This window comes from Spermophilus citellus, assembly GCF_964194105.1.
Source record: "Spermophilus citellus genome assembly, chromosome: 3".
Taxonomy (NCBI): domain Eukaryota; kingdom Metazoa; phylum Chordata; class Mammalia; order Rodentia; family Sciuridae; genus Spermophilus; species Spermophilus citellus.
The window spans coordinates 109,025,955-109,170,133 of NC_138184.1; the positions used below are offsets into that span (position 1 = coordinate 109,025,955).

The window sequence follows — 144,179 nt, forward strand, 5'->3', positions numbered from 1 at the left end:
CTTTTTACAGCTTAGTCATCATGTTAAACACATTCAAAATTCTGTGCAACTATCACCATCATCTGTTTCCATAACAGTAAAGCTGAAACTCTGTACCCATTAAGCACTAACTCCCTCTTCCTTGTGTCCCCAGCCTATGGCAACACCATTCCACTTTTTCTATGATTTTGACCACTCTCACTAGTTCATCTAAGTGGAATCAAACAGTATTTGTCTTATTGTGATTGGCTTGTTTCTTGAGGACTTAGCATAATGTCCTCAAGGTATTATGAAGTATGTCAGAATTTCTTTCCTTTTTAAGGTCAAATAGTATTCCATTATATGCATATACCACATCTGTTGATGAACACTTGGATTACTTCCATATTTTAGCTATTGTGAATAATGTTGTTATGAACACAAGCTACAGTACCTCTTTGAGATCTTGCTTTCAGTTCTTTCAAGTATATAGCCATGTATTAGACTATTTTCTGTTGCTATAATTAAGTATCACAGTAACTGGCTCACAGTTCTGAAGATTGAGAAGTTCATGACTGGGCAGTTGTGTCTGGTGAGATCTCTCTATAGTGTTTAGGCAGTGCACGATATTGCATGGAAAGACAGAGTGTCCAAGCTCAGGTTTCTCCTTCTCTTACAAATCCACAGCCCACTGAATTAGGTTCTCACACTTGCATTGTTATTATATCCATCTTCCTATATTCCCTCATTTAACTTAACTTTCATGCTTTTTCATCTTGGCTGTCCCAACCTTGCCTTAGGTATGTTAGGAAAAAGAGAGGCTTCTAGTACTTCAAGGGAGCTCCAGAACAATTGCTTGTTGTTTAGCTTTTAGCTTAGTTTCTGCTGACCCCTTCTCATCCAATGACTTCAGACCCGGATAAGGCAGACTATGACTGAAGGACATCTTAGTGTTGTGCTGGGTCTCACCACAAGGTGGAGCTGTAGCTTCCTTTGCTTTTAGTTTTTATCTTGAAAATTAGGAAGGAGAGACTTGGTGTTTTCTCTAGAGGAGCCTGAGAAGAAAAGGAAGCTCTAGGGATCCATCTATCATCTCCACATGTGGGAATGTAACTCCCTTGGCTATGACTCTTAATATTGAATGATAAAACCACCTGGGGAGTTTCTTTTTTAATAAGCTATAAGGAAATGAAAGTTTCTTAATTCATACTTTATTATAAATCACAGATCCTTCACTACAGTTTAAAAAGTTATTTTAATTTACATACAATAAAATGCACCCCTTTTTAGTGTTCTATGAGTTTTATTTTTAAATATTTATTTTTTAGTTGTAGGTGTACATAATACCTTTATTTCATTTTTATGTGGTGCTGAGGTTTGAACCCAGTGCCTCACATGTGCTAGGCAAGCACTCTACCACTGAGCCACAACCCCAGCTTCTAGTTCTATGAGTTTTGACAAATGCAGAGCCATGAAACCACCACCACAATCAAAATACAGAAAGTATCCCTCATTTCCAAAATCCCTTTATGCTGCAGTTTATACTATCCCCCAACCCCTGCCCAGCCTCTGGCAACTTCTGATCTGTTCTCCAAAGCTATAGTTTTATGTTTTCTTGAATGTCATAAAAATGAAATAGTACAATAGTTACCCTTTTGACTCTTTTTTCACTTATTATAGTGCATGAGATTGGTCTGTGTTATTGCATGTGCCTGTAATTTGTTATATTTATTGATAAATAATGATCCATTTTTATGAATATACTGCTCTTTTAAAAAATCTATTCTCCAGTTGAGCAACATTGCTTCCCAGTTTTGGTATATATATAGGTTTTCATGAGAGTATAGGTTTTCATTTCATTTGGGTAAATATCCATGAACGTTATTGCTGGGTCACATGCTAATTATAAGAAACTGCCAAATTGTTCTTCAGTGTGGCTATATCATTTTATATTCTCACCAGCATCGTATGAGAGTTCCTTTTGCTTCACATCCTCTCCAACACTTGGTTCTGTCAGTATTTTTTTTATCATTCTAAAGTTTTGTAGCTGTATCTCATTGTGGTTTGGTTTTGCATCTTCCCAATGACTAATGATGTTGAGCATATTTTCATGTGCATAATTATTATCCACATATCTTCTTTGGTGAAATATCTATTGAAATCCTTCACCTTTTTGTTTTTTAAATTGAGTTGTTTGTTCTGTTCTTCTTGGATTTAGACAGTTATATATTCTGTAGATAACTGAGTCCTTTGTCAGATAATGTGATTTTCTTCCATATTCTCTCATCTTCTCATGCTCATAACAGTGTCTTTAGAGAGCAAAAAAACCAAATTTTAATAAATTCCTTCATTTTTTATTTTGTGGATCACACTTTTGGTGTTATATATATGAAGTCTTTGCCTAACATAAGATCACAAAGATATTCTCTTATATTTTCTTTTAAAGGTTGTGTAGTTTTTAATTTTTTTTGTTGTTGTGTATGTGTGTGCATGTGGTTCTGGGGATCGAACCCAGGGCTTTGTGCTTGCAAGGCAAACACTCTACCAACTGGGCTATATTCCCAGCCCTAATTTTTTTTTTATTTAGTTCTATGATCCATTTAGAATTTTTTTGTGTGTGTCAGATGTGTGTTATCAGTAGAAATCCATTCTTTTGTAGCACCATTTATTGAAAATACTATCTTTTTTCCCCCAAAGAATTGTCTTCGCATCTTTGTGTTGTATACACACAATGGAATATTATCCAACCACAAAAGCATGAAATCCTGTAATTTATGACAATGTGGATAGACTTGAGAGCACTATGTTAAGTGAAGTAAATCAGGTACAGAAAGACAAACACTACATGTATGATTTTACACAAAGTAGAATTTTTAAAAGTTGATTTCACAGAATTTGAAAGTAGAATACTGGTTTCCAAAGACTGGGGAGAATACAAGGGTGGGGTTGAGAGAGGTTAGTCTGCAGGTATAATAGTATTGTTTGATAGAAGTATTAAGTTTTGGTGTTCTATGGCATAGGAAGGTGAATATATGGAATAATAATACAACATATATCTTGAAATAGCTACAAAAGAGGAATTTGATGCACTCATCATAGAGAAGTGATAGAAGTTTAAGATAATATATAACACTAATTTTCCTGAGTTGATCACTACGCAATGTATACATGAATCAAAACATCGTATGGAACATCATAAATATGTACAAATGTATCAATAAAAAATTTTAAAAATCCAAAAAAATTTAAAACTTAAAAAAATTAATTGGATACTGATGCTAGTGAGGAGGTGGAGCAACAAGGAACTCTCGAATTGCTGGTGGGAATGCAAAATGGAATAGCCACTTTAGGATGACAGTTTAACAGTTTCTTATAAAACTAAACATAATTCTACTATAATATCCAGAAATTATGTTCCTAAATATTTACCTAAACAAGTTGAAAAACCTGATGTGAATATCTATAGCAGCTTGATTCATAATTGCAAAATTGTAAGATACTAAGATACGTCCTTTAACCGGTAAATGGATAAATACACTGTAGTGTATCCATACAATAGAATATTATCCAGTAATAAGAAGAAATGAGCTATCAAATTAAGAAAAGACATGGAGGAAACTTAAATGTATATTGCTAAGTGAAAGAAAGTGAATCTGGGCTGGGATTGTGGCTCAGCAGTAGAGCGCTCGCCTAGCACGGGCGGGACCCGGGTTCAATTCTCAGCACCACATTAAAAAAAAAAATAAAGGCATTGCGTTGTGTCCATCTACAAAAAAGATTCTCTCTCTCTCTCTCTCTCTCTCTCTCTCTCTCTCTCAAAAAAAAAAAAAAAGAAAGTGAATCTGAAAAATCTACATAGTCTATGATTTCAACTGCACAGTATTCTGGAAAAAGCACAACTTTCACTGTCCCTATTGACAATAAAAAGGTGAGTGATTACCAAGGTTGGAGGGTGAAGGGATAAGTAGGTGAAACACAGGTTATTGCTAAGGTAGTGAAACTATTCTGTAGATACTGTTGTGTTTGATGTATAACATTATAATTTGGCAAAACCCATAAAAATGTATAACACAAAAAATGCTATAGTGTAGTGTGCTTCAGCAGTAATGTATGAATGCTAGTTCATCAATTGTAACAAACATCACACTAATGCAAGATGCTAATAATAAGGGAAAGTACAAGGAGTGTATGGGAACTCTTTGTAGTTTGTTCAATTTCTTTGTAAACCTAAAACTGTTATGAGAAATAAAGTATTCATTAAAAATAAGTTGGTCATATTTTTGTGTATATATACTTTCACCAATATCCTATTGTCTTGATTACTTTAGCTTAATGATGTCTCAAAATCAGATGGTGAAAGTTTTCAAACAGTGGTATTCTATTTTATAATTGTTTTAGCTATTCTACTATGCTGTTTTTCTTACTATGTCTCTGTAATATAATTTGAGATGAGATGTTGTGATGCCTCCAACATCACTTTTATTGTTTGGCATTACTTTGGCTATTCTGGGTTTTTTATTCTTCTATATGATTTTAGAATTTTTTATTCTAGTTCTGTGAAGAATGGCATTGGTATTTGATGGCATTACATTGAATCTGTATATTGATTTTGGCAGTATGGTCATTTTAACAATATTAATTCTGCCTATTTAAGAACACAGGATGTCTTCCCATCTTCTAAGGTGTTCTTCAATTTTTTTCTTCAGTGTTCTGTAATTGTTTTTAATAGAGGGCTTTAACCTCCTTTGTTTAAGTTTATTCCAAAGGATATTTTTTGATGTTGAGATGGAACCGCTTTTCTGATTTCTTTCTCAGCAGATTTATTATTAAAATATAGAAATATTATTGATATTTGTATGTTGATCTTGTATCCTGCTACTTTGCCAAATTTTCTTATCAGTGCTAGAAGTCTTCAGGTAGAGTTTTTGAGTCTTCTAAGTATAGAATCATGTCACAGCAAATAGAGATAGTTTGACTTCTTTCATTCCAATTTGTATCCCTTTAATTTTTCTTCTCTTGCCTGATTGTTCTGGCTACAGTTTCAAGAACCAAATTGTATAGGAGTGGTAAGAATGGGCATCTTTGTCTTGTTTCTGACTATAGAGGAAATGCTTTCAGTTTTTCCCCCATTTAGCATGATGTTGGCTTTGGGTTTGTCATATGTAGCCTTTATGATGTTGAGGTAAGGGCCTTCTATTCCTATTTTCTCCAGCATTTTTGACAGGAATGGGTGCTGGATTTTGTTGAAGGCTTTTTCTTTTTAATTTTTATTACTGCATTATAATTACACAGATCATTGCCATTCATTTTGACATAATTATACAATACAGACCCTAGTAGTTCCATTTTCCCTCTCCTCTTCCTTCCCTCTGTTCCCTTTCTAGTACTCTATTGGTCTTCCTTCTATTTATCTATAATTTCTTATTTTTAATTGGTGACTTATAGGGTATACATAAAGATGAAATTCATTGTGACATGTACATAGCATAGTTTGGTCAATTTCATTCCACTATTCCTCCCTTTTCCCTTCCCTCTCTCTCTCTCCCCATCCCCTTCTTCTGCTCCACTAATCTTTTTTCTATTTTCATGAGATTCCCACCCATGCTTTTTCTTTCCTTATTTTGGTCTAGCTTCCACATATGAGAGAAAACTTTCAACCCTCGGCTCTCTGGGTCTGGCTTACTATAGGTGGCTTTTTTTGTATCTGTTGAAATGATCACTTGATTTTTGTCCTTAATTCTAATTATATGGTGAATTACATTTATTGATTTACATATGTCGAGCCCATCTTGCATCCTTGGGATGAATCCAATTTGATCATTGTGCACAATTTTCTTAATGTGTTTTTGAATGTGGATTGTTAATATTAAAGATTTTTGCTTCTATGTTCATCAGGAGTATTGGTCTATAGTTTTCTTTATAAGCTGAGTTTCTATCACATGAATCAATTGTGTGGTTTTTTTAAAATTTTATTTTATTTATTTTAATTTGTTATATATGACAGCAGAATACAATTCAATTCATATTACACAAATAGAGCACAAATTCTCATGTCTCTGGGTGAACACGAAGTAGAGTCACCCCATTCGTGTTTTCATACTTGTACTTAGGGTAATTTTGTCCATCTAATTGTGTGTTATTTTAAGCCATAGAATTGTGGTAATTTGCTACAGTAGCATAGGAAACTAATACACATCTCTCCCCCCATCTTGACTTCACTTCCTTCTTGGAGCACTGAATGTTTGAGATGCTGCCCCCACATCTGTGGATCACTGCAGTTGAGACCTGGCATATTTCTGCCTCTCTAATACTATACACAACACTAGAATAACAAAAAATATAAATGATGAACTAGATTTTTCATTATAAGATTTCAGTTTAAATGATAAATATAATTCAAGTGGATTTTTTCCCATCAAATATAGAATGATTTTTTTTCTTAAAACTAAGTAGCTAACTTAAGATTGAATTGACAAAGTTGGTTAGTTTATATAATGTGGCATTTTTACCTTCAAAATGATTATTTCTAAATCTAATTTATCAATTTTTATCAGATGAATCAAATGTATAGTCACTGAAAAAAATTTATACTCACGGTAATTCTTACTTCTTCTCTGAATTCAGGCATTACCCATGTTATATCCCAGGGGTCCTGTGGAAGACCACGTAGCTCCCTGGAGTCTCTGAGCTGCCCCCAACCCCCAAGCTATGAAAAGGGGACAAGTTTCTACATTTCCCAGGAAGAGGGTGTGACAGTTCTCACAAGGCAATTAGTGTTTCTTGTTTCAGAGATAGGTGTGATTCAAAGAGGGTGGTGCCAGCTTCTGCAGGCCAAACTCCTCCCAAATAGAGCAGGTAAAAACATGCCCACCCATGATTGAGCTGGAGGAATGAAGGAGGACAACCCAAAGACTCGGTGTTATTTTCTGTATCTCAGAATCCTAGGGTCCAATCTCATGGATCATCTGATGACACTGAGCCCAGTGCTGGGGTAACACTCCAAGTCATACAGCATGACTGTGGCAAAGAATTCCAGGGCTTTCCTCTCTATTCTCAGCTGTCTCCCCTTTGGCAAACCCTCATTGAGCCCCAGCTGTTTGCAGATGCAGACATGCTCCAACTTGACTCTGCTGTTTGTCCTATGCAGTTCCTTCTGTCCTGATGTCCTAGTTTACCTCCTTCCCCTAGATCTTTATCACTGGTCTTTTCAAATGGTGCTCACATTGCTATTCTGGGGAGTTCTATCTCTCTGACCTTCTTTCCAACACACAGTTCCCATTTAATGCCATTTCTAGAAGCTCCAGAGGAACATGTGCATCTCTTTGTCATAGTACTTATCACTCTGTGTGGATATGGGGTGAGTTGTTTCCTTGTTGTTTGTCTCTCTGCTAGTCTCTGAGGCTTCAAAGGTATGCCTAGTTTTATTTATTTCTGTATGCCCAGCATTCTTCACAATTCCAGGCATGTAATATGAGCTATGTTTGTCATCATGAACAGTATTGAATTAATGAACACTCAAGGCTTTGTGCTAAACATATACTGCATATTACTAATCAGGTATTATAAATAGGTGTTGTTATCTCTATTTTACAAAGAAGAAAAACTAAGTCTCAGAATTATTAAGTCATTTGCTCAAGATCATAATACAGGCCTGTGATAGGGTACAGATACACACTAAAATCTGTTGGACTCCCAAGCTCTCTTCAATAAATTATTAATGTATGAATGAACAAATGAATCAATGCAAAAAGCACTATACTGGGTGTGTAGGACACAAACAGACCAATCTATTATGCATTGTATTTTTGACAAGGTGTATATCTTACTAGGATAGAAAGCAGGTGCATAAGTACTTAGACCTAAGGTAGATCCACCCACCATAGGATCACAGAAAAATGGGAGGTGGGGTCCAGAGGGGAGCAATTACTTCCACTGGGAGTGGAGTATAAGGATGTTCCTCAAGGTCATAGGGCATAGCAAGATAGTAGAATTCAGATAGGTGGAGGTGGCAGATGGGGCAATAAATAGGGAGGTCCTGAAGACGTGGTGGAAGAAACAATACTGTTCAGTTGTAGAAATAGAAAGGCAATACTAGGAGCAGAAAACAAACCAGTTGAGCTAGACTTAAGATATGTCAGGAAAAGAGGCAGAGTGAGAAGGGGGACTGGAAAACAGGTTAGTGCCAGATGGTGGAGGACCTTTGGGTTTTCTTTGGTAATATTTGGGGAGTGCCTGTCAGCTCTCTGGATCAAAGAGTGGCATGGCACATCCAGTAGGATGGATTGGAGGAGGGGGAGACTTAAAGGAGAAAGACCACAGAGTCCGTTATAATAAGCCAGGGAGAAATGAGGTGGCCTGATCTGGGGGCAGTTGCTGTGGATGGTGATTAGGAAAATGCTAGGACAGATATTTTAAAGTAAAATTCCACAGGGTTCAGAAACTGAAGGGATAAAATGGGGGCAAGTGTCAAAGAAGCAACTTTAGGTCAGAGGCCTAGAGTTCTGGTTTTAGCTAAGTAATGAGACTTAACATCAGTGTCTGATTTGTAAAAGGCAGGGAGTGAGTTATTTAATATATAGTGGAGTTTCCAGGGTTCATGTTCAAGCTACTTTTTAATTCATATCTTCAAAAAAGCTGAAAATGTTGCAATTGAAGTGAGCAGATTTGGTATTGCAGACCAATTGGCTTCCTCAGAGGCACTGAGATTTCATCGCTAGGTTCTACTGTGAAGCTATGATTATAGTTTTAATGTGTACACTCAGATAGCTTGTTCCCTTTAACATTTTTTTAACAGGAGGAATGTCTTGGCATGATTTAGGCTATCACCTAAATAATGTACCTTCTGAGAGGGAAGTATATGTTTTTTTGACTTCCGAAAGTACCAAGCTCATTGTGCAATATGGTCCTTGCTAAAGATCACATAGAAAGAGCCAAGGAGCTTGAGCTGAGCAGAGCTTCCTGGAATCTCCTCTCAGTCCCTCCACCCACAGGGACTTTGGGTTCCAGTCAAAACTTGAATCTGGCACAGCTGGAAATGTAAGAAAAGGGGCCAGTTGCATGATGCTGGAATCACAGAAAGGATGACGGAAGCCAATAGACCAAGGAATCAGGAAGATGCAAGTAGAGGTGGGTTGCTGGGAAGCACAAGGTTCCACAAACGAGCAGTAGATAGAGGAGGGGAAAGGGGACTTGTCACTGTGGTACAGTGAGTTGGGGTGAAGCAGGGGTTAGAAGCCAGGGTCTCAAGCTTCTTTCTAGAGGTTCTTCACTCTTTTATTTTCCCCTTTGGGACATGCTCCCCATTTGGCACATATTTTTAATGTGTGGTTAAGAGCAATGGGTTCAAATTCTAGTTCTGCTTTCATTAGCTGGGTGTAACCTGGGGATTTCTTAATATCTCTGTTCCCTTATCTATGAACTGGGAATAATAGCACCTATGTCATAGGAGTATTACGAGGATTAAGGGAGATATTTGTCAAGCACTTACTGCTGTGTTCATTAAATCACAGCAAATGATAGATAAATGGAAGTTTCTCTCGCTGTTCCTCTAATAGAGGCCTCAGAGAACCATTGCCTTGGTCTCTGGCACCTTGAGGGAGGGCAGGTATGTACAAGTCCCTGAACTTCACCCTCTTCCTTGGACCCTCTCCACTTCTCTGTATACTTTCTCTCCTGGCCCCAGAAGTTTGGACTTGCCTGGCTGAGTCCATCCCTTAAAGTGCATGTGTACACACACACACACACACACACACACACACACACATACCAGTCAGAAATATAAATGGGGAGTTGGAGTTGTGGCTCAGTGGTAGAGCACTTGCCTAGCATGTGTGAGGCCCTGGGTTCGATCCTCAGCATCACATATAAATAAATAAAAGATCCATTTACAACTAAAAAATAAAATAATAATAATAATTAAAAAATGAAATATAAAGCCACCTCCAGGTCATATGGACATTTTATAGGGGTTTCTACAGACAATTCTTATACATCATGTTTTCTGCAATTGGGCTTTCAGAGGGGGCTCCAAAGTGACTTTAAGGGTACACAAGCCACCTCATGTATTACCTACTTTGGGGACAACAAAATTCCTTGTTTAATACTTTCTTTTGAGTGCTTCTTTCCAAATAGTGACCTCTGAATGTACCAAACTCACTATTGATAAGGCTCATGTTATGGGTTTCACTAAAGGTCATAGAAGGAGCCAAGGACCTGAGATGAACAGAGATCCCCACAATCTCCTCTCAGTCCCTCCCCTCAGAGACCATTAAGACTTTGTGCTCCAGTTGTATCCCATGAGTGGAACAGCTGGTAGTATTGGAAGAGGAGCTAGTCACATGAAGCCAGGAAATCCAAAATGATGAAAAAGGCCAAAAATTAGGGAGATGTCAATTAATTATTTCCCCAACCATTGGTGGCCTTCATAGTCGCACCCTTCTTCCAATACAACTGTAGTTGCTCTAAACAATTTTACATTTTCTATTTCCTTTTAAGATTCACCTGTAGGGATGGATAAAGATTATTACTTGAATTTGACACACAGGCGATTGAGTTCTAGGAAGTCAAAGTGACTTGCCCAAGGAAACAAAGCTAATTGTAGCAGACTCAAGCCTTAAATCTAGATATCCTGATTCCTAGTCCAGTATTCTTACTTTTATGGTAAATTAGAAGAATTCCTGCTGCTGGATTCAGTGGTGTTTACATAGTCCTGGGTCCTTGTTCTCATTCTCTTCATGCTTCTCTATCAGGAGATTTTGTGCTTGCTGTTCTCTATACCTGGGAGGCCCTTCCCTCAAACACCATGTGGCTGGGTCCCTCTGTCATTGACACCAACTGGAAAGGATCTCTGTGATCACCCTTTCTCTTCCTGGCCCTTTTATCTCTTTATTATGATTTGTTTTCCTTCTGAACACATTGTGTACATCTGCAGGTTCTCTATCTTCAGATTCAACCAACCATGGATCAAAGATATTTAAAAATTTTCATCCGTAGCAAACATGTATATATTTTTGTTACCTATTCCTTAAACAATACCATATAAAAACTATACAGCTTTTAAATTATATTAGATATTATAACTAATCTAGAGATGACCTAAAGCATACAAGAAGATATACACAGGCCAAATATACCATGCCATTTTGTATAAGGGTCTTGAGGGTTTTGATATCCATGGGGGAGTCTGTTCTGAAATGCTGAAAGCCATAGCCAAGTAGGAATGATGCGTGGCATTTTGGGTTGAAAGGTGACCCTGCTCAGGGATTAGGGTGGCTCCGGGTTTAGGGTGGATCCTGCTGGGAATAGGGCGGCTCCAGGTTTAGGGTGGATCCTGCTGGGAATAGGGCGTATCCTGCTGAGTTCCCATTGAGTTCTAGGGGGGCAGGGTTCTGAGAGAATTGGCGCGCAGAGCCTGGTAGAGGCAGTGTGTTCACAGAAAGTGTAATTGGCGCGCAGAGCCTGGTAGAGGCAGTGTGTTCACGGAAAGTGTGGGTAGAGTGTCGGTGAGAGTTCGGGAATAAAGAGTTGCTGTTTGAATCTACAAGGCTTTGTGGTGGCTTGGTTATTTTGTGCCCAGCCAGACTGCGGCACTGAAACAAGTCCCCTACAACTACAACTGGAATTGGAATAGGGACTAATTTTTCCTCACTGCGATATCTGAAAGTGCCTAAAGCCATGTGTGTGACACAGGGGAGGTGTTCAGTAACTAAGGAATTATAAGAAAAGATATAGTAAATATTCATCTAAACTGGACTATTCATGTTTCCCTGTCACTGCCCATGCAAGTTACTCTGTCATGCCAGAAAATAAAAAATTTTGTACTTGCAGATGGACAGTATGCCTTTATTTTATTTGTTTATTTTTATGTGGTGCTAAGGATGGAACCCAGTGCCTCACACATGCTAGAAAAGCACTCTGCCACTGAGCCACAGCCCCAACCCCTCAGATAGCATTTTTATATCACCTTCTTCATAAAGTCTACCTTGGTTCTTTGGAGATCCTAATAAATATGTGTTAAAGTTAAAATAGAAAATCACCTGCTGAGATTGTCTTCTACCTATACCTGTACTTTGTAGGTTTATATTGTGGACATCTTTCTATATGTAATAAATTATAAAAACTACAACTTGGATACAAAAGCCAAGATTTCAGGTTATGTTTTTGTTGATTGCAGAAAAGGAAAAAGAAAAACCCACTTGGCAGTAGAGTCACTTACTCTTTGAAAACAGCCTCTTTGACATTCACAGGTTAGATGTCAGTCCTGCTCATATTCATTTGTTTCTAATTATGAATTAATTTTGTATAAGGAACTTGAGTACTGGAGGGTTTTGGTATCCATGGGGGAGTCTGTTCTGAAACAAATCGTCTATTTTGGGGAAAAGTGTAAGGATCCGGCGAATCGTTGGAGAAAGAGACCACAAGAGACCAGCTTCATGCAATGGGCAGGAGGGAGTTTATTGAAGAGGATCCTAATTCAGCACGCTGAGGCTCAAGGCTTACTCAGGAAGGGAGAGCGGCCCAGAGCAGAGGTCAAACAGAGCTTAAGTACACTTTTTGGGGAGGGCGGGGGAGGCTTTGCATACATCAGAACAAATCATCATGAGGCCCCGGAAAATTGAACAACAACTCTGAGACGTGATTAGCACATTCATTGGCGGGAACAGGTCGGGCGGGGGTGATTGGTCATTCCTAAGCAGGGTACACATTCAAACTGATTGGTTCAGGCCCTGTGACAAACTGCACAGGGCCCTAGGCTAAATGGCCAGTAGGGCGTTGTTTTAACTAACTCAGGAATTTCACGTTCTGGGTGTAACAGAGGAACTTAATTATTAATTCAAGCTTTCCAGCTTAGAAACTTTACCCTTTCAAAAGAAGGCACTATAAAAAGGCTAAAAGAAAAAAACGTTTTATTCCTAAATCATAATCTGTAAATTGCTGCTGTTAACATTTGGCATATATATTCTTTCAGACTTTAAATATAATGAAGTTATGTATAAAATGTTACACATAATTATCTATAAACAAGCATCATATATTTACAAAACTTGATTGTACCATGCACAACATTTTGTAGATCTTCAATATTCTTTTTAATGACACAAGTTATTAGTACATTAATATGTTTATGTTTACTTAACAAATCCTTATCTTTGAACACTCATTGTAGGAATTACTGAGATAGTACTTATCTGTTTATTTTCTTGGGTAAATTACTAGTGTAAGCTCTGCTACTCAAAGGGCTGAATTATTTTTAAGACTTTGATATGTGTCATCAAGCTGCCCTACAGAATGTCTATCTCAGATGACACTCTCTTTAACAGAGTATAAAACTGTGAGTTCACCCATATCCTCACTACAGTGGAATTTAGAATTAATTGTGATGAAACTTTTCTTTTTTATTATAGTAGATTATATATAACATAAGATTTACTGTTTTTATAGTTCTGTGGCATTAGTGCATTCACATTATTATGCAACTATCATCAACTACCATACAACTCCAGAACTTTCACTTCTCCAAACTTAAACTCTACACTAATTCAACAATAACTCCCCAATCCTCTCTCATATAAGCAGAATCATACAATATTTGTTCTTTTGTGTCTGGATTATTTCACTTAGCATTGGGCCTTCAAGTTTCACCCATATTATACTCTGTATCAGAATTTCCTTCCTTTTTAGGGCTGGATAACATTCTATTGTGTATATATACAGATGTTTCTCAACTAACAATTGTTTTATTTTTATTTATTTATTTATTTAAGTACAGGGGATTGAACCCAGTGCTTAACCACTGAGCAACATCCCCAGCCCTTTTTTATATTTTATTTACAGATAGGGTCTCAATGAGTTGCTGAGGGCATCACTATGTTGCTGAGGCTGGCTTTGATCCTCCTGCCTCAGCCTCCTGAACTGCTGGGATTACAGGTGTGAGCCACTGTGCCTGGCTTATTTGTTCTTATACAACCATTATAGCTTGAAAATATTGCAAATTTGAAATGTATTGGGTATACCTAATCTGCCAAATATCATATCTTAGCCTTCCTTAACTTAAAGGTACTCAGAATACTTACATTAGCCTAGGATTGGGCAAAATAATCTATCCCAAACTCTATTTTATAATAAATCTTGAATACATCATATAATTTATTGAATATTTATATCCAAAAATGATGACAATACAGTACACTATAGAGGACCAGTTGTTTACATTTGTGATCACATAGCTGATGAGAGCTGTTGCTTCCTGCTATTGCCCAGCATCACAAGAGAGCATCATATCATATAGAAAAGGCTGGGTAAAGATAAATTCAAAATTAGAAGGATTCTTTCTACTAAATGTGAATCACTTTTGTACCATGGTAAAGTTGAGAAATGGTAAGTGGAACACTGTAAGTTGGGGACTGTCTTTACCACATTTTGTTTATCCATTCATCTGTCAGTGGGCATTTGGGTTGTTGCTACTTCTTGGCTATTGTAAATAATGTTGCTATGAACATGGGTATTACAAGTGTCTGTTGAAGTCCCTGTTTTTAGTTCTTTTGTATATATACTCAGAACTATAATTGCTGGATCATAGCATAATTCTACTTTTAATTTTTTGAGGAACTGCCATACTATTTTCCAGAGTGGTTGCACCATTTTACAATCTTCCCAGCAGTATACAAGAATTTTAATCTCTCCACGTTCTTACGAGCAGTTTTTTTTTTTAAATAATAGTCATCTAAGAATGTGAAAGACTATACCATTGTGATTACAATTTATACTTCCCTAATGATTAGTGGTACTGGCAACTTTTTGTGTGATCATTAGAATAATTTTAACACTGCCAATCTGGTACTATCCATATATCAGTTTAGTTCAGTTCACTGAGATTTAATTTAAATTTATTTTCACTCTTTTCCTAGAGAGCTGTCACTTGCATAAAACAAAGACACCTGGGGATAACCAGGATGCCCATTTGTAGGTGAATGGTTCAATTATTGCACATATATAGTTCAGAACACTAGTGACTACTAGAAATTATGAGGCACTTATCAAAGAAAGTTTTACTCAATATGTTGTAATGTGAAAAAAGTAACATTGGATTCCATATTTTAACCAATCTCCCATAGTGGACATTTAAATTGTTTAGTTTTTCACTGAAACGAATAATGCATATTGGATATGTTGGCTCAATGGTATGAATATTTCAACAGGATAGACACTTAGATGTTAAAATTCCTGGATCTGAGAGTAAATATTTAAAAATTTAATAGATACTTCTAAATTATCATATAACGTCCACACCCGCTAACAGTGTATGAGTATGTCCATTTTCTCTTACCCTGGTCAACACTAGATATTAAAAAGTTTCTAGACATCTGATAATCATAGGTGTAAAAATGAAATCTTAATTTTTTTCTGTGATTACTAAGGTCTTATTCTTTTGGAGATGGCAGATATCCTTGGGTGGAATAATGCTAAGAACTATTTTTTTATTAGTGTACTATAGTTATGCATAATGTTGGGGTTCATTTTAACATAATTATACTAGCATGAAATATAATTTGCTCCAATTCAGTCCCCAGTAGTTCCCCTTTCCCTCTCTCCATCCTGTCCACTGTTTCCTTTTTTCTACTGGTCTTCCTTCTATAGTTTTCTAAGATTAATGCTTTATAGATATGCATAAGGTGAAATTCATTGTGGTATATTTATATATGTACGTAGAATAGTTAGGCCAATTTCATTCCACCATTCTTCCCAGTTCGCATCCCTTCTCTCTCCCCCTCAATCCCTGTCCCCTACTCCACTGATCTCTCTACTATTTTTATGGTATTCCCTGACCCCTTTGTTTCCTTATTTTTGACTAGCTTGACCCAACTATTCCACTCCTATCCAAAAGACTTAAAGTCAGCCTACCATAGTGATAGAGCCACATCAATGTTTATAACAGTGCAATTCACAATATTTGTTATGGAACCAGCTAGGAACTGTTTTATAAGAAACCATTCTATAGAACTATTTGTAAGAACTCTGGCGCCCTTAAGAACAAGCTGAGAGAGGGCCTGAGGAGCTCACTCAGAGTTTACATGGGGAAGGAAGAGCATAGAATGGGGATTTGTGGCTTTGCTTCAGGAAGTCAATTCTGGAGCCTCTAAGAGGGATCTGAGAGCATCCCAGGGCATCAGGAACAGGTCATGGGCAGAGAAAGGAAAGAGGAGGGGAAGGCACAGTGGGGAAGCTCAAGGCAGCCCCATGCACTGGAGGAGTACACCGGACCAGGAGCCAGGGTTCAGAGCCCTAGTCCCAATCCTGCCACTGATTCACTGTGGGATTCACAATTCTCTGAGCCACAGTGTGTCTGTCTGACAGATGAGGGGTGGACTTCATGCCTTCCAGGTCCAGTGGCCAGAGAGTCCCTCCTAGTACCTATCCTAGAAAGTTGAGGCTCTTGCCTGTCAACCTCAGTTTCTCCACTGTAAAATGAAGATAGTATGCTCTGACTCACTAATTTAACAGGGCTGTTGCCAGATGGTTGTAAGATGTGAAGGGGTGAAAGAAAAGCCAACACAAAATATGCCCAGTTGGCATATTAATTCTTTCAAGCCAAAAACATTGGAGAAACTGTAGTTGCAGACAGGGTTACCTGCCTTGACTTTTCCTACATGCAGCAAGTCATAATAAAGGTTCCTTTGGGGAGGGATTTCTTCTCCACAACCCTGACAAAAGAATCCTTATCACTGGAGACTTGGGATTGGTACTGCAATGGACCTGCATAAATAAGCTCATTAAAGTAACCCTTATCTACCTGTAGCTTTACAGTCCACCCTTCATATGTCTCCTAGTGATTTCCTTAGAATTAATTACTCATAGCCCAGAGATCCTTTGTCCTGTGATTTCTTCATAATTTTTTGTTCTTTGTCTAAAAAATATAAAAAGAAACTTGTAAGCTTCTCTCTTATTAGTCTGTTTTGTGTTTATTTGACTCCTGGATCCCTAATTGTGTTCCTAGATTCAAAGAGCCCACATAAATACTAGGAGAAAGAGGGATTTTCTCCTCTCCCTGCAGATGAAATGTAAGAAAGTACTTTACAAAAAAGAGCAATGCAAATATAAAGGCTTATCTTTTGTGTCTGTGTGTGTGTGGGGGGGGGGGGCGGATACTAGGGGTTGAACCTAGCAACACTCTAGCACTGAGCTACTTCCTCAATCTTTTTTACTTTTTATTTTGAGGCAATGATCTCACTAAGTTGCCCAGCCTGGCTCCGAACTTGTAATCCTCCTGCCTTAGCCTCCTGAGTATCAGATTACAGGTGCATGCCACTGTGCCTGGAGGGCTTATCTTTTTTTTTTTTTTTAATCAACCTTATTAAGATAATTTACATACATTAAAATACATAGATTTAACATGTATGGTTTAATAAGTTTTGACAAATGTTTACCCCCAAAAGTTCTTACTTATGCCATTTCAGTCAATTATCCCTCTTCTGCCCCAAATATCTTCTATTTTTTTTTTAATTTTTTTTGGGGGGAGAGCTTTTATTTCTTTAAAATAATTCATACAAATGGTTACAGTCACAAACATGATTTTAACCAAAATATTGCTAGCCTACCACAAGCAGGAAAGCACTAGGGAGGGCGGGACTTTAAGATCTCCTCCCCAAGGACCCAGAAGTCAGCTGCAGGGACAGAAGTCAGCTGAGCCTCTTTCTTTGAATTGCTTTGACATGCCGACCTGCCATCTCCATTTGGAACAAGGGGTTCAAGCCAAAATCATGGAAACAGCCTTTGTTGTTTTTCTAAATTTTTCTAAAAATAAGACAAGCAGGTAGAAAAAACAATGCACTGTGCGGCATGAAGGAAAGCAGGAAGGACTGAAACTTCTAGGAGGGGGCCACCAGGCAGGCGTCCAGCAGAGACCAGCTTAGACTATGGCTGTAGCTCCAGGAGCTTGTTTTTGTTGACAGCTAAGCAAAGGAATCCTCCCTAATGACTACATTGACAAGAACATCCATGATAGAATTAACTACTAACTTCTTTTGCTCAAGGGGGACATTGGCCCACCCAATCCATGCCCCTTGGCCAAACTTTCAAGCCCGAGGAGAATAGAGACTACACTAGTGACCAGTTGTAGCCTGTGGGACGCTCTCCAGCCTTGGCACCGGGGGAGGGCGATGTGCACCTCAACTCAGAGTGTACAGAAAGGCGCCGGCCCGGGGCCCCAGACACTGGCCCAAGCATGTGCAGGGCAGGAGGCAACAGTGACTTCGCAATTCCGCTGTAAGTGTCTCATTCTGTGGGCTGGTTCACTATCTTCTTCTTCTTCTTTTTTTTAATCTCTACACACGAATTACTTTTGCTTAGGGTAATGTCACATATTATGGTGTATATTATTTTCTTAATTCAATGTCTATGAGATTCATCCATATTGTATGTATCAGGAACTTGTTTCTTTCTATTGATGTGTAGTATTCCATTGAGTGAATAGACGACAATTTGTTTCTCCATTTACCTAGCAATGGACATTTGGGTGCTTATCTAGCTTCTGGCTATAATAAACCGAGTTGCTATGAACATATTTGTGTGTGTGTGTGTGTGTGTGCGCGCGCAGATATGTTTTCATTTCTCTTGAGTATGCACTTTGGAGTGGAATTGGTAGGTCATAGGGTAGATATAGATTAAATTTTACAAGACATTCCAAGAATTTGCGTTGGACAATATTTTTGAAGGTGAAAGAGCATTGCGTTAGTTTTTCAGAGATCAGACCATGACTGTGGACTTCTCATTCCTACCCTTTGGATCTCAATTTCCACACCATAGAATGAAGGATGGGGTAGGTTGGTTCAATGTTTTTGCTATTTTCCACGTGAAGAGTCCATCATTCTTAGAGGTTTTGGAAATCCAAAACCTGACATATGACTTATTCAGACATTGAAGAAATTGGCCCCCAAGCCACTTACCTGTACTTTCCTGTGTTCAGGGAGAAGAAGGTGGCACTGGCAGCCCTCCTGAATCAAGGTCATATAAGGGTAATCCAACAGCTGTAGATTAAAGAGGACTTTGCCCCAAAGAGATCACAGCGTTTTCCATAGAACAATGACTCTGGGGTATACTTTGCACTCTTCCAGCCCAAATGCTTTCTCAAGTAATGAAACTGAGAAGCAAACTGTGAGTGACTCAGGATGATTCAAAATAAGGGATGAAACTGGGACCTGGGATAACTGGTGGTTGAAGAACAGAGCAAATGGGCCTTGTAGTGGTTTTCCATGAAAAATGAGGCCCTATGGCTGTATCCACAGTCCAAACCCATATTAAAAATGACTTGTTGCTTTCTCCAAGCACAACTTTGAATGATTTTTTTTTCTCTCCAGTCAGCATCTCTATCTCAGCAAGGAGAAACTCCTTTTATGCACATCCATCAAAACCAAAGTAAAGCTGAAGAGTCAATCATTTGGCCCTTCTCCAACATAAAACTGTTCCAAAGTTAGAGATTTTAGGATTTTGCATTTTGGATCATCATTGTGGGTCTCATTATCTAGGTGAAGCTAGTTTAGAATTGATTGTTTTTCAATTCAGACTTTGATTCTGTGCTTTAGGGTTGATATTTGTATATTTGTCTATGGGGGTGTATACTTATGGGGATATTTATATATTTGTGCGTATGTGGTTCCATTTTGGGTTATATAATGTTTTGGTCAACATTAACTTAGAACATTAAGCTGAATCTCAGGCTCTTAATTATTGCCCCTTTGTTAATCAAGGTAATGAGAAAAATCTCACAATAATTCAAATTTTCTTCCTACAGGTAATAGAATATAATTTGTAATATTATATTATTTAATTTAATCAGTTTTTGTATATCCAAGTGATTTAATATATAAATGAGCAAATATGTATCTATATTCTTCCCTCATCCCTAATATTTTAAGCTAATGTTACCAAACTATATGATGTTCTACATGCTTTGCTTTTTGAATCTAACAAAATATCTTTGAGATAAGTCTATATCAACACACAAAACTTTCTTTTTAAAAACAGCTGCATAGCATTACTTCATTAAATGTATACACCATAATATATTTAACCATATACAAGAATGGATGGGTGTTTATATTGCTTTTAATCTTTTTCTATTACAAACAATGCTGCAATAAGAAAAATTTTACATAGGTTACTTTGCCTTTATGTGATTATTTATAGCATAAATTATTAGAAGTAAATTTTGGGTTCAAAGGATACATTCATGTATAATTTTAAAAAGTGGACTTAAAAAAATAAAAAAAATAATTTAAAAAATTTAAAAAAATTTAAAAAAATTAAAAAGTGGACTTAATTATTTTTAGGGTAATTTTAGATTCATAGCCAAATGGAGTGGGAAGTACAGAAAGTTCCCATATACTTGTGACCCAAACAGCACTATCAACATCCCACACCAGAGTGGAACATTTGTTATAATCTATAATCCTACACTCTCACCTTATCATCTACCAAAGTGCATAGTTCATATTGGGGTTCACTCTTGGTGTTGTACATTCTGTGGGTTTTGACTAATGTATAATGATACAAATCCATTATAGTATCAGACAGATACACTGCCCTAAAAATCTTCTTTGTTCCATCTATTTATTCCTTCTACTGGACTACAAATCTGCAACTACAGATCTTTTGTAGTTGTACTTTTATCAGAATATTATATAGTTTAAAACTTACAGTATATGGTCTTTTTAGATTGATTTCTTTCACTTAGTTACATGCTTTTTGATTTCCTTCATGTTTTATCATGGCTTGATAACTCATTTCTTTCACTTCTGAATAATACTCAGTTGTATGGGTGTACTACAGTTGTTTATCCTTTCACCTATCGAAGGATGACATTTTGGTTGCTTCCAGGTTTTGGCAATCATGAATAAAGCTGCTGTAAACCCCTCTGTGCCAGTTGTGTGGACATGTTTTCAACTTATTTGAGTCGGTACCAAGGAGGGTGATTGATAGAATTTATGATAAGACTATGTAAGTTTCTTAGTTTTGTAAGAAACTGTCTTAGTTTTATCCAAAGTGGTTGTACTATTTTGCATTCCCACTAGCCATGAATGAGTTCCTATTGTTCCCCATGCTCACCAGCATTTGGTGTTTTCAGTACTTAGGCCACCTACTGGTTATTCTAATAGTTACATAGTGATATCTCATTGCTGTTTCAATTTGCAATTTTCTAATGCCACGATGTTGAAAATATTTTCCTATGCTTATTTGCCATCTGTTTATTTTCTTTGGTAAGGTGCCTGTTCAGCTCTTTTGTCTATTATTATCATTATTATTATTATTATTTTAGGGGGTTAAATCTAGGTCCTAGCTCATGCCAGGCAAGTACTCTACCACTGAGCTACACCCCAATCTTTTATTTAATTTTTTAAAATACCAAGACAGTAAGTTTATTTTGAATGATTCTGATCACAAAATTTCAAAAAAAGATAAACATAAAAGACAAACAAAAAAGAGAAAGATTTTAGGATTTTAAAGACAACTTTACATGATTTTACAAACAGAATCAAAAAATCATGTAAAGTTGTCTTTAAAATCCTAAAAAAAATACAAACAGAATCAAAAAATCATGTAAAGTGGTCTTTAAAAATCCTAAAATCTTTCTTTTGGACATAAGAACAGACTCATCAATATATCAATGATGGGCATGCATGTAAACCTAGCTACTAGGAAGGCTGAGGCAGGAGGATTAGAAGTTTGAGGACATCCTCAAAAACTTAGCAAATAAAAATAAAATAAAAAGGGGCTAGGAATATAGCTCACTATTAGAGTACCCCCTGGTTTTAATTCCTTCATGGTTCTATATATATATATATATAAAATAAGAAAATTTTCATAGTTTTTCATATGCACCTAGACAGAACCAATTGAGGCAAAATATACAAGTAATATGCAAACCAGGGGTGATATTTATAAGAGTGAGTAAGGGCAAATATAGTTTTATTATCAGTATACACAGAATTGTTCACATTTTAGTTTCAACTTACATTATTCTAATATGTGAAGTAATAATTGCTCTCCAATTATAATATGTAGGTAAAAATATACAAACATTATTAAATTATATGAAGGAGCCTACTTTACAACATAAAACCCACTCCATAAATGAAACAGAAAAGAAATCAAGAAAAAGAAAAACTTTAAAACCCTTAATAACCATAAATATATTACTTTTAAAATTATTACTTTTAAAACTCTTCTCTATAACTATAATTTTCATATGTGACTTTGTACCCACAAAGAGTAGTCATTGTGAATAATTTACATTAATTATATAGCAGAAAAATTTCACAGAAAAAATTAGTCAATAAATATGTAAATATTTGAGAAATTTCTTGATGATATTAATATATAAGTTATTTAATCCAGAGGTCTTCAGAAATGTGCACAGATTTTCTAGAGACCATCTAAAGCAATGGAAGAGCTGTCAGATTATGCAGACCATCACAGGCAAAGGGGAGTGTTTTTGCTATTTCTTTGACTGTATTCAGAGTTCATGAAGGGGAAGGAGGAAACTTTAAAAATTTGAAAGAATGATAAACATAAGGCAGGAAATATCTTCTATGTTATTAAGAGAAATAAGTCTAGGCTCTGAATAGTCATTTGTATTGTATTAAAAATTTTCAACTAACATTCTGAGATCTGGTTTCTTCCTTGGCCTTTGGGCCTCTCATCTGTGTTTTCTGTTTTACTCATTTCTGCACATCTGAGTATATGGCTACTGTTTCTTTTCTCTCCAGAGCTCTTCCCTTTGCTCCAGAAAGGTGGCTAAGGATGGCTTAGACTTGCCTATAATAAAATGGAATGACTCTTCATTGGGATCCTTCCTGTAACTATTGATGTTTCTATCCTAGTGCTGTGCTGATTAGAAATAAAGAAATAATCTAAGGGAATTAAATATTAATAGCAAATTAGAAAGTCTGCAGGGAAGTTATCCTCACCAGGAAGACCAGGTGTCAGTAGTTTTCTAAAACCACATGGCTTTATAAATTCTATTGAGCCGGTTCCAGGCATTCCCATTCCCTTTCAGAGAAATCAACAGCCACATTCCTGAATGTCGACAGTTACATTTTCTGCCTTTCAAGATGTTTTGCTTTCTCCCTATAGGTTTTCCAACACTTGCTCAGAAGAGCAAAATGGGCCTTCTGAACACAGGAAAGGGGGTCTAGAGATGGATCCCAAGAATGGCTTTAATTTTATTTTTAAGACAGGGTCTTATTAAGTTGCCAGGGCTGTCCTTGACTGATCTGCCTCAGCCTCCTGAGTAGGTAAGATTATAGGCATGTGCTATAGCACCACACTTGGCTTCTTTTGCTCATTTTAAAACCAGACTGTTAATTTTATTTGTGAGTTTTAAAGTACTTTATATATTGGTAGAGTAGTTTACCAGATATGTCTTTTGCAAATATTTTCTCCCAATCTGTGGCTTATTTTATTCTCATGATATAATGTTCACAGATGGTTTCTAATTACTGCTAGAGTGATGCAAATTTATGTCTCCCATCACCAATGTGAAAGAGTACATACTTCCTTTCAAAAAATAATGTGTTATTCATTTATTTATAATGTTTTCCAGTCTGGTAGACATATTATCTCACTGTAGTTTTAATTTGCATTTGTGTTATTAGAGAACTTTTGATAGCTTTTAATATGTTCCATTTATATTTCCATTTATATGAACTAACTTTACGTTTTTTTGTCCCTTTTACCATTGGGGTTAGCTCTGACAATCACCATAAATAATGAGACTATGGATCAGCAAATCCTGTGGGCCAAAGCAGAGCTCAATATCCTAAAAATTCCCTCCCTGAGCACTCTACATTTATATGTTTTCTTGGCATTTGGACCCATGCACTGCCAGCATCCTCTGTCGCTCATGTTCCTGAGTTTTCATTGATCCTGCTTTTGCTATTTTTGACTAATGTTCTGGTTGTTCCATATTTGATACTGAGTGTGGTTTTACTCAACTTCAGGTATTTCCTTCTTTCCCAGGGATAACATTCTGGGAAACTTCACTGTCCCTAGTCAGCAACACCTTAACTTCTAGGACACAATCCTTTCATTGACTAATGCTGATTGTGATCATGGACTAACACAGAGTTACTCATCTTTATAAATATTTTGAAACTCCCTTTAATCCAATACTACTGCCATTGTTACTATGGGATCACTGTTAGCTCACAGTATCTCTGATACCTGGTGTGTCGCTGGAAAGTGTCATGCTAAGATAGGGAACAGCTCTCCTAATTCAGAATGCTTTCATCTATCTCTCTATCCTTCCATTACTCATTCATCCCTCCATCCCTCAATTGTATGTTCATCAATCACTCTTCCAGCCATCCAAAATCTATCCATGTCTCCATTCATTCATACACAATTGTATGCCTATGCTTGTTTGTTTGTTTTGGTGCCTGGGATTGAACTCAGAAACTCACACATGCTAATTATGTGTTCTTCCACTGAGCAAAATGTCCAGCCCCTTTGTTTATTCTTTATCTGAAAAAAAGATTTAAAAAACCTACATACCCTTGTTCACATAGCATTATTTGCAATATCAAAAGATAAAAGCAAACCAAATGTCCATAAATAAATAAAGAAATAGACAAATGTGGCATATACATTATATATACATATATATGCACACACATATGAAGAAAATTTGACAGATGCTACAATATGGATGAACCTTGAAGACCTTAATGTAAGTGAAATAAACCAGTATGCTTCTATTCATATAATTCTATTTACGTGAGGTATCTAGAGTAGAGACAAAAATTAGAATGAAATTCATAGAGACAGAAAGTAAAAGGTGGTTATCAGGAGTAACTAGGGCTGGGTGGGGGGTATTGCTTTAATGGATTTTAATAGTAATTGCTTTTAGGTAAAGAGCATCAGTTTTGTGAGATAAAAGGAATTCTGTGGGTGGATGGTGGTGATAGTAGCACAACTATATGCATTTATTTAATACCACTGATGTACATACTTAAAATTGAGAGATTGCAAACTTTAAATTACAGTTATTTTACCACACTGAAAAATACCTATGATAATACTTATTTAGTCAAGGAGTATTTATTGAGTTCATGTGTGCTTGACACTAGCGAATGAGCAGTGAATAGGAACAACAAAGTCTTTGCCTTCACAGAGCTTGCCTTCTTGCGGAGGAGACAAGCAATAAACAGAGAGACAAGACATTTATATTTTGTTATTTCTGAGGAGTGTTATAAAAGTCCACTGGAGTGGGAGTGGGATTATTTTAGTTTGGGTTGTTAAAGTAGGTGGTAGTTCTTAACCATTTGGGGATCACTGACCTTTCTGTGAATCTTATGAAAATTGTGAGCCCTCTTCCCAAAGAAATACAAATCTGACCACAACTATACATACATTTTTAGGGAGTTAGTGGATGTCTGAAACTCACCTCTGAGTGGTCCATGAGTCTAACGACAGGAATCCTTGCTTTACATGCTCCTCATTATTCTATGAAGTGAATTACAGCAGGCTGGGCATACTGCATGTGCTCCTCTGTGGTCTAAGTTCTGTCCACATCATTGTGTTATTGTCTACTGTTCTTCCCAGTCATGCAGAACACAAGTGCTTCCAGTTCCTTGAATGTGCACACCATGTGCTCTCATACCTCTCTAACTTTCTCCAGCTGTGCTACATTAGGAGTTCCTACTTCTCTCTTAAGACTCAATACAACTATCCTCACTTCATGATTGCTTCCTTTGCCACTCTCTTCCTTGGAAAGACGAATATGTCCTGCCTCACTATCAGAACATCTATCACATTATAGTTGCTTATGTTCATTATTTTTATTCATCCAGTTAATATTTATTGAGCATCTAGTATATGCCAGCCCCAGGCTTAGGCACAGTGAAGGCAAAGAGATCCTGGTGCTACCTTCATGAAGATTATAGCTTAGTGGGGGGGATTGTAGACATTAAACATAAATTATACAAGTAATTATAATTTAAAAATTGAGATAAATGTAGGAAGAATAGGAATTTCTGAGGATGGCTTTAGGCTAGGGGTGGAATGCAGGTCAGAAAGCCTCTTGGAATAAGTTTGAATTGAGTGTAAAGGTTGGTGAGAATTAGCCTGGAGAAGAGGTGAGGGGAAAGCATCCTTGCACAGGGAACAGCAAGGGCATATCATGTGCAAACTTCCCTATATGGACCAGGAGGGTCTGAGGCACAGACATGTTTTACTGAGTTTGTAACACCAGTGTTTTCACAGAGTGAATATTATGAATGAATGAATGAATGAATGAATGAGTTTCTCAGTTTAGATTATCAAGATGGGCCACTAGATGACATAAAGAGTCATGTTTTTATGATTCTTTTCATTTATTCTTGTCAAATAGTGTGTTAACAAAAGAATAAGATATGTGAAAACTTTAGAACCAATCAACAAATCAAGGAAAAATTAACTGGGTAGGGAATTTGATGTTTATTATCTTCAGGCCAGGTACCTTGTTTATTATTTGTTTATTGATTTATTCATTCAAATGAGGTGAAATTCACATGAGATATAATTAACCATTGTAAAGTGAACAGTTCAGGGGTGTCTGGCACATTTACACAGTTGTGCAACTACCATCTCTACCTAATTCCCATACATTTTTATTTTTCCCAAAATGGCTTCCTCTCTCCAGTGCTCATAAGCATGTGCATAGATTTTAAGCCCTGAAAAGCAGGTGCTAGATGCCTTGTTCACTTTTTACTCCTAGTTTTTAGACCAATGCTCAACCAGTGTTTATTGAACACACAAATAACTTCCCAACTCCACTGTTATCTTCATAGGTCTTTTAGTTGTTCAAATATTTTTTTTCTCTCTCTTTTTTTCTGGTACTAAGATTAAACTCAGGGTATCAAGTATGCAGGCAAGCCCTCTACCATTAAGCTATATCTTCATCCCTCAGATTTTTCTTAATTATATTATTTATAACATATTTACACATCACTAGAAATTTATTAGTTTAATGTGGAACAATACATATAACAACAAATTTACCATTCTTGCTATTTAAACCTGTACATTGACAGTGTTGTACAACCATTAGCACCATATACCTACACAACATTTTGTCTTGTAAAACTAATACTCAGTACTCATTAAATAATAACTCCTAAGCTGGGGGTGTAGCTCAGTGGTAGAGTGTTTGCCTCACATGTACAAGGTCCTGGGTTAGATCCTCAGCACTGAGAAAAGAAAGCATTGATAACTCCCCATTTTTTCCCTCTCTCTGACTCCTGGCAAACATTTTACTATTTTCTGTCTCCATTTTTTGACTTCTTGAACTACCTAATATAAATAGAATTGCCCAGGGATTTTTGAGCCTGGGTTTTGTGGTCCTAGAATCCCAGTTTCAGTGGCAGGTTGATTGATAGGTGGTGAATTGGTAGAGTGGGGTAAGACTAACAGATGAAAGTTTTCGTGAGATCTTCAGCCAGGGCCTGCAGGTCTCTGAGCCACTTCCTTCCCAGAGCTGCTTTGTCTCATCTCATAGAGGAAATTAGGACACATGGGGTGCCAGTAATACTCAGAGAGTTGACTTCTTCAGCATCCAACACACAGTTAACCTGCTCCTATTCTTAGGCTCTGACTTTTTAGCAAACCAAGGTATTTGGTAGAAGTTGATGCCTAGAAGAGTGCTGACTTTTGCCTGCATTTGTTAAACTAATGACTCATTGAAATGCCTCTCTCTGTGGGCAACTGAGGCCCAGTGCCAAACTAGAAGGAGAGTGGCTCTCTCAGATAACCTCAGAATCAGGACTAAGGCTTCACTTCTCCTTGCTTCATCCCCTCCTCTCTGTACCACTGGGTCCATGGGGCTGAGTGCCAGTTTGGACATCTGCCAGCTGATGGACCTTGAGGCAAGTTACTTAACCCTTTTGAGTCTCAGTGCACTTGCCCATAAAATGGGGAAATGGGGAAAACAATAGGATCATTGTGAAAATTGAAGTTGTACAACTTGTAGGCCTTATATTCTTTTTCATATCTTCTCCTGTTCTGTGAGGGTAGAGGCCTCATGAGGACCCCTAATCTTTGAGTCCAGGTAAGTATTAAGGTGGCCAGTATTAAGAAAATGAAAGTTATACCCCCTACCCTCCTGCCTTTTTGCCATGCTTGGGATTGAACCCAGGACCTTGTGCATGGAAGGCAAGTATCCTATCATTCACCTACACCCTTATTAACCCCAAGGTCAGCTGTTTTATTGAACACTAAATATGCATGTCACAGTATGCTGAAGTGTTTTCCATATGTTCTTTGATGTATCTTAAATCTTATTATCCATATTTTGCAAGTGAGGAAAACAAGCCCCCACCCCAAAGTTGGATAACTTGTTCTGAGGTTTCCTCACTAATGAGAGAAGGAGCTAGAATTCCAACCAGGTGTGCCTGACTACATAGCCACTTCTGAGCTCACTGTTTGAGGAACATCCAGGGAGTAGCTAGATGTTTTATAAACCATGTTCCCCACTTCTACTTTTAGAAATGCTGGTGAGCAATAAAAAAATTCATCTCTGGAGTTGGGAGATGTAGCAGGGGATGAAACTCAAGATGAAGTGAGGGCGACACACATCTGTCATGCAACTATTCAGGGCTTGTAATCATGGAATGGAGAAGAGTTGGAGGCCCAAGGAGCTTCAGAAGCCTGGCTAGAGTTAGAATGGGCACCAGGAGCCTTCTTAGGAGACCAACTGGTCAAATTCTGGCAATAAGACTGGAGAGGAAATAATCTCAGATGGGGAAGAGATTTGTAAGGTCACTTGGCAGAGGAATTGGTATCTGAACTGAGGCTCCTGTCTCCCAGTCATGCACTCTTCCTGCTCCACCAGGCTGAGGTCAAAGTTGAGAGGCAATGTCCTGTGAAGAGCTCTGGGGAAGGCAGGCTGGATGTCTTGCAGCTCCTTCTTTGTTCTGTAGCTCCTCTCTGAAGCCAGTCAGATGTTTAGTATCCAGAAGAAAGAGCTATAGCCTCCATCAAGCAACCTGAGTTCTGGTCTCAACCTGAAGCTGGCATGAATGGTGGGCACTCAGCAAACCTGTTAGATCAAATTGGATCTTGTATCTAGACTATGATTTTAAGTGAAATAAGCCAAATTCAGAAGGTCATGTGTTTCTCATATGTGGAAGCAAGAAAGTAAAAAGGAAAAGAAAGGGAGGTATCTCATGAAAAGCAAAGGGAGATCGGTAGAATAGAGGAAAGGGACTAGGGGGTGGGAGGAGGGGAAGAAGGGGGGAAATTCTGGGGAGGGATATTGGCTAAATTATATTGTTATCGTGTACATGTACTAATATGTAACAATGAATCCTACCATTAAACATAACTATAATGCACCAATAAAAGATTTTAGAAAAATAATTGGGTCTCTCTCTACTTTAGAGGTGATATTCAGAGAATTTAGAGGACTTGCCTAAGCTAACCCAGCAAGTCAAGGGCTGAACTGATGCTCAGATCCTTAGATGAAGCCCACCAGGGGTCAATCCCTCCCTGATTACAGTTTTAGAGGGAAGGTCAGGGACATTTTACCTTTCTTGCTTTTTATCTTTCCTTCTATTTTACCTTCTTTACCCACAGTCTAGGGGAAAATATATCAGGTAGAAAAAAATAAAGAGAGAGAGAGAGAGAGAGAGAGAGAGAAGAAGGAGGAGGAGGAGGAGGAGGAGGAGGAGGAGGAGACAATGGAGGAAGGGGGGAATGGGAGTGGGGGAGTATGCTGGTGGAGTTGGATGCTGGTGATGGTTGCCCAAGAATGCGATTGTATTTAATGCTTCTGAGCTGCACACTTAAAAATGGTTATGGTGGTAAATTTTATGCTATGGATATTTTAATACATACACACACACACACACACACACACACACACACACACACACAATACCTCTATGAATTAGAGTGATGTGATACAAGTCAAGGAATGCCATAGCCATTAGAAGCTGGAAAAGAAAAAGAAGAATTCTGCCCTATAATCTCAGATGTCTGATCCTCCTGACTCCTTGATTTTTAGCTCAGTGAAACCTATTTTGGACTCCTGCATTCCAGAACTTCGAGGGAAAAAAAATCGGTTGTTTCCAGCTACCAAATTTGTGGTAATGTGTTACAGCAGCCACAAGAAAATTATATGCTGATCAACATCCTGCTTCCCTGGACTTTCCATATCTGAACTCAGAAGAAAGGGAGAAAAAATATCATAGTGTCCTTCTATTCCCCTCACCTTTGCTGGTGTCTCTCTGTCAGTGATACCCATTGTTTGAAACAGTCATTACTTTCTATGCCATAGTAAAGACATTCAGATGGGGGTCACAGATGTCCAGTGAGCTTTCCCATGGTCTACTGGTTGGTGGCTGAGCTCAGATTCAAACTGACCATGTAAGTCCCTCCTCCACCCCTCTTCCCTAAATCCACTGCCTCTACACTTATGCTATTGATTTTATTGTGTCCTAAGAGTTCAGTGTTTCATGATTATTCCACCCTTGTGTGCCTTACCCAGAAGCACAATTTAGAGTGAACGGTAGATACTGCATATTTTAAAATTTTTTTTAGTTGTAGATGAACTTGTTTATTTTGTTTATTTACTTTTATGTGATGCTGAGGATTGAACCTAGTGCATCACACATGCTAGGCAAGCACTCTACTGCAAGTGCTCTACAGCCCCAGACACTACATATTTGAGGACTGCTTAGGAGGAGCTCCTGGGCTGTCAGGAGAAGGCAAGGACTTTGCCTGGCACAGAGCCAGGTGGAAAAGCTTTGCTAAATGCATGAATAAATTAATAAAGGAACGTGGATGAAAGGAGAGTTGCTTCTTGCTGTGGTTGACAGCTAAACTCTAAGTGTTGGAGGCATCCATGGAGAAAGCTTCTACTTGAAAATTTCTTAGAAGAGGAATTCCTGATCTTTCTGAACAGGCACCATGCTGGGCCCTGAACATAGCCTTATTCAGTTTATAGTCCTGGGGAAAATGAGATGAGCTATATGGATGCTGTCTAAATAATGATTTTCTTATTACAACTAAGGTGGGAAGAAAAAGTGCTGATGAGGGAGGAGAGGAAGCAGAACTTGGAGACAGCAAGGTGCAAAGGAACAGTCCGTTTACATTTGGGCAGTGAATGGTTGTTAGGGGGGACCAGGGAGGACCCAGGGCAGAACAGAGTCCTAGTAGGATTTATGCGGTCCTTTCTCCTCCCTGTATTTTCTCATCAGAGCAAGGCTCTCCTCTCCCAAAACAGCCACTTTTGGTTGCTCTGAGGCCTTCAGGGTCAGCCCTTGAGAATGTTTCCAAGTATCCCTCTGAAAGAGTCCCTGGCCTGACCTGGGTTGCAGGGCCAACTCTGCCACTCCCTTACTGTGTGACCTTGGATAAGTCATGCTTCCTTTCTCAACCATCTCTTTTCTGAGCCCAGGGTGTGGCTTAGACATGTGTCTCCTAATGAGGAGGCTGAGTACCCAGGAAGTCTCAGGATCTGATGAGTTCCTTGGAAGGGATTCTTTCCTATTGTCCCTTGTGAGTGATTCAGAAGGGGCACAAAAAACACAGCAGTTGTCCCTGAGTATCTGGGTGGTGGGCTGTTTCCAATTCCCTTATATAAAATGACATGGAATTTGCGAATAACTTATGTATATCCTCACATATGTATTAAATACTATATTACTTATAATATCTAATAAAATGTAAGTTTTATGTAAACAGTTGTTATACTGTATTGTTTAGGGAAAATTTAAGCAAAAATTCTGTACTCTGGATGCCAAATCCTGGGATATGCAGGCTGACTGTACCTGGTGAGACACAGAGTAAGGAAATGCTTCCCTTCTTCCAGTCTCAGTGTCTTCCTCCTATAGGAGGGTAACAGTGTCTTTGGGGGCTGTGGAGGTGGAATCAGGAATGTGAGTGACTGGCTATGCCTGTGGACAGGGATTATGATTATGCATCCAGCAAGTTCCCATTTCCCCAGAATGTTCTCCACCAAGACCAAGAATTTGGCTGAGTTTCTTAGAAGAGCTCTGTGCCCGTTTTACACATGGAGAAGCCAGGTCCAGAGAGGTGCTGGGACTTGTCCAAGAGCAGCAGTTGGCAGGTGCTCTCAACAGTCTCTAGGTCCCTGGCCCCAGGCGGTGATCCCTCTATTAAGCCACTCCTGCTCTGTCCCAGGTGGAATCCCATGGCAGGCCAGGCGTGGCAGCCTGGTGGTTTCCCGCTGCTAAAGGACCTCGGCCTTTGTGCCACGCGGGCACCACCTCCTGGCCGGCCCCTCCCTGCTCGAGGGACAGCTTTTACCTGTCCTGGACGACACCGCCCCGCCAACAGCTCGGCTGACTCCTCATTCAGCACTCCAATCTTGGTGCTGCTGGCCGACAGTGCAGAGCACCTGCAACAGCAGCAACAGCAACAGCAGTGCAGGAGCTTTGACTCACCGCCCGGCTGCCCCTCCATCGCGGATCCCCTCCCCCAGGGCTGATAATTAACTCGGAGGCTGAATAAGAAGTGAGCAGTCCGGGTGTGGGGGAGGGATTTGCTGCCACCGCCATGGACAGTAGCACCTGGAGCCCATCGCCCACCACCACTGCTGCTCCATTGGAATCCTATGAGCGCATCCGAAATGCTGCGGACATCTCTGTCATTGTCATCTACTTTGTGGTTGTGATGGCCGTCGGGCTATGGGTATGTAGGGGCCCTGGACCAGAGCTGAAGGGGGGCGCACGAAGGGCTGGTGTCCCTGAGCTGCCAGGAGATGGATGCAGGCATGTGGGAAAGCATTGGAAACCCTTGAGAGGTGTTGAGGGGTGCGATGTGTGGACGGCAAGCAAGCATGATCTTCAGTTAGAGGGGTTCCCAGGGGAGCATCAGGAAAGTCAAGAGATTCCTGGGGCCTGTGAGCAAAGAAGGAAGGTGGAGGATTGCTGAGACAAGGAGAGAGTATAAAGGGCAGGAAAGTGCCAGGAGGCAAAGAGGGTCAACCAGGTGACTACTGCCTTATGTTAGTTAACCAACTTCAAATGGGAAAGAAATGGTGTCAAGCCAGAAAGTCACAGCCCCTGTCAGGCTCAGGTGCTTGGGGCAGTCTGTGGGGGAGGCTGACCCATGTCACTGCTCCTGGGGAAGGTTAAACAAGAGGCCTTTGCCAGGGAATCCCAGGGGCTGGAGCTAATTAGGAATGGGGAAGTTATATGGAGGAGGAGGAGGAAGACCAGAAAGTGCCCTGGTGCTGCAGAGAGGGAAGTGCATGTGTCTCCCCTTGGGACTCTGGGGACACACCAAACCAGAGAAACTTGTTCTCTGCATCCTGGAACTTGGAAAGTTCATTTATGACAGACTCTGGCACACCTAACACTAAAAGAGAAGGTGTTTTAAAAGCATGCAAATATTCCAGCCACTTTCAAGGGTTGTCCTGGATGGGGGTGACAGATAAGAGGCGGCTGCTGTGCCAGTCAGACCTATTTGTGTTGAGCCCTTCAGACTTAGAGGGAAGGATGGACACTAACCCTTCTATGGGCACTGAAACTTTCAGGAGTAAAAGGAAGTGTGGATTTTTAATTTTTTTTAAAGAAATTATAGGGTTGGTGTGGCTTATTCTTCCTCAATATTCTCAGCTTCCCCCAAAAGAGTGGGAAATATTCAAGTAGGAGCCAGAATATTGGCTTTCTCAGGCTTGAAACAAAATGACCAGGTAAGATAGCTTCCTATAGCCTCAGTTTACCCAAGAATAACAAAGGTACAGTTGCATCTAATCTTATGACTTCTCAAAGATATTGTGAGGATCTGCAGAGATGAATCTGCAAACTTTTATAGACTTTGGGAATTTTTTTTGAATCTCATTTGCCCTACAGGGTGTCACCCAGACTCTGAATAATTTGGTCTGTTAAGGAAAATGGGCAAAATGGTTAGCTGGGTAGAACATCTTTACAAAAAGCCACAAGACAGAAATAAATGCTAATCCCCAGTTTACAAAAGAGGAAGTTGAAACCCCATGTGGTTGTGATTTGCCTAAGATTTTGCAATACATAGAGTTGTTCCTGGAACTCAGGTTATCATGCCTCCTGGTTTCTCAAGGTATCAGGCACACTGTCACTGTGTCTGCCTTAATACTTCCCACTCCTCCCCAGCTTATATTCACTGGAGCCAAGATGTGAATCTATCACTTGGTAGCCATGCTATACTGCCCATTTCCCTGACAATCCCGATAATCTCAGTTTTGTAAACCAATCTCTTTAGCCCTCCCAGTACTACAGATGTTTACATTTTTTATGGTATTTGCACTTCTGAAATATCTGTGAATCGGTACCACTTGTCCTTTTAAATGCTGGTTAATGAGCCTGCTAGTATTTGTCGACATTTAATCTTCCCCCATTAGCAGTGCCCCTGGACCCTGATCATTTAACATGCTGAATTTCTTCCAGTCAAGACTCCCCTTTTTTCTATGAAAGGGTTAAGAGTGACTTTGGGATAGGCTTCTGACTCATGCCTAATCCCTGGACTGCACAGATACAAGGGTCCAGGCCCATTTTAGCAACATCCCTCTGTCACCATCCTGTCACTTCCAATATTCTTCAGTAGTTTCATATTCTTCCATCTGTGACTCACTAGATCATATTTGAGCTTTGGATTGTGGCTTCTTTGGTATTTATTTCCACTTCTATTTCCTCTCAGGTGGCTTCTTGGGGGACTTTATATCTTCTGAAAATGAATCTCTATCCTTTTCATGCTGGAACATTTCAACTATTCTCTAACTCTCTCTGGCCAGGGTTTGTTAAAATTATAGTCCATGAGCCAAATCTGACCCACACCCTGTTTTTGTATGATCCACAAACTAAAATACTTTTTACACATTTCTCTCTCTCTCTTTTTATCTATCTATCTATCTATCTATCTATCTATCTATCTATCTATCTATAATTGAATCCATAGGCATTTAACTACTGAGCAACACCCTAGACCTTTTTATTTTATTTTATTTTATTTTAAATTTTGAGACAGAGTCTTACTAGTTTGATTACAGCCTCACTAAATTGCTGAGGCTGGCTTTGAACCTGTGATCCTCCTTCCTCAGCCTCCAGAGACGCTGGGATTACAAGTGTGTACCACCACATCCAGCTGCTTTTCACACTTTCAAAGTGTCATAAATACAAACCAAACCAAAAAAAACAAAAAAACAAAACAAAACAAAAAATAGGGCAGCATGTATCCCACAAAATATTAAGTATTTACTATCAGGCTCTTTTTCCTTACAGAATAAATTTAATGATCCCTGTCTTATGTACTGAGCTGGAATGGTGTCTAATGCCTGAGCTGGAATGGTGTCTGGGTGAACCCTAACTTTTTTTTTATTTTACAGATTAGGATCAGAAAGGGTGGCTAGAAGTCAATCAGATGAATCAATATAGAGCTGGAATTAGGACCCAGGTCATAGATACCAAATCCAATGTTCTTCCCAATATTCTTTCTTGCCCCCTCTAAGACACTATTCTTTTTTGGAATACTCTCTCCTTTGACCTTTCAGCTGTGACAGTGACACAGTGACAGTGTCCAAGTGGTTCTGAGTTTCTTTTTTATGTATATATGTTCATAAAGATGAAACCTAAAGTTTATTGACTTCAATCCTCTTCATCTTATGCTTACATCTCTTCTTTAATCCATTTGTCAAAGTCACTTTGGCTAGTTGTCAACAGCCTTGACTTGAATACTTTCAGCAGAAAATCTTCCCAGTGGCCCCATGGCCATCTCTGAACAGCTCTGACAAAAAGGAGCTGGGACCCAGCTTCAACCTGACATCCTGGGGTTTCTCCCTTTTTTTTTTTTTTTTTTTTTTTTTTTGTTATGCTCTATGCAGGATGCAATGAGTGTGACTGTCTTGTTTTACATATCAGAAGGTAATAGGCCACACCTGAGTCTTCTCTCCAGGCCCAACATCTCCAGTTTCTTAATCTGTTCCTCATTTAAACTGAGGTTTAAAGTTCCTTCCTTTTGCTCAATGATGTTTGTATTCCATTGAGAAAACCAAACCAACCAACCAACCAAACAAAATACATTCTGAGTTAATTGTTCTTCTTTTGCTCTCACAGCTTGCCATTGTGAGTTTATTCTCTTCTAGTTGTAGGATAGAGCAGCAAATTTAACACTATGGTTTACAAAGTGAACCCTAGGACCTTGAAGTTTTTGTGCCTATCCTAATCATGATACAGTGCCTTTCCATGCATAAGGCATTTACTGAGTTCTATAGGGATTAAAAATTTGTAATATGGTAACACAAAGCAAAAGAACATGTAAGAACTTTGAACAAGGTAACTGGTGTTCTCTAGGTGATCAGAGGAGGGAGAGATTATTTTTGCCTGGGGAAGGGAAGAGTACATAGAAGAGATTTCCATGGGGGGAGTGTCAGGTAAGGTTTTACAGGGAAGGTGACATTTGAGAGGCCTTGAGGGATGGGTAGGCAGAGATGAGGAGAGGATAACCATGCTGGAGAGGAAAGGCCTTGTGGAGGTGCACCTCTCTTTACCTTTGGTACATCTCCAATATCTTTTCTGAATTACTCCAGCTCCCCATTCTAGACCCTGCCCTTACATTCTTCCTCTAAGCTCTTCATTTCTGAAGAACTGGGAAATCTTTGTATCTGGACCTCAACCTACTTTTCCTGTCTCCCTAATCACCTTCTTTGACTTCAGAATGATTTTTTCCTAACCCCCACTGGAGGTTAAGTCATTGGGATTTATTTCTATTTCAGCCCTAGTGACCTTCTTATGTGTTTTAATCTGTTGGCTCTCCTGTTACTCTCAAAACATTCACTATAGAGCCCTCAGAGTATGTTCAATGGGATGGAAGACCCTGCTAGGAGTCCAGAAAGCCCTGATGTGCTCTCCTTGGTACTGCCTAGCACCCAGGGATGCTCAACAAATCTGTTATTAGATTAGATGCATAAATGATCCTGCTTCTTAAAGGACTCTATTCAATACTTCTTTCCTGTGTGACAATCTAGCAATGAGTCATCCACTGCAGACTTGTTTGCTGAATGAAGTTTCTAAATGCCTGAAATGTCACCATCAGAGGTTAATTTCTTTAGACCAGTGATGCCTTTTAGCCTCATGGTCAGCTATGAAAACACAAACACATCAGGTGGGGCTAAGTCCCTATCAGTCATTAATATTTTCGGGGAGATTAGCAAGTGTCTGCTGAGAGAAAGCCAATGTCAGAAAAGAGGAGGGCCAGAGACAAGCCCAATTTTATGCTGAAAGCCTGGACCTGGGCCTGGGCCTGAGCTCAAACAGAAATAAGCTGCAGTCTCAGAAACAACATTCCAAAGAAGGCTTGAGAAGAGCTGGTCATCATGCATTAAACATACTTGTCATATTTCTCCTCCTAAGACTTCAGTGACTGTTTATTGCTTATGAATACAGCCTGTAACTTTTAGCCTGGCATTTGAGATCTTGGCTCACCTCTCACCACTCTCCCTATTCATATGCCTCAGTCAGGTTCAACAACTAACACTGTTTGCCATTCCTTCCCTCCCCAGCCGGGGTGTAGTTCCACCTCTGGATCACTGAACTCCTGAAATCCCCCTCCCTTTTCCTTTAACATTTGCTGAAATGCTGCCCACTCTGGGAAGCCTTTCCTCTTGTCCTCTTTTTAGAAGAAATTGTCCCCTTTCTCTGTATTTATCACATTAGTCACAATATATTGCCAAAGAACGATTCCAGCAAGCTCCTACTTACATCTTCAGGGAGGGATAAATTTGTATTGAGTTTGAATGTCTGTTTTTTAATGCAATATTTAGTATCAACATCTTGCAATCTTACAGTATTTTCTTTTTTGACAATAGCTTTATTAAGATACAATGCACATACCATATAATACTTTTCAAAAGCATGATATTTTATTTGGTACATTGATATTCTTGCAAGAAAGAGGTAAAAATTTCTATTTCCAAAAGGTATTGGAGGAGAGGAGAAAAGAGAGGTACTGGGGAAAAAATCAACTGAATTGTATTGTTATACCTTTTTGTGTGTATATATTTGTGTGTGTGTGTGTATACATGTATGAAAGCATGCATATATAACAGTAAATCTATTATGTATAATTATAATGCATCAATAAAAATTTAAGAGTTGCATTTCCTCCTATTTAATGAAAGCAAATAGATTCAGGTGGAGGGGCTTGATCAGAGCCAATTGCAGAGTGAGTTAGTGTTACCAGCAGCCTAACCCAGAGATCCTGCCTGGATCCTGATTGGCTGGATCTGGCCACCCACCCACACAATAGGCAAAATATGGAAAATAAAAAATGAATTTTTTGCAGTTTGGTCAAACTAGGAAGAAGCAGTGAGGTTGTTTATCTGCAGGACCCAGTGGTTATAATTTGTAGAAACAAAAGCCAGATGGCATACATATGAATATTTAGTTACCTGCACTAGACAGACTGAGGCAGGGGGCGATTGCCATCCTGTTCTTTGGCATCCCCCAGGCTAAAGATTTTATTCCCAGTATGAGGAAAGACACAATGCAGAAAAATACTTATCAGGAAGTTGTCATTAATTTCAGTTTGTTTCACTGGAACTAGGGGAATTGTTTAAGCCTTCTGAGCCTCAGTTTCCTTGTCTGTCAACTGTAGGGCCCTGCCTCCATCATCTAAGTATCGTGAGGGTCCAGGGGAATAGGAAAGCGAAAGAAGGCCAAAAAGTGGAGTGGTTAAAGAAAGTGCCAGAATGGGAAGGTATGTCCTTGGCTGGTAAGGTCATTCTTCTAGTTTTCTATTAAATTTTGGACCCTTTCTTCCTTAGGCTATGTTTTCCACCAATCGTGGGACAGTCGGAGGTTTTTTCCTGGCAGGCCGAAGTATGGTGTGGTGGCCGGTAAGTTTTTTTCTGAAATTCTATGTGCTGGGGGTATTACCTTTAGGAACCCATATTCTTCCTTCTTCCCTAAATTCTGGATATGGGTCACATGCTCACCAGGTCTCCTGAGCATTTATAATCTCTTGTTTTAATGGAATAACATTTAAATAAGTAATGGTTGGAATTCATCAAGGGATAAATAGAGGAAAAAACTTCACAAGGTGGGCAGTGTGGAGAAACAAGAACACACAGATGGAAGTATTCTTGTACAAATCTAAGTTTCCATTTCTCTATTTATAAAATGGAATTGATTATATTTACTTTCCAGAAGTGTTATGAGAAGTGGGGACCTCTTCTATGGTGGAAAATCTGTAAATAGAAGCTCTTTTGCTACCTCTTTCCTACTTTCTCTCATTTAAGAGCAATTTTATTGTCCTTTTCTGGAGCTATTTGTGGTACCTGATACATAGGAGACACTCACTGAATAAATGGAAGAAGAGACTTCCACTGTTTTCAATTGTAGTTCTTAACCTTTGGTGGATTTTATATTTTGCATATTTAAGCGTTTTTTTTTCTATGATACTTTCATACAGGCAGAACTAGCTCAATCAAAGGACAGGTGCATGGGGTGAGAGAGTCTAAGACATTCATCCCATCATATCAGCACAGGGTTCTGGCTGGGTTATCAATTCAACCCACTGACCATTTTGATCCAGAGTTCTCATTGAAGCAACTGATTGAACAATTTGTCCAAATGTCACAATTACTTGGGATTAAGATGTAAGTGAGATTGACTAGTGAAAAATGGGTGTAATGGCACATATATACAATGAGAAGGGATGACAGCCGTAAGTTGATTATAGAAAGAGAAGCAAGAAAGTAAAGACTGTCACTGTACTAATATATATTGCCCAGACAGGACTTCACAGATTATCATTACATCCTAAAGTTGGCCTTTGACCAACTATTTTAGAATGAATCTTGGTTATTCCTGAAGTAATTTCTATTTAAATTTTTTTTCAAGTAAAAATTCTATACATTTATAGTATGCAATGTGATGTTTTCACACACAAAAACACACACACGCGCGCGCACACACACACACACACACACTGTGAGATGATTAAATCAAATTTACTAATAGACTCATCATCTCATGTTTTTTGCAATAAGTGTATTTAAGATCTAATCTAGCATTTAAAAAAAAAAAAATATATATATATATATATATATATATATATATATATAGATGGACACAATACCTTTATTTAATTAATTTATTTTTATGTGGTGCTTTGGATTGAACCCAGTGCCTCACACTTTCAAGGCAAGCTCTCCCCCACTGAGCTACAATCCCAGCCCCTCTTATAGCAATTTTTAAGTAGACAATCTATTATTATTAACTATGGCCACCATGCTACTTATTAGATCTCTGGAATTCATACAACCCAACTGAAATTTTGTATCCTTTAACCAACAACTTCCCATCCATTCCCAATACTGTATGAGTCAGTGCTTGGCAATTACCATAATATTCTCTGTTTTATTAGTTTGACCCTATTAGATTCTGCATGTAAGTGGGATTTTAAAGTGATTTATATTTTATCTTTATGCTGGCCAAAAGTACTGGGTAGGTGCTGACTTTGTGATGAGTCCCTCGTGGTGGTCTTTTTTTTTTTTTTACTCCTTGTGGGTAGAAGCACACCTATTCTACTGCTTCCTTTCAGTTTTGTGTCCATGTTTTTTTTTTATCTTTTCATGTTTATAATTTGGTACTTCCTAAAAGCAGTGGCAGCTCTGATCCCAAAGTTCAAGCAAAGTTTGGGTATCCTTTCTGGAGCTGTCCTGTCCAATGTGGTAACTGCTAGTCACATAATCTATTTAAAATAAAATTAATCTTTTAATATGTTTTTGTATGCAATTTGCCAGAATTTTATTGAGAATTTTTGCATTTATGTTCATCAGGAATATTGATCTGAGGTTTTCCTTCCTTGATGTGTCTTTGTCTGGTTTTGACATCAGGGTGATACTAGCCTCATAGAATGAGTTTGGAAGGGTTCCCTCCTTTTCTATTTCACAGTGCCAAGGCAACTCCCTCAGTTGGCATCTATCTAGTGCATGGTATTTAGTAGTGCTCAATAAGGGGAAGCTTAGTGTTTCCCTGAAACTATTGCTGCTGATGTCTTAAATTTAACTTTTAGGTTCATTGTATGAATAAATTGAGATGATTTGTATGCATATTTACTTATATTCCTGCAAATTATCAATTCCAGGTACACATTGGCTGCATTTTAAAATGAATTTGTTGATTTTTCAGGAGTATAAATAAAATATGTATACACACACACACACACACACACACACACACACACACACGAATCATGTTGGGCTGAGTTTCAAAGCCAATCTGTGGCATTCCATACGTCAATTGACAATGTTTGTTCTCTCTTTGAGGTACATGATACATTTTATGATAGTTGGTGTCTTAGATGCATTAAAATATGGTGTTATGGTCTAGATCTAAAATGTCTCCCAAAGACTCATGTGTTGAAGGCTTGATTTCCAGTATAACAATGTTCAGAGATGGTGGTTTTGGGAAGTGATTAGATCATGATGGCTCTGACCTCACCAGTGGATTAATCCATTGATAACTGAATGAACTACTGGGAGGTGGTAGAAACTATAGGCTGTGGGCATGGTTGGGGGTGTGCCCTAAAGGGTATTCCTTGTCTCTGTCTCTGCTTCCTCATTGTCATTAACTGAATAACTGTTCTCCACCATGCTCTTCTGCCATGATGTTCTGTGTCATCTCATACAATGGAGCCAACTGAATATAAATTGAAATCTCTGAAACCATGAACCAAATACATTCTTCCTCCCTAAGTTGTTTTTCTAAGGTATTAGCAATGCAAAAGCTGACTAACACAAATATGGTTACATTCTTTTAGATGTACTTCATGTTTGTATTCAGTATGTCAAAATGTACTCTACTGTCATGTATAACTAAAAAGAACAAATAAAAAAAAACAAATATGGTTGCAATCTAAAGTGTTTTTATACTATGTTTACTAAAACACTTGGGCTCTGAAGAAATGCTTCAGGGGTGGTTTTTCTCCTCTTTACTCCCCAGCAACTCAGTTTTTATTTATTTTATATAAAGGGATTCAACTCACAGTTTGTTTGAGAACAACATTCTAGTGACATATCAAAGTTTAAAAACTGCTATTTTAGAAAAAATAAATAACCACAGTGATTTTCATTCTAGAATTTAAAACATTGTTTTTTTTTTAAACACATAGCGATATACACCTGTAAGAAGAAATTAGAGGAAAACATGGAAATCAAGAAAATACACATTTAAGAACTTTCTCTCCAAAACTGAAAAATTTAGAACATCGTCAAAACTATACATCTCAATTTCTCTTTGAAATATGATATGAAGTCAGTTCAAACCTGTCATTGTTCAATAAGTCCCTAACCAGAATATCAATTCTCAAATATGCTGGCCCAAAGACATTACAGAATCAAAGGCTCTCCAGAGCCTATATCTCTCTTGGCCTGCTGGCTGTGGCAAAAACTTTCAGTGGGGCCCTGTGCCCCTTCCTTCTGCCTTTTGCCCAGTTGTTTTGTGCTGTAGAAAGAGAATACAGCCAGATAAGCTTCTGAAAGATGGCCCAGGGAGATTTTAGGAAGGGAAGACTTGTGTTGACCCTGGGTTGATACTTGAGGCATGGAAAAGTCAGAAGAAATCAGCTCATACAATCTGAAAGGAGAGTGGATATAAGAGGCTGGTTCTGTGCATTTCTAGGATCTAAGGGAGCTTTGGAAAGAGTCATTATGACGTACTCCAGGTAAAAATTTTGCAACTCTAAAACAGGCCTCATTCCTAAAAAGTTAGTGAGTCTGGTAGAGGAAAGGAGTTTGTACCTTGGCCTACAAATAGAAGTGAGGGACAGTTAGCGGGGAAACAGCAGACTCCAGGGCTGAAATTACAAGAAGAGTAGCTTCCACAGAGAGCCAGGTGGGGGGTAGGGGGCTGCAGGAGTCTGAATCACTCTTAAAGCAACCCAAGCCAACTCAACTGAGTAACAGGAACCATAAAGTTGTACTTCTGTAATTGTGGACTGGTTGGTAGCTCAGGATTCCCTTTTTGGGGGGCACTTTGTTTGGGCACTTTTAACTAGCAGCTCCCTGTGTGCTGTATTATAATGATTATTTGAGGGATATGGATGATACGAATGCAGGAAGGCCAGGAAACTCAGGGGCTGAGTTTTGAAAGGGAATTTCCTATTCTTGGGCTATAAGCAGCAGAAATTACTCAGAGAAATAGGCCCCCAGGGAGAACTCTTGTTTTGGAGAGGAATTTGGTCATAATGATACATTGTCAGAGTGGACTCCATGGGAGCATGGGGCACAATAAGGCTGGACCAAACCCTTGGGAACTCTTTCTACTCAGAAGTAAGCATTCCAAAGGGCAGGGAATGAGAACTGCACAAGGGACCAAAGGACCTGACTTAACCAAGCCTTATGACATTGGGAAATTCATTAACTTCTCTAAGTCTTCAGGAGTTTCCTCTTTAATTTTAGGGGTCAGATGAGGAGTCTCAAATATCGGTTCTCAAATGTGCTGGCCCAAAGACATAATTACAGAAGCCAGAGGCTCTCCAGAGCTGGCATCTCTCTTGGCCTGATGGCCACAGCAAAAACATTCAGTGAGTCTCAAAGGCTCTTCCAGGACTGAAATTCTAAGATTATATGCCAAAGAGAGGGGGAAAGTAAAGGAAATGGGTATGGCCACACTAGTTCGTCAATTACCAGCAAAGACCATGGAGATTATAGTGTCTCTGGACAGCCAGAATTCCTTTTCTTCTTTTATTGTTAGAGAATTTACAGAAAGCATTATATCCCAGTGCCTTAGGGAAAGTGTTGGCAAACTTTTTCTGCAAAAGGCTAGATAGTAAACACTTTCATCTTTGTAGCTGTGAAATTTGTCACAACTACTCAACTCAGCTTTGTAGCACAAAAGTATCCATGAAATTAATGAATGGGCATGGCTGTGTTCCAATAAACTTTATTTACAAAAACAGGCAAAGGACCAGACTTATTGTTTTGAGAACATGTGTACAGTTTCAGAGTAGTATTGGTAGTGAGCCTCAGTAGTAGCTCTTTTACTTTTTCAAGTAGAAACTTTTCCCAAAGACTGTCACATCACTTATCTGATTGACTTTTCAGTGATCTAATTTGCAAGTATAATAAGGATGATGATTAACTCCATGGCCCAAGTTCACTCAAAGATAAGGACCTAGCTGAGCTAGGACTCCCTCTGTTCTTCTGGTTATTCAGGTCTCTTTCTCTTTGTCCTTTGAGAACATTTATGAGGGCCGATAGGTGTGGTCTAAAAGTTAATCTGAAAACCAAGAAATTCTTTCATTTAGTGTTGACCAGAGACCCTGATAGAAATTATCCCTGGAGAAAGAAGAGAGCTTCTTAAACTTTTAAAAACCTATGGAGAAAAATATACCAGATTTAACTTTAAGTCTCTAAAAGCTAATGATCAAACCAAAGTCTGGCCCCTTACAATGCCACTAAAGGACCCAAAGTGGGTCTTGTAAAAACCCGGCAGGCCCAATACAGGTGGGACTTCATGAATCAGAGAGAAAAGACCAGGAACTAGGCAAATGGACATAGGAGAGACAAGAGCCGACTAAGGGAGAAATCCCCAGGACAAAATGAGAAGGAAAGACAAGTAGTTTATCCTTCAAAAATCTTGAAGAAGTGATTTCTGCCTCCTTTTACCACCCAAGTCCATTGGGCCCTGTCTTCTTGTTGGGATTGCTTTCCACCAGTAAAAAGCCATCTGTGTTCTTTTTTATCCTAGTACCCTGTGATGAGGTCTAATCCTATACTTTTCATAATTTTTTTAATCCCTTACAATACCTGCTCCAAGACCTTGCAATGAAAGCAAGCACTGGAAATAGGAGCTGAATTTGAGAAAAGGGAGAGAGGTGAGGGAAATGTCTGCAAATCCTCGTGCTGGCCCCCCTTGGTGGTGTCATCTGAGAGCTCAGTCTGCATTCTCTTCTCTAGTGTAGGCATTGGTAAGAATTCAGGAGATAGGGAAGATGCAGGATCCAATTCAAAGTCTTTCTCCAGCAGGGCTCCAAATTTCTGTCCCTGTGCAGACAAAATGTTTTTTGTTGCTCTATTTTTTTTAAGTCTCATAATAGTAAAACTGGAAAAACAAGTCTGTCTTTAATTGGAGTATCCAATTTTGTTTTTTTGACCACTGTTGAAATTTATTTTTAATTAGCCACAACTCTCTTGAAACAAGTTGTATTTACTCAAAAATAAAGAAACAATGTTGGTTTGGAGGGTAGGCATTCTGGTAAATGATACTGTATCTACTATCTAATTTATGTTTAACTCTGGCATTCCAACACAAAATACCCAACAAAACAAAAATTCACATGAAATACACATACAGGAAAATATTTAAATCATTTCTATAGGTCTTAAAATATATTTTTTTTATTGAAGCCATGATTAAATTTATTTGCACACTAAGAAACCTTTAAATTCTATTACCATTTAAAGTTGAGTATTTTCTCAAATATTCATTAAACTTGGAACATCTACAAAATAATTTCCTTTAAACTCATTTCTAAAGGAAACTATTTTTACAGATTAAATGAAATAATAGTCATTATAGAATAAACCCTCTGATACCTGATGATAGTCTTCCTGCTGAGGCTTCCCTTCTTGTGGTACATTCACAGACATTCATTTCTTTATTATTATTATTATTACCATTTCTAAGTGAAGAAACCACAATTCTCCTCCTTATAACTAATAGTTTTGTCATTTTGATAGTTCTGCCATTCATTGGTTCTGTTATTTTCCTCATTAAACCTTAATAATTAATAAACAATAAATGTCAGCAGAGTCCATTGCCCATCCACTTTCTTCATAAAGCTTCCTCCATAAACTTCACTGTGGACCAAGCCAAGCCACCAGCAATCACCTCACTCAAGGTCTCCCACAGGTGTAGTCTGATGCCAGGTGCAGTGGCATGAGCCTGTGGTGGAGTATCTAATTTCAGCCCACATTGGACATCTTGGTAAAGTCTGGTGTGGCCATGCTTTTCCTCTCTATCTCAAGACTGTTTTTTTTGTCAGTTTGAGTCAAGTTTTTATAAAACTTGAAAATTCTCATAATATGTATCTCCTTTTCAATGAAAATTTTTACCAACTCCTGCTTTGCTCTTAAATAACCTGGTTCCTTTGTTCTCTTCCTCCTTCTTTTCTTCCTTTCTTCCTCTTTTTGCTGCTTCTCATTTTCTTCTTCCTCTACCACCTTCTCCTCCTTTCTTCTCTTCCTCTTGCTTTCTCCTTTTCATACTCTTCTCTACTTTTTCCTCTCATCTTCCTTCTCTCCGTCTCATTCTTCTTCACTTTTTTTTGGTAGAGCAATTTGCCTCCCATTCTTCTTATCTTAGTCTCTGCTGTGGAGCTTCTTTGAGAAATGTATTGCCACTCACCTCCCCATGGGTTCCTAGGCATCATGTGCCACTCACCTCTTTGTGTTCCTAGGCATCAGTCAACTGACATGTAGCCAAGTTGCTGTCATCTAGTTTGTACCTAAGCTCCCAGATTTCCCTTTCCCACTGGCTACCTTCCCAGTACCTTCCCAGTATTTTCTAACAAATTAACACTTCTGTAGACATAAAGGACAAACTAAATTTCAATCAATGTTTCCAGTTGGTCAAATCCAGAAGAGTGCTAAAACTATCAGCTAAAGTGAAGTCTTTGGATTTTGCATTAAGAAATATATCTGGGCTTTCCTTGTCTATTTTGTCATGTGGCAAAGTAAGTCAAAGGCAACTATATCAATCTTTTTGGGCAAACTTCATGTTAAGGGGGTGATTTGAAATTATAGATAAGAGCACAGACTCTGGAGTTAGAAGCCTTGATTAAAATCTCAACCCCATGCATTTTTACTTACATGGCTGTGGGTGAGTGACTCTCCCTGTTCCCCAGTTTCCTCAAATGCAAAATAGAGATAATTGCACCTATCTTGTAGAGTTATTGTGAGGATTGAGTTAGTTAGTGCATATGAATAACTTATGATAGGATACTGTCAGTACTAATCAAGGGTTGGCTATCATCATTATCATCATTATTTTATCTAATTTGCAGGTCCTCTACCTTCAGCTATGCAGTCATTTATTCATTTATCTATTTATGCTTTGCTATTCTTTTTTCCACAACTACACGTGATTACTGTGTGCCAGATTCTGTGATAGGTGCCAATTTATATGCATGTATGTGTGTGTATGTCACTCACATTTCTACAAGATACATATAAAATTATAAGTAACAGTTAAGTGCTAAGAAAGAAAAGCATTTGAGTTAAGTGTAGGTGGGAAGGAGAAGGGTCTTCTTTGCCTACCTAGGGTGGAACTTTCTGAAGACTGGTCATTTAGGCTAAGACCTAAAGGATCAGAAGAACTTATCCAGAAACAAGAAATGATTGAAATGATTACTGTTTTGATCATTACACATTGTATACATGCATTGACATATCACATCAGTATGTGTACTTTTTATGAATCAATTAAAAATTTTAAAATATAAAATAAGGAAAATTGGGGGATGAGCAATCTAAGCAAAACAAACAAATAAACAAACAAAAAACAGATGGCCAAAGGCACTGAAAAGAGGCAGCATGGGAGAGATATGGTACATTTAGATCAGGCCTTTTGAATTGTTGATGATTCTGAAGATGGGTTCACCTGTTGGTGGGTGGGTTGGTGTCCAGTCCCCTTAACCTCTAAATTCCAGCAGAAGACCTCACCTGTCTTTTGTGCCAAAAACTGGTGGGAAAACACCAGCTTTGGCAGTGGTTTCCTGACTTCTCATCACTTTGATTTGTTGGTCAGGGGAGAGATGTGCATGCATGTAATGAATGAAAGACAACCATTGTCTGTGGGCACATGAGCTTATGTAGAGTAAACAGAGGTTATGACAACTCTGGAGCAAGCTTGTGTCTAAATATTTACCAGAGACTCAGAAATAAAATATTCTGAATATACAAACCCCACCTTTTTTTCCTGTTTCAATCCAGGAAGTTTGATTCTTGAAAGATGGCCACTGTCCAATGTTAAACCTTTTCAAATTCCCCTTGTTGAAAAGAGACTTACTAAATGGAGAGAAATATTAACAGTTCCTGAGAAGGTGAAGGAGGAAATAAAGTGCAGTAGAGCACATGTTGCTCCTGAGTTTACAGTGAGATATGGGGAGGAGGGTCTCTTCCCATGGTGCCCCTGCATGGAAATTAGAAGAAACTGTCAGAAAAGGGGGAAGTCAGTGAAGGGCTGAAACATTTCTTGCCAATGTCTTGGCTGGGCACAAGATCACGAGCCACTCACAGCTTTGTAGATTCAAACAGCAATCTTTATTCCCGAACTCACACCGGCCTCTACACACGTTCTGGGGCAATCCCCGTTCTGCCACCGCCCAATTCACCTACTCCACGAGGCTCCTTTCCCAATACATTTTTTAATCTCACGAGCACTCAACGGGAGCTCAGGCAGCAGGAAAGCCCTATTTCCAGCAGCAATAATCTTCAACCTCCAACTTCCCTAAAACCCCTATTGTCTTAAACCTGGAACGCCTTAAACTCAAGGAGCGGGATACTTCCTCAAACCTGATCAGCTCTAAACCCGGATCCGTCCTGGTCCTTGAGCAAGGTCACCTTACATGCAATGTCAACAGCGAAATTCCAAGGCAAGTCCATTTAACATGGGGTACGCTGGCAAGGAAATTTCGATTCGTCATTCCTACTTGGCAATGGCCCTCAGCAATTTCTTTTGAGTCCTGGACTTTAAGAACCTTTGGTTATGGGACCTTGGGCAAGACACTCCACTCCTCTGATCCTTAATCTCATCTGTAAAATTAAGATGAATAATACCAACCTTACCAAACTTTGTGGGCATTAAATAAGATAAAGTGAACTAAGTTCATGGCCTAACACTTGGAGGCACTGTTAAAGTCAGTGTTCCTCTTTCCTTTTCTTATTTTCCCAGTGTGGGGCTCTCTAAGTGAGGTACCCAGACCTTGCTAGTTGTCCAGCCCTAACCTAGACCTACTGCATCAGAAACTCTAGAGAATCAGGCAGAGCAATGAAAGCTTCTAGGTGATTTTAATTAGGATTGCCAAATTTAACAAATAAATATACAGGTTGTTCAGTTATATGCAAATTTCAGTCAAACAATAAACACATTTGTAGGATAAGTTATCCCAAATATTGCACAGGATGTACTTATACTTAAAAACATATTCATTACTTATGTGAAATGCATATTTAATTGGGAATCTCATATGGTGATGTGTGCTAAAGTTTGAGAATCACTTTTGGGAGGACATCCCAATGGATGTGTCTAGCACAGCCCAGAGAAGGATGGAGAAGCAGTCCTGTCCTTTAAAGAGGAGGACAGAAGCAGGGAACAGAGTACCATCTCAGTGTTCTGGATATTCTTGAAATTACATGATTAGTTAACGAAGAAATTAGTTTCTTGAAATTTGTTGAGTGCAATTCCGTTTGATGTATGATCTTTCTCCCTCAAAGAGAAACCGATAACTTTGGCTCTTTGATAAAACTCAGGGCACTCCATAAAAACACAATGAAAGCTTCATAAAAACACAGGTCATGTAAAAACATTATTAGTGTTTTTTTTCAGAATAGTATTACTTTATGGGAAAATGTTTTTTAAAGGTCTCTTACATTTGTCATCTCATTTAAATGTGACAATACCCTTGTGGGTTAGGGTAAGAAGGAGTCTTATTCTTGGTTTATAATGGAGGAAATTAAGGTTCAAAGCAGAAAAGTGACTGAATTAAGGTCACATAGTTTGTGATGGCAGAGCCAAAATTAGAACCTGGTTGAAAGGTTCCCAGTGTGCTTAGTAGGAGGGGAAGGAAGGCTATGTGAGTCTTTAAAGCATTCAAACATGATTTTTGATACAGGGTAGTTTAAAGATACATATTTTTATTATTTTTTGTTTTATTTATTTATTTATTTATTACAGCAGAATGCATTATAATTTTATTAAACATATAGAACACAATTTTTCATATATCTGTTTGTATACAAAGTATATTCACACCAATTCATGTCTTCATACATGTACTTTGGATAATAATGATCATCACATTCCACCATCATTTCTAACTTCATGACCCCTCCCTATTTTTATTATTTTTAATTGACCTGGAATAATTATATATATTTATGGGGTACAGTGTGACTTTTCAATACATATATAAAATGTGTAATGATCAGAACAGAATAATTGTAATATCCATCACTTCAAACATTTATTTGTGTGTGTGTGTGTGTAAACATTCAAAATCCTTTCTACTCACTATTTTGAAGCATTTAGCATACTTTCCCAAATCCATTGTCTGTTCCTAATCTTTAACTTAGAAGACAAAGGTGATCCTGTTCATTTCCTTGGATAATTCTTGATTCCAAGGTGAGAGGTCTTGAGTGTGCTCAGGCTTATTTTCCCTAGGGTGTAAATAAAGATAATGTGTAAACTTTAACCACCATCTTCCTCTGAACTATAATTTTAATTTCATTTGAAAATAGCAATGTTAACCATAGTCTTTTCCAAGGTATTTCTAACTCTAACATCAGATAACCTGGATTAAGATGTCCATCTTCTATTTCTTGTCACACAAAACATTATTGTAGTTAGTATTTAGTGACATTTCATGTCTTTTTCTACATCCCCCAAAACAAATTCATAACTTTGTTCTTAGTTCTCAGATTCTGCCAGTGAGTCTAAGAGAGGAGCCTTGAAATTGTAGTCTTTCATTGTCAAAGGTTTAAAGACTTGTGTTATGATTATAAAATACAGAAACTCATCGTGAAAAAAAATGGAAAAGTATAAAGAAGTAAAACAATGTATTTATTATTTTTTCTTCTAAAGATAGCCACTATGAAATTTGGATATTTTCATTAATTTATGTACAAATATGTTCACATGCATAATTTAAACATTTTAGGGATTATATGGTGTATTGGTTGCATGGCAATGAACATACTAATGAGGTTCTTTTTAAATAAATCTTTGCATGTCAGATAATTTGCTTAAGATAGAGTCCCCCAAATAGTGTGAGTCCTTATATAGTATAAGATGAATTATACCAGAAATATAGGGAAGAGAAAATTTACTTGCCAATACCAAGTATTATCATTAAAAAGATTTTGTCTGTTTGATAGAAAATAACCCATAATATCAGATCTCGTCCACCCCACTTGTAGTATTGTTCTTACTACTGCTAAACAGGGTGCCAGATTGACATCTCATAGAGACATTTCTCTAGAATGCCTTGTTGTCCTTATGAGCCCCGTGTAAGCCTGGCTGGCCAAGTTTATTGCCTCTCCTTCAGGATAGAGTGTAACTTGGCATATTCCTGTGAAAAAGTCCCAATTTCGTGCAGCCAGTAGGAAGAATTGCAACTGCAAGGCATTTGGTTGCAATGCTTCCTGTTGTTTTCCCAAGAGGAACATTCAAACATTTGTTATCAGTGAAACCATGAATAAGGGGGCACTGCTGTACCAGCATAGGGTGTGCAGTGCACCAGGAGAGTGGAACAGACAGCATGTGGGACAAGAAAACAGAGGGGGAAGATATTAGCTCTGCATGGTATCAGTGATGAGATGGGACTATGCCTCATTTTGATGACTGACACAGTGTTTTGGAAGGCAGAGCTCAACAGAAAGGGAGTTTCAGGAAGAGAAAACACATTAACCTGGGAGTCAGGAAAGCACAGAGCATGAGTTGGTGTGATTTTGCCAGAAGGCAGAGGACATGACAGGACACAGCAGGGCTGCTGGGGTTGGAGAAAGTAGGATTGTCCTGATTGTGAAGAGGCTTCAGTGCCTGTTATTCCTCTTGTGAATTCCATGCCATATCAGAGCCCATTTTGTTGTTTCTGGTGGTTGGGATCACCATCTGAAAATTCCTAATAATCCTATTTCTTGAGCTAAATTGTTTGTGGAAGTATTTTCCACAAAGTCTTTGACTTTTCCATTTGGATATCTCAATAACTTTACTGTGACATACGATATCCTGGGAGTATTAATTTGAGCCTGTCAACTCTGAGATTTTTAGAAGTGAGACAGCCAAAGATTTGTTCAGTCCTCATGCCATATCTTGACATGTGGTTTGAGTAATAGTATCTCCCATTTGGAAGGATAAATCCCCTGGTAACAGACCTTTAAAATTCTGGAAGTAAAGCAGGGGACTTTGGAGACAGCCTCTTTTATCCCCAACTTTTTATCCTCCAGATCTTAGCATTGTAATTGTTTAGCTAGGGACTGCTCTTCTGCTTCACAAGAGAGGTCAAACCAACATTAAGGAGAGAATGATGACTTCTAATACAGTTTGGAGCAGGTTCCTTAAGCCTAATTGTGCATAAGAATCACGTGGAGTGGAGTGCTTATTACTCTCACTCAGTAAGTCTCTGGGAGGCAATTGAGGGTTTGCATTTCTCACAAGCTCCAAAGAGAAGCAGATTTCCCTGGTTTGCCAAGCATTGTGAATAGTACAAGTTCTGGGAACACATCTCTAGGACTGAGTTAAGCACTAAAGGAGTTATTATTAAATAGAGTAATGTCTTTGGTTCAAAAGATAAATGCAATCCCCACTAGTTTCCAACATTTGTGGGGAGAAATGATTTGCCTGGGATATTTTCCTTTGTGGTTTAATTAATTTTCTCTTTAGAGAAGGCTCACAGGAAGTCATCCAAATTGTGCCAAACCCTAGAGGGATTGGAGTGAAAAAAATTTAAGTGACTGTATTAATGCAAACCAAATTGGTCTTATTAAGAATCTAAATTGCAATGAGAAGAGAACTGGTCTTGTTAAATATTCCAAATAATTTAGAGACCAATCCTCCAATAGTGGTAGAAATTAGAGGAACTGGCTCAGTCTTCAGTACTGCCAAGAATCGTGAAGATTTGAAAAAGAATTTGGAGCTGGAGGATGTTAAAGCCAGATGGAAAGGCAAGAAGGGCATCCTGTCTCATTCTGGACAGCTCATGTCTAGATTAATCTACTTGGTTTTGGGACCCACTTGGGGAGAGAAATGGGACTAAGGGAAGCAGAGAGGAACAGGGTGATGAGATTCAAGTCCATGGCTAAGGAGAAGCAGACATACAGAAAGAGGAAGCTTAGATTGGAGAATAAGAGGGGAGTGTATTAATTCTGTCTTTAGATATAGTAAGAGCTTGTGGAAGAGAGATTTGTCTTGTTCTGTATCACTGGGGTGGAAGTAGGACATAGGTAAGTTTCAGGTCAAGGTAAAGAGAGTCTTAATAAAAAATTAAATGTTCTACCATAGATTCAGCTGCCTGAAAAGGTGGGAAGTTCTTTTTAGAGATGTGTATGCAGCTGACCATCACTTGGAAGGTATTGCAAGAGGGACTCAAGCTGATATGCGTGGATCCATCAAATTCTGGGAGATTTTCTAATTTCTCTATCTTCTTTTTTGCCAACCTTGTTGGACAGGAAATGTAGGCAGTCAAATGTGATCATGAATTGCCTAAAGGCAAAAGGAACCACATAGTCTTTTTGCCTTTTGTGGTGTGACATTATGTTATTTTCCCAATTACCATCCCATCAAACCTGCTGGGTTTGGTCTGAACAGATCCTTAAGCACAGTGGCAGTAAAACTGTGTAAATGTTTATAACAGCCTTTCTCACCCCATCAGGGGATGAAGAGGGTTTGCTAGTCAGAAGCAAAGTCAAGCTGGAGAAATTTTAGATAAAGTCTAAATCCCAAATTCAGAAGGGATGGTGGAGGAAATTGCAGAGAAGAACATGATTCATGTCATTGGGTTACTCTCTAGAGGGGGTGTGATTCCCAAATGGGCATGAACATGGGTGGAGTGGAGAGATAGTGTTTAGGAAATCATTGTGATAAATTACCATTAATAAGCTCCTGTGAGCAGAGGAACAGTATGACAATCTGGCAGAGGCGCATAGGTGATAAAGCAATGGTGTCTATCTTAGGCTTCTCAGGCAACCATAACAAAATATCACAGGCTGGAAGGCTTAAACCACAGAAATTTGTTTTCTAACACTCTGAGGGCTAACTCTTCAAGGAACTGTCAGGGTTGTTTTCTGGAAAATACTCTCGTTCTGGCTTTCCAGCTGCTTTCTTGCTGTATTCTCATGGCCTTTTTTTTCCCCCTGTGTGCAAGGAAAGAGAGATCTCTGGTATCTTTTCCTGTTCTTGTAAGCACACCAGTCCTATAATATCATAAGGCCCTACCCTATGACTTCCTTTAATCTTATTATATCCACTATGTGCCTATCTCCAGATATAGTCATATTGGGGTCTAAGGATTCAATACATAAATTTTGTGGGAAGGACACAGGACAGTCCATAATGGTGTCCAATGTAGGTCTTGTGAATATCCTTTAGGGTGACATTATTGTCCTTGTGGGAGAACAAAGGAGAGAAGGTACAGCTGTTTAGAACCAGCTGAGTTCCAGTCATTACTGATTCAGCATCTCATTTGACTCTTGCACAGCCAGTCATGAGAGAAGATGGGAGGCTCACAGATCTTATATGTACCCAGATAGTAAGGGTTAAAGAAAGCATTTCAACTGGAATTTTTAAGTTCATGCTGTTTTTTCACTGGATGGAACTTTGCCTTGAAATCCTGCTGAATACCTAGGACTATGTCTTTAAGCCTGAAGCTGTCAGTAAGACTGCTTGGCAGGTCTATGGGAGAAGTAGAGTCTGGGAGAATCTGAGAATGGGATTCAATTAGAATAAGTTATACTTCATGTATTTGTAACATGTCAAACTACACTCTATCGTCATGTATATTTAAAAACAACAACAAAGAAGAGTGAAGTGACATGATCGAAGCTTTGCGTCGGTAGGTAACTGTCCATGTGGGTGGTGGGTGAAGTGACAGATAGGAAGGAGATCCATGAGATCATCTGGAGAATATTTTGTAGTCAGGTTGTGGGGAATGGTAGGCAGCCAAGGGTGATATAGATAGTGCTAGATTCAATGACATTATGAAGGTAGAGTCAGCATTTTGGTAAATGATTGTGAGCTCTGGGGTCAAAGGAAGGAGAGCAGAAAAAACTGAGGATGTGTCTCTGACAGAAGTGAAACTAACCTGGTCCCACAACCTTCTAGCACCCAAAGCACTCCTATCTACATTTTATCTCACTCCGATTGTTGGGCGGGGACAGGACAGCCTGAGATGTCTTAAAGTCCAACATCTCCCTTCAAGTGAGGGATATTAGAGAGGACCTCTTGAATTTAAGATTAATCTAATCCAGTTAATCATTCTGATAATTAAGTTCTAAATTGTCCATAATAGTATGGCATTAGGCTTAATAATTTATCAAGTGATTGATGATAAATGAAAAGATAATGCATCAGGACCGGTTATCGTTAGGACAGTTCCTTAGAGTAAACAGTATTTTGGGAGATACATGTTTTATTCTAGATTTGGGCCATTTTAGGAACATTCTTTTTATTAAAAGTAGACTTTTATCCCCATCAAGCTTTGAATAGACACAGGCTGATATCTCTAAACTACCTGCTTTCCCAGCTTCCTCATTCTAAATGAATGGCATCTACTCAGTTACTCAAATCTAAATCATAGAGTTACTCTTTCTCTTATCAAATTCATCAAAATAAAGCCTGTTGACTTTGTAAAACCTACCCTCAACCTCTCTGTTTGACTTTATCTCCACTCCTACCAACCTAGATAAACCCACCATCCATCCTTACCTAGATGTAGAGATAGCCTCACACCTGGTTTCTCAGTTTTCTCCTCACCCCTCCAACCCTATACTCCACACATAATTTAGAGATATCCTTACAAACAAATCAGATCTTGTCCGTCCTCTGCTTAAAACCCTCTACTGGCTTCCCATCTACTTAAAATAAAATCCACTTCTCCTGTCCTAACTTACCAGCATCTCCATTACCCAGCACCTCCTGACTATTCAGGCTCATCTCACACCACCTTCTTCCTGGCCTACCTTACTTCACTCTCCTCTGGTCTTTATGCTTCTCAACTATGCATGCCTCTCCCACTTGGAAGTTTTTGCTTTGTTGGAATGATTTCTCCCTGACCTCTGCACAGGTAGCTTGTATCCTTTAGATCTCAATTTAAAGATTGCCTCCACCAAGGGAATTTCTCTGACACTTAACCTCTCTGTCTTGCTCCCCCTACTTTATTCTCTTTGCAGGACTTAACCACTCTCTGACCTTTCTTTCTGTGTTCTTTATTTACTATGCTTCTTGTGAATATTTTCATCTATGTTATTTGTGGCTCAATCTCCAGTGTCTAGAATAGGACTAGACACATTTAATAGCTGCTAAGTTAACATTGTTTGGGCCAATGAATGAATGCATTTACACCACTGTTTCCTCCTCATCTTTCTAAGGCCTCCTTTTGCCTGGGCCTTCAGAGATAGCCCTGTCCTATGACTTAGCATTTGGCACTGAGTACCATCTGCCTTATATTGGGGAAAGGGGCTGGAATAGTTAGGACAGTTTCTTGGAGTAATCTCTCTTTGGGGAAATACATGTTTTCTTCCAGATTTGGATCTTTTTAAGGAAAATAAACAAACAACTGCAAACATCCTTCTATCTGTTTAGCAAAGATGGGGATAATTATGCAGATGGTCCCTAACTTTTGATCACTTAACTTAATAATGCTTTCAACTTTATTGTGGTATGAAACTGTGCCAGTACAACCATTCTGTTTTTCACTTTCAATATAGTTTTTAATAAAATATACCAGACTGAGTTGCGATGTTCAACAGGTCAGGTGCATTAAATAAATGCATTTTGGACTTAAAATATTTTCACTTTAGGATGGCTTTATTAGGACATAACCACATTGTAAGTTGAAAAGAATCTGTACATATTTTGTACTTATCAAATGATTTTGTTCCTTATGCTCCTGCTTATAGGAAGACTCTAGAACTCTCTGGAGTTATTCTGGATCTCAGATGCAATTGAGTTGGTGGCACAGTATTAGGATTGGTCAGTGCAAGATCTCTCCTATTTCATTTGGTATTTTCTTCTGTGACTCCTATTCACAGTCACATTCTCCTTTCTCCTTTTAGATTTACATTCTTGGGTATTTAAATATGTCCTTCCAATCTGAATTCTAATCTATGTCTTAAATATGTATATCCTTGCAGTGTTTTGTGCATTTTCTGTACAATCTCAACACCTGCCCCCCACCTTTTTTCAGTACCGAAGATTCAGCTCAGGGGCACTCAATGCGCCACATCCCTAGCCCTATTTTTTGTATTCTATTTAGAGACAGGGTCTCACTGAGTTGCTTAGCACTTCGCTATTGCTGAGGCTGGCTTTGAACTTGTGATCCTCCTGCCTCAGCCTCCCAAGCTGCTGGGATTGCAGGTGTGCACCACCGTGCCCTTTTTTAAAAATAAAAATACTTTATGGATTTAGAAAATTTGTGTTATCATTAATATTATCTTTTGCTACTTGGCACCACATGAAATTACATAGTTTAGTAGGAATCACTCTGAAATTATCAGCTCCATGCCCCTTGTTCTTTGACAAGGTGACCAAGACCCAGAGGCTTCTTTTAAATAATTCCTTTTAAGAACATTATCTATATTTACTGAAAGCCAATGTTGGACAAGGCTCTAAGCCCCCAGGCATGCTGAGAACACAGACATGAATGGTACAGGCCCTGAATGCAGGGGACTTTTAGAGGATCCTGGCATGATGTATGTCTTCCCATCATCTTCACTAGTGGACATTAGGCTCACAAAAGACTTACAGATGATCTGATATGGGGATCATCCGCTCCTTTGCCAATTCTTTCCTTTCATCTCCACTATTTCCCAAGTCCCCATGTCTGCCTTGGGAGCTTGTGGTATCAACAAATTCTAGCACAGTCAAAGTTTCATTTGGCTGGCATGTTTCTTCTTTCTTTGGCCTACCCGGAATGTCCCAGTCATGTATAGAGTCTTCACCTGACTTTATCTTTGTGTTTCCAGATTGGAGCCTCTCTCTTCGCCAGCAACATTGGAAGTGGCCACTTTGTGGGGCTGGCTGGGACTGGAGCAGCTTCAGGGATTGCCACTGGAGCCTTTGAATGGAATGTGAGTAGCATCAGTGCCACTGTGTTGGAGAAGTGAAAAAGAGCCTGTACCTGTCTGTTTTGAGTTACTATTATGAAATACCAGATGTCAGCTAAGTTTATGAAGATAAGGTTTATTTAGCTCATGGTTTTGAAAGTCAAAAGTCCAAGCAACATGTTGCAGGTCCTTGTGAGGGACCCACTTGACTGTGGCATCTCCTGGTGGAAGTCAATAGCAGCATTGTGTGTGAGAGGTAATATCACCTAAAATAAGAAGACAGAGAGATGGGTGGGGCCAGAGTCAGGCATTTATAACACTTTCTATAACTATCAAGGGGTCACTCCAGAACTACCCTAATCCATTCCATGAGCAGCACCCACAGTGACCTAAGAACCTCATACTATGCTCCGCCTCATACTGTGTTCCACCACCTCCCACTATGCTGAGGACTAAGCCTCTAATACATGAACCTTTAGGGGACATGCTAAACAATACCCAAACTATAGCAGAACCTTAGCACTTAGCCAGGTCAATTGATGTCCAGAGGAGCTTCAAATACTAGGGGACTCCTCAGAGCCATCCTGGATGCAGATGGAGGAGCATGGCTTTAGAAGCCCAGGCATTCTGTTTTCCTTCCACCAGAGTAGCATGGGAGATACACTGAAGGATGGTAAGAGTATTTTTTCTCTTTCCTTTTGGTGTTAAAAAGATGAGGCCCCAGTACCTTTCTAGCCATGTTAGAAGTTTGGAAATGCTTATCACCAGATATTATTATTATTATTATTATTATTATTATTATTATTATTCTCTAAATGGTATTTTACCCCTGTGTAATACAAGGAAGAGTCAAAGGAGATCTCAGTCCTCTGGCTGGGGCCCAGGGCTGTGATGATAGCAATAGCTTCCTGGGTTTCCTCTGCTCTTGCCCAGTTTCTGTTTCTTTGGGCCAATTGGGCAACTAAGGCATCCTACAGTCTCTAATGGCCACCTAAGAGTTGTTCTTTAATCCAAAAAACAAAGTGCTGGGTGATTTTTCTGCAGCAGCTGAGGGGTCCTTCAGGTAAGTAGAGATGGGTTAAGGTTCCTCCTGATTTGAATCTACCTCTTCTTTTGGTTTCAGGCCCTGTTTTTGGTGGTTGTGCTGGGCTGGATATTTGTTCCCATTTACATAAAGGCTGGGGTAAGTACCCTCTCTGTTGTTCCATTCCCTGCTGATACACACACACACACACACACACACACACACACACACACGTACGTGAATTTGATCCTTCTGGATGACAGAGAAGACTTTGTGGAATAAATGGCAAAGATAACCTGTGTTTGCTTTTAGTTCTAGGTTGTAAAATAGTTTCTGGCTCCCTAGGGGCACTGAACAGTGACACTGGCTCTTTTCTGTCAAGACTCATGGCTCTTCCCTCTGAGAAGGTTTCCTAAGAAATCCCACACTATTCAAACCCCTCTGAAACATCCTGTCCCCTCACTCTGGGTGTGTCCCTGTACTACCTGGCCATGCATTTGCTCTTGATGTACAACTATGTCAATGTTCTGCCTCTAGAAAGGAAGCAGATTGAGAAAAAGAACTGTGTTTCCTCTTTATTTATGTACATCAGTAGTTCTTATTTGCTGAGCATGCAGCTGGTACTCAACTATCAAATGCATCCTTGGTCTCCTGACTATGTCTCTCAGACATTTTATATACCTGTTCAGTGAGATATACTGAGCACCTCCTATATGTAAATTTACATATTAGGAGCTAAAAGCAATGTGGGAAAAACAGGGAGGGTGCTATATCTTCTATAGACTCACAGATTGATGGTGACATGTTTGGTTCCAGAGGACAAGAGGCTCGAGTCAGAAAAAGTGATATTGAAAGTGTGATTAGAATTTGCAGGAAGGAACTGGGAGAACATTTGGGCAGACTTACAGCTACAATACTTGGCACTGCCTATCTGAAGAGCATAGTGAAGTTCACACCCAATCTAGTTGACTAGTTTGGTACACTGGCAAGATGCCATCCATGTTATGATGTCTTGTTTTTCAGTAGGTGCTCTATATAGGAATATATCCCTCGCTATATGTCTATATCTATATCTATATCTATATCTATATCTATATATATACATTTCCCCTCCTCTTCAGGACAAAGATCTGCTTCCTTAGTTGAGTCCAGTTATGTATTCATTCAAAAACAGGTGTTTATTTGGCACTTTCTATGTTCTGGGATAATGCCTAGCTACTCCTATAGTGGTAGGGCAGGTGAGATTGAAATGAGCAAATGGCTGGATGCCTGTGGTTTGCAGATGCCTGGCCATTTTGCAGATTTCCCAGGCCAACAAGGATAATGAATCCTTGACCATACTATTATGACTCTAACACCAAGATGGCTCTCACTTTTTCTGTGTTCTCTGGGCTCTCTGGTCACTCTAGCTGGTGATGACCTCTCTTGCATTCCATGCAGGTAGTGACAATGCCAGAATACCTGCGGAAGAGGTTTGGAGGCAAGCGGATCCAGATTTACCTTTCTGTTCTGTCCCTGCTGCTCTATATATTCACTAAGATCTCGGTGAGTACGCTACACTGTGGACTGGGCCCTGGCTGCCTCAGAAGCTGCCCACTGTCATTTACCAAGAGGCAGCTCTATGTGTCTCTATGAACTTGGTTCCATAAGCTTTCTTACTGCTCAGGGTAAAGTCCTGTTTCATGCATCAAAGAGCCAGTGAAGTTTAGTGGAACTCCTTGTTCCCCACTGTGGCACAGGTTGGGAACATAACTGGTTTACGAATTTTCAGTGAAAGCTGTTCTTAATAGAAAATTAAGAGGGAGTTAAGGAATTAGGATATACCATATGATCCAGCAATCTCATTTGTAGGTATATATTCAAAGGAAATGAAATTAATATGTCAAAAAAATTCAGGGCAGAGGAAGTAATATCAGAATGTGATTAGAATTTGCAGGAAGGAACTGGGAGAACATTTAGCAGACTTACAGCTATAATCTTTGGCACTGTCTAGGTGAAGAGCATGATGAAGGTCACATCCAGCCTAGTCAATGTGTTTGGTACAAATTTGAATTTTTGAATATGTCAAAAAACAAAACAAAACAAAAAACAAACTCTCATGTTAATTGCAACATGATTCATACAGTCAAGACATGGAATCAACCTAAGTACCTATCAACAAATGAATGGGTACAGAAAATGTGGTATATGTACACACAATAGAGTACTATTTAGTTTTTCTTCTTTTTCTTATCCTACCCCATCCAGCGCCAAAGGAGAGATTAAACTAATCTCAGCATTTTGCAAAAGATCTGCCCTCCATAATATCTGAGGTGGGTTGGATTTGAAGTGAGTCTTTACTGTAGCTAAGCAGGGCATTGGGGAAAAAAAAAACAGTTGCCAGTGCTTTCATTTTTCTGATTACTTAAAGCTGAGACAACAACATAATTAAGTAACATTTGCAACATACATAAACAGAGGTAGAATACAAGTACTCAAATATCTAGTATTAATCATTTGGCTTTAATAATTATCAATATTTTGCCATTTTTCAGCAATATTTTACAACAGATCCTAGAGATCATGTCATTTCTCTGTAAATTCTTCAGGATGTACCTTTGGCTTCCTAAATTCATAACTATTGTGCTATAATAATGTCTACCTAAAATTATAGTGATTTCAAAATTTAGGTTGTTTAATAGCTATTCCATAACCAAAATTTCCTGATTATCTCAAAAACACTCTCTTAATTAGTTAGTTTGACTCAGAATCCAAATGAGGTTGTGTTTGGTTATTCTTTCTTTAAAGAAAATCTACCAGAGTTATTTTTGCTTTCTGTATTATTACCCTCCTGTCCTGGCCTACGTGTACATGTTTTAAAAAATTTAGGTTTTTTTCTGCCGTTTTGTTGTTCAGTTGTAAAACATCCTTGTATATTCTGGATCCCAGATCCTTATCAGATATGTAACTTGAAAATGTGTTCCTTTATTCTGTAGGTTGTTTTTCACATTATTAATAATATCCTTTGATGCACAAATGTTTTAAATCTTGGTGAAGTTCAATTTATCTATTTTCCTTTTTAATCCTTTTGGTATAATTTCTAAGATTCCATTGCCAAATCCAAGGTTCTGGAGATTTGTCTACACGTTTTCTCCTGAGTTTCATAGCTTTAGCTTTTACCTTCAGGTTTCATCTCTATGGAGTTAATTGTTGTGTTTGGTGTGAGATAGGCATCCAACTCCATCCTGTTGCCCGTGAATATCCAGTTCTCCCAGCACCATTTGTTGAAGAGACAGTTGTTTCCCATGAAAGGTTTTGAACATGCCCTCATTGATAAAGCTGATAGGGTTTTGTCTCAGGAGTTGGGACTGACAACCAGAAATCATTTTGCTTCTTTTCTGACTGCTATCCTACTGTCCTTGTCCTGTGCCAGCCTTCTGACTAGTGCTTTTGTGCTTTCTCCACTAATAGGAGGATTCTCCCTCCTTTTCATTCTCCTCTTCTCCTTCAGGGTTAGTTTTTAGCTACAAGATGAAAACTCTGGCTTTTTCAGTTTTATTGCACTGGATGTCAGACTGGCCTAAGACTGGAAAGTGCTGGTAGGGCTGAAGATATCAGACCCCAGCTTCATAAGGGAGGGGAGGGCACTAATCTAAGATGAGAAAAAGGCAGATAAGCAGGAGGGTGGAAAGGTCACTCTAAAAGTAGCAGGAAGCTGGTGATGGAATTGCCCTTCAGTCCAGCTTGTGAGGTGGTACCAGTCTCTTGAGCACATAGAGAAGGGTAATGGGTTTCCCCTTTTCAGAGACAAACATTTTCCAAGTCCACAGTTCAAGCTGGTGAAAGTCTGTTGACTGCAGTTGCCATGGAAAGGGCACTCTTTGCCCTTGGAGCTGGTGTAGGGGTAGTCATATAAATAAATGGCCAACCTCTCTTCCTGCCTTCCCTGTCACCCCACCTATTTTTCAGGTTACTAATTAAACCTCCTTGGATTGAGAGTCCCCAGGTAGGTGAGGGGCATCCTCTTTCTGCTCAGATCTTGATGAGGAATGTTTCCTAGCATCAGTTTTTTTTCTAAATTTTGCTTTTGAATCAGGGCATGGCATTGTCTGTTGCCTCTCTGTATAATTCCCAGCACTCCCTACTAGAAGCCCTAATAAACATCATATTTGTTCCATCTGTTGCCCAAACATAATCCCTTGACAAATGCTTAAGAAGGATGATAGCTGCACTTAGTGCCATTATTTTTATTTAGTCTTTAGTAGGGCCTTTACTTCCACTGTCTCTTGTTCTCATAAGTGTACCACATTGTTAGGGATTTCTTTTTTTACTTTTCACTTCATGGAAGAGAAAATGACGCCTCAGAGAAGTTAGGTAATTTTCCCCATCTAGCATAAGGCAAAGACAGGATTGGAATCTGAGTCTGTCTGGTCTCAAAGTCTGTGGTTTCACGCTTTTGCACTGTGCTTACACAAAATGACAGTGGAAAATGGTGAAATGGGATAGATCAGCTAGTTCTATGTCCTAAGCTCTCATTTTATAGATGGGCAAATGAGGTTTAGGGAGGGAAAGGGACTTTTGGGGGTTAAAGAGGAGCAGAACCAGGATGAGAAGCAGGTTTCTTGACGCTGATTTAAATCTTTTGACCTTATGAGTCTTCTTTCTTTCATTCCTCCAGTACAGAGAGGGTTAAAACTTAAGACTGCATGAAAAATTAAGAGAAGCAGTTAAATGAATCTCCTAATATAAACGAGTTGGTGAGAGAAGGATCTGAAAGGACTGTAACAAGAAAACATCAATTGTACGCTGGGTGTGTGGAGGTCCTGAAGGAGGGAGGTGTGTGCAGAGAGACAAGGCTTTGGCTGTACATTTGGCTGGCTTCAGGTTTACCATGGGGCATAGAACTTAAAATTTTATAAAGAAATACATACACAGAATTCAGACATGAAAACAAAAGAAATACATTGATGTCAATTGTACCTGCTAGGAGCCCAGTACACAGGAGTGCAGGGATCATGAATAAAAGAAAAGAACTATTAGTTAATAAAGTAACTGAGTATACTAGTAGTAGGTATAGTTTGTATTACACACAAAGATTAACTAATTTGTGTATTTGTGTGTGTGTGTGTGTGTGTGTGTGTGTGTGTACAGACGGTTTGTGATAGATGACAAGAGAGGAGAGAAGGCTTTGTGGGATCCACGTACAAACCAACAACAGCTTGAGACTTGCCAGGAAGGTTTTGAGAAGACACAGAAATTCAATATGTATAGAATTGGTGGTAGACAGCAAAGCATATTGCAGGTGTGTGGGTAGTGGTGGCGTGGAGCCTTTGCTATGGCTACCATCTTGAGGTCATATTCTTTCCAACTCAGAGACCCTGAACTGATTGTCTTTCTATGAACTTCTGCATTTTATTGGTTCCTTTGAGCACCTTCCTTATCAAGCTCTGAGAAGCATTTTATTCTGGAGGTTTCCTGGCATGGTGCATCTTACTCAAATATGTGCAGTCACTTGAGATAAAGCCTCAGATTTTATGAATTACATGTGATAATTGAATGTCCTTGTTTGTATTTCCTAAGTTATTATCACAGATCATGACTGCAATGAACTTTTACTGCAACTCTGCTGTCCATTTGGGATCCTTGGGTAAAAATAAAAGCTTTGGCTTTTGCTTAAGGTTTGAATGCTTATTACCTTGGCTGTTCACATTCACAGATAGAGAGATAAATTTGAGCAATGATACTTCTCCATCTGAAACCTCATTGCCAGGTAGGATTTATTGGGTGCTCAGATACATCTTAGAACCAGAATGGACAGCAAACACACATGACAAATCACAGCATCTTAAAAACATCCTCACTGAAGTCAAACAACCTACAGAACGCTCACCAATATCAGACTCAGTTACTCCCAAATATTTTGTAGTTAGGGTCTGAATTTTTATTGTTCCCTAAGAGTCCCATGGAAACTGATGAGCTAAACTTTCAAAGCCCTTGGGAGAAACCAACCTACTATTTGCTCGTGTAAATAATGTTTTCTTGGAACACAGAAAGGCCCATTTGTTTATGTTGTCTATGATGCTTTCATGTTTCACCTGCAGAGCTGGAATAATGATATGGCTTGAAAAGCTGAAAACATTTCATACCTGACTCTTTACAGGGAAAAAATTGCCAATCCCGGAACCTAGAGGACTATACTTTTCTATTTCACTTTGAGTTGATTTTCTTTAGCAATATCAGGGAAATTTCCATCTCTCTCCCTTTTTTTCTTTTCTCTTCTTCCTTTTTTCTTTGCTTGCTTCCTTCCTTTTTTCCTTCTTTCCTTTATTTTTTCTCTTTTCTCTCTCTTTTTCTTAAGGCATTTAACAGTAGTGTAGAAAGGAGCAATCTGGGATGATTACATGTGAAACAAATTACCTCAGAGGATTATAGAATACTCCTTTTATATCAAAGCTATGTATTATTCAAATATGCATGATCACTTGAGATAAAGCCTCAGTTTTATGAATTACACATGATAAGTGAATGTCCTTGTTTGTATTTCCTGGGGCTATTATCACCATTGTTCTCAGGGCTATTACCATACCACTATTATGGTGTATTTCCAATGCAGTACTCTGCTTTTCTAAATAAAAATAATTTAATGAAATATTTGAAACATACAGAAAAGCAAAAGAATAATCATCTGGCAAACACCTTAATATCTATCCACTCAAATTTTATAGATCTAACTATATATTATTAATTTATTTGGTATGGGGATTGAATGGAAAGGAGCTTTACCACTGAGCTACATCTTCTCCGCTGCTCTTAGCTCTTCTTTTCATTTTGAGACAAAGTCTCATTAAGTTGCTGAAACTGTCTTTGAATTTGAAATTCTCCTGAGTCACTGAGATTACAGGTGTGTGCCAACACACCTGACATAATTTATCATTTTTAAAAAGAAATAACACATAACTTATGTGTATCCTTTTCTCTGATCTTTCTCTTGATCCCAGTCCCCTCCTTCCTAAAAGGTAAACCTTAACTTGAACTTCATATGTATTTTTACCATCTTTATTTTTATATTTTTACTACACCCCCTACACCCATTTATCCTTAAAGAATATTTTAAAAATTTCTGGTCCACTTTTGAAACTGCAAGGCGTTTAAGAAAATCTTAGGGTAGGAAAACACCCATAATCCTATAATAATACAAACATTTCATTTTCATATTTCAATATTTTCTATATTTTGTGTATTCTTTTATTATAAAGATCCAATCAGAATGTGCACACTGCCTGGGATTTAGCTCAGAGACAGAGCACTTGTTAGCTAGTGCAAAGGGTTTGATCTCCAGCAAATTCCTCCTACATGTACCAAAAAAAAAAAAATACTCACACCATTTTGTTATATTTCCCCTTGCTCTTAGCAAAAATTTTAAACATTTTTCAATTTTTGACTTCAACATTACTACATTTAGGGTATGGAGAACATAACTGTTGATATCTAAATTTCAGCAAACTATTTAAAAATAACTGGTAGACAAAAAGCTCTCAACAGTGTTCACCTTTGGGCAGAGTGATGATTTTTCAGCATTTAATATTTTACTTTTCAATATATAACTTCCCATGCTGTTTGTTTTAAAATCACACACATTATTTTATTTAAAATTTTATTTTATTTTAAAAGTCAATTTTTTAAAAAATGGTTAAAATGACTTTACAGAAAATATCACAGAAAAGTGATTCCTTACTTTTCAATGTTGTTTTGAGGATCAAAATAACATGGGCATCTGGAAGTCCTTAGTAAACTATAAAATTCTCTGGAAAAGTAGGGGGGGAACCTAGTAGTGAAGCACGAAATTAGGGCATCAAGAGACACCCAAAGACTAATGCCAGAAACCCCAGGCTAAAGTGAGTTCACTCAAATACAGTCACTTTCATGAACTCAGCTATCATAACCCCAGGCGTTTCTGCTGATATTTGGGGTTTCAAGGGCAGAATCTATTTTGGAGTTGGGAATGACTCATGGGAGAAAGAATTTATTCACCAGGGAGGTTTTCTTAGAATTCTTTATCTTTACTAGATGGAAATAGAATGTCATAGAACAAGATTTCTATGAGTTCAACACTTCAAGAAGTCTTTATAAACTTCATTTATAGAATTATCTTGGGGTTGTGTAATACTTGTCTGAGACTAATGATGGTAAGGCAAATATTAATGAGAGAATCACAGTCTACAATGATATGTTATCCTAAAGCACTAAAAATTACCTTCCATGGAAAATAAGCCAATTGTGGGCATTTCTAAGGCAATAGTAGCAGCCTCTTTTTATAGCTCTTTTGTGTTTGTTAGCTAATCCACCAAATCAAAACTGTGTGAATTTGACAGCATCCTGCTGTAATCTTGAATAGGATCCCTTTAATTTACATAATTTCATGTAACTGTTTGGAGGCATGGGATGGGAGGAACTGGCATTATGAGTATTCATCACAATTTCAAATGTGCAATCAGAAAAAAGTGGTTATTTACATTTAGCAAGCAAAGAGTACAGCAGGGGTTCTTTCCTCCTCTTCGGCTGCTACAGAGGGCAGGATGCATCCATCCAGGGTCTTGTTGGGGAATGTTTTCATTGGCTGCAGTCCTTTCCCATTTCCAGCCACTAAGACAACCATCTGGAGGCAGGACGTCCCGCTTTAAAGGCACTGAGAAGTAGAGAAGCAAAATGTTTTGCCAAGGGTTACTCAGTGATGTACCTAAAAATCAGGTCTTCTGACCCAGCTTCCAGTGAGGGGGTGTCTTTCTAAGTCATCCCCTCTCTTCCCACCTCCTAGCTCTGCCTATCCTCCTTCACCAAGAATGATGATGGCATTAAGTCTCTTGAATGAGAATCTTCAGGGAAGATCTGGATGACTGGAACTAAGTCATGGGTTCCTCAGAAGCCCATCTTGGGAGTGGGGGGTTGATTCATTCTCTAGGGCTCAAACATTAGCACATAAGTATGAAATTACATTATACCAAATAATAGAGGCAAATAAGAGAGACAGTAGTGAGGAGATTCCACTGGGAGAGTGTCTTAGTATGTTTTATGTTACTATAACAGGATACCTGAGATTGCATAATTTATAAAGATCAATTTCTTATAGTTTTGGAAACTGAGAAGTTCAAGGGCACAGCACTGGCATCTGGTGAGGGCTTCCTTGCTGTTCCTAACATGTGGATCACATGGTGATAAGGAGCCTGGAAAGTACAGTCTCTCTTCTTGTCCTTATAAAGTCAACAATATTATGGAGCTCCTGTCCTTGTGGTGTTTTCTAATCCTAATTACCTCTTAAATGTCCCATCTTTAAATATCATCAACATAAGGATTTGGGGGTTAAGTTTTCAACAAGTGAACATTTGGAGGACACATTCAAATCTAGCAGCAGGAGAGGAGGGTGTTGTGGGGCATCTCAGCCACTAGGGAGAACTGAGGAGCTGCAGTAGAGGGGGAGAGAGGAGATGAGACTGAGAGAGGGTGAGTCCAACTCTATTGACCTGTTCCCCAGGACTCTGGCTGGGCAATTTTTGCATGCCCTGAAATGATTCTGTGCAATAAAACATCTCACTCATCTCCATCTAGGGGAAGACAACCTTATTCTTTATCTAAATGTTTGAAAAGATTCGCCATGATCATTCCTTAATATTAATCTTTCCTGGTAGTGCAGTATTTTGGAGATGACATGAAAATTGATTTTGGTTGACCCTCACACCCTCTGCTGTTGTATATTAGGAACTACATCATCCAGCCAGGTAGAAGGCTAATTATCAGAGGGCTGGGAGACACAAGGAGAAAGAAGTCATGGAAGAACCGCACCAAGAATATATTGAGTTCAGGAGAAATAAATGGAACAATTTCCCTGAAAGTCTGAGTCAAGATGAACTCCTTCTGGGTCAGGAAGATAAAATTATAATCTTTCTAAAGTTCTCTCCATTCTTCAGTTGGGGTTGCGATCCCCACTCATGGATTCTTTGGCACAAAAACCTGTGTTTGGGAATAGATCTGACAGACTTGTGAACATTGAGGTATAAATTATGGATAATAGCTAAGAGCAGCAGTCTACAGGTGGATTAGGAGGAACATCAATAGTTAATAGTTACTCCTCGGCAAAAATTAAATAAGTTGGTGAAGTTGTATACTGTGCTCATGTTTGCCTTCTATGGATTCACAGAAAATGATGTATACTAAAGGTTCAGAGAAGGTGTGTGGCAAAGAAATTGCCTTAACTTTTTAAATTTAGCATTTTCCACCTTTTTAACCATGAAATTCTTTTTCTGGATACAAATTATCCTCCTGAATAAAGCTTGGGAATACAGTATGCACTCTGTGGCTAACTGGCTTCTGCCACTTCTAACCTGCCTCTCCTCTTCTTCTAGGCAGACATCTTCTCTGGAGCCATATTCATCAATCTGGCTTTGGGCCTGGATATATACCTGGCCATCTTTATCTTATTAGCAATCACTGGGCTTTACACAATCACAGGTGAGTCTGTTCAAGTGAACTGGCATCTCAAGTTCAGCCCAGTATTAGGCATTTCTTGAAGAAGAGTGATACACCCAGGAAACAGTTTGAGAATGGGCATTTTCTGGGTATCTACTAGTAGTTACCTGAGTGGTCTCAGAAATCTCCAGTAGAGGCTGGGATAGGGCAACTTCTTACAGGACCTCAGGGAGAGTTTGTCCCTGCAGATTGTAGAAACAATGTGACTAAATTGGGAAGATCAGAGGAGTTTCAGGTGCAAGAATGTGAGAACTGAGAATGGAGGTAGGAATGGTAGGCCATGAGGTGGAGGCAAGGTAAGCAAAAGAACTGAGAATGGAGGTAGGAATGGTAGGCCATGAGGTGGAGGCAAGGTAAGCAAGAGGATGCACTTGGCTGAAGGAGAGTGGCCACTGAGGAGTAATGGGGGCGAGTGTGGGCCATAGGCTTGATAATTCAAATGAGGTACAGAGGCCTTGGATTTGATATCATGGGGACTGGGAGCTACTGTAGGAGGGAGAAAGGGATGCAGAGGTGTCACTTTGCCTAGTTTTGGAAGGTCAAGAAACTTACAGCTGAATTGGGGCTCCAAATCTTTGAGGACTAAAGTTACTCAGATAGTCTGAAAAACAGTGAATGGACATAGAAGTGGCCCTCTGAAATGTGGCAATTTGGTAATGTTCCCAGGCATCTCTCTAGTCAGCTCTTTGCTCTTCTTTGCCTTCATTTGGAAGCTACTTTCTCTTACTATAGAGCAGCCATCTCCTTTGAGCCATCCCTTGGCTTAACATGGTCAAATCATGTTCTTCAGAAACATTCTCCTTTCCCTAAGGCCTTGAGATTTCTGTGAAAAGCAGAGGTTGAGAACACACTTTTAAATAGCAGAATACTGTTAAGGGGTGGGGGGGAGAAAAGGCAGGTTGGTGACTGGGGATGGGGAGGTTTCTCAGATTTGTGTACAAGAAGTAGAGGTTGGGATGGGTGATAGGAGGCAGTCTTCCACATGAGGTCACCTATGTTGTCTTCTTGCCTGCTTAGGGGGCCTGGCAGCTGTGATCTACACGGACACCTTGCAGACAGCAATTATGCTGGTGGGGTCTTTTATCCTGACTGGGTTTGGTAAGTGGGGGAAGGGCAGGCTGAGGAGGGGGTGGGGGAAGATATACAGAGCCAGGCAAAGAAAGTTTGGCTTCTCTCCTTGCTTCCTGCCAGGCTATGAACTTGGGCAGTCTGTGTACATTGAAGGGCAGTGGTCCAACCCACTTTGGCCATCACCCTGGGGTGCAGAGGCAGCTTCCTCATCTTGGGAGGACTCAGGTTGGGGCTCCTGTTCTCCCTTGATAGCTTCAGTCAGTTGACCCCAGTGTGGGCCTCTCTGTCTGTGGAGAAACTGAGTGGGCAAAAAGGTGATAGATGAGGCTTAATAACCATTAAGCTAAATATATCCTTACATTTTGAAGTTAAATGTCCACTCTCATGAGTTATTGACAGTATGTCATAATTTTCCTTTCAATGTCCTTCTTTGAAAAAAAATAAATTGGCCACTTAATGTTGCCTCCCACCCCCTCATTTCTTGAAGTTTTACTTGCCTAGAAAATCCTAAAGACAACATTTTATGGGGAGTCTATCTTTTCTCCATTGTATGTTTTTGGCACCTTTGTCTAATATAAAATAATTGTAATTTTGTGGATTAGTCTCTGTGTCCTCTATTCTGTACCATTGGTCTACTGGTCTATTTTGTTGCCAGTATCATGATGTTTTTGATACTCTTGTGCTGTAGTATAGTTTAAGGTCTGGTATAGTTGATGCCACCTGCTTTACTCTTCTTGGGAAAACTGGAAATCCATATGCAGCAAAATGAAATTAAACCCCTATCTCTCACCATGTACAAAACTCAATTCAAAGTGGATCAATAACCTAGGAATACAACCAGAGACTCTGCATCTAATAGAAGAAAAAGTAGGCCCTAATCTCCATCACGTAGGATTAGGCTCCAACTTTCTTAATAAGACTCCTATAGTGCAAGAATTAAAATCAAGAATCAATAAATGGGATGGATTCAAACTAAAGTTTTTTCTCAGCAAAAGAAACAATCTGTGAGGTGAATAGAGAGCCTACATTTTGGGAGCAAATCTTTACCTCTCACACATCAGATAGAGCACTAATCACTAGGGTATGTAAAGAACTCAGAAAGCTAAATACCAAAAAAACAAATAACCCAATCAATAAATCAGCAAAGGCTCTGAACAGACACTTCTAAGAATATGATGTACAATCAATCAACAAATATATGAAAAAAATGTTCATCATCTCTAGCAATTAGAGAAATGCAAATCAAAACTAAGATTTCATCTCACTCCAGTCTGAATGGCAGCTATTATGAAGACAAACAATAAGTGTTGGCGAGGATGTGGGGGAAAAGGCACATTCATACATTGCTGGTGAGACTGCAAATTGGTGCAGCCAATATAGAAAGCAGTATGGAGATTCCTTGGAAAACTGGGAATGGAACCACCATTTGACCCATCTATTCCTCTCCTCGGTCTAGCATATTTCAGGGACACAGCCACATCAATATTTATAGCAGCACAATTCACAATTGCTAAATTGTGGAACCAACCTAGATGTCCTTCAGTAGATGAATGGATTAAAAAAGTAGTATATATACACAATTAAATATTACTCAAGAAGAAAAGAGAATAAAATTATGGAATTTGCAGGTAAATGGATGGAGTTGGAGAAGATAATGCTAAGTGAAGTTAGCCAATCCCCCAAAACCAAATGCCAAATGTTTTCTCTGATATAAGGAGGCTGATTCATAGTGGGGTAGAGAGGGGGAGCATGGGAGGAATACACAAAGTCTAGATAGGGCAAAGGGGTGGGAGGGAAAAGGAGGGGGGCATGGGGTTAGAAATGATGATGGAATGAGATGGACATCATTATCCAAAGTACATGTATGAAGACACGAATGGTGTGAATATACTTTGTATAAAACCAGAGATATGAAAAATTGTGCTCTATATATGTAATATGAATTGTAATGCATTCTGCTGTCATATATAACAAATGAGAAAAAAAATTTTAAAAAAGACAACATTGAAAAGCTATGTCTAGGGATAGTTGTTAAGAGAGGATGTAAAATGCATTTCATTTTTAGGTGCATAAGAACTTCTACCTGTCCTGGAAAGTTTCTTATGTTCTCTGTAGTGTTCAGTTTTCCAAGAACTTTCATTTGGTATGAAAGCTCCCTAGTAGGCCCTGTGGGTCAACAAGAAATGACTTGTCAAGGGCCCATACCTGAGAGGTAGCAGGGTTCCAGATTCCTCATCTTCTTGGTTATCAAATTCCACTGCTAGGACCAGAGGTGGTAGGTCTCTGTCCAGGTTCTTACTGGTCACTGAGGGTCTCTAAGCCTGTGATTTGAATTCTAAAGACCATGGCTGATAACAGGGAGTGAGGAAAGAAGTCTTTGCATGTGATCCCATACTAAGAACTTCCTTTAAATCATTGAGATACCTTCCATTTTGTAAAGAAGTTTGTGTTTAGAACATTCTCACAAGTTTTTGCTTTGGATCCTCATAGTAGCCCCCAAGGGGGCTGGGAAGGGTTAATAATTCCATTCTATGGTTGAGAAAGTGGAGGCACAGAATGGGAAAATAACTTGCCCAAGACCACACAGTAAGGGCTCTCTCTGGTGGTGGTGTCCTCTCAAATTCTCAGGCCCCAGAGATGAAATCTCTATGAAGAGTTGGAAATTTCAGACTGTTTTTGTACCAATGTTTTCCAGCTTTCAGTGAAGTGGGAGGGTATGAAGCCTTCATGGAAAAGTATATGAAAGCCATTCCAACCTTAATTTCTGATGGAAACACCACCATCAAGGAAGAATGCTACACTCCAAGGGAAGACTCCTTCCACATCTTCCGAGATCCCCTGAAGGGAGACCTCCCATGGCCTGGGCTCATCTTTGGGCTGGCCATCCTCGCCTTGTGGTACTGGTGCACAGATCAGGTACTCAAGCTGGATAGGCAGGGAGTACAGATTTTCCCCAGGGCACTGCAGAGATTCCTGCCTACCTGTGGCTTGTGGGGCTGGGAAACATAGGGGAGGCCTCACATGGTCTTGAGTCTCAGGCCAAGGACTCAGGATGGGGAACCTAACTGTCGGATATAATGGGATCTCAGGGCTGCACCCCTCTCTCACTGGGCTTTCCATGGCAGGTGATTGTGCAGCGCTGCCTCTCAGCCAAGAATATGTCTCACGTGAAGGCCGGCTGTACCCTCTGTGGGTACATGAAGCTGCTGCCCATGTTCCTCATGGTGATGCCAGGGATGATCAGCCGCATTCTCTACACAGGTAATACCTTCTGGTAGACTCACAGACCATACTCATTTCTCTACTCTGGATCACTTCTAAAATCCCTAACTTCCTGCTGCGTGTAGTCTGCCCTCTTCTTGCCATGATTCCCAAGCATCATTTCCCCCTCTGATCAACAATGAGCAACTTGAGGGCAAAGACGTTTGGGGTTGTCTTCCCTGGTTTTTCTTACAGTGGCAATTGTTTTCTCATTTTTCAAATCTTCTAAAGTCACAATATGCATCCAACTTGCCTCTTCCATTTAATAACATGTGTTCAATTATAGCTCCTACACCTACCCCAGGCTTGTTTTTTTTCTGTCAGGAAAAAAAATACAGTCGGTCTTTTATATTTATGTTTTGCCTGTCCATGTTTTTAACCAACTATGGATGGATTGAAAATATACAGAAAAAATTTCATCTATACTGAACATGTATAGCCTTTTTTGCCTTGTTATTGTTCAACATGGGACAACAAATGTTTACCTAGCATTTATATCATACTAGGAATTACAAGTAATCTAGAGATGATTTAAAGTATGCAGAAAGATATATATGTGTTATGCAAATTCTATACCATATGATATAAGGTAGTTGAGCACCTGCAGAGTTTTGTATCCACTGGGTGTCGGGTAGTGTCCTGGAACCAGTTCCCTCCATGACACTGTGGGAAGACTGTATAACTAACTGAATGGTTTATATTCTACTGCATGTTATACATACTTGTTTACAAAATAGTGCTATGGTTGAATATAGGGCAGCACTAAATGAGATATTCTTGTAGCAAGTGTTGAACAAATATTTGTTGATCTGAACCCTATGCACATTTCTAGAATTCTCTCTAAGACTCTAGACCATGTTCCTTTCCCTCTGAGGCTATTTACTTTTTAATCCCAGATTTCTCATATCTCAGAGGTTGCTATCCAACAATCCTGTCACAGAGGAAATTTCCTCAGTTATTTAGACATGTGACTCTACTTCTAAGAGCTGCTTAAAATAAATCTGGAGGACAAAACTCTGCAGGTGCTCATGTGCCTTATATAACATGGTCTAGAATTTGCATAACCTATGCATATCTTTGTGGTTAGAAACCACAGATCACTGTGCTTTTTCAGGAGAAAACAAGGTAATTATCACTGTTGAGCTGAAGAGTAGTTAGCTAAAGTCTAAAGAAAGTGTTTCCCACCATCTCATCCTAAGCATTTCTTTTGACCCTCATCTTCCTCTATTTAGGAGCCATCCTTCCTCCCTAGTCAGAGGTTGGGGGTGAATCAAGACAAAAAATATAGGGGCATGGGATGGAGGTGCTTACTGCAATCTACACTCATGTGGAACCATTTCAGGGCCCTGTGCAGAAATGTTATATTTGACACCTTGTTTTAAGAAGGTGTTTAGAAGTATTCCCCCAATGTGTGTTTGCTGATATGATTCTTTGTCTCTCCCCAGAAAAAATTGCCTGTGCCGTTCCTTCAGAATGTAAAAAATATTGTGGCACCTCAGTTGGCTGCACCAACATCGCTTACCCAACCTTGGTGGTGGAGCTCATGCCTGATGGTGAGTCTTTCTTGAGAGGCTGATTGGGTTTAGGCTCCCTTTATATTCCTGGGTGCCTTCTGAGCCTAAGCAGTTTCTGAATCTAGTGGGTCAGTAGGGGAAGTTTCATTCTAAGTATTTTCAGGTTTTGTACATGTCTGTAAGAATATGACTTGGTTAGGCTCTCTGAGTCCTGGGACTTGTCCATCAGGCTTGGAAAATAAAAATTTATTAGGGAAAACCGTGGCTCTTCCATGATCTAGAAAATCTTTGGAAGATCTTCAACACAGGCAATACAAATTAGTATAATCAATGTGGAAAACACTGTGGAGGTTCCTGAAAAAAAGATAGAACTACAATATGACCTAATAATCTCATTACTGGGTGTGTATATATATATATGAAGAAAATGAAATCAGTATGTTGAAGAGATAGCAGCACCCCAATGTTCATTGCAATGTGGTTCACAACAGTCAAGGTATGAAATCAATCCATGAACTCAACATTTGAATGGGTAAAGAAAAGTGGAATATATACACAAAGGAGTATTGTTTCACCTTAAAAGAGAAGGAAATTCTGTCATTATGACAGCTTGGATGCGCTTGGAGGACATTATATTAAGTGAATTAAGCCAGACTCAGGAAGATGAATACTGCATGATAAACACAGAATGTAAAAAGTCAAGATTATAGCAATAGAGAGAATAGTGATTACTTGGGAGTGAGACAAAGGGTGGCATGATTTAGAGAAATATTGGTAAAAGAATACAAAATTTCAGATAGGAGGAATAAGTTCAAGAGATGTATTGTACAATGTGGTGACTATGGCCATTAACAATATAGTGTATGTGCTTGAAAATTGCTGAGAGCAGATTACCACAAAAAACAATAAGTATGTGAGGTCATTGATATGTTAATTAGCTAGATTTATCCATTCCACAATCTATACAAATTTCAAAATGTCATGGTGTACATGATAAATATAAACAAATTTTCTATCCATTAAAAATAAATAAAACATTCCAACAAATTAATATGAAGGCTTGAACTAAGCCTCCTAGTTACCTGGAGAATGAATTAACTTTTAGATAATTTCACGAACATATGTGGAGGAAAAAGTCCAGATTTTAGTTCTAGAAGGAAGGAGTTTGAAGTTGTAGATAAGTTGTAGAAGAATAGAATTCAGTGTGGCTTCTTACCATACAAGGTATGTTATCCCAAATTGCTGGAATTATAGGTGAACCCCACCCTTCTAGGCTTGGTGGCACATGCCTGTCTGTAATCCCAGCAAGTCTGGAGGGGAGGCTGAGGCAGGAGGATCATAAGTTTAAGGCCAGCCTTAGCAATTTGGTAAGGCCCTATACAAATTAATGAGACCCTGTCTCAATATGAAAAAAATTAAAAAGAGCTGGTGATGTGGATAAGTAGTCAGGCATCCCCAAGAGTTTAATCCTCAGAAAGAAAGAAAGAAAGAAAGAAGGAAGGAAGGAAGGAAGGAAGGAAGGAAGGAAGGAAGGAAGGAAGGAAAAGAAAAGAAAAGAAAGAAAATGTTATCCTAGAAGATTGAATCCTGAGTTTAGAATAACTAGAGTTTTGGAATTGACCTGTGAATTTGTAATTCATGTTTCACGTTGGAGAAAAAAAATCTCTTAATTATGGTTCAAGGGCTGAAAAGCTGGTTAGATTAGGAGTGTTAGCACAAAATGACTGGGCTGGGTGCAAGCTTCATGGATCAGCACAGCCTTTATTCAGTAGTGAAATCATGCATCTGTGGACCAACTTTCCTGATGGAAAATAAGCCAATGGCCAAGGGGAACTCTATGTTTATATATACTACACTGATTGATGACTTAATTATTGACAGAGCATGTCAGTTTGGGCCCTCAGGAAAAGGTTTTTCAGAATTTGAAATTTGTTATTACTAGGCAATATTATTTATTTTTATTTTTTTTTAATTTATATATGTCAGTGGTTACAATTCTTATTACACATATAGAGTACAATTTTTCATATCTCTGGTTATATACATAGTATATTCACACCAATTCGTGTCTTCATGCCAGTTCTTTGGATAATCATGTCCATAACATTCCACCATTATTAATAACCCCATGCCCACTCCCTTCCCCTCCAACCCCTCTGTCCTATCTAGGAATAGAGTTCCTCTATTCCTCCCATACTCACACTCCCTATTCCACTATGAATCAGCCTCCTTATATCAATGAAAACATTTGGCATTTGTTTTTTTGGGATTGGCTAACTTAGCATTATCTTATCTAACTCTATTTATTTACCTGCAAATGCCATGATTTTATTCTCTTTTATTGCTGAGTAATGTTCCATTGTGTTTATATGCCACTTTTTTTTATCCATTCATCTATTGAATGGCATCTAGGTTGGTTTTTTACCTCTCACACATCAGATAGAGCACTAATCTCTAGGGTATATAAAGAACTAAAAAATCTAAACACCAAAAAAAACAAATTACCCAATCAACAAATGGGCCAAGGGCCTAAACAATCACTACTCAGAAGAAGATGTACAATCAATCAACAAGTATATGACAAAATGTTCATCATCACTTGTGAACGTCTAGAGCGTTCGGGTCCCTGGGTAAGGGTCGCAAAATAACCAGGACACAGGGGATGCAGAGCAAAGGCAGCAGTTGCGACTGCATGCTGAGATTTATTTGCAAGTTCCTTATATATTCTTCTTCTAACAAAGCAAGCAATTCTTCAATAACACTTTACCCACATTGCCCAAATACCATGCCTCAGCGGGTGGGTACACAGAGCTAAATTCAGATGTTCCTATTCATTTGATAAGTACCCTCCCAAAGTTCTTTGTAGACATTATCTAATCCTCTGAGGATGCATTTGTTTCTTTAGAATGTACTGTTCCCAGGACAAGTATGCAGGAAGCTTCTTCCTCCTGGCCAAACCATGCAGAACTTGTGACTTGCGATAAGGGGAAGAGAACTTTTCCTCCTCCTAACTGAGGTTTGCCTCAGCTGACCTAAATCACAACCACAGCTCTTGAAAAATGTCAGGCCTGAGGGAGCTAAACTCTGCACACTCAAACCCCAACAATCACTAGCAATTAGAGTAATGCAAATCAAAACCCCTCTAAGATTTCATCTCATTCCAGTCAGAATGGCAGCTATTATGAAGACAAACAACAATAAGTGGTGGTGAGGATGGGGGTGCGGGTACAATCATACGCTGATGGTGGGACTGCAAATTGGCGCAACCAATATAGAAAGCAGTATGGAGATTTCTTGGAAAATTGGGAATGGAACCATTGGGCAATATTTTTACTTAGGAGAGAATATTAGGGTCTAGGCAGTGTTCAGTGCTTATCTCTTTCCCTTCAGGGTCCCATTGTACTCTCACTGGGAAAGGATTTATTTGAGGAAGGATCTATGCTTTGGCTTCTGCTCAGAGTCTGTCATTCTAGGCCTGATGGAGATCTCCTTCCCAGGGATTGTCTTGTCACTGGATGATGTTTGCTTACTTTTCAGGGAGTGTCCTATCTCTAGGAAAAGGTGTATTGGGAAAGGATCAATGTTACCAATGTGTTGCCTTCTTCTTCACTCCCTCTTTCCAGACCACACTATTTTGGAGTTTGTCCTTTTCCATCTTACAAGGAGGTTCTTAGGAAATACAAAAATTCATAAATATTAATATCTTAATGTATAATAAACTTTAAAATTTTATTATTGAAAAGAAACTTAGAGGCCATTTGATTAGCCTCTTCTTTTTACAGTTGGGAAAACTGAGGCCTCCAGTAAGAAAGTGACCTTTTCAAGGCACACAACTCTGTCTGCCATCTGGCTTCCTTAACTCTGCTCAAGGCAGGAATTGAAGAATTTTGAGAGGGTCCTTTTTCTTTTAAACCACAGACTTCATGCATGACCTTGGGCAAACCATTTGCATTCAAGTGACATAAATATGGGAGTAATAGTTAATTACCCCCAGGCAGCCAGGATGCTTATTAAGGTTGTGATGAGCAAGAGTCAAAATGGCTCCAGAGTTTTGGCTCTGATAACACTGGTCTCTGTGGGGGCATTTTTCCTATTTCTTTAGATTGGCACAGCTACCCCTATCCACTCTTCCTGTTTCTCATTTTCCATATTCTTGGGTAGTTTCTTTATGTCTCATTTGCTGATTCATCCTCCTTTTCTAAAGCTAGTAAATTATTTCCCCACCAATCCACATCAAATGCTATCATTATGTCTCCTAAATATTTCTTATCTTTGATGAATCACAACACAAAGAAAAGACCACCGACTCCAATTTTAAGCCAAATTAAAGCAAGCTTGTATTGTGTACAGAAGAGAGAACTGGCCAACGGCTGCCTCACCCAAAATGCAGGGCCTGAGGAAAACTTCCTAGCTCTCTAGGAAAAAGGTTTTATAGCACAAGAAATTACAAAGGGGGGGGGGGGGCGGTGTCTTGGGAACTTACAACTAACAAGGTTCTGGGAAGCATAATACAAAGGCAGATAGCAGGTTAAGGATTTACATGGCTTGACATTTCAAGATAGGGAGTAAATTGAGATTCCAACATATGAATTTATGAGAGGCTGCTAAGGTTTTAGGGAACATTGTTATCTGGTCAAGGAGAACTAGGGTTGGGTGAGTTTAGGACTTGGACAGGAATTCCAAATAAGATTAGCCCTCAGAGTATGGTCAGGCTAAATAGAAATCTTAGTAAAACAGAAATGAACTTTTCATTACTTTGTGATGAGATGACTCCCATTCTTAGGATAGAATAGGTTGGGCTCATCAATCATCCTATTTCTCTAAAACTTTGGTCTGACGTAACATTACTTGTTGTTTGTGCTGGTATAAAATTATGATCAACAAATATTTGTTGAGTGAATAAATGAATGAGAGTTTTAAATGAATGTGGAACAGAGGACAGAGTTCTGTCCCAGTTAAGCAATTAACTGATGAAGTAACCCTGAGCAAATCGCTGAAGGCCCTACCTAATAACTTCTTAAAATAGAGTTATCAATTGAAAAAATGAGAAAGTCAGACTAAGTGGTCTTTATAACTCCTATAGCTCCAGTAGGTATATTGTCTGTATTATATAAACTCAGGAGGAAACATTTTTAAAAACCTTCTAAAAAATAAAGAGATTGGAATGGGCAGACATTTAATGTCTATATTGAAAGGCTATTTATAAGAGACCATAAAATTGTTTATAGATACCAAACCCAGAGGTATAAGAGAATAATGTTACTAAAAGACCTCAAGAGAAATTGTTGTTACCAAAGGCTCAGTCCTTGTCCATGATGACAATCCAATAAAGAAGACAAGGTTTTGAGAAAAAGGAAAAAAAAAGTTTTATTACTTTGCTAGCAAAAGAGAAACACAGAACTACTGTCCCAGTGTTGTAGGGACAGATGTGATAGGACATTGGAAGATAGCAGGAAGCAGATTCATTCTTTACTTTTATTGGTTGTAACCAGGCTCAGAGGGAAAAGTTTTCAGTGTAATCTTTCAGTCCTTCTGAACCACGAGTTCAGGAAGTTTTAGAATTTTATACCCAGTGTATAGGGGGAGAAATTCAGAGGTTCCCAATTTACAGAAGTTCCCATGACAACAGGTTTATCATTTACTGTTCTGGGCAAATTAACCCCTCAAAGACATTTATTGTAAGAATCAGTGTCTGAGAAAGGGAGAGCTTCTTCTCCCCTCCCCTGCCAGCTGTTTCCATGGAACCAAATTAGTAACATCTTCTTATATCTTTGAAATGCAAATATCCCTGTGAAGCAGGCCCAAGGCCAGAGACTTTGTTAAAAGAACGTCTTCTTATCACACTCTATATTTGTAAATACACCTCCCGCTTGAAAACCTTTACAAACTATTATATATCATTTAAACTAGAGAATCTACAACACTAGATAGCTCATAAATGTTGTGATAAACTAATAAAGGGGTATTCAGCACCTGGTTCTCTTTCAGGCCATGGCCAATTTTAGTTATTGTAAGAGAGCAACAGGAAATAAGAAGTTTAATTACACTGAACTCTTTTGCAGAGATTCTTTTGCTGATATTTTAAGATTAGTTATGGTGAGGACATCTGGAGAAGCTTAATTAAGATTTTCTGTGGAGGAGGGGGTGACACTACACCAGAGTCTATGATTCCGTCCATCAGGAAGAACAGAGAGCTCTGAAAGGGGTGATTCAAAAGCTACACTCCAGGTGTGCCCTGATAGGGGTCAGAATTCATTTGCTCATTTGTAAGATTTCTTAGATCTGGTACCATCTCTGAAGTTTACTTCATTCCTGTGGCGAGTGTGTACTCACAGACAGACAACTAGGCTTAGTATGGGGAAGAAGGGTAATCTTGCTTCCCCCAAGATTAGAAAAGTGGAGAGATTAGGCAGGAGGAGAAGAGAAAAAGCATGTCCATTTAAAAATAAATCTCAATGCAGAGGAGCACTGGCTATATTTAAAGCATGAATTTGACAACTATTTCATTGTGTTTATTAGCTTTGTGTCTGTGGCCTAACACCTGAGGAAAAAATCAACCTAAGGGAGGAAAGATTTGCTTTGGCTTATGGTTTCAGAGATTCCAGTCACTAGAGGTTTTATTTCATTTGATTCTAGGCCTTGGTGAGCAGAACTTAATGGTAGGGAAGGTGTGGCAGAGGAAAGTTACCTCATACAGCCAGAAGGAGAGAGAAGTATGAATTACTTCATTCCTGTGGAGAGTGTGTACTCACAGACAGACAAGGAGACAGATAACAGAGAACTTAAGTACATAAGGGCATTGCCTCAAGGACCCACTCTCTTTAATGAAGACTCCCTCTCTTTAATGAGGACCCCCTCTCTTTAATGAGGACCCACTTCCCAATAGTGCTATCAAATTATGCATCCATCAATGGATGAATCCACTAATGAAGTTTGAGCCTTAATAATCCAATCACTTCCCAAAAGCCCCACATCTGAACAAAGCTGCATTAGAGACCGAGCCTTCAACACATGAGCCTTTTGGGAACATTTCAGATCCAAATCATAACAGGCATGAATGTTGACTCAATAAATCTATTGAAGTTAATGGAAATAGGAGTCAAGTTTATATAGTGGGTTCCTAAATTAAGTAGGAATATTGAAAGAAACTGAAGATATTTAGCTTAGAGAATACGAAACTCAAGGAGACATAAGTTATCTTTTTATAATTTGTTTTAATTAATTATACATGACAATAGAATGCATTTATACACTTTGATATACATAGATGGAATATAATTTCTTATTTTTGAGTATATATATATATTGCAGAGTCATTTTGGTCATGCAGTCACATATAGACATATAGTAATAATGTCTGTTTTATTCTACTATCTTTCCTATTCCCACATCCTCTCCCCTCCCCTCCCATTACAAGCTATCTTTAAATATATGAAAGAGGTAAAGAAGGGAAAGGTAAGACCTCTCCAACTGAGTTGCATAAGGACTGAAGCTGTAAAGAGGCATATTTCAGCCTGGTCAGAACTGTCCAAGAGGGAATAGGCTTCCTGTGGTGTAGCAGATTTCCTATTACTGAGGGTTTGGGCATCACAAGAGTTGTGGAAGGGACCCATTGTAGCAAGTAGATATTAAGCCTAGGTGATCCCTAAAGTCACTTTGCTACCGAGACTGTAAATCTGTGCAGTGATAGTGGGCCTTCAGCTTGCCCTGGCCTTCTGGCCTCAGCAGATGCAATAGGTATTGAAAGAATGACAGAGATTATAGCCAACCATGCTTGCTGTGAGTGGGAAAACTTTTAAAACAATACCTCTTATTCTGACATGAGTGGATGTCATATTATCCCTATTTAACACCTCAAGAAATGAGGCCTACAATTTTGCATAACTTGCTTAGGTCAGAGTTGGAAATAGAGCTTTGTCTTCTTTCAATAAAAACTTCATTGAGTTGTAACTGACATTCCATACAATTTGCTCATTCAAGGTGTCCAACTCAATGATTTTTAGTTGTTCATAGAGTAGTACCTATCACCCTAATCCATTTTAGAAAATTTTCATCACCTAATAAAGAAATTCTGCACCTGTTAAAGAAATTAGTAGCCCTTCCTTGTTTCAACCCAAACTCCCAGTCCTAAATAACCAAAGATACACTTTCTGTCTCTATATATTTTCCTGTTCCAGATCTTTCATTTAAAAGGAATCATGTAAAAATATGTGGTCCTTTGTGACTGTCTACTTTAACAGAGCATCTGTGTTGTGGCATGTATTTGCATTTTATTTCTTTTTATTAATGGATAATATTCCATTGCATGATAATCCATTTATCAGTTTTTTAATTTTGTTTAACCATTAATCACTTGATGGACATGTGAGTTGTTTCTATTTTTCAGATGTTATAAATAATGGTGCCATGAACATTTACGCTTATATATTTGTTTGGATGTATATTTTTATTTCCCTTGGGTAGACACTTAGGAGTGAAACTAATGAATCATATTGTAACTCTATGTTTAACTGATTGCCGAACTTCCAATTTTGTCATTTTACATTTCTACTAGCAATAGAAAGTCCACATTTCTCGTTATATTTTTCAAATACCATCCTAATTGCTGTGAAATAATAATTATTGTGGCTTTGATTTGAATTTTCTTGATGTCAAACATCTTTTCATGTCATTATTGACCATTTGTATATCTTTGGAGAAATGGCTATTCAGATCATCTGCCATTTTAATTGGGTTATTTGTATTTTTATTATTGAGCTATGGTAGTTATTTATATGGTCTATATAGTAAGTCCTTACCAGATATATGAACTGTACATATTTATTCCCATTCCATAGCTGTCTTTTTATTTTCTTGATAACTTATCTTTTGAATCCTCATTTAAATATCTTTGAGCTATATCATGAATCTTTTGAGTGAAAGATCATATAAAAAAAAATCCCTCAACTGGAAACACCACCACCACCACCACCATCACCATCATTATAATTCAATTGTGAAATACTTACCTCATACATATTTTTTTTTTTTATCTAGAGCTTTATTGGTTGTCATGGAATTATAATTTAAAGCCATGGTCTATTCCTTAAAACATTTTTTTTGTTTTGTTTTGCTTTTGGTAGCAGGTATTTAATCCAGGGATTTTTAACCAATAAGCCACATTCAACGCCTTTTAAAAAATATTTTATTTAGAGACAGGATCTCACTAAGTTGCTTAGGGCCTTGCTAAATTGCTAAGGCTGGCTTTGAACTTGTGATCCTCTTGCCTCAGCCTCCTGATCCAGTGGGATTACAGGTGTGCACCACAATGCCCAAATTAAAACATTGATTTTTTCTGGAAACATAAGCTAGAGAAGATGACACAGCTTCAGAAGCAAACAAAAGTTGAGTCCTGCTGAAGTACTAGATGTGCCACTCAGACCTTCCTTGTCTTCCAGGATTGCGAGGCCTGATGCTGTCAGTCATGATGGCTTCTCTCATGAGCTCCCTAACTTCCATCTTCAACAGTGCCAGCACCCTCTTCACCATGGACATCTACACGAAGATCCGGAAGCAAGCATCTGAGAAAGAGCTCATGATTGCAGGAAGGTAAATACAGTCAAAAGCTTGAATGATCAGAAAATGATCAGCTAGGCAAGATTGGACAGTGCTGGTAGAGTGATATTGGTGGTTTGTTATATTTACCCTTCAGTAATATTTAACTTTAAACTGGAGAATTGGAAGTCATCAATGCTCTACATTTTTGACTGTCATAAATGAATTTATCAACAGAATTCTGAAAATATCAAAACATTGTCAAATGGATCAGGTGTGCTCATTATCATCATTAGCCATTAAACAGGTGCTCTGGACACAGGATTCATAGATATGCTTATGTGTCTCTTCTCTCTTTCTCCCCACCTCCCTCTCTCCCTGATCTCCCTGGTACTGGGAATGTGTCCAAGGGATACTCTTCCAGTGACTTGCAATCTCAACCCTTTAATTTTTCTAAAATTTGAGACAGTGTCTTGCTCTATTGTCCAGGCTGGCCTCAAATGTGATTCTCTAAATCAACCTCTTGAGTCACTGGGATTACAATGTGTGCCTGTCTCTTCAGGGGGCTAAAGCACTCTCCTTAGGTCAGGTGGAACAAACCCTGGGATGTTAGTTAAAGAAAAGATTCCCAATGAGTTCAGGAGGGATATGGGCTGCCACTTCACAGGTCTCTGGGCTAAAAAAAAGGCAGCCAAGGGAGATCTGACCAGCCCAGAATCTACTACTTTGTATCATAGAAAATAGTACTACTACCTTGACTGGCTTTCACTTAAAAAGGCACTTACTAACTCTCCTTGTTATTTATCAGATTCAAGTACAAAATGGGAAAGAAGACTACTTTGTTGCTTTGGACAGGTCTGGATCCCCTAGTCCTAAGATTGTGTTGGGTCTCACACTTCCTTACATCCCATAACTACTTATCTTGTGGCTTATCTCAGTCTCCTGTAAAAGCTCAGAGTGAAGTGAAACAGTTTCAAACTCTGCTGTGTGAATTGTAAGAGCAATTAGGAACTCAGATAAGGGAGAGGTGAGCGTATTGTGGCATACCTGGGAAAGGGCCCTGGAGGAGGAAGAACCTTAACTGGGTTCAAAGTGATAGGTAGAATTTGGGTAAATAGGGGGAAATGGGAGAAAATTTCAGAGTGAGAAATATTTAAAAACACAACTTTAAGAAGGTCAGTTTAAGACTCTTTTGCCTTAAATACATGTGAAGTAAGTGAATCAAAGCCTTTTTTAATTGCTTTCATTAGTGTATTACAGTTTTAGATAATAGTGGTACATATTCTTGGAGGCATATAACATAATTTGCTGCATTTAAATCCCCAGTTCTTCCCCTTTCCCTCCTCTTCTCCTTCTTCCTGATTCCCTTCTTCTACTCTAGTGCTCTTCCTTGCATTCATTTATTGTTGTTGTTTAAATGTTTTTTATTGCAATGGATTTTTTATTTTATTTCCTTATTTATATATATGTGATGCCAAGGATCAAACCCAGGGCCCCATACATGACAGGCAAATGCTTTACCACTGAGTTACAACTCTAGCCCCTGTTGGTTTTTATTTTTAAAGAGGAGCATTGCAGTTATATAAAAAATGAAATTCATTGTGATATATTCATAATTTGGTTAATTTCATTCTGCTGTTCCTCCCCTTTTCCATCCCTCCTCCCTCTCCTCAATCCTCTTCCTCTATTCTGCTGTTCTTTCTTCTATGTTCACAAGGATCCCCTTAATTTATAGTTAAATCAAGAGCCAAGTAATAAGAGCTTATGTGAGACTCACCGATCTTTTTAGGACATGGTAAAGCTCAAGAGGGAGAGAGCTGGAAATACCTAATTGTGTCCCTTCCTATCCAGACTGTTCCTTTATAAACTTTCATTGGCTTGTTTTAAATTTTATTATGAGGAAGGAGGAGAAAATAATAACAATAGATTTTTAAATAAAACAATAGTTTTTTTTTTACCATTTATTGAATGCCTACTGTTTGTGAGGCATTTTACTCTCACTAATGCTTATTCCATTTTTTTTGTGGTCAGTCACATATTTCTCTGTTTAGAGTTGGAGAATTTGAGATTCAGGGAGAGGCTAAACACAAAGATAGAAAAAAATTTAATTCAGAACTGCCTTGCTCCAAAGTATATAGACTTGTCCCTGTACAAATCTGCCTCCCAAAGTGGGATTTTTATATGGGAATGATTTGGCCTAAATGACTATCAAAAACCAAGTGTGTTTCACTTACCCATAGCCACAGATGAATAGGGAGAAAAAAAGACTCAAGAATGAATTTGCTTATTACTTTTCCTTTCTGTGGTCATATTATGTACGTATTTGTACAGATACATATGTGTATATATGTTTGAAAGTGACGTGTGTATATATGTGTGGGACACATAGTAATATATATTTATTTATGTAGGATTATTTATTAACATTCTGTCATGGGGAATTTGATTTCAGGTTGTTCATTCTCTTTCTGATTGCCATCAGCATTGCCTGGGTGCCCATTGTGCAGTCAGCGCAAAGTGGGCAGCTCTTTGATTATATCCAGTCCATTACCAGTTACTTGGGACCACCCATTGCAGCTGTCTTCCTGCTTGCTGTTTTCTGGAAGAGAATCACTGAACCTGTAGGTATTGCTTTGACATGTTCAGAAAAGTCAGTCTGCCACAGAATTTTCTATGGGTATATTCTCTGCAGAAGGGATTCTGTTTCCCAGAGATCTTAAGAAGAAATGGATGTGCCTCTAAAGGTTTATGAGAAAGTCTCTATGGACCATGGGGACTCTCTAAGAGTTGGAATAAACTCCTCAGGAGTTAATACGGGGTCTACTTTCTCTATAAGTACCCTGTTCTTCTTGGTACAGGGTCCCAACTCATATTGTACATTTTCTATCCAACCTTGGTGATTCTGACCTGACCTCATGGAGCCTCCTATGAAGTTTGTAGTCTCTGGGTGAGCAGCTCCACAGGAAATCCTAGCATAAGTTACTTCCAGTGGCTATGGTTTGAACTTGGTTTTTCAGCCAGCACTATTCAGGACCCAGTGAAGGAAAAGGTCCTGTTGCTCAAACATTTTATCTGAAAAACAATGTAAGATAGATAAGAATTGAGGCATTATAAAAAATTTGATTCAAAATGTAAGTAGGAAGAGATTCAGGAAAGGCTGTATCAATCAACATGTGCTGAAATCATTTGAGAAGATACCTTGGAAAAGTGGATCTGGAGGGATTTAAAATTTTAAAAGAAAGAGAAAGAATTTAAGCAGAGAGAAGAGATTTGCCCAATGTGGAAAAGAAAGGATAAGGGGAAGACAAGGGACTTGCAAGGAATCTTACCTGGCTGGAGAGAGAGTTTGTGAATAATGGAATATGCAGCTGGAAAAGCAGGTCAAAGTTAGAATAGGAATGATCACTTTGAAAGCCAGGTTAAAGAATTTAAGCCAACAGTGGGGTGCCATTGCTGTTTTTAAAAAACAATGAGAAAGATGCTTTTGGATATGTTGTATGACTGGGGTGTTGCTCAGCGGTCTCTATTTCCAACCATCTATCTACCTGGGAAGAACTGAGAAAGAGCAGCAGTGCTGACCATGTGGCTTACTATCTGAAAGAATAAAATAAAATTGATAACAGTTTTAATTGGAAACAGTTTTTCACTCTCAAAAGGACAGAAACAGATATATACTGCATCAGGGAAGTACCTCAGTGGAAAAACCCAGTTTTGAGGTACACAAAATACAACAGGTATATCTGTTCTTTCCACATTTGTGCTATGAGAAAGATAATCCAGTTATTCAAAACTGGGTACACAGATACCTTGGAGAAATCAGAATTAAACAAGAAAGTAATCTCAACAGAGACATAGATGAATATCTTTGGACAAATTTTAGTAGTTATTAGCAGAAAGCTGGTTCCCTGGAATATTTCTAAAATACAAATTATCAACTAAGAGCCCAGGTGGGTACTATATTAGGCCACAAGAATATCTAATTTGGTAATAGACCAGTGCTTTCAAAAATAAAGCTAAGAATTGAGATAGACCATATTTATTCTCCATTGGAGGTGTTTTTTCACCCTCTTCAAGGGGGACTTTGTCAATGTCTGGAAACATTTTTGATAGTTTTGCTTCTGAGAACCCTGCATATATCTAGTGGTTAGTTGTCAGGGATATCCTAAAATGCACAAGAAAATATGAAAGGCTATCAGTTTTTTTAAGAGCCACTTGAGAGTAATGATAAAGGAATAGAAGTTAATTGCCAAAAAAGAAAAAAATTCTTGGTAAGTTTTATCAGAATTATTCATACTAACTAAAATTTAAAAATGTTTTTTAAGGAATACATTATGGGGGATGAATGAGAAACCTTTTTTCTTACTCATTTATTAATTTAATAGACAATTTCAGATACCAGGCATGGTGCCAGGCACTAGCTACATTAAGTGAGTGAAACTTGGTTCCTTTTCTGGGAAAACTCCAAGTTCAAGTGAGGAGGCAGAGAACTGAATGAGTGATTGCATGGCAGGAGAGTTGGGCTGGCATGGAGGTGTGTTCACAGTGTTGTGGCCACACAAGGAGAATGAACCCACCCAGTTCTCTCTATTTTATTGTATTTAAGACAGGAGAAATTTACCAGGAAGAGAATTATCCCAAGTCTTCTAGATAGAAAGAATGACCTGAACAAAGGTCCTAGGACATAAACATACATGGCATACTTAAAGAATAGCTGTTAATTTAACACACTTGGATTATAGTGTAGGAGTAACTGTGGCTAGCTAAGGGACTGATCAATACTTGATAAAATCATGAAGATTCATTTTGGCCACCATTCTAATTGCACATTCTCATTTGCCACTTGATCACTTAATATGTAGCTTTCAAAAATAGATATGGACCTTAAGTGAGTGCAGACCAAAAGGCAAAAAAAAAAAAAAAAAAAAAAGCAAGCAAAGGAAGAAGCAAAGAAAGAAAGGTGATTGGGAGTTCATAACCCACATCAATCTAATGTATGAAATATGATATGTCAAGAGCTTTGTAATGTTGTGAACAACCAATAAAAAAAAAAGAAAGAAAGAAAGGTGAAGGAAAGTAAAGAAAAAAGGAGGAAGAAAGAAAAGAAAAGATATGGAAGAAAGGAAAGGAAGAAGAAAGAAGAGTCTAAAAAATTCTCTGAAAAAATAGTCCCCTCTTAGTCTTTGGAAAATTTCTGTGTATCTCATATACAAACCCCAAATTTGATATCAAAATGCATTATATAATGTTATGTTATTAAACTAAAAAGAGATATTTTTTATTTGTAACAGGGACTAAAGAAGGAAGAATTATTATTTATATATGGAAAATTTACTTTCTCTACCCCACAAATACCTATTTTTTTTCAGTGTCTTCAAAGAAGACAAAATATTTTACAAGTACTTACTTTATATCTGAATAGGTGTAAATCTGGAGGCAGGTGGGGACAATAGATGAGGTGGAGAGTTCAAATATTTTTTAAGTTAAAAGGAATTTTTTGGAATTTAGGGGAGATTAAAATTCTATATGAGTTATTAATCACTTTACCCCATTATATTATGAGTCCTTGTTTAATGATGCAGGTGAAATCATGCTGCTGAAACAAGATAGAGAGACCCCCTGGAAGCCTAACTTAACAATCCCAGCCCTGTCCTGCACCATGATGTCCTGGCTTCAGATGGTCTAGAGCTAGCATTTCTCTCAGCTTTATTCCTTTGCCTCTGCCCGTCTCTTGGAATGTTAGAATTCCCACCTGTTTTGTGGGTTCAGCACTCATTAATTCAGGTTTTTCTTTCACAGGGAGCCTTTTGGGGACTCATCCTAGGATTTCTGATTGGAATTTCCCGTATGATTACTGAGTTTGCCTATGGAACTGGGAGCTGCATGGAGCCCAGCAACTGTCCCACCATTATCTGTGGGGTCCACTACTTGTATTTTGCCATTATCCTCTTTGTCATTTCTGTCATCACCATTGTGGTCATCTCCCTCTTCACCAAGCCCATTCCAGATGTGCATGTGAGTATCCATTCAGAAGACCTCGTCTGTCCTTGTTTCACATTCATGTTGCAGCACTCTTGATTGACCTCAGCTCAACTAGACATCTCCCATCTGCATGAATAAAATGGTTTGTACTTGCCCTTAGTTTTGTGTAGAAGGACACAGGATAGGAAACATGGTATGCCAGCTAGGAAGTTTCAAGAGTGCATTTTTAATGGGAATCTTTTGACAGTCCACACTTCAGTCCAGGGGGGTTATCTCTGGATCCTACTCCCTGAGTGATAGTACATGTGCAAGGGAAATGAGATCACATGAGCAAGCACGGGGCTACCATGGCTCAGAAACCCATGTTCAAAATAGGAACTGGTGTTTCCTGTAACTTTCCCATAGTTGAAGCTTCTGAGGCCTGGTTACAAAAATTTCTAAACTCAGGGAAATCTGTAGTATGTTTTACCTTTTGATATTTTCCACTTAAGCTGCCAAAGAGTTGTTTATAAAATTCAAGATATTTCTAACAATATATCTTAGTCTGTTTACTGCTGCTATAACAGAATGCAACAGATTGGATAGGTTATAAGTAATAAAATTTATTTCATTTTCTGTCCTTGAGTCTGGTAAGTCTAAGATTGAGGGGTGCACCTGGTAAGGACCCTCTTGCCACATCATAACCTCATGGAAGTCATTATTTGGCAAGAAAGAATGAGAGAGGGTTATAAATTAATAGAGGCCAAACTTCATCTTTTTATCAGAAAAGTGCTCCCACAATAGTAGATTTAATCCACTCATCAGGACAGAGTCCTCATGATCTAATTATCCTTTTGTTAAAAAAAGTTCTTATTAGTGTAATATGGTTATAAATAATAGTGGGGTTCATATGTTCAATAGTGACATATTCATACATATATGGAATATAATTTGGTCCATTTCAATCCTCAGTAGTTGCATATTTTCTTCTGTCCTTCCTGTCCCAGTTTTCTTCCTCTACTCTACTGAACTTACTTCTGTTTATTCATTGTTTTTAATTGGTGCTTTGTAGATATACATGGAGGGGAATTCAATGTGGTATACTCATATATGTACATAGCATAACTTGATCAATTCAATTCTGCAGTTCCTCCCTTTTCCCATCTATCCTCTATCACCCTTAATCCCTTTTCTGTAATTTACTGACCTTTCTTCTGTTTTTGTGGGATTCTCCAACCCTGTTTCCCCCTTGTTTCTAATTTCTGCTTGTATAAGAAAACAGTTGACCTTTGATTTTGTGAATCTAACTTATTTCACTTAGCCTGATGTTCTTTAATTACATCCATTTACCAGCAAATGGCATTATTCCATTCTCCTTTATAGCTGAGTAAAAGTCCGTTGTGTATACATGACTCATTTTCTTTATTGATTCATCTGTTAATGGGCACCTGGGATTGTTCCATAACTTGACTATTGTGAATTGCACTGCTATAAACAGTGATGTGCCTGTATCACTGTAGGATGCTGACACCTGTTAATACTGTCACAATGGCAGTTAAATTTCAACATAAGTTTTGGAGCTGATATTCAAATCATAGCATAATATCAAGGTCCAGTTGATTTAAGACTTCATAAATGAAAAGCATTCTTCTTTAAATCTAGATGCTTCCATTTATTTAGGGTTCATTTGTATCCCTCCAAATCTAGAAAAATTAGTAATTATGGGACTATAAGCAATATAAATCTGCAAAACCAATCCAAATGGTATTCCACCTTTTTCAGGTTTCCAAGGGAAAAAAGGTAGAAAGCTAACCCAAGATCATATATACCCATAGAAAAGAGAAAAGTTTTTATTAATACTTTATTCATGCATACATGAATACAAGGATCTATAAAATTATTAACAGACCTTCAGCTTCATTGCCAAATTTTCAAAAGCTGTGACAAAACTATATGTCAAATAAAAACTGATTTTGTAACTGTAGAATCACCATGATGTTAATTGACTGTCACAGATTTTCTTTGATAAAACTATCACCTGCTTCCCCATACTTAGTCTTGTAGCCCCAAACACATTTAGCTCTGTTTCATTTTAAAGTAGAAAAACCAAGGTACTAATGGGCATGAGAAAACATGCCACACTTATTCTTCGTGTGGCTGATTTCACTTAACATCCTCCAATTCCATCAATTTTCCTGAAAATGACATGGTTTCATTATTCTTTATGACTGAATGATATCCATAGTGTCTATATACAATTTTTAAGTCTGTTCATCTGTTGATGAGCACCTAGGCTGATTCAATAACTTTACAATTATGAATAGTGCTGTAATAAACATGGGTGTGCAGTTACCTCTTTGTTATGCTGACTTATTTCTTTTGGATATATACCCAGATTGATATGGCTGGATTGTATGGTAGTTCTATTTTTAGATTTTTGAGAAAACTCCATATTGATTTCTATAGTGACTAAACTAATTTACATTTCTACCAAGATTGTATAAGGGTTCTTTTTTCTCCACCTCCTTGCCTGCGTTTGTAATTTATTTTTTAATTTTTATAATAGCAATTCTGACTACTCCCCAGTCAGATGGAATCTCAGTATAGTTTTGATTTGCATTTGCCTGATGAATAAAAAATTCATCATTTAAAAACATATTTATCGGCTGTTCATACTCTTCTCTTGAGAAGTATCTGTTCACATCATTTGCTCATTTCTTGATTAGATTGTTTTATTGTTAACTTTAAAAAAAATATTTATATATTCTGGATATTAATCCTTTGTCAAATGAATAGCTAGCAAAGATTTTTTCTCCTATATTGTAGGTTGTTTTTTTTTTACTCTGATGATTATTTCTCTTGCTGTGCAGAAGCTTTTTAATTTGATGCGATCCTGTTTTTCAATTATTTTGTTTCCTTGGCTATTGGAATCCTATTCAGGAAATTGTTGCCTGTAGCAACATCTATGCTTTCTTCTAGTCATTTAAAAGCTTCAGGTCTTACATTAATATATTTGATTCATTTCGAGTTTATTTATTTATTTATTTGAGTTGATTTTTATACAGGGTGAGACTTGATTTTTGTACAGGGGGCCTAGTTTCAATCTTTTCCGTGTGGGTATTCAGTTTTCCCAACATAATTTGTTAAAAAGGCTGTCTTTTCTCCAACATATGTTTTTGGAACTTTTGTTGAGGATCAGTTCGCTATAGATGCATGAATTTATTTCTGAGTCTTCTATTCTATTTAAATACAATTCTATTTTTATTATTATTGCTCTTAGTATATTTTGAAACCAGGAATTATCATCCCCACAGTGTTGCTCTTTTTGTCCAGGATTGCTTTGGCTGTTATGGGTCTTTTGTGCTTTTATATTAATTTTAGTATTGTTTTTCCTAGTTCTGTGAAGAATGTCAATGGTATTTTGATGAGGATTATATTGAATCTGTATATCACTTTTGGTAGTGTATTCATTTAAACAATATTCATTCTCCCACTGGTGTTCTTTCCACCTTCTAGTGTCTTCTTCAATTTCTTTCTTCAGTGCTTTAAAATTTTTATTGTAGAATTTTTTCATCTTTTTGGTCAAGATTATTCCTGAATATTTTATTTATTTGTGTTTTTTTCACTTATTGTGAATAGTTTTTTTCTAATTTCTTTTTCAGGAAGTTCATTTTTGGTGTATTAAAAAGTTATCGATTTTATATGTTTGGTTTTATATTCTGCTATTTTGTTGAATTTGTTTATCAGTTCTAAAAGGGTTTTTTTTGTGTGTATGTGTATAGTCTTTAGGGCTTTCTAAGTATAAAATTGTACTATCTGCAACCAGGGGAAATTTGACTTCCTCATTTTTTCTTTGAATCTCTTTTGTTTTTCTTGCCTGATTGCTCCAGATGAAATTTTATATATTGAATAAGAGTAATGAGAGTGGACATTCTCATATTTTCCTGATTTTTAGAGGAAATGCTTTTATTCTTCCCATTCAGAATGATGTTGGCTATGGGCTTGTGATATAGAGCCTTTACTGTGTTGACATATGATACTTCTATCCCTAATGTAATCAGGTTTTTTTCTTCACTTTCCAATATGCCTTCTCAACAGACAGGGCTAGAATAAGAATTTTATGGTCCTTGTTAATTAAAGCATTATGTAATTCAGACTAAAAACAATACTATATTCTAAACAAGTATAAGGAAGTTCAACAAAATTCTGATTTTCCTATCATATCTAATTATAATCAGAATTTTTATCATGAAGAGATACACAATTTATCAAAGGCTCTTTCTGAATCTATTGAGATGATCATGTGATGTTTGTCTTTGGTTTTATTTGTGTACTGTATTGCATTTATTGATTTGTGTGTGTTGAACCATTCTTACATCACTGAAATGAAACTAACTTGTTCATGGTGTATTATCTTTTTAATGTGCTGTTGAATTCAAGTCGCAACAATTTGATTGAGAATTTTTGGACTATGACATTAGGGATATTGATCTATAGTTTCCTTATGTGTATGTGTGTTGTGTCTTCATCATGTTATGATAGTAGGGTGATATTAGCTTTGTAGAATTGGTTTAAAAGGTACCTTCCCTTTCTAATTTATGGAATATTTTGAGGAGCTTTGGTATTTGGCATTATTTCTTCTTTAAAAATTTAGCAAAACTCAACAGTGCATCTGTTCTGAATTTTTCTTTGTTAGAAAACTTTTTATGACTATTTCAATCTCATTTCTTGTTATTGATCTATTTAGGCTTTTTAGTTTTATTTTCTATTTTGATTCATTTTGTAATGTTATATGTTTCCAAAAATTTGTCCATCTCTGTGATATTTTCCAATTTGTTTTACATATAGTTTTTTAAAAAAATACTCCCAAATGATCCAGTGAATTTCAATGATATCTATTGTATATTCCCCTTCTTATCTCTTTCTATTTATTTGGGTCTTATTTCTCTTCCTTTTAGTAAGTTTAGTCAAGGACTTGTGAATTTTATCTTTTCAAAGAACCAACTCTTTGTTTCATTAAATTTTTGTATTATTCATTTAGTCTCTATTTTATTTATTTTTACCCTAATCTTTATTATTTCTGTCCTTCTACTGACTTGGGGTTTAGTTTGTTTCTGTCATTCTAAGGCCTTGCATTGCTTAGGGTATTTATTTATAATCTCTGTGGGTTTTTTTTTTTTTGGTTGTTGTTAATGCAAACACTCATAGCTCTAAATTTTCATCTTCATACTGTCTTCATTATATCCTACAGATTATGATATGTTATATTTCCATTTTCATTTGATTCTAGAAATTTTTAAATATCATTCTAAATTTCTTCAATGACTTACTGTACATTCAAAAGTGTATTGTCAGCTTGGTGTGGTGGTGACATCTATAATCCCAGATACTTGTCAGGGAGGATCACAAGTTTGAGGTTAGCCTGGGCAACTTAGTGAGATCCTGTCTCAAAATAAAATTAAAGAAGGAGCTGAGGATGTAGCTCAGAGGTAGAATACCCCCATACCACCCAAAACAAGTATATTGTTCAATATCCATGTGTTTGTATAATTTCTGTGTAGTTTCTCTTCCTCTTAATTCTAGTTTCACTCCATTATGATCTGATTAGATATAAGAAATTATTTCAATTTTTTTGGTATATGTAAGACTTGATTTATGGCCTAATATATGATCTATTTTGGAAAATCTTCCATGTACTTATGAAAATATGTGTTGTACAGTTTTTGGGTGAAATTTCTATGGTTGTATATTAAGTTCATCTGATCTGTAGCATAATTTAACTCTGATGTTTCTTTGTTGGTTTATTGTCTGGGTGATCTTATCACTTGCTGAGGGTGTGGTATTGAAGTCACCTACTATTATAGTATTAATCTTATCTCTCCATTTATATTCAATAGTCTGTGTTTTACAAAACTGGGTACCCTGACATTTGGTGCATATGTATTTATGATCTTTATATCTTCTTGATGAATTGTTCCCTTTATCAATCTGTATCGATCTTCCTTGTCTCTTCTGACAAATTTTGGCTAAAAGTCAGTTATGTCAGATATGCGTACAGCTATTGCTATTTGCTTTCATATTTCATTTGCTTGAAATATCGTTCTCCATCCTTTCACTTTTAGTCTGTTCATGCCCTTGATGATGACATAAGTTTCTTGTATGCAGCAGATTGCTACATCTTATTTTTTAATCCAGTTGGCCTGTATGTATTTTTTAATTGGAGGATTCAGACTATTTACATTCAGGATTACTGTTGAAATGTATGTGTAGGTTTATATAATTTTGTTGTTTAGCTTCTAGTTGTTTTGGATATTCTATGTTTATTTTTCTTATTCATCTTAGAAGATTGATGTTTTACACATTAATTAAGTTTGTTTTTTTTCCTAATTGTTATTTGCTTATCAGCTCTTTTAGTGAGATTTATTCTTTCCTGTGTTCTCATGATTGTGTTTATCATTATTCCTCTTCTAGGTATAGAAGTCCCTTACGTATCTTCTGCAGTGCTGGCTTCATGGCCATAAACTCGCTTTGTTTGTGATTAGCATAGAAGGTCCTTATTTATCATTCAAATGTGAAGAATAACTTTGCTGGGTATACTAATATAGATTGGCATTACTTTCTTTCAGTATTTGAAATACATCATTCCATACCCTCCTGGTGATAATGTTTTCCACTGAGAAATCTGCTTTGGTTTGAATAGTGAGTCTGCACTGCTCTATTGCAGCCTTTATTTTTTGTTCTGTACTTTTGGTTGTGGGAACCAAATGATTTGCTGACCTCTATCCTCATGACTTCAGACCTGGCCCCCAAAATAATATACTTCTGGGGTTATTTCAAGTAACACAAGGGAAAACTGCTGAATTTCTGTTCCATCCATTCTCATATATATTGCAGTCTATGTTCCCTTTATAAATAAATCATAAATAAGTAAATCATAAATAAATACTTGCATAAATTTCTCAGCAAAATTTTGTCAGGGACACTCTTCCAAGTCATACTAGCTCATTTGGCCACTGCATACCCAGTCAGTGCACAGGAATGCTCATAGGGACACTGAAATGTGATTTTGCTGGGTTTTCTGACCCCAGAGCTGATTAATCCCTAACAAAAGGACCCTACTCAAGTTGGATCCTCGCCATAGCACTCTGAGGGTTTGCTGAGAGATGCAGTTTCTTTAAAGTTAGCTTGCTAAGCAGACTCCAGGTCATCTTTATTTAAGCTGTTAGTCTGCAGGGTACATCCTTCTATGCCATGCCATTACCCTTTCTGTAGACTTTACCTCCTTGCAGGAATCAGTGCCTTCCCCTGACTAGAGTGTCAGGCACCAGGAGCTGGGGTATTCTACCTCTTTTGCTTTGCTATTCTCTATTGTCTCTGGAATTCATCAGGTTTAATTTTCTGTGCTACCAATTTCCAGTGTTCACTCATAGTTTCTTACTTCTGTGAGCAGTTACACAATGTTTTTCTTTGTTTCCATCCCATGGAGGAGCAAACTAGTGCTGGCTGTCTCTATTCTACCAACTTGATGTATCCCTCTGCATATTCTTATCCCTGTAATATGACATAGTATAAAATTATGACCTCACACTGCTGATCTGGACAAATGGTTGTTTTGTCTAGTCTTGCTTCCTAGTACCAATGCTAAAAGGAACAATTCATTTATCATGTGTAAAAATAATCACTGTACAAACATTTCTTTATTTGAGGCAGCCTCTTTAACTTATGAATATCCATATATCATGTATACATGGGTATTATCTACATGTAAGTTTCCAATATATTGAGAGATTATGCAGTGGGTGAGAAATGTAATCTATGTTTTTTGTTGGTACTAAGAGTCCACATTCCTTTTCCTTTCTTGATTATTATCTCTTTGCTCTCCTACTGCTTGGCTGAAGACACTGGATTTTTATGTTAACTTTTTCTCTGTTTTCCCATAGCTCTATCGTCTGTGTTGGAGTCTTCGCAACAGCACAGAGGAACGTATTGACCTGGATGCAGAAGAGGAGGACCTCCAGGAATCCCCGAAGGATACCATTGAAATAGGTGATTTATGAGTCAAAGCTGATTTCCAAGCCATAAAAAGTTACTCTTGCTGGGTGTGGTGGTGTGCACCTGTAATCCCAGCAGTTCAGGAGTCTGAGGCAGAAGAATCATGAGTTCAAAGCCAGATATAGCAAAAGCAAGGCACTAAGCAACTCAGTGAGACCCTGTCTGTAAATAAAATAGAAAGTAGGGCTGAGGACATGACTTAATGGTCGAGTGCCCCTGAGTTCAATCCCTGGTACAAAAAAAGTACTCTTACAACAGCAAGACTGTGTAAAGCTTTCACTAAATGCCTTCATCAGAGCTCAGATCCCTTCCCTAGGAGGAATGAGGAAAGATGAGATGGATAAGTGGATTTTGGAAAGTTTATGATGAGGCTTGATTTAGGTCAGGAAGGGAGGTACGGGGCCATTTCAGCTACCTTACCCCTCAAATTTACAGTGCTCATTGAATCAGTGCATGAGAAGTTTGTCACCCTGACTTGACCATGCTTTGGGGCATGGTCATAGGTAAGAGGCAGGTCAGGGCTCTTCTGACATAGTTTGGAAACAGAAAAGATGGGGGGGAAGCTTTATTCAATTCTAGTAACATTAAGAGAATAAAAGAATAGAGACTGTTGGGATCTTATGTCTTTCCATATCAGACTTAGAAAATCAAATTTCTCTGGAAGCCTGAGATGATGCTTAGTTAGTGCCTAGAGGCTTTCCTTTTAAATTAATGTCTTGTTTAGCATCAATGTTGGAACTTTTACTCACCATATTGGTGAGATACATACATGGGGAATGGATGTGTGTGGTGTGCAGAAGTAGGGGAGCTCAAGATCAGATGCTTTTGCTGGTACTGGACTGGAGCGCTCATTGCTCCATGTGAAGTAGAGTGCCAGATGAAGCAGAGAAAATTTTGAATCTGGCCATTAGGAATGTCATAGAATTCTAGCTCTGGAAAGGGCCATAAATATCCTAAGATCTTATTATCTCACTTTATAGACACAAATTGAGGCACTGGGAGGGAGAGACTGTTAATGGTCTTGGCCCTGATATAATATGCTCTTAATCTCTAAGAACATTTCATTTCTGAAACCAACATCTCTGTGGGTACTGGAGGAACATGGAGCCACAGGCAGCTGTCCATGATACTGACATCAGGCAGTTCCTTCCTGCTTTCCTGGAGCAGCCAGGCATGAACATGCCCCGCTATTCTTTTTCTTGTTCTCTTCCTTTTTGTGATACTGGGAATTAAAACAAGGACTTGCACCTACTAGACCACTGCTGTACCACAAAACTACACCTTAGCCCTGTGAACATGACCCCTTCCTCTTCTACTTTAAAAAGTGTTTCCATACTGAGTGAGAGTATCAGATTTTAGAAGGACATGGATAAGGAGCCTTGAGTATCAAGAAGTGTTAATATGGAAGAAGAGATAATTTTTGTACCAGAGAAGAGATATGAAACTGATGAACTCAAGGATCCATCTAATTTTAACTCAGAGTAAGAATGTAGACTATTGTACATCTAGGTTATGGATCTGGGTTTGGTGATGCATACATATAATCATAGTGATTCAAGAGGCTGAGGCAAGAGGATTGCAAATATGAGACCAGCATAGGCAATTAAATGAGATGCTCTCTCAAAATAGAAAATAAAAAGAACTGGGCCGATGGTTGAATTATAGAATGTCCCTGTATTCAATCTCTATTGAGATAGAGGGTAGGGGGAGTTTTTATAATGAGGTGGAACTGATATTGAATCATGAATTCTATTTTTCATTACCTTGGGAAAGTGAATTGATTTTTTAAAATTCCTGTTCCTTAGCTTTGAGTATTCTATTTGGATATTTTAAGAATTGACTATAATTATCACCATATGATTGATTTTAAGGAAGAGTTTTCTTAGTGAATTGATCTAGAAAGGGATGAGTTCAGATATGTGTCTCTCAAGGATATTATAGAGGAGACTCTCTCATTGGGAGAAGAATTAGCTTGGCAACCTCTGAGGTTCATGGAAGAACTTGAATTGTTTTTCTTTGATAACTTATGGTGAAATAATAAGAAACACTCTACCATACTAAAGCACAGTAAATTAAGCTCTCTTGATGGACCATGGGTGTCACAATCACCATTCTCTGAGAAACAGCATTATGAGGAATATTGGCAATTGCATTACCATCCCCTTATCATATGCATCGCCACCACCATTATCATATGATTGACAGTGACATTTTTATAACACTTAGTTATAAATAACTTACTCATTTAATGATACATTTTGTATTCATATCATAATTTAAGGCAGATAATGCAAAGATACTTTTTCCAATTTTATAGGTGAGAAAAATAAGATGTAGATACTTTCCCAAAACCACTCAACTTTATATTAACTCAGATAACCATGTATTTATTTGGCACATGAGCTACTCAGTGAGTCCATCTGGGATGAAACAAATAGATGGGAGAGGTACAAAAGGGCATGTCTCATGTAGAGAGAAAAGAGAGAGAGTGGGAGGAACTTTTTACTTATTAATATATACTATGTAATGAGTTTCCTCTCATTAAATCATTAGATTAAATATATCATTAAATTTTCATTAATAAAGCAAACAAGCCAGTATTTATCTACTTTTACAGATACCCAAAATATAAAGAAGTGAATTAACAAGGCCACAAGACTGGACTTGGTACCAGTTGTGATACATTTATGCCCTGGATCACTGAGGATGTTTCCAGTTCTAAAATTCTGTGCCTGTTTTAAAAATATCTGTGACTTGTGAAAATGGGAAAGTGCAGAAGAGTGTTCTCTGAAGATGGTGCCAAAAATATAATGTGTTTGATCTCATATTAGTGAGTGGAAGAGAGAGATTGTAAACTGGGTCCGCCTACTTCTGGTGCCACACATGAACTCAGAAGGGAATCCATTCCCTGGTAGGCATCCACTTTGGGTGTAAGGGCCACTTGAATAGTTTGACTCATCAGTATTGATATGAAACACCAGATCTTAAGGCCCAGAAGTATTGATCACTGCTACTTTGCATCAGGAATGGTTCAGACCTTTCTTTGCCATCCAGGTGGATCTGATGTGGAAGCTTAGAATTCACAGATGTAGCCAATTCACTCCTGTCATGCCAGCCTTGTTGCTTTCCATTAACACAGCAGAGAGCTATGAGTTTATGTATTTCACAGGTGGGTTTTCCATGTCCTTCACACCACAGCTTACCAGCCAATTGTTAACATTTCTCTCTCATAAACTATCACTTGATCTAAATTTTCTAAATCAAAATAAATTTCATTTGTCTGATAAACAGTTCAGGCTAGTTGATTGTGACAATGTAGAATCCATCCAACATTGTCTTGTACTTGTACTTACTACTCCCATTCCTGAAAATAAGAAAATTAAGAAATTTCTTCAGAATGGAGATGCTTCATGGTGTAGCATCTTTCTGGAAGCCCCTTCTCATCTCTCCTGAATCTGTATCCAATAATTCTTTTATGCCTTTCCCTTGATGCAGAAGTTCCTGAGGAGAGAAAAGGGTGCTTCAGGCGGGCCTATGACCTGTTCTGTGGGCTGGACCAGAAGGGACCTAAGATGACCAAGGAAGAGGAGGCAGCTATGAAGATGAAGCTGACAGACACCTCTGAGAAGCCTTTGTGGAGGACAGTAGTGAACATCAACGGCATCATCCTGCTAGCTGTAGCTGTCTTTTGCCATGCATACTTTGCCTGAGTCCTGTCTTCTGCTGTAGACTCATCAAGGCTGCAATCTTTACCTCCCTTCAGTTCCATTCTGTAGCATTGAAGGGAAACCAGATAGTTGTAAAATTTGCCCAGTTGGATAAACATGTATACATGTAATTAATTATAGGGTAGCTGAAGGCAAATCATTATTTTGCCATTAACTTATATATTGAAGCCAGTGTAATACTTTCACCTGTACATATTAGAGCCACAGAAGGAAAGTTGGTTTAGTCATATTCATAAAAATCAGACTAAGAAACAGAAGTCCTATGGTGTCTGATACAGTTCTGTCTCAAGTAGAGTCAGTGTGTCCACATTCTTTGTGATCCTTGAATACTATTTTTAGAGTTTTAATTTCTCAGTTTCTAACCATGTCTCAACTCCTCATCTTTATTTTTTAAGAAAAAATTTCTCCCACCATCATATTCTTCTCACGTTTTTCCTTTTACTAGAGATACCAATCTGAGAAACCAATGAACACACAGAAGTTGAGGATGAAAATTTGATGGAGTCTTGTCCTTGTTATTTGCTCCTTGAAGTACAGGCCTCAGAAAAGTTGTACTAGCCCAATAGGGAGGGCCCCAGGCCCAAGGCTCAAGCCAGTGGGGAAAACAGATAATTTTGAGTCCAGGGAATTTTCTTGTATTTTTAAAGATTCCCATTGGGTGTTCCTCATGTTTGGGATTTCACTCATTTTGACATTCAATGTCCCTAGAATGTCTTGGCCACTCAGTAATTCTTTATTTTTTATTTTCTTTTTTTCTAAACCAATGATACTGGCCTTTATTTACAGATAGTTTTGCCTGGTTCTTGGTTAACCATTTTTTGTAAAGTATGTATACTTTACCCTCTGATGATTTTAATAAACTTGAATGCATTTGTCAGAGGCTACTGTGCCTCATGGTGCTGATGTTGACACATGGACTTAGAAGCTGACATTGTGTCACCTGACAGAGAAAATGCATCTCCCAGGGTATCTGTCATGTCAATACAGCTTCATTCTCCAAAGAAACATTGAAATAATTAGCCTGGGTTTGATCCTTCATTAGTTCATGTGACTACAGCTATTATTCCTTTATCAGGTGTCTTGATTGCAAATCATCTATTGACAAAGGTTAAAATGCATTGTCTCTATTTCAGGTGATGGTAATCCTTGCCTCTATGTGAAAACAATGTAGTTTTCATTGAATTGTTTCCTAGTAGGAAATCATTTTTATTTAATTTAAATGTAATTATTTTTAAAAATTCTACCTGTGAAATCTTAATGATAATATATTCACATTGGAGTTAAAGTCAACTTGTTTGTATTGAATGATTTGGAAAAGAGCTGAGAGTAGGTTTTGGGTCTAGAAGAAGTAGCTTGACAGGGGATGGCTTATTCTTGTGGAAGGAAGGAAACCTAGTGTTCACTGCTTTAGGTGCATTCTTAATCTAAGCAAAGAAGAGGGAAAAGTGGAGATTTTTCACATGGCTAGCATTACTTAAAGGACTGTCTTGTGTGGAGTTTGTGGTAAGTTTTGACCTTTGAGAATAAAGGGAGAGGATTGAATAGTATTAGATGAAGTGCCTTGTGTTTGGTTTCTGGCTTAGTCAATGATTATATATATATATATATATATATATATATATATATATATATATATAATTTTGTCTCAACTGTGTATTTTTCTCTTTGAAATATGGGAAACTTGGTGCTTATGGCATCTTCCTGCCTCCTGTGGTATAAATAAGTTACTTTGAAAAGGGGATGGGAGATACATACATGAAAGATGCCATACAGATGCTATATTAAGCTTCATTAGAGTCTCAGCAATTAAATGTATTTGAAATAATACAAACGTTGAAACCTCTAACATCTAGAGATCATAAATAAATACATAACTGGTTAGCACAAGGTATGGTTTAGGAACAGGAGGTCAGGATAGTTGAGAATAAAATCTGGCAAATTGAACAGTTTCTTTTAAATGTAGCTAAAGCTGGACATGGTGCTGCAGTTATATATTCCCAGCTAATAGAGAAGCAGAGGATGGAGGATTGTTTGAGCCCAGGAATTTGAGACCAGCCTGGGCAACACAGTGAGATCTCATCTAAAAAGTATAGCTAAGCATGAAGATAATTTTCAGATGCAAGCCTCTAATAAACCTGTATAATGTCCTCCTAAAATAGACTGCTACTTGGGTAACCAGAGACCAGTAACTGATAAATTATATTTGAATCATTTCAGGAGAACATGGAAGAGCTATTCTTGTTCTCAAACTGAAGGTGGTGTTGTACAAGGGGCAGAATGATAACTTATCAATGCTCAGTTTATAGAACTGAAAAATTACAATTTAGTGGAACAAAAAGCTTGTTTAAACACAGATGATAGTTTTGAAAGGACTATCTCATAATGAAAAGGCAAGTCTCCTTCCTTGCAGAGTGAAGCCTCCCTGGGAGCACTGCTTACTTCTCTGTAACCCAGTCAGACACTAGTGTTCACTTAGGGCTAGTTTTACTTTGGGGACTTAAAGGAATCCACTTTTCCATGGTGCTGAAATCACCACCTCCTAAATGATATGTGGCTGCTTCACAAAAGCAAACCTCAGGAAAAAAATCATATGTGTGCTTGGTTGGAGGAAAGGAATTTTCATTAATAATTCCTCTTATCCCACTCCAAAAAATCACACCTAACCTCCAGATTGTGATTTGGTGCATGAACTTGTTTGAGTGAGGTGCTATCATTGTTTAAGTAGGTTGGTGGGAATAGGATGAGATTAGGAAGAAGTCAACAGGGCGGGCATTGTTTGGCTCTTTATGGGGGGGGGAGTGTTTGCTGGTGAGTGTCCTTTTATATCAGAGCCTCACATTGCCTCCCTAACCCAGCCCAAAATTTTGGTCATAAGGGTAACTCGTAGTAAAAATCTATGTTCATATATGAATACACTACAGTGAAACTCCACATCACATTCTAATGAGATCCTAATTAGAATAAGTTATACTCTATGTATGTATAACATCCCAAAATACACTCTACAGCCATGTATATCTAAAGAGAACAAATAAAAAATCAAGTTATTTAATATAATTCATCACATACTTAGAAAACTGGTAACAGATGCTCATCTGTTAAAGGGGACTTTTCTACACATGAGTGCTTGTAGCACATACAAGTGAATTTCAGAATCAGACAAAGGGCTTACAGTCATGGTTCTTAAACTATAGATTGCATCAGAATCCCCTGGTGGACTTGTGTGAACGTGGATTGCTGGACCTACCCTAGAATTTATGATTCAATAGATCTGGGAATAGAGCCTGACGTGCATTTCTCACAAGTGTCCTTATGATTTTGATGCTGATAATCTGAAGAAAACACTATGAAAACTACTATTTAGGTTAATTTCCAAAATGATTTCATTACCAAGGCAGACTGAGCTAGTGGAATTTCCCCCCAGGTCCTCCTTTGATATTTTTAATGATACCTTAGGATCAAAGGTCTTTTTTAAAACCAAGGTTTTTTAAAAAAAATTGTTAATTTTTATTTATAAAATAATAATTATTAGTGCATATTAATTGTGCAGATTCATAGGTTTGACTGTGACATTTCCTTACATACTTGCACCGTGCATTGACCACATCCACCATCCCTGGTATCCTCTCCCCATTGCATGTCCCCCTTTCCTCCCCCTTGCCCTCTTACTCCTTTATTGCTAGGACTTCCTTTATTTTCAGGACTTTTCCTTTTTTTAAGTTCTACACTTGAAAGAAAATATGCAATGCTTGTCTTTCTTTGTCTGGCTTATTTCATTCTTTTCTGTGGCTGAGTAATTCTCCATTGTGAGTTTGGACCACATTTTCCTTCTCCACTATCTGTGGATGGACACCTAGTCTGACTTGATAAAGTTCCTACTGTGAATAGAGTTATGATCAATATTAGGTATGCACGCACCTCTTTTGCATGCTGAGTCCAATTTCATTGGGTGTACCAGGAATGGTACAGCTGGATTATGTGGAACTCACATTTTTAGTTTTTTGAGGGACCTCCATTCTCTTTTCCATACTGGATAAAACCAAGGTTTAAGTATGTCTGAGGCACATTATAATGCCACAGTATAATAAAATCCTACCCTACTATCTTTAAAGGATCCTCTGTTTAATTCTTCCCTCTTATTTAGATGTACAGGGTCTGACACTATTTTTAAAAGTTCTTTATGAGGTTTTTAATTGATGAATAAAATGTATTTATGGTGTACAACATGATGTATTGATATATGTATACATTATGAGATAATTAAAGCCAGCCACTTAATATATCCATTACCTCACATACTAACTTGTGATGAGAACATTTATAATATACTCTCATCAATTTTAAGTATATAATATATTGCTATTAGGTATAATCAACATATTGTACAATAGATTTCTGAAACTGATTCTACCAGAAAACCTGAAAATTTCCATTCTTTGACCAAATCTCCCAAATATCTTTCTCTTCTACTTCCTGGTAACCAACATTCTGCTCTTTACTTCTGTGAGTTTGAGAAGATAAAGCACTAACATTTATTCCATAGGCTTGTGATTCTCTTTCTTTCTGCTGCACAGCACCCACTTTGGATTATCTTTCCAAAAGAAATCTGGTTTGTGGGTGCACAGGGTGCAACTCTGCATGTGGGATTCATCAGCCTCAAAATTCATTAACCCCAGTACTTCAGAATGTGATTGGATGGGAAGATAGGGTTTTTAAAGGTGATTAAGTTAAAGTGAGATCATTAGGATTGGTCCTAATCTAATATTACTGGTGTCCTTAGAGGAAGAGGAGATTTAGGACACAGACAGAGGAAAACCATGTGAAGACACAAGGAGAGATGGACATCTACAAGAGAAGAGGAAAGTCTTAAGGGGAACCCTATGGACACCTTGATCTCAGACTTTTTGCCTATAGAATATTGAAAAGATAATTCTTATTTTTTTAAGCCTACCAGTACTTGTATTTTGTTATGGCAGCTCTAGCAAGTAGATACAGTCTATAAGGGAGCAGTTAGATCCTCTTCTGTATTTTTTTAGATGTATTGATCTCTAGTTGGTACCCATTCATCACAAAGCCAATCATAATATATCTTATTTCCTAATTCTTACTGTGTGTGTGTGTGTGTGTGTGTGTGTGTGTGTGTTTTGCTGGTGAAGGAACCCAGGATCTCATGTATGCTAAGCATGTGCTCTACCATTGAGCTACACCCCCAGATTATTTTATGTATTCTTGATGGTCTTGTATTTAGGGGTTCTTATAGACTTGGGAGAAGGCTGCATCTCCCAAGTTAGCTCTTTCTTGAAGATTTAAAGGTATTGGCTGGGATTATGTCTTTCTTATACAAATAAACTGATTTCATGCCTGTAGGCACAGTCACCCCTTTATCTTAACCTTTCTTCTGGCCCCTTTGTGCTTTCTTTTTATTGTATCCTATGTGCTACTCAGTACTCATTTTCAGGGTCCAGTTATCTTATGGACCACAGTTAACCTATACTACCAGTCTCTCCCTATACTTTTCACTCCTTTCTAATTCTCTTGAAATCCATCATCAACTAGGCCCCACCAAGAACATACCTGTGGTCACACAGAGCTAGGTTGATTCAATTACTCTTGTAGGGGAGAAACAGAATTTGAGTTTCTCACCAAATAAAAGAAGATACAGAATTATTATGTGATTTTTAATAAATGTAGTGTTTAGAGAAATTTTACATACTGTCATATATTTTTAGCTCAAAGTACAGCAGAGACTGTATGCAAAGGGTCCAATAGCCAGCTTAGTCTAAGAATCAGACTCATGAGTCCTATTATCTTGAGAATTTAATGTTGAGATCAACATGGAAATATTATATTTGAAAATTTTATATATGAAGCTTTGAAAGTGAGTTGGAAATTTTTCTACCAGTGATTTTTCTAAATGTATTTTTGTATATGTTATTTAGACCTTTTGTTTTCATTCTCACAGAAAATTTAAAAATAGGGAAGATTATCAGGTGATGATTTCAGAAAATATATTGTATAAGTTATGTGTTTTCATATATTTTCATTTAGCCATTATCTTGATCCTATAAAGGTAGGTGTTTTTCAGAACAGAAAACAAAGATAGACTAAGATATTACCTTCCGTGGGGGACTAACATTCATCATTAATGGGCAACTAGGTATGAGGTAATAAGCCCATATTCTCTCAATACACCAATTTAGTGATAAAGTGTATCTCTAATTTAGATAAGAAAACTGAGTTTCTAAGGAATTAAAGAATTAGTCAAAGGTCATACAATTGAGTGGAGTTTCCAGATATGATTTTATGTTTGTATTTAATGTGGGGAGAGGTGGCTGTAATATTTCAATTGGTTAATGCCCAAGATTCCTGTAACTAAATATAAGTTACATTTGCTTTGAGGTAGCTGAAACTCAGAGAGGAAAATAGGCCTATAAGAGGTAACAATAACCTATTCTGCACTAAAGTATAGCAAATTGGTACCAGTTTCAAGTTTTTAAGGGATCTTGCTTAGGTCTTTCAAACTCTGACTTCTGTCTCTTCTTCTCTTGAATTCCTGATGGATGTATCTTTTGTCAATAACATTGACAACAGTGACTATGGGGCTGGGTGCATCCAGCTCTGTCAGAATTTTTTTAATTAGACAATGTGTAATAAACAATACAACCCAAACATACATGAAACAAGTATTGATAGAATCCATGGGAAAGCTGGATAATTCTATAATATTAGTTGGAGACTTCAATACACCACTTTCAATAATGGATAGAACACCTATACAGAAGATTAGTAAAGAAACAGATGACTACTAAAAACACTATGACCAAACTAGGCAACAAATAGAACAGTCCACCCAAAAACACCCCAAATCTAATATTATCAAGTGCACATGTGACATTTTCTAGGATTGAATATACATTAGCCCTAAAAACAAGCCTCAGTAAATTTAGAAAGATTGAAATTATGTTAGTTATTTATTACAACCATAATGGAATGAAACTGTGGGTCAATGATAGGAAAAAAACCTGCAAAATTTACAAATATATGAAAATGAAGAAACATGCTCCTAAACAACCACAAGGGAAATCAGAAAATAGGTAGAAATGAGCAAAATAGAACATCAAATATTAAGAGAGAAGTTCAGGCAATACTCAGTGGGATATTTATAGCTGTAAGTCCCTACCCAAGTTTAAGTGAAATACAGAAATTTTTACAAAAATAAAAAAATTGAGAATTTTTTTAAAAATAAAAACAACAGGGGATAGAGAAGATGGCAAAGTAATCTAGGATATGATGCCCTATTTCCTCACAACATAGAAAGGAGGCAGTAAAGGAAAAGCAGATGTGAGAGAATTTGATTCCAAGTGCATACCTGATTTGAGAAACTCTGGAGAACAATATCAACAAGGTTTTGGTTCTCATAGGTTGAATAGTATGAGGTGTGGCTCTGAAGGGATTATATTAAATAGGGCTCAATGGCATCTCTCAGAGCATTATTGATATTGGAATCAGCAGAGGTCATATATTGACTTATTGTATCAATATCTGGATATCTGTCCCAAAGCTCTGAAGAGAAAGAAGCTCATAACGTAGTTTTTTCTTAAAAGAAGTGATAAATGTTCCACTAGATGCTAAACATACAAACAATATGAAAAGGCAAGGGAATAAACCACCCCCAAACAGCCCATAATGCTTCGACAATGGACTCCACTGACAGCACAGTGGAGGAAATGTCAGAGGGAAAAATTAAAAAGTTTATATTTAAATGTTCTATGAGCCAAAAGAAGGTGTAAGGTGTGGAATTAGAGAGAAAATACAGGAGGTGAAAGATAACTTTAGTAAAGTGATAGAGATTCTGAAAAAGAACTAAATAGAAATCCTGGAACTAAAATAATCAATAAATCAAATTAAAAATTCAATGGAAAGTATCGCCAATAAATTAGATCATTTTGAATATAGAGTTTTAGCCCTTGAAGGCAAAGTATATAACCTTGAATATAAAGTTGACTATAAATAAAAATGTTAAGAGAACATGAACAGAATATTTAAAAATCTAGGGTGACATCAAGAGGCCAAATATATAAACCATTGGGGTAGAGGAAGGATAAAAATACAAGCTAAGGGATGCACAACATTTTTAATGAGATAATGTCAGAAAAAAATTTAAACCTTAATAATGAGATGAAAATTCAAATACAAGCGGTATATGTTACTCTAAATATACAAAATCATAATAGATTCAGTCCAAAACACATTATATTGAAAATACTTTACAGAATAAGTATAGAAGGTTTAAAGCTGCAAGAGAAAAATTACTAGTTACATTTAGAGGTAAACCAATCTAGATTTCAACTGATTTCTCAACACAAACCCTAAAAACCAAGAGGGCTTGGAATAATATATATTAACATGTGAAAGACAGTGGATGCCAACCAAAAACATTGTACCCAGCAAAATTAAGCTTGAGAATTAAAGATAAAATATAAACTTTCTATGACAAACAGAAGTTGACTAGTTCATAATAAGAAAGCTTAAATTACAAAACATATTCAATAAAATATTTCATAAAGAAGAAATGCAAAATAAAATGAAAACATGCATAGGGAAGAATTACACCAGAAGAGTTGCCAATTAAAGGACAATCAAGTCTAGTTTAAACATTAGAAATAAATCAAAATGGCAAGAAATAAAAATCAACTCAATAAAAACCATTGAATTAAATGGTCTAAACTCTTCAATCAAAAGAAATAGGCTAGCAGATTGTATTAAGAAACAAGACCCAAGAACCCTGCCTGTGCCCAGATACTGAACTAGAGACCCTCCTACACCCACACACAAGTCTTCATGAACCAACCCAGGGGTCACCCAGCTGCCTTCATCTTGGGACAGTACTACTAATGCCATAGTCCCCTTCACATGATAGCCTGCACCCTGGGAACAGGATCTGGAGATAGTTACCTACCACACACCACAGCTGCATCTCTGAATTCACTACACAATGCCACTACAAGGCCCACCCTTGTGGCTCCATCTCTGAAAGCACTCACCTCTATCTTGGGACATTTTCATTACCATCGTGGGTTACCTCCACTGTTGCTATTGCCATCTTTAGTTGGGAAAATTCCCATCTTGTGACACTGGATGGGACCTTAGAAGCAATATGAAGGTACCTTTAGTCCTCTAACTGCCCACCCCCCCACCACCACCACTAATCATGCACAGCACCTGTAGCTATGTGGCCAGCCCATAGCTCTCAAATCCTGGTCTTGATCTGCCCAGTACAGAACAGCTCTCCACAGCAGGTGCACAGGCCCCAGAGTTCAGCCCACAGGACCTCTGGAGATAGAGGTTCATTATTGGGAACTGGAAAGGGAAGGAGGCATGAGGGATACAGTTTAGAGACTAAATTAGAGACCAGGAATTGTGGGTTTATAGGCAACCTAAGGGGCTCATGCCAGATGCCCACATCACATGAGTGGTCCCCAAAGGAGATATTTGAGGTACAGTCTTTCAATAGGGGCCAGAAAGTGCTATAACCTACTTTCATGAGCTCTGCCTTCAAGAGAAACCCACCTACACTAATAACCTTCTCCACCCTGGGTGGAGGCACCAACAAACCACAGACAACCCCATCTACTGAATGAGAAGGGAATCAAAGAAGATACTGAATTCCAACAGAAACAATCATTAAATTTTCCTTTGAGTTTCTTTTCTTTTCTCTTCTTTTTTTCCTTTCTTCCTCTCTCTTTCCCTGCTCTCATATCCCCAACAAATGTGAAAGCAAGTGTTTTCCATGCATTCAGCTACTGAGGACTGGGATGTCTGAATAATATATTATAGTTTTGTTTTATATGTTTTATCTTTTATTGTTACATTTTATTTTTCTTATTATTTTTTTGTTATTATGTTTTTTGTACTCTGTCTATTCTCTTCCCCCTTTTCTGTAGCCTGAGAATCTCTTTCTCTCTTTTCTCCTACTATGAGCCAACTTCTGATACTTTATACACACTTCCTAAGATCTAACACCTCTATATCCTCATCTCCTACCTCCTTAATACTTCATCCTATACCCTCTGGTTCTCTTTGTCCACCATTAGAAACTGCAGACACTTTCACAAACCTATTATTTATATTGTAGAAAATAATTTAACACAGCATTTTTGTCTATTGGAACAAAACTTGTAAACATCTTAATAGGAGCTATTTGGTTGAAGGCTGCATAATGTTTGCACTGAGACCTGTTAATATTGATCTTCCATTTAAAGGAGAGGTATTGGAAACCTGCAGGGACACTAAAAGACTATAGGGTTGAAATTCTAATACCTTGGGCCCACACTGCTAAAAAGGAAGACATATGAACAACATAAAAAAAACAAGGAAGGAAAGTACCCCAAACAAGTCAAGATAATACATTATTAGAATCCATGGCCAGCACAGTAGGAAAAATATCAGCGAAGAAATTAAGGATGTACATGATTAAAATGTTCTGGGAACTGATGATATAAGAAAGAAAACATAGGAAACAAAAGATCACTTTCATAAAGAGCTATGTTATCAAATACAGGAATCAAAAGATTACTTCAAGATAGAGATAGAGATTCTGAAAGAAAAAAATAACAATCAGAAATCCCTGACATGAAGAAAACAATAAACCAAATAAAAAACTCAATAGAAAGCATCACCAACAGTCTAGATCACTTGGAAGATAGAATCTCAGATAATAAAGACAAAATATACAATCTTAAAAATAAAATCTGACCACACAGTGAAGATGGTAAAAAAAAACATGACAAGAACTTACAAGAATTATGGGATAGCATCAAAAAACCAAATCTAAGATTTATCAGGATAGAGGAAGGCACAGAGATTGAAACCAAAGGAATACAAAATCTCTTCAATAAAATAATATTAGAAAATTTCCCAAACATGAAGAATGAATTGGAAAATCAAACACAAGAGGCTTACAAAACACCAAATGTACAAAATTACAACAAGTCTACATCAAGTCACATTATAATAAAAATGCCTAGCACACAGAGTAAGAATAGAATCTTAAAGGCACAAGAGAGAGGAATAAAATTACATAGACAGGGAGACCCATTTGGATCTCAGTATACAAAAACACATTCAAAAGTCAGTGCACCATGATCAAGTGTGGTTCATCCCAGGAATGCAAGACTGGTTCAACATAAAGAAATCAATAATGTAATTCACCACATCAACAGAATTAAAGATAAGAATAAAATGATCATCCAAATAGATGCAGAGAACGCATTTGATAAAATACAGCATTTCTTCATGTTCAGAACACTAGAAAAACTAGGAATAACAGGAATATATCTCAACATTGTAAAAGCTATCTATGCTAAGCCTAAGGCCAACATAATTTTAAAGGGAGAAAAACTGAAAGTATTCCCCCTAAAAACTGGAACAAGACAGGGATGTCCTCTTTCACTGCTTCTATTTAATATAATCCAGGAAACTCTAGCCAAAGCAATCAGATGAAAGAAATTATAAGGATACGAGTAGGAAAAGAAGAACTCAAACTATCACTATTTGCTGATGACACAACTCTATACTTAGAGGATCCAAAAAATTTCATGAGAAAACTTCTAGTACTAATAAATTAATTCAGCAAAGTAGCAGAACATGAACACCCATAAATCAAATGCATTTCTGTACATCAATGATGAATCTTCTGAAAAGGAAATTAGAAAATCTACCCCTTTTACAATAGCCAAAAATAAAATGAAATACAATAAAATACTTGGGAATAAATGTAACTAAAGAGGTGAAAAACCTCTACAATAAAAATTACAGAACACAAAAGGAAAATTGAAGAAGACTTTAGAAGATGGAAAGATCTCCCATGCTCTTGCATAGGCAGAATTAATATTGTCAAAATGGCCATACTACCCAAAATGTTGTACAGATTAAAAGCAATTCCAATTAAAATCTCAACATATTCCTTATAAAAATAGAAAAAGCAATCATAAAATTCATTTGGAAAAATAAGAGACACAGAATAGTCAAAGCAGTCCTTAACAAGAAGAGTGAAGCAGGAGACATAAAAATGGCAGACCTTAAACTATAATACAGAGCTATAGTAGCAAAAATGGCATGGTATTGGCACCAAAATAGACATGCAAACCAATGGTACATACAAACCCACATAAATACAGTTATCTCATACTAGACAAAGGTGCCAAAAAATTCATTGGAGAAAAGATATACTTGTCAACAAGTGGTGCTGGGAAAACTGGAAGCCCATAAGCAACAAAATGAAATTAACCTCTTTCTCTCACCCTGCACAAATTCAACTCAAAGTGTATCAAGGACTTAGGGATTAGACCAGAGATTCTGCACCTAACGACAAAAAGCAGGCTCAAATCTTCACCATGTTAGCTTAGGACCCGACTTCCATAGCAATACTCCTGAAGCACAAGAAATAAAATCAAGAATTGATAATTGGGATGGATTCAAACTCAAAAGCTTCTTCTCAGCAAAAGAAACAATCAGTGAACTGAATAGAGAGCCTACAGAATGGGAGCAATTTTTACCACATGCACATCAGAGAGAGCACTAATCTCTAGAATATATAAAGATATATAAAGAACTCAAAAATCAACAACAAAAATAATCCAATTAAAAATCAGTCAAGAAACTGAACAGACACTCTCAAAAGATGATATACAATAATCAACAAATACATAAAAATGTCAACATCTCTAACAATTAGAGAAATGCAAATCAAAACTACTCTAAGATTTCATCTCACTCCAGTCAGAATGGCAGCTAACAATAGAAACAACAATAAGTATGGGGGAAAGGGCACACTGTTACGTAGCTGGTGGGACTGCAAATTGGTGCAGCCAATCTGGAAAGCAGTATGGAGATGCCTTGGAAAATTCGAAATGAAACCACAATTGGACCCATTTATCCCAGTTCCTCCTTTATACCTAAAGGACTTAAAAATAGCATGCTACAGAAACATCAATGTTTATAGGAGCACAATTAACAATAGCTCAATTGTAGAAGCAAACTATATACCATTCAATAGATGAATGGATAAAGAAAATGTGGTATAAATACACAATGAAATATTATTAAGTATTAAAATAGAAAAAAATCATGGAATTTGTGAGTAAATGGATGGAGTTGGAGAATATAATGTTAAGCAAAGTAAGCCAATCTGAAAAAAACAAATGCCAAATGTTTTCTCTGATTCCTGGATGCAGATCATTTTAGAAAATGTTCCACATTATTCTGAGAAGAAAGTAAATTTAATGTTTCACTGATGTTTCATATTGTGAGGGCAAAGGAAGAATAGAAAAATTTTGGATTGAGCAGAGGTGAGGGAGGGGTAAGGAGGAAGATGGTAGAATGAGATGGACATTATTACCCCTTTGTATAGGTATAATTGTATGACTGGCGTGACTCTATATCATGTACAACCAGAGAAATAAAGTTTTGCTCCATTTGTGTAAAAAATTAAATAAAATTAATTAATAAAAAGACAACAAGATCCAACAATATATTGTCTGAAAGAGACCTCATAGGCAAAGACTTCCAAAGACTTAAGATGAAAGGATGGGAAAAGACATGCCATTCAAATGGGACTTGTAAACAAGCAGAGAGTTAGGTATTCTAATATCAGATAAAGTGGACTTTGAGCCAAGGTTAATCAGAAGAGACAAAGAAGGTGACTTCATATTGGTTAGGAGAATGATCCAATGAGAAGATATATTGATTGTAAGTATTTATGTCTCAAACAATGGTGAATCTATGTACCGTAATTAAGGATCAAATGGATTACAAGATTATAATACTGGATGACATTAATACAACTTTCTTATCACCAGATGGATCATGAATACATAAACTAAGAAAAGATTCTATAGAACTAAACTATACAATTAACAATATGGACCCAACAGACATCTATAGAATATTTCATCCATGAAACATTGAATTTATTTTTTCTCAGAATCATATGGGACATTTTCTAAAATAGAGGATATTTTATGTTACAAAGTAAATCTTAGCAAATACAAATAAAATTAGAGATAATTCCTTGCATTCTATTAGATCACAATGTAGTAAAATTGGAAATTAATGACAAGATAAAAAACATAAATTGCTCGAATGTCTGGAGATTAAATAATATTCTTTTGAATGAGGAGAGTGATATAACATATTAAAATCTCTGGGATTGTATAAAAACAGTTCTAAGAGAAAATTTCTAGCATTGAGTTCATACAGCAAGGGAATAGAAAGATACCAAATATATAATCTAACATTGCATCTTAGTACCATAGAAAAGGGAAAAAAAAAACATCAAAATCCAAAATCCAAAATCAGTAGAAGACAGAAAGTAACTAAAGTCAGAGCTGAAATCAATAAAATTGAGAATAAGAATATGCAAAAGATTGGTTTTTTAAAAGAATAAAGAAGATTGATAAACCCTTAGCCAAACTAACCAAAAGAAAAAGGGAAAAAACTCAGATTAACAAAATTCAAAATAAAAAAAGACATATCTCCACAGATACTACTAAAATCTCCAGGATTACCAGAAACTATTTTGAAAACTTATACTCCAATAAGAGAAAAACCTTGAAGCTATCGACATGTTCCTAGAGACAGAGATCTAACCAAATTGAACCATGAAGGTATGGAATTTAAACAGATACATATCAAGTACTGAAATTGAAGATGCTATCAAGATAAGTTTTTTTTAAAAAAACCTATTTATTGATTAGGATTTTTTTGTGTGTGTGCTTAGCTTTTTCAGTTCTTTATATACCCTAAAGATTACAGCTCTATCTGATGTGTGAGGGGTAAAATTTTGCTCCCAGGATGTAAGCTTTCTATTCAACTCACAGGTTGTTTCTTTTACTGAGAATAAACTTTTTAGTTTGAATCCATCCCATTCATTGATGCTTAGTTTTAATTCTTGAGTTTTATTAAGGAAGTTGGGGCCTAATCCCACATGATGAAGATTCAGGCCTACTTTTTCTTCCATTAAACAGAGTCTCTGGTCTAATTCCTAGGTCCTTGATCCACTTTGAGTTGAGTTGTGTGCATGGTGAGAGATAGGGGTTTAATTTCATTTTGTTGTATGTGGATTTCCAGTTTTCCCAGCACCACTTATTGAAGACACTATCTTTTCTCCAATGCATGTTTTTTGGCACCTTTGTCTAATATAAGATAATTGTAATTTTATAGGTTAGTCTCTGTGTCCTCTATTCTGTGCCATGGGTCTACCAGTCTGTTTTGATGTCAATACCATGCTGTTTTTGTTACTATTGCTCTGTAGTATAAAGGTCTGGTATAGGGCTGCCACATGCTTCACTCTTTCTGCTAAGGATTGCTTTAGCTATTCTGGGTCTCTTATTTTTCCAGATGAATTTTATGATTGCGTTTTCTATTTCTATGAGGAATATCATTAAAGTTCTGATTGGAATTGCATTAAATCTGTATAGTGCTTTTGGTAGTATGGTCATTTTGATAATATTAATTCTGTGTATCAAGGTAGATCTTTCCATCTTCTAAGGTCTTCTTTGATTTCTTTCTTTAGGGTTCTGTAGTTTTCATTGTATAAATATTTCACCTCTTTCATTAAGTTGATTCCCAAGTTTTTTTTTTTTGAGGTTATTTTAAATGGGGCAGTTTTCCTCATTTGCTTATCAGAGGATTTGTCACCGATGTACGGAAATGCCTTTGATTTATGGGTGTTGATTTTATATCCTGCTACTTTGCTGAATTCATTTACAAGTTCTAGAAGTTTTCTGCTGGAGCTTTTTTTACTTCTAGGTATAGAATTATACCGTCAGCCAATAGTGCTAATTTATGTTCTTTTTTTCCTATTCATATTCATTTAATTTCTTTCATCTGTCTAATTGCTCTGGTGAGTGTTTCAATAACAATGTTGAATAGAAGTGGTAAAAGAGGGCATCCCTGTCTTTTTCCAACTGTTAGAGAAAATGCCTTTAATTTTCTTCATTTAGAATGATGTTGGCCTGAGGCTTAGCATAGATAGCCTTTACAATGTTGAGATATGCTCCTGTTATCCCTAGTTTTCCTAGTGTTTTGAACATGAAGGGGTACTGTATTTTGTCAAATGCTTTTTCTGCATCTATTGAGATGATCATATGATTCTTATCTTTGAGTCTATTGATGTGATTAATTACATTTATTGATTTCTGTATGTTGAACCAATCTTGCATCCCTGGGATGAATCCCATTGATCATGGTACATGATCTTTTTGATATGTTCTTGTATTCAATTTGCCAGAATATTTGCATCTAGGTTCATTAGAGATATTGGTCTAAAGTTATTTTTTTCTTTGATGTGTCTTTGCCTGGTTTGGGGATGAGGGTGATATTGGCCTCTTAGAATGAGTTTGAAAGTGTGCCTCTTTTTATATTTCCTGAAATAAATTGAAGAGTATTGATATTAGTTCTTCTTTAAAGGTCTTGTAGAACTCGGCTGTGTATCCATCTGGTCCTGGGGTTTTCTTTGTTGGTAAGCTTCTGATGGTGTCTTCTGTTTCATCACTTGATATTGGACAGTATATATTCTGTATATCTTCCTGAATCAATCTGGGCAAGTCATATGGCTTAAGAAATTTGTCGATGCCTTCGATGTATTCTATTTTATTGGAGTATAAGATTTCAAAATAATTTCTAATTATACTCTTTATTTCTATAGTGTCTGCAGTGATATTGCCTTTTTCATAATGTATTCTGGTAATTTGAGTTTTTTCTCTCCTCCTCATTAGCATAGCTAAGAGTCTGTCAATTTTATTTATTTTTTCAAAGAACCAACTTTTTGTTTTGTCAATTTTTTGTTCCTTTTGTTTTGATTTCATTGATTTCAGCTCCAATTTTAATTATTTTTTGGCCTTCTACTGCTTTTGCTATTGATTTGTTTTTCTTTTTCTAGGGCTTTGAGATGCAATGTGAGGTCACTTATTTGTTGAATTTTTCTTCTTTTAAGGAATGAACTCCATGCAATGAACTTTTCTCTTAGTATTGCTTTCATAGTGTTCCAGAGATTTTGATATGTTGTGCTTAAGTTCCCATTTACCTCCAAGAATTTTTTAATCTCTTCCTTGATGTCTTCTGCAATCCATTGTTCATTCAGTAGCATAATTTTTAGTTTCTAGGTGTTGGAGAAATTTTTATATTTTATTTTATTATTGAGTTCCAATTTTATTCCATTATGATCTGATAAAATGCATGGTAGTGTCTCTACTGCTTTGTATTTTAAGAGTTGTTTTGTGGCATATTATGTGGTCTATTTTAGACCAGGTTTCATGTGCTTCTGAGAAGAAAGTGTATCACTTGATGCAGGTTGAAATATTCTATATATGTCAGTTAATTCTAAGTTATTGAATGTGTTATTGAGTTTTATTGTTTCTTTATTCAACTTTTGTTTGGAAGATCTATCCAGTGGTGAGAGGTGTGTTAAAGTCATCCAGGATTATTGTGTTGTGGTCAGTTTGACTCTTGAACTTGAGAAGAATTTGTTGATGAACATAGCTGCACCATTGTTTGGGACATATATATTTATGATTGTCATGTCTTGTTGGTGTATGGTTCCCTTAAGTAGTATGTATTGTCCATCTTTATCCCTTTTGATTAACTTTGACTTGAAGTCTACTTTATTTGATATGAGGATGGAAACCCTTGCTTGCTTCCACAGTCCATGTTAGTGGTATGATTTTTCCCAACCTGTCACCTTCAGTCTGTATATGTCTTTTCCTATCAGATGAGTCTCCTGTAGGGAACATATTGTTGGGTCTTTTTTAAAAATCTAATCTGCTAGTCTATGATTTTGATTGGTGAGTTTAAGCCATTAACATTCAAGGTTATTATTGAGACATGGTTTGTATATCCAGCCATATTTGTTTATTTTTGTTGTTTAACTTGACTTGATTTTCTTCTTTGATTAGTTTGCCCTTTATGGTACTACATCTCTCTGCTGATTTTTATTGTTGTTTTTCATTTCCCCTTCATAGAATATTTTGCCAAGGATGTTTTGTAGTGCCAGTTTTCTAGCTATAAATTTTTTAACTTTTGTTTATCATGGAAAGTTTTTATTTTATCTTCAAATCTAAAGCTTAATTTTGCTGAATACAACATCCTTGGTTGGCACTCTTTTTCTTCCAGACTTGATATATGTTTTTCCAGGATCTTCTAGCTTTCAGAGTCTGTGTTGAAAAATCTGCCATTATCCTAATTGGTTTTCCCCCATATGTAATCTGATTATTTTCTCTCATGGCTTTTCAAATTCTCTCCTTATTCTGTATGTTAGGCATTTTCATTATAATGTGCTTTGGTGTGGATCTGTTGTGATTTGTACAGTTAGCATCCTGTAGGCTTCTTGAGTTTGGATTTCCAATTTATTCTTCATGTTTGGAAAGTTTTCTAATATTAGTTCATTTAATAGATTGTTCATTCCTTTGGTTTGGACCTATATGCCTTCCTCTATCCCAATAACTCTTAAATTTGGTCTTTTTATGCTATCCCATATTTCTTGAATGTTTTCTCATAGTTTCTTACCATTATCACTGTGTGGTCTATGTGCTTTTCAGGATTATATTTTTTAATCTTCGTTGCCTGATGTCCTGTCTACCAAGTGGTCTACTCTGTTGGTGATGCTTTAATTTGAGTTTTTAATTTGGTTTATTTTTTTTCATTTCCAGGATTTCTGATTGGTTTTTTTGTAGAACCTCTATCTCCCTGTTGAGGTCATCTTTTTGCTTCCTGGATTTGTTTATGTAGCTCCTGGTTGAAGTGATCTTTCACTGCCTTTATTTGCTCTCTTATATCTTCCAAGAGTTCACAGAAAATTTTAACCCTCTATATCCTGAACTCTTTCTCTTAATTTTTTTCTGCTGAGGCTGCCAATTATTATATTGACCTGGTGTCTTGATTTGTTTAATGGTACTTTCTTCCCTTGTTTTTTCATATTGCTCATGTGTTTTCCTTTCTAGCTCTGTGGGTCTGGGCTGTTATTGTTTTCACCCTATAAGTCTGTAATGCTCTTGAAGGGTTCCAAGATTCCTCCTTTATGGGGAAGGACACTGTTAACAGATCCCAATGTCAACAATATATCATCTATGAATAATTTGTTGTTATTAAGACATTTATAGTTTAGTCTCAATGTTCAGAGATGTTGGATTTAATTATTATCTAAAATATAATCAGTAGTTTTGTAAAAAGGTTTATAGTTTCTGATGGTGGACAATGAACTGTGGGTAGGGCATAGGATAATATGCTGAGGAGGAAGGATGTGAGGATATAGAGTTAATATATCTTAGGAAATGTGAAAGAAAAATCTAATGAAAAAAGTTAGTAGCAAGCGAATAGACGCAAAATAATTTAGAGTAGACAAGGACATGGGAAGATAGTGGAGAACATAAAACAAACACACATATGTATTAAGAAAAATACAGGATGTTAAAATAGTAAAATTTGGAGGGGAAAATAAAAATGAAAGAAGAAAGAAGAGGAAAAAACAAAGGCATATACAACACCTCTATGTTACATTATTCATTTGACTCAGTCCTCAAAATTTTATTTAATGCAAAGTTCTTGGTTTCACATATGTTGGAGATGTGAGGGCTGGAGGATAGAGGGGTAGAAGAGAAAGAGGGAAGAAATACTTAAAAGAAGAAACCAGGGTTGTTGCTAGATTTAGAGATCCATATCTTTTCTTCTTCTCTTCTCATCCAATAGGTGAGATTGTCTGTTGTAAGCTGGTTTCTCTACCCTCAGGATGTTGTAGGTAACCAGAGTGGGAAGACTAGTCCTGGTGTAGGGCATCTGGAAGCAGAGAGTGCCACCCTACTGTCCCTGTAGAGAGATTGCACTTCATGGATCTTTTTGGAAACTGCTCATCTGACTTGAGTTCCCAATATTATCTCTCTTTTGCCTGTAGATTTCCCAATTCCTGGTCTCTCTGTTAGGCTCCAAACTTTGGTCCTGTCTCCCTCTCACTTAGCAGTTCCCAACTGCAGGACCTCTCATCAAGGCTCACACCAGATGGGCGGTGCCCTGGTTGCAGTGCACATCTGCCCAACTAAGAGCTGTTTTTGGGTTAGGTGATCACTGTGCCAAGTTATTGCCACTGGGATGCAGGGGGAGTTGGATACCTGGTACCTGCCCAGATGTAGATTCATTCTCCTCTGTGGGGAAGGACACTGTTAACAGATCTAATATCAACAATTACAAAAATTTGTTGTTATTAAGACGTTTATAGTTTAGTCTCAATGTTCAAAGATGTTGGATTTAATTATCATCTAAAATATAATATAAAATATGGCAAGAAAGGTATCCAAGATGGAGGTAGTCTGCTTCCAGCACCAGGGTGTCTGGTGAGGTGGGGGGAGCTGGGCAAAGGTGTTGTGCTGTGGGTAGGTAGTAGACAAGTGACCTGTGTGGGAGCAATGCGCAGTCTGGAGTTCTGCAGAGGTGCTGATTAGTGATTCTGCTAAGGTGATTGAGAGCTGTGCATGGGCTGGAACTGCAGGCTTTGGGTTTAGGGAGCTAGGAGTCCAGACATTGAGGTTCTGAGCTCTGTGTGGGTTCACAGCGCTGGTGATTTCTGCCAAAATCAGCTGTATAGGGGTCTTCTACACTCTCTGAGATGCAATATTGTAACTATGTGATATCTGGGTCATGGAGCAAAACAGAAATCTGCCTCCCCCTAGCCCTTCATCTTGGAATCAGTGCAATCATAAAATTTATTTGGAAAAACAAGATACTCAGAATAGATAAAGAAATCCTTTTCAAGAAAAGTGAAGCAGGAGGCATCACTCTACCAGACCTTAAACTATACTACAGAGCTGTAGTAACAAAACAGCATGGTATTGGCACCAAAATAGACTTGTAGATCAATGGTACAGATTAGAGGACACAGAGACAAATCCACATTAAATATGGTAATATCATACTAGACAAAGATGCTAAAAGCATTCAGTGGAGAAAAGATAGCCTATTCAACAATTGGTGCTGGAAACACTGGAAATCCATACATAGCAAATTGAAATTAAACCTCTGTCTCTCATCTTGCACAAAAATCAACTCAAAAAATGGATCAAAGGCTTAGCCACTAGAGCAGAGACTCTACACCTAATCGACAAAAAATAGGCCAAATCTTCACCATGTCAACCTAGAATCTGACTTCCTTAGCAAGATTCCTAAAACTCAAGAAGTAAAATCAAGAATCAATAAATGGAATGGATTCCAATTCAAAAGCTTCTTCTCAGCAAAAGAAACATTCAAAAAATGTGAGCAGAGGACTTACTGGTGGAAGGAAATCTTTACCATATGCATCTCCAATAAAGCATTAATCTCTATGCTATATAAATAACTCAAAAAACTTAACACCAAGAAAACAAATAACCCAATCAATAAATATGTAAGGAACTGAACAGACACTTCACAGAAAAAGAAATACATCGATCAAGAAACACATGAAAAAGTGTTCAACATGTCTAGCAATTAGAGAAATGCAAATCAGAACTACTGTAAGATTTCATCTCACTCCCATCAGATTGGCAATAATCAAGAATATAGGCAAAAATAAGTGTTGACGAGGATGTGGGGGAAAAGGTGAACTCATACACTGTTGAAGTGACTGCAAATTGGTACAACCACTATGGAAAGCAGTATGGAGACTCCTCAGAAAATTGGAAATGGAATTACCATTTGACCCAGCTATCTCACTCTTCAGTTTATACCCAAAGCACTTAAAATCAGCACATTATGGTAATGTATCCATGTCATTGTTTATAGCAGCTCAATTCACAATAGATAAACTATGGTACCAAAATAGGTGTCCTTCAATAGTTGAATGGACAGAGAAAATGTGCTATATATAAAATGGAATATTATTCAGCTTTAAAGAAGAATTAAATTATGGCATTAGCCAGTAAATGGATGGAGTTGGAGAATATCATGCTAAGCGAAATAAGCCAACTCCCCCAAACCAAAGGCTTAATGTTTTCTCTAATATGTGGATGCTAATTCACAATAAGACAGAGGTCACTAAAGAAGAATGGTGTTACCTTAGATTAGACAGAAGGAAGTAAAGGGAGGGGATGGGAGTAGATGTGGGGATAGGAAAGATAGTAAAATGAAACAGACATTATTACTTTATTTCAACATGTCTAGCAATTAGAGAAATGCAAATCAAAACTACTGTAAGATTTCATCTCACTCCCATCAGATTGGCAATAATCAAGAATATAGGCAACAATAAGTGTTGGCGAGGATGTAGGGGGAAAGGTGCACTCATACATTGTTGATGTGACTGCAAATTGGTACAACCACTATTCTACAACACATACACTCAGAAAAATGAGAAATTATAACCCATTCATATATGATATATCAAAGTGTATAAGTGCATTCTACTGTGATGTATAACTAATTAAAACAAATAAAATTACAACAAAAAATAGAGATCCTACTCTGCATTTTATTGTACCATAATCAAATGAAATTAGAAATCAATGATAAAATAAAAAATAGAAACTACTCCAACAACTGGAGACTAAATATTATGGTATGAATAATACATGGGTATCAGAAGACATCAGGGAGGAGATTTTTTAAAAATGGTCATATTTTTTAAAAAGTAGTAAAAGTAGGCATCCCAGTCCTGTTTCATTTTTTGGAGGGAATGCTTCTAATTTTTCTCAATTTAGAATGATATTGGCCTTGGGTTTAGCATAGATAGCTTTTACAATGTTGAGCTATGTTCCTACTAGTCCTAGTTTTCTAGTGTTTTGAACATGAAAGGTTGATGTATCTTGTGAAATACTTTCTCTACATCACTTGATATAATCATCTGATCTTAAATTCTATTGATGTGATGAATTACATTTATTGATTTCTGTATGTTGAATCAAGCTTGCATCCCTGGAATGAAAGAACCCCACTTGATTATGATGCACTATTTGTTTAATATATTTTTGTATGAAATTTTCCAGAATTTTATTGAGAATTTTTGCATCTATGTTTATCAGGAATATTGGTCTGAAATTTTCTTCCACTGAATTTGTGTCTGTGCCTGGTTTTGATATCAGGATAAATTAGTCTTATAGAATGAGTCTAAATGGTTCCCTTCTTTACTATTTCATATAATAATTTGAATAGTATTATTGATATAATAGTAAACTTATTAATACCAATTATTGATATTATTGGTATTAATTCTTTTTTTGAGACTTGACTTATTTTTGCATTACAATTCTTAATACACCATTATACCATAATTTATCATATCTCTGATTATATATAAGGTATGTTGACACCAAATTCATATCTTCATATATGTATTTTGTATAATGATGAGTGTATCCTTTCACCATCCATGCTATTCCCCTTCTCCCTCCATTTCCCTCCCACCATCATTCCCTATCTAGAAGTAATCTTCCTCCCTTGCTCTCCCTCCCAATCCCATTTTGAGTCACCCCCCTTATACCAGAGAAGACATTCAGCACTTGGTTGTGAATCCATGGATTATTGGTACCAGTAGGAGAGACTTTAGCAACTTAGTATAGTAGGAGAGTACCAGTAGGACAGAATTTATAGTACCAGTAGGAGACACTTTAGCAACTTTAGGCCTAATCAGTTTAGACAGCCAACTCCAGAAACCACAAAGCTAACTAAGTAAATTTATCTTTAAAATTCTGTTTCTCTAAAACCACCCTGGTACCAATTTCTTTATTGGTCATGGTTCTCTAGATAAACAGAACCAACAGGACGTTTGTTCTAATAAAAAGGGAATTTATTAGATTGTCTTACATAACCAGAAGCTGGATAGTCCATGGTGGCCATCTGCAGGCTGGAGAGCTGGAGGAACCAGTAGTTGTTCTGTCTAAGATCATAAAGACTCAGAACAAGAAGGATCAATGATGCTACCCCAGTCCAATACTGAAGACTTCTGGAAACTCCCTGGAGAATCACTGGCAGAGATCACTTTTGAAGAGTGAAGGAGTGAAATTGTGATGTCTTCAGGTGATTGCAGCAGCAATCAAGAATTCATTCAAGAAGAATGAAGATTTTTATGTAATTTTTTTGTTTATATATGACAGCAGACTGCATTAAAATTCTTAGTACATGTATAGAGCACAATTTTTCATAACTCTGGTTGTATACATAGCATATTCACACCAATTTGCATCTTCATAAATGTACTTTGGATAGTAATGATCATCACATTCCACCATCATTAGTTACCCCATGCCCCCTTCCCTTCCCTCCAACTCCTCTGCCCTATCTAGAGTTTGTCTATTCCTCCCATGCAAGAATCAAGTTTTTATCTTCTGCTGCTTCTTTGTTTTCCAACTTTTATTTCATCCAAGTCTCCAATCTATTGGACAGTACTGCCCACACATAGAGAGGGTCTCTACTTAAGTTTGTTATCCCATGCTCTAATCATTCCTTGACACACCAGAAGTCTCTTATCTTCAGCATCTCTTACTCCAATCAAGTTGACAATTCAAATTAACCATTACATTTGGGATATCACAATTTGTGTGCTGACACATTGTATTTCTGTGATGGGCTTGGTGTAGTGTTCTAAATTGGAGATTCTAGTAATTGGGGTTTATTCTCAACTGAACTTTGGAACTCTGTGGGTGGGAATTTGAGAATTGTTCCACACCCCTTAATACTGAGAAAATGCCAGTCACTGCAGAATGTCTGGATTTCAAAGTCTGTTAAAACCTACTTTGGTGGATGGGGACAAAGCTTTCACAGGTTTCAGCTTCATCACTATGCATATGAAGTATTAAGTATCTTCCTTTGACTACAGATACTTCTGTCTGTACAGTACAGTGCCAGCAATAAGGTAGCATTCTCCCTTGCAGTCCAGATTCTGGATGATCCAAGTACAATATCCTTTGTGCCTACACTACTTTCTCTGGTTCAGGCGTCTTCTGAGATTTTTTTTTTTTCAGTTGGCTGCGGGAGTTCCCATCTTTCTGCCACTGCTAACAGTTGCACTGGGTGCACCTCTATAATTTCAATTTTTTAAAAAAAATTAGTAATAAGCTTCAGTGACTTCTATTTAGTTTCCCTCTTTCCAAAGAAGATATCTTTTCACTTTGTGAGTCTGAAGATGAGGAGCTACTGTGAGGTGCATCTTTGTCCATTCTGCCACATTATCTCTCCAATCTGGTTACATTTGTAAGAGATATGCTCAATTTCTTTTAAGACATTTTTCATATTTCTTTCTAATCACAATCACTAATTTTGAAAATACTGAGAATGAAAGATATGCACACACAATAATCTAACTAATAATAATAATATATGCCCATGTGCACCAACAGATAGACAAAGCAATATGGCCATGAACAACAGAGCAAATAAATTCTGATATATGACTACAATGGAATATGATATGGCGAAAAAAAAAACAAATAAGCTAAACTTAGACATAGCAACATGACTGAACATCACAAAAATAATGAGTACAAAAAGCCATATCTCAAGAAAGACAGATTGAGTTATTTTATTTATAATAGCCTGAAACTGGAAGCCTAAATAACATTAGAAGTTACAGTGGTTAGTTTGGGAAAGATGTGGACAAAGGTGAAACTCTGAGTGCTGTTAAGATCCAATTATGATGTGACCATCAGTTTGATTGATGTGGCCAGTGGTTACTATGTTCTTATTTTGCAATACATCACTGAGATGTACATTTACATTTTGCATGTATATTATATTTTAATCTTTAAAACATTTTACAAAAGGCTACTATAATATAGGATCTACTTGAAATTATGAAGAGGAAAAAGGAGTGTTTTATAAATCAATTTTTTTCTGTTTATTTCCACCTTATTACTTTCACATCCTCCAGACAACTCAGGATCCCATTGGTTGGTATAACTCTCTAAGAAATCTCATCAATTAACCATTTCCCTAAGTATGTCTTTTTTTAACACGGTGGAATTCTTAATTAATTCAGAAGATAAACTCATTTGTGTTAGTATATGAATGAATCCATTATCTCCTTCATGTGTTAAACATGGAAAATTCATTAACCTATAAGAGCAAGTGGGAATTGTATAATTTGTGACAATGTGGCTGAAGAAGCTTAAGTAAGAAGAGGATTAAATAAGAAATAATCAGAGGAATTTTGAAAGTAAGAAAAAGCAATTATCTATTTTTAAAAGATTTAAAAGTATGATCTAAGTTTTTGTATGAGGAGATAAGTTGAATTACATGTTTTATAATTTGTCCCTTTACACACTCTGTGTGTAACTGTGATCACTTGCACTGAAGCCAAAAACACGCCAGTTCTTCTTCACTTCTACATCTGCCCTTCCAAATTCTTCTTAGAAATTTGGATTCCCTTATCATGCAGTTATCAAGTGACATTATCTCATAGGTGGGAGCTAACTGCTGGTAAAGTCTTTTCTATGCTAATAGGTGATCCATCCCATTATATTCTATGATGTACCTTGATGTAGAGGCCCATGGTGAAAAGTGTGTTCAAGCTGTTGAATATGGAGGTCAGGGACTTATAACAGAGGTCTAAATGACTGACAGCATCAAGTCTCACAATTCCTGGGCCAGAAGAGTTTACAAGTACTGGTTAGTGGTCAGTGTTATGATCTATGAAGGGTGGGCTAAATCAGAGAGCCATTAAATAATACAAGTATAATATGGAACATTGATAAACTAATGTGCTTATGTATTTACAACAGTATGTAGAGTTTCCTGCATATTTACAGGTGATCAGAGAATAATATATTAGAGGTTTTCTTAATCCCAAGTAGAAATGTAAAGACTCTCTGCTGGAATCTGGTTTTTGAAGAAAGGAAAGAATATTATAATATCTCTCTTTGAGAAGGAACTCTTGGCATTCTAAGACTTTCATAACACCCTATTTGTCTTCCTGGTGTCCAAGTGACATCATCTCATAGGTGGGAGCTAACTGCCGGTAAAGTATTTTCTATGCTAATAGGTGATCCATCCATTATATCGCAACTCTCCACAAGAGTTCATGATAATAGGATCATGGCAACTGAGCGCTACATGCAGCTTGGTGGATACAAGTACCCTCCTTCCAGGGTTGAGGCATCTTTCACCTGTGTGGAATCCTGCCAACTACACCAATTGTCCTACAGGGGCTCAGACCCTTGGAAACACATTTGAGATCTCTGTAGGTAAAAGAAGATGCAAGGTGCAGTTGAGATAGTAGACATTCTTTATTCAGAGGCAGCAGCATCCCCCTGAGTCTTTCTATGGGCCTTTTTAATGTGCAAAGCAGACTAAATATAGAAGACCGGGTGCAAACAGCTTACACAAATAAGTGCATTCTCACAAGCTGCTATTTATGACCTTGAATACATATCCTGAATCAGGGTGTTTATAACCTTGACTAGATACTAAAACATAGCTGGACTAATGTCTTATTAAAGGAGTCTATTTATAGCAATCTTGATCAGGTCCTATGTCCTGACACAGTGATTAGCATAAGGCAGGTGTTCAATGTTTCTAAAGAGGGTGACTATTTTGATAATTCCAGCACAGCCCTCTCTTCTGACCAACCTGAAATTATCCCTCTGCCTGCTGGGCATCTCCAAATTAGTGTTGTATATACCAAATACTCATCCAGTACCAAAGCTAATTCACTGTTCTTCTTATCACCCATCATCTAGCTCTCCTCTGGGATCCCCTATTCCATTAATAAAACCTCACACATCAGGTCTCTGAGCCTCAAGACTGAGTTTCTCATAATGCTTCCCTATCCACTGCCTTCACCTGTAATCTGCTACCAAACCTGTCATTGATAATGAGGAAGCAGTTGGCTCTCCTGTCTGTTTCCTTCAGAGAGCCTCATGAGGCCTTGAGTAAACATCTTCTCAAGTCCATTCCCCATTCAGTCTGAGTAAAACTTCCTAAAACATTAATCTGATCATGATCTGAATGCCTAAATATCCCTTTTCCAGGAGCATATTGGACAGTTTTAAAATGTATCATACACATGAAGCTTTCATAATTAAACCCTTACACTTGCAGACCTATCTCCATTTCCCATCATTCTACCTTCATATGCTCTCTATTTTGACCATATTTTACTTGACCTCCAAATAGCCCAAATAATTTATTTTCAGATTCAATTTATTTACTTTTTATACCCCTCTATGGTTCAATTTTTCGACCTACAGATGTGATCTTTATTCTTAGAGCTTGAGTCTGGTCATCTCTAATAAGCTTTGTTTGAAAGACATGAATGACCACAGATTTAGGGCTCCTTCACCAGGCTGCCCTCATTACAGTAGTTGCTATGCAGGTCCAGTATAAATTTCTCATGGGGCTGCAGCCACAGTCTATGCTGGGAGACCATCTGGGCAAGGAATTTGATTTTTATTACCTATATATTTTTAGCTATAGGCTTGGTGAGCCTGAGTATCCAGGTATGATGACTGAAAAGAATGTTTGAATAAGTGAATGCTTGATATATTATATATATATATATGATTTCCCGGACATCTGTAGATAATCATCCCTCACTTGATGAACATGGGGACAAATAGAACCACTATGGAAACCAAGAGTGTAAAATTAAAGAGGCTTTACTTGTGAGACTTTATAATTTTTTAATTCTGAGTCTGTAAAGCAAAAAGCTCTACTTTGATCCTGTCCCATTAAACAATTATGATTCCCAGACAACTATGACTTCCTTTTCTTTGTTTTTATAATGTGGAGGCCACCATTTTCTGGGGCTTAGGATGTGATCAAGATGTAAGATATAAAGTGATCAGAATATAAAGTGATCTGAGCCCAGCTGACTGCTAAAGATCATACAAATTCTGCTAAAAGAAATAACTTTGAATGGTAGGAATTATATGTAAATGAGAAAAAAATTGGAAATGGAATAATATTTTCAATGCCCACTAAGCATTACCAAATATAATAATGTCGGGAACTAGAAGGAAATTCTCCTTCAAAGATTAGCCTGACAGCCCCCTGGGAGACATCCTGCCCGGAAGGCATCCTGCAGCTACCTATCTCCCTGGAACATCCTGTGGTTATCAGGATCATCAGACATCTTGCAGCTGGCAGTTTTACCACCCACGTCCAGCAATTGCTGATTGGAGGCCTTCCCCATCCCCAGCATATGAATACCCACCCTCATAGATGTCAAAGCCTAAATGAGGAATAGCAGAATTATCTGCAGGTTGATAATCACTCTTGGGGTTATAGACCATTCTTTTCATGCCTCTTAAGGCTGACTTTATTCTGGTGTTCATGGTACTATCAAAACAAATCTCTGGCCATAGGGTATATCTGGGGGCTGGATGCATACTGTTATTCCATGATACTACTAAAATAAAAGCCGAAGCAAATGTTTTCAACACAAGATGGGAAACAATATTTATGATGGTTCAAGGTCACTTCCTGAGCCCATACAGGAATGGCCTTTTTAAACTTTCTTTTTAAAATTTTTTTAGTTGGTGCATTTAAACTTTAAATATGCCCAACTTTTTTCACACAAGCTTCTGCCTCTGATAAATATGCACATGCATGTACATGAAACACTAAAAAGGATAAAAGAATAGGAAAAAAATCTGAGGCTATTCAAGAACTGACACTCTCACCTCATGCCCAGTTATATGCTATTTGTGGGGTGGTATGAATGAAAGAGAGGACATTATCCTTGTCCTTTGCCTTAAAGATGGTCTGATTAAGAAAAATATACATTCTACAAAGCAACTAGGAACTTCATCACAATCTTGACATTCCTGATTGAAACAACTGTTTGAAAGAAATCTCAAAGGTGAGTAACAATGTGACTAGAATGTCTTAGGCAGAATAGGGCTACCAATGTGTCAAAGGTTTTATATATATATATAATCATTAGAAGGAAAAATGAAAATTAAAAGAAAGCAATACATCCTATATAGACTCCCTGAGATATGGTTTTATAAAAATTTCTGCGTATGGATTAATTTAAAGGAAAAATCCTATTTGTTATTTACATTCCACTCAAATGTTGCAACAGCAATTCCTGAAGTTGCTCCTATACCAACCAGACCCACAAAGTAGCCAATGCCATTGTTACTGGCAGAGGAATGCAACCAACTGGATTGCAAGAGAGCAGGCTGGGGTTAGAGTTAAAAGATCCTAATCAACTTATGAAAACAGATGTATGTTAAGGTGCTCCAATTGCCATTTGTTAAAGCGGGATTCAGCAAATTGTGGTTCATAGGCTAAATCTACCTGTCAACAATTTTTGCATGTCCCATAGTGCAAGAATATTTTTTATCTTTTTGAATGATTAAGTATGGTTAAAATCCTAATAAATAATACTAATTTGTGAAATGTGAAATAATATAACATTTAAATTTCAGTGTTCATAGTTTTACTGGAATGCAGTCATGATCTTTGGAATAACATATTGACTCTGGGTGCGTTTGTGTTACAATGGCAGCATTGTATGGCTGCAATAGGCTCTATGTCATATAAACCCTAAAATACTTATAACTATCTGGTGTGTAGGTAATGTATAGGTAGAACACTGGTGTATCTACCTATGTGCTCTGAGTTGAGCTTGTGTTCGGCCCCAAACTGTCAGGCCTCCTATCAACTTTTACCCTAGAATCAGTAACACAGACCCCAAAATTGCATAGAAAAGAATCCATTTCTATCCCTCTGCCATAAGACCCTATCCTCAGTCATGCACCTTTCCATCATATTGCCTTCTATGATTAAGACTCAAAGATGAAGAAAAAGCCCTTGAGTGAACATGGACAAGCACTAGTTCTGACAGAATAGAACCAGAGTATAAGACCCTAGAGTACTTCCTCTGTCTTACTTTAAGCAATTTGTGAAATTACTTTTTCTCTTTAGATATTTCAGGTGAGTGGAGGCATTGAACTGGTTTGTGGCTTTGGAATTTGGTTGAGACTTGCATGTTTCACAAAAGAAACAAATGTCAGATTGGATCCCCTGAATAAAAGTCCATTTTGAACTTGCAGTTGGTATGCTCCAATAACCCTGGCTAAGTCATTGGCCAGTCTCCATTTTCTTTTGTACTACTTAAATAAAGTCAAAAGATGTACGAAGACAGAATTTACTGAACACCTGTTGTATACCCAAAACAATTCTGAAACTATTCGAATCCATAGAGGAAGATGCAGCCTCTACTGCAATAGAAATGTGGTCAAAGGTACCACACATCAAAACCCAGAAAGATCAGCCACTGGACAAGGGTCAGGGGCACCACCTTTAGCATTACCACAGGGAACAGAATACACTTTCAGTAATTGCACAGAACATATGAACTAGACAGACGGAGTACCCAGATATTCAGGTGAGGGGAGGGAGTAGGGTAGGGTTGGAGTGATTTGGGAGTAACTAGACCTTGGAGGAGAGGGAAGGCTAATTCATACAAGAGGATTAGCATTAGCTCAGGATTGGGAGAAAAGAAGGAATGTGTGGTGGTAGTTAGAAGCCAAAGCAGAAGAGTCTTGATGAGGAACAGAGAAAAGCACACAAGATAGAGCTGAACTTGGGGTTCTCGAATGCCAAAAGTAAACATCTCATAATTGGTGACAATGTGTTTTTTTTTTTTCTGGAATTGCAGGTCACAGTCATAAATTAAAGATTTATGAAAAGAGCCACCAGCAAGTGAGCAACCAATGTATGTTAAAAATAAACAATGTGAAAGAATGAACAAGGCTTGTCATCTGAGAAAATGCCCATTTATTGAGGAACAGCTCTGCATATTTATGGAGCTGGGGGTGGTTTGACAGTTATGACAGTTTAATGGTTGAATGGTTTGACAGTTGGCATGGGGTGCTTTCTGATTTGTGGGTAAGGATCATGTGAGCCAGCAGGGCTAGTCTGATTGGTGGGTAAGGATCATGTGAACTAGCAGGGCTCACCATTGGACCGCTCTTCTCAGGGGATGGGGAAGCTAGTCTTTGGAGCCAGGGTGACTCCCAGCAAAATGTGACCAATTTTTTTTTTTTTTTTAGAAAGAGTGAGAGAGGGGAGAGAGAGAGAGAGAGAGAGAGAGAGAGAGAGAGAGAGAGAGAGAGAGAATTTTTAATATTTATTTTTCAGTATTTGGCGGACACAACATCTTTTGTCTGTATGTGATGCTGAGGATAGAACCTGGGCCGCATGCATACCAGGCGAGCGCGCTACCACTTGAGCCACATCCCCAGACCCAATTTTTGTTGTTGTTGTTGCTGGAAGTGAAGATTTATTCTCAATACAAACACTATTCTTTTTTTTTAATTATCCTTGAGAGTAGAATGTATTTTGGCAGCATATACATAAATAAAGCATAACTTACTCTATTAGGTTCCCACACTTGTAGTCATACATAATATATATATACATGCCTGCTGTGTATACAAATACAAGGTTAGGAAAGTTATGACCAATTAATTCTACTGTCCTTCCTATTCCCCTCCTCTCTCCTCTCCCTCTGTTACCTACTGTCCAGTTAAATCTATTTCTATTATTCCCCTCCCCAACTTACCCTGTTTTGGGTTAGCATTGAGAAATCAGAGAAAAAATTCTGCCTTTGGTTTTATGAGCTTGACTTATTTCACTTAGCATGACATTCCCCAGTTCCATCCATTTACTAGCAAATGCCATAATTTCATTCTTCTTTATGGCTGAGTAATATTCCATCAGGTATATGTACCACATTTTCTTTTTTTGTTTGTTTGTTTGTTTGTTCAGCTTTTTAAATTTTTTTTATTGGTTGTTCACAACATTACAAAGCTCTTGATATATCATATTTCATACATTAGATTGAAGTGGGTTATGAACTCCCAATTTTACCCCAAATGCAGATTGCAGAATCACGTCGGTTACACATCCACAATTTTACATAATGCCCTATTAGTAATTGTTGTATTCTGCTACCTTTCCTATCCCCTACTATCCCCCCTCCCCTTCCCTCACATCTTCTCTCTCTACCCCATCTACCCAATTTTTTATTCTCTCTCTCTCTCTCTCTCTCTCTCTCTCTCTCTCACACACACACACACACAGACAGAGAGAGAGAGAAAGAGAGAGAGAGAGAGAGAGAGAGAGAGAGAGAGAACTTGTCTCCAGGAAACTATAGCATGGAAACTTCCTATCAAGAAATTTGTTTTTGCAAATATCAAATGTGTTTTATTAATAAAAGAAAGTTTGAAATGTCCTCCTGTTTTAGCTTCTTAGGGTGTAACTTCTATTTACTGAAGCATATTACAGACATCCAAGTTTCTCAACTTACAAAAATCCATGAAGGTGCTTCATTCACAGAACTATACCACCTTTACACTAGGGTTCATGGTAAGAATTCCAAGATGGTTTGTTTTGTCTGAGTCCACGTTTAAAGATATAGCATGTTTTATACTTGTAGGAAGTAAATTATCAAATTATATTTTACCAAAAAAGAAGGACAATGGAAAAAGTTAAAAGAATTTACCTTGCATTGTATAGGCAGATAGTTTTGCAGTTCAATTCTTGTTTCAATTAACCCAGTGATTTTGGACAATATACTCAGCCTCTCTGAGTTTCAGTTTTCCTCCTGTAAATAGCATGCCTAATACATATTATGTTACTTTACACTTTTTTTTCCATGAGGCTTTAAAAAATGTGTTTTAGCTAGTTATACATGACAATAGAATGCATTTTGACACATAATACACAAATGGAATACAACTTCTCACTCTTCTAGTTGTACACCATGTAGAATCACACCAGTGATATAATCATATATGCACATAGGGTAACAATCTCTGATTTATTCTATTACCCTTTCTACCCATATATCCCCTTACCTCCCTTCATTCCCCTCTGTCTATTCCAAAGTACTCTATTATTCCCTAGCTCCCACTCTCTTATTGTAAATAGCATCCACATGCCAGAGAAAACATTCAGTCTTTGGTTTAGGGGATTGGCTTATTTCACTTAGCATGATATTCTCCAGCTACATTGATTTACAAGCAAATGCTATATTTTATTCTTCTTTAAGGATGAGTTATATATATATATATATATATATATATATATCTCACATTTTCTTTATTTACTCATCTGTTGAGGGCATCTAGGTTGATTCCATAGTTTTGTGAACTGAGCTGCTGTAAACATACAGTAGCTGTGGCACTGTAGTATGCTGATTTTAAGTCCACTGTGTATAAACCAAGCAGGTCAAACAGTGGTTCCATTCCAAGTTTTCTAAGGAATCTCCATACTGCTTTCCAGTGTAGTTGCACCAATTTGTAGTCCCAAGAGCAATGTATGAGTGTACCTTTCCCCCAGATCCTTGTCAATATTTATTAATGCTTGTATTTTTTGATAATTGCCATTATGAATGGAGTAAGATGAAATCTTAGTTTTCCATTTCTATAATTGCTAGAGATATTGAACATTTTTTCATATATTTTTTGATCAATTATATTTCTTCTTCTGTGAAGTGTCTGTTTAGTTCCTTTGCCCATTTATTGATTGGTTTATTTGTGAGTTTTTTTAGTGTTAAGTTTTGGGAATTCTTTATATATTCTTGAGATCAATGTTCTGAGATGCATTTGGCAAAGATTTTTCCCATTCTGTAGCTCTCTCCTCACATTATTGGTTACTGTCCTCAGCCAGCACAAGCAGCCAACTAAGGATCGCTCAAATGAATTTCCTAAGGTACCAAATAAAACACACACACACACACAATTTACCTTTAATTCAAGCCCTGGAATGACTCCTCTGCCCTTAGCCTCAAGCTCCCCAAATGGAAGAGTGAGGAATATCATGAGAGGCTGGTGAGAGAGAGCTAGCACATTTGGGAGTGGTCTTTTAGTGGGAGACTCTCATTCTTTAGAAATTTCTATCCAATAAAGGTCAAGAGGGGTGGGGTTACAAGGACAGGTAAGGTAACTTGACCCCTGGGGCTGCAGGAAGGCACGCCTATGCATGAAGACACATTTTTGTGACATTTTTATGACCCATCCACTGTCTAGGGCCACTTTATGTGGCCAAATCATGGGAAATGACTGACAGAGCCTCACCAATCAGGGAAGGAAAATGTTGGTCACATGGCATGATGGCCTCCCACAATTGATTGCTTTCTTTGCTTAGAAAAAGCTTTTCAGCTTGATACCCTCCCATTTGTTGATTCTTGATATTAGAAGTCTTATTAAGGAAGTCAGTTCCTAAGCTGATGTGGTGATGATTCAGGCCTACTCTTTATTCTCTTAGGTGCAGGATCTCTCTTCTAGTGCCTAAACTTTGATCCACTTTGAGTTGAGTTTTGTGCAGGGTGAGAGATAGAGATTTAATTTCATTTTTCTACATGTGGATTTCCAGTTTTCCCAGCACCATTTGTTAAAGAGACTATTTTTTCTCCAATTTGTTTTAGGCATCTTTGTCTAGTATGAGATAACTGTATTTATGTGGATTTGTTTCTGTGTCTTCTATTCTGCTCCATTGGTCTATGCCAAAACATATCTTGACTAGCCAAAAAGAAGACTCTAACAGTGCCTCAGTTGGTCTTCAGCATACCTAAGTACAAAAGAAGGCATGTGAAGGCCAAACAATTGCAGATGCACTGGAGAAACCCTAGATCCTCTGGCCAGGGTGCTGATGTTGGTGATTTTTCCAGGATTCATAAGGAGAGAAATATTTCCCTAGAAATGGTTATGGAGATGACTTTATTTTTTTTTAATTTTTATTGTTGGTTGTTCAAAACATTACATAGTTCTTGATATATCATATTTCACATTTTGATTCAAGTGGGTTATGAACTCCTATTTTTACCCCGTATACAGATTGCAGAATCACATTGGTTACACATCCACTGATTTACATATTGCCATACTAATGTCTGTTGTATTCTGCTGCCTTTCCTATCCTCTACTATCCCCCCTCCCCTCCCCTCCCCTTCCCTCTTCTCTCTCTTCCCCATCTACTGTAATGGAGATGACTTTAAAAATAAGTTATTTTTACAGTGCTGGAAATTGAACACAGGGCCTTACACATATTAGGCAAGTGCTTAAGAATTGAGGTAAACCTGCAGTCCTTATATCAGAAATTTTTATTGGAATTCAAAAATTATAATTTTATTAGGAATTGAACTACCATTTGACCTAACTATCCCACTACTCAGTTTATATCCAAAGGAAATAAAATCAGTATATTATAGTGATGCAGCATCATCAATGTTCATAGCAACTCAATTCACAATAGCTAAGCTATGGAGCCAACCTAGTTCCCTTAAGCAGAGAATATATAAAGAACATGTGGTACAGATATATACACAATGGAGTATTGCTCAGCCATAAAGAAGAATGGGTTTATGGCATTTTTCTGGTAAATGGATGGACCTAAACAAAGGTCAAATATTTTTTTCTTATCTGTGGAAGGTAATCCAAAATAAGATGAGGTGAATATTTAAAAAATAGAAAACAATTAGTGAAGTGGACAAATGGGAATGAAGGGAAGGGAGGAGAAATGGGATAGGAAAAGACAGTGGCATGAATCTGACATAACATTTCAATATACATATATGAATATACTGCAGTGAATCTCACCATAATGTATATTCACAAGACACTAATTTTAAAAAAATAAAATAGCAAAGCAGAACAATGAGTAGAGTAAAGGTAAGGGAACAGAGTTAGGAGGAATCGAGGGTAAGGAGAAGCATTAGAAACCAAATTAGAACAAATCATATTCTATACTTTTATAATTATGTCAAAATAAATTCTATTGTCATGTATAACTAAAAAGCATCAATAAAATCTTAGTTTTTATAAAACCTCAGAGCTGGAATGACTTCAAGAGATAATATTCTTTCAAACTGCTATTTATTTTCATTTATGAAAACAATTTGAGGTATATCTAAAGCTGTCCTTGGAAAAAATTTACAGGCTCAAACTCATAATTCATGTGTTATATATACATAATGGTGTTTTACTTAGCCATAAAGAAGAATGAAGTAATGTCATTTGTTAGTAAATGGGTGGAACTGGAGAAAATAATATTAAATAAAATAAGCCAGACCCAGAAAGTCAAGGGTTGAATGTTTTTTCTTAGTAAAAGATAGGTCAAAATAAGTGGGGAAAGGATGAGAGGATCCCATGTAAATAGAAAGGAGATCAGGGGAGTAGAAGAAGTAAGTAGAGGGGAAAGAAAGAAGAACAGAAAAAGAGAAATTGCAGGATGAAACTGACCAAATTATTTCATATGCATATTTGAATTTACCACAGTGAACCCCATCTTTATGGATACCTATAAAGCACAATTTAAAATATATATATAAATAAAAGGAAAACCAGTAGTGTTCAGGGGAAGGAGGAAGGGAAAAAGGGAAAGTATAGGTGAACTAAAGTGGAGCAAATTGTATTCCTTGCATGTATGATTATGTCAAAATGAACACCAATATTGTATACAATTATGATGCACTAATAAAAATATGGAAACTAATTATTGAAAAGAAAGAATAAAGAGAACAGAAAATGATTAAATGTTCCACCAAGTCACAAAGCAAGGGGAATAAACCAAAGAAAATAAATAAAGTGAGATAATAAAACTAATATTGTTGTTCATTATTCCAGGTAATGGAGATGCCGAACACAAGAAATCTGTAGTTCCTAGTCTTATCTCTGTTAAAATGATTGGGATTCTAGGAGAAAAATTCATTCTGCATAAGCATTATTTATGCCAAACACCAGGAAATCACTCATGCAGAAAGTGAAGTGTTAATGTTGCCTTTTTATGTGACACTTTTCCTACCCTAAGTTTCTTCCCTTGACAATCATGGTGCCCATTCTGAAAGTCCATTGAGTTCCCACATATCTACAGCCCAGAAGCCATCACCAGAATGAAATGGACAATGACAGAGATATCAGCAGCATTCTGAATCCCTCTGACAATGCAGAGGGCTCTGGAGTTCCAGCCACAGTTCTGGGGCTTAATGTGCTAGCCATGGTTGCAGGTGATGATTTCCCCACCCCAAGGATGGCCCTTTCTTTAAGCATTTGGCTATTTATCAGCCTCAGGTAAGTGGGGAAAGATATCAGAGCCAGCTCCTAAGCATGGGGACCTTTAAACCTCTCCTTTGAATCCAGGTTCTGAGATTCTGGCCCTGCAGTGATCAATTCTGGCTTAGACAGAGTCTCAGAATCAGGGAGCAAAGAAGGAAAACTTCAGACAATATATCTAATGAACATAGATGCAAAAATTCTTAATAAAATTCTGATAAGTCAAACAAAAACATATTAAAAAGCTACAGCACCATGATCAAGTGGGGTTTATCCCAGGGATGAAAGGTTGGTTCAATATACATAAATTGATAAAAGTAATTCATCACATTAATAAACTTAAAGGTAAGTATCATATGATCATCTCAATAGATGTAGAAAAAGCATTTGACAAAATACTGCACACCTTCTTTTTCAAAACATTAGAAAGACTAGGAATAAAAGGAACATATCTCAACATTGTAATAGCTATCTATACTAAACCCAAGGCCAACAGCATTCTAAATGAAGAAAAATTGTTAGTATTCTCTCTAAAAACAGGAACAAGACAGGGATGCCCTCTTTCACCATTACTATTTACCACAGTCCTTGAAACTCTAGCCAGAGCAACTAGACAGATGAAAGAAATTAAAGGGACATGAATAGGAAAAGAAGAGCTCAAACTATCCCTATTTGCTGAGAACATGTTTCTATACCTAAAGAATCCAAAAAATTCCAACAGAAAACTTTTAGAACTAATAAATGAATTTGGCAAATTAGGATATAAAATCAACACTCATAATTCAAAGGCATTTTTGTAAATCAGTGACAAATCTTCTGAAAGGGAAATGGGGAATACTACCCAATTTATAATAGCCTGAAAATAAAATTAAAATACTTGGGAATCAACTTAATGAAAGAAGTGAAAGACCTTTACAGTGAAAACTATAGAATGCTAAAGTAAGAAATTAAAGAAGACCTTAGAAGATGAAAAGATCTCCCCTTGTTCTTGGATAAGCAGAATTAATACTGTCAAAATAATCATGCTACCAAAAGCACTATACAGATTTAATAAAATTCCAATCAAAATCCCAATGACATTCTTCATAGAAATAGAAAAAGCAGTCATGAAATTTATCTAGAAAACTAGGAGACCTAGAATAGCAAAGTAATCCTTAGCAAGAAGAGTGAAGCAGGAGGCATCACTATGCCAGACATTAAACTATACAGCAGAGCAATAGTAACAAAAATAGCATGGTGTTGACACAATATAGACTTGTAGACTAATGGTATTCAATAGAAGCTACAGAGACAAACCTAAATAAATACATTTATCTCTTACTAGACAAAGGTGCCAAAAACACACATTGGAGAAAAATAGCCTCTTCAACAAATGATGCTGAGAAAATTGGAAATATATATGCAGCAAAATGAAATTAAGCCCCTATATGTCACCATGCACAAAACTGAATTCAAAGTGGGTCAAGGACCTAGGAATTAGACCAGATAATCTGCACCCAATAGAAGAAAAAGTAGGCCCAAATACTCATCATGTAGAAGTAGGCCCTGAGTTCTTTAGCAAGACTCATATAGTGAAAGAAATAAAATCTAGAATCAATAAATGGGATAAATTTAAACTGAAAAGCTTCTTTTCAGCAAAATAAATAATTAATGAGGTGAAAGACAACCTACAGAATGGGAGCAAATTTTTACCACATGCACATCAGATAGAGAAATAATCTCTAAGATATATAAAGAACTCAAATATCTTAACACCAAAAAATCAAATAATCCAATCAATTAATGGGCCAAGGAACTGAACAGACACTTCTTAGAAGATGATATACAATCAGTCAACAAATATATGAAAAAATGTTCATCATCTCTAGCAATTAGTGCAATGCAAATGAAAACCACTCTAAAATTTCATCTCACTCCAGTCAGAATGGCAGCAATTAACAATACAAACAACAATAAGTGTTGGCAGGAAAAAAAGGAACACTCCCACATTGCTGGTGGGACTTCAAATAGGTGCAAACAATATAGAAAGCACTATAGAGATTTCTTGGAAAACTTGAAAGGAGCCACCATTAGACCCAGCTATCCCACTCCTTGGCCTATACCCAAAGGATTTAAAATCAGCATACTACAGTGACACAGCCACATCAATGTTTATAGCAGCAAAATTCACAATAGTTAAATTGTGGAACCAACCTAGATGCCCTTCAATAGATGAATGGATAAAGAAACTGTGGTGTATATACTCAATGAAATATTACTCAGCAATAAAAGAGAATAAAATTATAGCTTTTCAGGTAAATGAATGGAGTTGGAGAATATCATGTGAAGTGAAGTAAGCCAATTCCAAAAAACTGAAAATCAAATGTTTTATCTGATATGTGAATGCTGATTCATAATGGGGGTGGGGGTATCATGGGAGGAATGGAGGAACTTTAGATAGGGCAAAGGGGAGGGAGATGAAGGGAGGGGGAATGGGGGTAGGAAAGGTGGTGGAATGAGATGAACATCATTATCCTAAGTACATGTATGAAGACATGAATGATGTGACATTACTTTGTGTACAACCAGAGAAATGAAAAATTATTCTCTATATGTGTACTATCAATTGAAATACATTCTGCTGTTCTATATAACAAATTAGAATAAATAAGTAATTTTTTTTTAAAAAAGTTGATAGATACTACTAAATTATCAATATATGTCCACATGCTCTAACAGTGTATGAATGTCTATTTTCTCTCACCCTCACCAATACTGGATATTACTAATCTAGACTTCTGCATAGGTGGAAAATAATTTTTTTGTATGATTACTAAGATTTTTCTTTTGGTACTGGCAGAGGATCTTGGGTGAGATAATGCTGAAATATTTTTTATTAGTGGATTATAGTTATACATAATGTTGGGTTCTTTGTGACATAATTATGCAAGCATGGAATATAATTTGCTCCAGTTTAATCTCCAGTACTTTCCTTTTAATTTCCCTTTTAATTTCACTGTTCTTCCCATTTCCTATCCCTCCTCCCTAGCTCCCAATCCCTGCCCTCTACTTCACTCATCTCTCTACTATTTTCATGGTATCCCCACCATCCTCTGTTTCCGTATTTTTTGTCTAGCTTCACCCAGCTATTACACTTTTTTATATTTAGCCAAAACACTTAAAGTTAGTCCACTACAGTGATACAGCCACATAAATGTTTATAGCAGTGTGATTCACAAGTTATGGAATCAGCTAGGAAGTATTTTATGAGAAACCATTCTGTGGACACATTTGTTATCACCCTGGAATTCTTGAGAACAAGCTGAGAGAGGGCCTGAGGAGCTCACCCAGCATTTACATAGAGAAGAAAAAGCATAGAGCTGGGATTTGTGGCTTTGCTTAAGGAAGTGAGGTTTGGAGCTCCCAGAGGGATCTGAGAGCATCCCAGAGCAGCAGAAACAGGTCATGGGCAGAGAAAGGAAAGGGGGAGCCCTGTGCACAGGAGGAACACATAGGACCACAGGAGCCAGGAGCCAGGGCCCTAGTCCCAATCCTGCCACTGATTCA

The 144,179-nt window shown here is 37.5% G+C and overlaps 1 protein-coding gene across 1 annotated transcript; it reads left to right on the forward strand.

The window, feature by feature from the left end:
• Positions 1–32,508: 32,508 nt before the first annotated feature.
• On the forward strand, positions 32,509–102,597 carry LOC308645277 (sodium/glucose cotransporter 1; the record flags this gene model as incomplete). Its single annotated transcript, XM_081287336.1, has 15 exons — positions 32,509–32,643; positions 38,750–38,821; positions 57,893–57,997; positions 59,097–59,156; positions 60,438–60,542; positions 69,374–69,479; positions 70,515–70,595; positions 73,264–73,484; positions 73,694–73,829; positions 75,275–75,382; positions 84,781–84,931; positions 87,330–87,498; positions 90,674–90,889; positions 98,776–98,881; positions 102,383–102,597. 15 exons carry the CDS (start codon positions 32,509–32,511, stop codon positions 102,595–102,597), a joined length of 1,986 nt encoding a protein of 661 aa, XP_081143462.1.
• Between the last annotated feature and the right edge of the window lie 41,582 nt (positions 102,598–144,179).